At 36.7% G+C, this 144,179-nt stretch overlaps 2 protein-coding genes across 5 annotated transcripts in view; one reads left to right on the top strand and one right to left on the bottom strand.

Moving 5' to 3' along the window:
• The window catches only part of LOC150088568 (eukaryotic translation initiation factor 5-like), a 164,422-nt gene extending 106,793 nt beyond the window's left edge, over window positions 1-57,629 (bottom strand). For 3 of the 4 annotated variants that reach the window (XM_090369566.1, XM_090369569.1, XM_090369568.1), the window contains exons 1-3: window positions 57,551-57,629; window positions 57,272-57,394; window positions 16,079-16,196 (exon numbers count right to left, since the gene is read on the bottom strand). The gene's annotated coding sequence lies outside the window, so the exon portion shown is untranslated. Of the gene's footprint in view, window positions 1-16,078; window positions 16,197-57,271; window positions 57,395-57,501; window positions 57,526-57,550 lie in introns of those variants that run through there. The other variant, XM_090369567.1, reaches the window with a different exon arrangement.
• A 24,568-nt stretch (window positions 57,630-82,197) lies between these two features.
• LOC150088567 (GTP cyclohydrolase 1 feedback regulatory protein-like) lies at window positions 82,198-134,152 on the top strand. The gene is made up of 3 exons (XM_090370235.1): window positions 82,198-82,265; window positions 99,818-99,912; window positions 134,017-134,152. Exons 1-3 carry the CDS (start codon window positions 82,230-82,232, stop codon window positions 134,150-134,152), a joined length of 267 nt encoding a protein of 88 aa, XP_090226361.1. The 5' UTR covers window positions 82,198-82,229.
• Window positions 134,153-144,179: the final 10,027 nt, after the last annotated feature.

The raw sequence follows: 144,179 nt of genomic DNA, 5'->3' as shown, positions 1-144,179 counted from the left end.
TTAATAGTTAATGTTTATTGGAATGCAAAGACATCATCTTCATTAATTTTTCTTATAGAGCAGGACTACTATTTCAAGTGTAATGGCCAACAGTCCAAAGACATGTCTTTCCACAAGTTGTGTGCTAAGTCTCATGTAGCTGTACTAACAATGAATACGCAATGAGATCTGATATGAGAGGTACTTCCTTCTCTGCCCCACCACAGTACATCTTCTCATTATCATTAAGAGGGCTCTTACTGTAAAAATTTCAAAATAACAAGAAAGTAAAAACCATGCAATTCTGATTCTAACAACCACAAAGCTTCTTTGAAAAGTGGAAGTTGGAAGTGTTCAGATAAAGAGAATGTCTTGAGATGCAAAGTGTGTGTTAAGCAACAAAGGCACCAGTACATTGTGCCTATAATTGCAAGTATTCTTCAGCCAGTTTGACTGTTTGCTAGCCGGGGGGGGGGGGAACTCTAAGGGGCAAAAATCCAAAAAAATTCTTCACATCCATGGAATAGCCTTTTTCATCCAACGTGGGAGGATGGTGATTATAACTAACATGCTACTGATAAGGAAATCTTGATGTAATAAAGTTTCTATTATTGACACAATGTAAATAAAATTTTACATAACAATCCATGCTTATTAAAAAATATATATTAAGTTAGATTTTTTTTTTTTTTTCATCTTTTTGTGAAATGTGCAAAAAACAAAAGCTTTTTCTACACTGAGCAAAAACTTTTTGCCAAGGATGAAGGCTTCAGTGTTTGTAATTTCATAACTTATTCAACAAGATGCTCCAAGTGCATTTAAACCATCTTGATTGACAACTCAAAAAACTTAATTCCATTTCCACTTTAGGGTAAAAAAAATAAATTTATTTTTCTTTTTTCATTTAATGAGTACACGGATTATAATCTAATATTGCAAGAATTTCTGCCACTTCGCATGTGAATGGAAATGTTTTGTTTCTTGTTTTCATGACAGGTGCATTTCAAACCTGGATGAGAGCCAAGAGATACACAGCCTTGTTTTCACATAAAAATGTGAAAAGTTCCTATTCCCTTTCTTAAATATTTTAATAAATTGAAAGGAAACTAAAATAATGGTAAGAACCAAGCAATTAAAAGATATCATTACCAAATTTTCTTGTGTAACTCTTATAATCTCCTTGCAAGCTGCTGGGGGGGGGGGTCCACAAAACCAGTAAGGAAGTGCTGAACTGAATGTCTGGTGTGTGTGTGTGTGTGTGCGCACACACAATACATATCTCCATACTTAACTCATTCCTCAAAAACACAGGTACCACGACGTGGGGGATAAAACCAATAAATCCCACCTACTTTCATAGTCATGTTGACTGTCATTTGATTCAGAATCTCAGCTTACCCCAAACACTTCTCCAACAGAATTGTTGGAGAATTGTTTCTCCAACAGAGGCCTGGCTTTGTAGCTCAATACATCTTTATGCTCATGCACAAGATATTTTCCAAAAAATTTCAATGGTGTAAAGAGCACACAGTTGTCAAAACTATCAATGTAGGGCAAAGCTATCAGTGTTCTAGGCCATATAGCCAATGGTTGCAGAACAGATGATGAGAAAGTCTCATGCTATAACATCTCCTAACGTCACTGTTAGTATGGGCACTCTCTGAACCAAAACTTAGCTTACTTATTTTATTTACCAATATGGACTTTAAAACCCATCATTAGATTGCTCTACTCTTATTTAACAAGAGTATCAACTGTGTACTCTGTACACACTTTCAGGCAGTAATAACAGCATCAAGAGATTTGATTTTGTTCACTTGTAAACAAAATCTTTTGACACTGCTACTATCTAGAGCAGGGGTGGGCAAACTCTGGCCTGCAGTTGTTTTCAAAATATATATAATAAATGATCCCCATTTATTATATATATTTTTGAATATGGAATTTGACAAATATAGAAAATACTCTGTGCATTACTACGACAAATACCAATCCAGATATCATTGATAAAAATAAACAGTATCAAATTGCTCATTAAATATTATAAAAAATAAAATATTGCAATTTTTGTTACTGGAATTGTATTTGTATTTTGTTACTATAATTGTATTTTTGTAATTTTATCTTGAATTTGTATTTCCTTTTTCTTATTAATAAAATTAATTATATGTACGTGTATGTATAAATATTACAATAAATAACATAACTGTTTGTGACAATTTTTTCATCATACACAATTTTAATAATCCTAAAAATTGTGGAAAGCTAAAAAAAATTTGACCTTCATGTACCTCAGACATCTTTTTCTATGGGTACTTTCCTTCAATAAATTAGGTGTCAATAGTGCTCAACACCTAAGTTACTGAACTGAATGGGAAATATCCTTTTGTTTTATAGATGGAGAAAATAATATCAGAAAAGAGTCCTTGGGCATCAGGATTAAACATGATAATGAAATATTGCCTCTACTGACTTCAAACAGTTTACTAAAATAAATTATGATAATTAGAAACTATAAATAAATACAGGTAGTTCTCGACTTTATGAGTTAATTCGTTCCTAGCGCGTGCTCAAAGCGGAAATTTATTTCCCATAGACATAATGTTAAAAATAGGGGTTACGTTATCAACAATGAAATTAGTTAGCTAATTAGTTTATGTTTAAACAATGATTAATTTATCTAAAAAAATGAAAACGTAGCCTGTAAAATCAAGCAAATTATAATAATAGAGAAATTATTTATGACTTACAAAATGTTAAAGAATGTTAATTCTTCACCATCATCATCGACTAAATGCACACTCGTTGATCACTCATTATTGGCTCAGCACTTGGTTTGTTGCACAAGGAGTCGTCTTTTTCAGAAATGCTTCAAGAGGCATTTATTTCCAAGCTAATCTTCTCTTTTCTTTATAAATTTCAATAGCATGCATAAGCATTTTTTAACGGAATGCACAAATTGCAACTCACACGATTTGCGAAGTAACAAATTTACGAAGCTTAAAAAAAAAAAAAGGAATGAAGAGAAGATTCTGAAAATTTATTTATTTTTTATACGATTGAAAATTTCAGTAAAGGGCAAACACATTTCACCATAATAACGTAAAAACCCACACATGTCCAGCTATCGGTATTTTCACAAATGCAATAACATCAAGTTTACTACCCGTTTATAATTGCTTGCAGTAACAGAAAAGCCCAATAAAGCGGAAAGTGCAAATTGTTATGATCGTGACTTCCAGAAATGTAAATGTGCTTTAGAAAAATATCACAAAGCTGTTCAAAATTGGTTCTTATAACAGAACATATGATAACGATGAAAGTGTAGTGCATTTAATGATTTGAATTGGTAATCAATACAATTTACACTATAAAAACGACCTTTCAGGGAGTTATATAGTGAAAATTTGAACTTCCGAGGTTGTGGAATGAATTACCAAAAAACGTGTTATTGGGTTCAACATTACAATATTCTCGCGATACGATGGTAACAGATTAATATCGAATTGTATCGGGGTACACTGTATTCTATAGCTACGCGTGTGGTTTGAAATGCAGTATTTATGAATGTTTAATATTCATTTTTTGCAATTAATATTTTCGATTTTGTTGATACTTAATACTTGAAAAAAAACTCGTAAACTCGGGAATTAATTAACTCGGGAATTAATTAACAAAAGCGAGAACTGCCTGTATATACAAGAATTTAAAATCACTAACTGTATACAATAAATTAAAACAAAACAGAATTATATACAATTAAAACATAAAATAAGACAACCAAATAAAAATGCTAAAACATACATTCATGTATATAAAATAAGATGAGCAACTTTTGAAGCAATGGGCCTCTTCTTCAACTTGATAAGATCAACCAAATATATATTGTAAAGGAAAATCCCACGCATGCATGAACGATCAATACCTGTGCACTGAGTGTAGCAGGAGAAAAGGAAAGGAAAAAGGAGGAGTAAGAGAAATAGAGGATGTTAATCACCACACTCTGTATTGCTGTTGTAACGCCTAGCAGGTCTATTGTTAACTTGCCACCTCCCATCGTGGTGTAAAACAGTGGCCTCCATAATAAGATGAGCGCAAGTCCCAAAATCATTTACAAGTGACCCTAATACCATAATTTTTTTTTTTTTTTTTTGTTAGAGATGAGACATTAATCTAACTGCCCTCTTTTGAATGGAATCTAGAAGCTTGAGAAAGGTTTTGGGGGCACCGCCCCAGATATGGGAACAATATTCCATGGTAGGCCGAATTTGCAATTTCTACTGAGTCAACAACAGTTTGGAAGAAAAGTAATGCCAAGATAAAAGAGAAAAAGCAAGTTTTTTATATGCAGAGGAAGCAATATTTGTAATATACTTTATTCCAAGAGAGATTAGAAGTCAGGGTAATAACCAAGATCTTGCCTAGAACTCAGAGCGTCATCGAAGATAAACATAGGAGTAGAAGAATCCTTTTTGACTTTTTTGAGAGATATAAGACAGGACTGAGTTTTAGAAGGATTGAAATTAAGTTATCTTTGCCCCACTAGATAATTACCTGGAGATTAGCATTTAAGGGAATGCTAGTGGATATTCGAGAAGTTGAAGCTGTTTGAGCAGGGAAAGGTTTCCCAAACTGGAAGGTGGAATGCAATGTGCTATCGTGAGCAAAACGATGGATAGGATTTCCAGTCAAAGGAAGAAGGTCATTAATTAACAAGAGGAAAAGAGTAGGTTAGGGAACACCAACTTGAACACCACTGAATCTTGGGGAACACCAGCATTAGTGGAGAAGTTAGAAAACAGAGCCATCTACCATTAATCAGTGAGCAGTCAGAGATAAAACTGGATACCCAATTACAAAAAACAGCAGGTAAATCATAGGGTGGAAGCTTATTTAGAAGACCTTTATGCTAAACATGAACAAAAGCCTTTGAGTTGTCTAGAGCAACTGCTTGTGTCTCACCCAACTTTTCCATTGAATTTGTCCCTAAATGGGTAACATAAGCCAGAATATCACCAGTGAATCAACACTGACGGAACCCATACTGGCGATTGTTGAGTTGATCAGACGGAATGTTTCTAGATAGTTTAAAACAGTGGTTTTCAACCTTTTTTTTTAATAACGGCACCCCTAAGTCATTTATTTTATTTTGTGGCACCCCTACTCAAATTTCTGCCTGTTAGATTAGATTGTGTGTGTGTGTGTGTGTGTGTGTGTGTGTGTGTGTGTGTGTGTGTGTGTGTGTGTGTGTGTGTGTGTGTGTGTGTAATATTAAAAAAAAATATGTTATATGATAGTTATTACAATAATATAATTATAAAAATTACATTCTATAATACAAATTATATATATATATATATATACACACACACAGTATATAATAATTTTATTCTTTATATAGAGGTACTAAGTAAACATCAATTATAGATCACCACTAAATTAACTAATACTGTACACCTTTTTATAATGAAATAAACATATAAATTTAAACAAATAATAAGTTTAAGTAACTTAAACCCAAATTAAGTGGCACCCCCGAATGCAGCACCCTGGTTTGAGAGTTGGTGGTTAATTGATTTCTCCATTACTTTAGAAAATTAGAGGTAATTGCAATGGGACAATAATTGGATGGGAGGGATTTGTCACCCTTTTTAAGGAACTGTCTGGATATGAAAAAATTTCCAAGCAGAAGGAAAAACACCTTTGGAATAAGGAAGCGAAAAAAGTGGCAAAGAACAAAAGCTCAGGTTTTGAGAACAAGTGGAGAAATACCATCAGGACCTGGAGCTTTCTTAGTATCAGATTCATCAAAATCCTTCTGACATCCTTTTGAAGAAAGACCACAAGAGGCATAAAATGGGATGTACCGGGAATGGTTTGAGGCGATTTACCAAGATCATCAATACACAAGTTGGAAGAAAAATAGGATGCTGCAGGTCAGCTTTATTTTTGGCTGATGTGGCAACAGAACCATCTGGTTTTGACAGAAGTGGGACCAGAGATGGGCAAAAATTGCAGCCAATAGTTTTGGCAAGAGACAAAATGGTTGGTTACCACTGGACAAGAAGCAAGTTTTCTGCTCTTAGCCTGTTCGAAATCTAGTTGGGACTGATTAATAACTGCTTTACAAAGTTTAAATGATGCATAATAATTTTTATTATTACAATACATCACTTATAAAAATGGAGCTATGGAAATATTTTATAATAAAAATTCAGAAATATTATATGATTTCAGAGAATATGGGCTTAGTGGTTCAATTTAAAAATATGTTGAAAGGGGTTTGCTAAAAAAAATCAGTCGAAAAGGGTTCGCGATAAAAAAAATATTATGCTGAATGGGGTTCGCTAAAAATTTTGTTACACTGAAAGGGGTCGCGAGTCAAAAAAGGTTGGGAACCGCTGATCTAGATGATCCCATAAAAGCTTTATCGGATTTAAGTCAGGTGACAGTGATGGCCATACCACAATTTGTAATATCTCTCCTGTTGTTTAAAATTCCTTCAATTCTGACAATGTCACCCACACCAGAAAAACAGAAGCAACCCCAGATCATGATGGCACCACCATCACCATGCTTGACTGTAGGCACTAAACAATGTGGCACCATTGTTTCTTCAGTTGATCATCTCACAAACTCTACACTTGGATCCAAATATTTCAAATTTGGATTCATCCATCCACAGTATGTTTTTCCACTCATCAGTTGTGCAATGTTGATGGCTCTCGGCCAAAGCTGAAGCCAAATGTTTCTTTTGATTTTGCAGTTTTAACAAATGTTTTCGGACCACTACACAAGCACAAAGTCCTGCTTGTTTAAGACGAAGTTTTACAGTGGACATAGACACGGGAATTTCTATGTTTCTATTGAACACAGCTGAATTTCAGGTGCAGTAAGTCTCCAATTGCATTTAGAAATCAGTGTTAAAGCCTTATCTTGTACTTTCATTGTTAGGTGTGGTCATTCTGATTTTGATTTGTCCTTTAAATGCCGGTTACCTTGAATCTTCAAATGGTAGTTTGTATTCCTTTAAACGAAATACCTAGCTTTTTGCCAATACTTCTCATGAAATAACTTTCTTTACACAGAGTTATAATAATACTTCTTTTTTCAATGGCCAGTTCCTTATTTCTTGACATGTTCATCATGAAATACACAAAACTTACACCAAACACTTTCTGAATGACGGGTGTTTGATTTTATAAGTTACAGCTCTTACTCCTTAATTTACATTATTGCAAAACATTATAATCATCTACAATCTTCTATAATATTGAAACAATACTCCCACTTTCTAGAATATTCTAAAATTATCTACAATGTTCTACCACATTCAAGAATCTTTTACACTTTTCTGGAATTTTCTCAAGTATTCTGGAAATTTCTTAAATATTATTTCAGATTTTTTGATTTTCTTCATAATAGAAAACATTTTAATAAAAATTGGTAAACAAGTTGGACCTATTTTGGTCCAAAAACTTTGAAAATGAAGAAAAACGAAATGCAATTCCAAAAACTTTTAGGCAGGAGTTTAGTTAGAGAATGCATTTTTACACTATACAGAGAAGTTTTAGATATCCAGTGTTAATTTTATTTTACAAAAGAGGATAAAAGCTGTTTTTAATAAAGCATGTATGAACCATTTCAATGGAAGATAAGCCGACCGGGCTAGCCGAGTGGGTAAAGTACTTGCCCGGCAACCCAAAGGTCGCGGGTTCGATTCCCGCCTCGGGCTTGGATCAAAGTACTGCAAAAACCTTGGGAGGTGCAATATGGCCACAGAAGCCGATGCGCCAACAACTACCAAATTAAAAAAAAAAAAAAAAAAAAAAAATGGAAGATAAAGCAGTGTCAAAGTTAAGATTGAATTATAATGGATACATATAGCGTCCATTGTCTCATTTGAGTTATCTCAGTTTTTAAGGTGGCCCAATGAGAGGCAATCTGCTTCTGGAAAAAAACATTTGTGATAAAAGTAATATAATGTTTGAGTATATTCTTTTTTTCAGTCTTACTTATTAACATGTCATATCTGAGAATTAAGAGAAAAATGTGTATTGTAATATGTATCTAAACTTAGTATCTTTTGGTCACTGTTTAGCTTTCTATACATCCTTAGCTGTATATGCTTGTTATTGAAACCTGTTTGTTGTTGATTATATGTAAATGCATGTGTTTAAAGTGCACAGTACATTAGTGAACTTTAAGCATGTTTAAAGTGCACCATAGAGAAAATCAGAAACCGATTTTCTCTATAAACTTAACTCTTGTTCAGCAGCATGATTTTCTTAAAATTTTGTCCCAGTCAGTTCTTTAGTGCAAAAGTAAATTTCTGTTTATACTCTGGGACAACCACAAAGTCAGAGGAATTCAAAAGACAGAGAGATACAAGAACATTATCATATTTAGTATCCATGTGGACTTGAAACAAAGTCACTCAAAGCTAATGTATTTCTTGCACTTGACCACTCAGCGATGGCACCGTTACTAAAAATGTGAAGTTTGAGTAACCCAATTCGGCCAGTGAGCAACACTAAAACAACTTCTATTTAGTTTGAAAATTAAAAATAATAACCGGCTGTACTGAAACAAATGACATCTATGCTGTTCACTGCAGATATACTGCTTAATCTCCTATACTGTTTGTTGTTTGTTATTTGGTTTTTAGGAGCATTAGCAACTAAGGCCATATTGCTCCGGGATATGCGGTGGTCATTCCCTGACCTTTCCGCATCCTCCGTATTTGGTGGTGACGAGCTCGAACCCCGGTCTAATCAAGAAGCGTGTGCTATGCACTGCTGCTCCTTCCCACCTGGCTACGGAGGCGCCTTCTCCCATACTATTGCTCTTTATTTGTTTATCAGTTTCTTTCAGTTGGAGACACCAGTGTGTTACACATATATGTAAGCATGCTGCAAAAGTTATGGCAAGTGATTCTTTTGGAACAATTTAGAGCCAACACCTCTTCATTACTCCAAAACACTAAAGCATATATTACAACTCTTGTTAAACTATGCACTTTTAAAAAGTTTGTGCTTCCCAATTTTCGATAGCCAAAAACTGGATAGCTTTTCTGGTTTACAATTTCCAAAAGTTGGCAGGTATGAGGCATATATATATATATATATATATACTAATAAAGAAGCTCCACTATCTACAGGGATAACCCACTCCTTTCCATAAGCATTCTTGGATTGCAAATCACTGAACTTTCGTATCACTTTAATTCTTTTAGCTACAGATGACTGTTATTATTGTTGTTATCTGGTTTTTTAGGAGCATTAGCAACTAAGGCCATATTGCTCCGGGGATATGTGGTGGTCATTCCCTGACCTTTCCACATCCTCCGTATTTGGTGGTCACGGGCTCGATACAGATGACTGGAAGGTTCAAGTGGTTTGAAGCAGAATGCAACCACAAATGCCTGATAACCCTTCTGCAATGAAACCTCTTTAAAAGCACTTAAACTATATACTGGAGAGTCAGAGCTGCAGGCATCCTTTGATTTACTTCAACTGGTTCCATGAAAGCTGGATGTAAGCAAAAAAGACATATATAGTCTTTATAAATAGGTAGCCTAATTATAAATAGGTTCCTAAACATACAAATTCAGACCATATTTTTACATTAACTTATTTCAAACAGTTACTGGCACCATAAACACAGGATTAAGATCACTCAAAGAATGTTAAAAATATTCACCAAAACAATCAAAATGTAAGTTTACTTTTACTCAAACATTTTGGCTCAAGTGAATAGGCTCCAAAAATTATTCAAATGAGCTCCACCTCCCCAGCCTTCTTGAGGATTCATCTGTTGAGACTGTGTTTTCTGTTTCTTTTATGAGCTCCATGGGGTTACAGTTTTCTTAAAGGTGAAAAATTTTTCCAATGATAGTTGAATTCTACTCCTTCGTTTGTATGTTTTTCCAGTACAGAACTTCCTGCAACATCTTACAGAATTCTCCACCACTTTGTTCAGAAACTGAAGCATATGTTTGAATAATTTCTTATTTCTCTGAATGCTTGAAAAGATCCACAATCCTTTGATTTGAGAGTTTAACAAGAAGTTTCTACTTCACTTCCATCTTCTGATCTCAATTTATCCAAATGAATGAACTCACCATTCATCAATGGTTCATCATGTGAGACAATCAATTCTGTATAACCCAACTCTTTGCCTAGTTACACATTTGAGTTTGGGTCTGCTCTGCAGTTTCTTCAAATCCTCTGCAGTTACAACATATCAAAGATGGTTTCATCTCAAACATCATTCACACAGGTGGAAGAAACTTCAATCCAGGTTTCAGTGACATTTACGGTTTTAAGAATGTCCAATTCCTGCCAAAACTATTTTTGTGTCAGAGTCCTTCACACTTAGTTTCATTAACTATTCTAGAAAATGTCTGCAACAGTGCTAGAAATCTGTGATCCTGAACCTTAGGTTGTAATGGCATATTTATATTCGGTGGTATGAAAACAACCTTAACTTTGCTTTTTTGATCTTGTGAGGGCCTGGAGCATTATCTAAGCATAGCAATGCTTTGTCCTAAAAGTTATTTTTGGAACAATCTTCATAACAGCCTGAGCAAAAATAGTCCACAAATCATTCCCGAAAAACTGAGTGTAACCCAGGCCTTCTTATCTGCTTTCCAAAGAACAAGCAACCTTGACCTCAGGTAGCCCTTTAATGCCCTTGGTTCTGGGAGTAGTAAACCAGAAATGGTTCATATTAAAAATGTCCTGTAATATTCACTCTTGAGTAAAAGAGTTAAGCAATCTTTTGACTCTGACAGAGACTTTCCTCCTCTGAGCAATGAATAATCTAAAAAACAATTTTTTTACAAAATAAATCTGTTCTGTTATTAGAAGTTTGTTTTGTACTGTATATCTTGTTTACTTTTGCAAATGACCCCTGTAGGATGAGTTATCATAAGCTGTTTTATTAAATGTATGAGTGAGAGAAGGGAACTATGGGTTGCACGAAAGTCAAGTCACTGAAATTTTAATTGCCTTTGTGATAAACTGAAAAAATACTTTTCAATATAACACTATGGAATGGATTAAGTACAGTAGGCCCTTAATTTAATGGACAAATTGGGGGAAGGGGTGTCCGTTTTTGCCGAAAGTCCGTCAAATCGAACGTATTTTAAATATATATATATATTAATAATGAACTTACAATGTACAGGCTGTATTAAAATATTATTATAATGTACAGGTATGTTCGTGTCGGACGGCACCTGGGATTTCTCCCATCTCCGCCATTATAATGTACATTGAGTAATTTATACACGCCACTAAACATCTGTTAAAAATATAAAAATAAATTTATGACAGGAACCAAACTTTATTTTAATTAAACACGTCATCAAAAACTATAGAACATAACTAATGGAGTGTTTCCACCACTTTTTTTCTTTAAAGCTCACACAAAGTTGTTTTCAATGTGAACATTAGTTTTTTCATTTAAATCCATTTTAGAGGGGGGAAAATACTTTAAAATTCTTAAACCCCACTGAATAAAAAATATACAAAAAAAAAAAATTAAAAAAAGATACATAATATTCAATATTAATATTAGCTTAATTGAAAGAATTACAATTTTCAGAGTCAGAAACAACTGGCATATGGAGGGAGAAGTGTTAATTCCTTGCTGGTAGAGGGTTTTGGTGAAACAGGTCCAGTTGATGAAGTGGTCTTGAAGAAATCATCAAGCTTCAGTTGTCTTACACCTTGGTGCTGCTTCCTTATTACTGTAGACTGAAATTCTCTAAAATGTTTATAATAAGGAAGCACATCAGGGTTTGATGATGATTCATCCATATGTTTATCATCCATATATATGTTTATTCATCCATATGTCTTATAACAGACAATTTAAGATGAGGTGCAACTGATTCTTCATCTTTTTCATCATCACTGTCTTCTTGTTCTCCATGAAGATTTTTCGCAATCCCTACCTCAGAAAAAAATTTGATAGCCTGAATCACCATCATTTGAGCCACTTTTCCACATCATTCTTAGTTGCATTTTTTGTTGCTGGCCCTCAGAGGAGTGTCCCGAAAATTAGACGCCTCAATTCCCTTTCAGGTTCTATGTCGTACAACTTCTTCCAAGCATTGGCCAAAGTAGTAAGTAATCTTCATATCTTTCTACACAGCTGCTAAGTTGAAGATAGCAGATCTGATGTTGTATGCAAGTAAATTTTGCAGTGTCCTGGTGCCTCTTGTATCTTCTTCTGCATCTTCTGTTTCTTCCAAAACAACCATCACCTCTTTCTTCCAAAAAAGTCTCCTTGTACAACCTCTTACATTCAACGATTACACCCTGATCCATCGGCTGTATTAGTGAAGTAGCGTTAGGAGGCAGAAAAACATTTAATTCTCCCATCCCTGCTAACTAACCTCTCAGCATTAGGGTCAGCAAGTACATTATCTAGCAGTAAAACAGCCTTTATTTCATGAGAAGGAATTTTCAGCACATCTGTCTGACAGCGTCGCACATCAGGAATAAAATGGTTAAAGAACCAGTCACAGAAAATATCCATTGTAAGCCAGGCATTTTTTGAGTGAGAATATATCACTGGTAACTGGTTCATTAAATCCTTTAAAGCAAGAGGTTTTTTTGCCTTTCCAACTACCATAGGCTTATAAAAAAAGGTTCTAAATTTTTCCTTTAGGACAGAAATTTTTTGTCTGTTAAATCGAGGGCCTACTGTATTTAAAAGTGGGAATTATTTCTGCACTATTAATTTGAAAATAATTCTTTCCTATGTTTTCATTTGGAAAATTGATAGACAAAACAATAAAAAATCAGTTCAGTACCCCCATCAAATGCATTAGATGTGCATATTGGTAAATGAACACAAAAAGTGACCTTTTAGGGTACTGTAAACAGAGAGATGCCTGTATTTCACTGTTTAGAGAGCGACTGAATATTTATGAGAGTATAACAAGTATAACATATGCGTGTAACAATTTTGGGCCTGAACTAACATTTGGGAAATTAAGTTCACTAGTTATTTCGACGGATTTCCTTTCATGTAGTCTCTTTTAGACTGTATACACAGATCACAAAGTTTCTGTAACTTTTGGAAGCATTCTGATGGATTCCTTTTTGATAATAGTTCCTATGTCATGTTATGAATAATTTACTTAGCCACTGAAACTCTGTGACCCTTTCAAGGAGGTTTTTGGGGTGGGGGGAGGGAGGGAGGGAGGGAGGGAGGGAGGGGAGAGAGAGAGAGAGAGAGAGAGAGAGAGAGAGAGAGAGAGAGAGAGAGAGAGAGAGCATGAACCTAATTCCGAAGAATATGGCAGAACAGTGATGGAATGTTTTGCAAGAAATTCTAAAATGGAAACCATCAAGCATGCGGGGGCAGTGTTATGATGCAAGCAGCAATTCCATGAAGCCCACTTTTCTGGCAATTTTTCTCCGAACATCAGCAGAAAATCACCACAGAACTGTTTTGTAGTATCATCAGCATGATCTTCATATTTGATAGAAACTATCCTGCTTTTCAGGCCTTGAAGGCTGTACTTTTGTTTCTAAGTTATAGCAACACAATTTTTCACCAATAATGAAGAAAGAAGAGAAAAAAAAAAAAAAAAGTGTGGGTCAACAGCATGTTGATTAAGATCCTTACATGCAAATGTCAAGAATTTCAAAACTGCACAAATATGGCTGAAATGAACTTCGTTCCCAAACCTAGGATTAAAATTGATTGCCACATCCCATAAGCACCATTTTCACTATCAATTTAGAGTACAGGTAGTTCTCGACTTTACGAGTTAATTCATTCCTAGCAGGTGCTCATAAAGCAGGGATTTATTTCCCATGGACATAATGTTAAAAACAGGGGTTACGTTATCAACAAATAAGTTAGCTAATTAGTTTGTTTAAACAATGATTAATTTATCTAAAAAAATGAAAACGTAGCCTGTAAAATCAAGCAAATTATAAGAATGTTTATTCTTCACCATCATCATCGACTAAATGCACACTCGTTGATCACTCATTATTGGCTCAGCACTTGTTGGTTTGTTGCACTTGCACAAAGAGTCGTCTTTTTCAGAAATGCTTCAAGAGGCATTTATTTCCAAGCTAATCTTCTCTTTTCTTTATAAATTTCAATAGCATGCATAAGCATTTTTTAACGGAATGCACAAATTGCAACTCACACGATTTGCACAGAGTAATAAGTTAATAAAGCTTAAAAAAAAAAAAAAAAAAAAGGAATGAAGAGAAGATTCTGAAAATTTATTTATGTTTTTTTATACGATTGAAGATTTCAGTAAAGGGCAAACACGTTTCACCATAATAATGTAAAAACCCACACAATTCCACACAATAACATCAAGTTTACTACCCGTTTATAATTGCTTGCAATAACAGAAAAGTCCAATAAACCGGAAAGTTCAAATTGTTTTTGTTTTATGGTCGTGACTTCCAGAAATGTGTGTTAGAATATCACAAAGACATTCAAAATTGGTTCTCATAACAGAACATATGATAATGATGAAAGTGTAATGCATTTTAATTGGTAACTAATACAATTTACACTATAAAAACGACTTTTAGGGAGTTATATAGTAAAAATTTGAACTTCCGAGGTCGTGGAATGAATTACCAAAAAACAATGCGTTATTGGGTTCACATTATAAATAAATAAATTTTCTATTTATACTCCAGGACGACCAAACGGTCAGGAGTTTACAAGATACACAGAATACAAGAAACAGCACCGTATTCAGCAGTCACGGGCTTGAACCCAGGTCACTCAAGGCACGCGCACTTATGCACCCGCGCGCCTGACCACTAGGCTACGGCGGCCTTATTTTATATTTTCACGATACGATGGTAATGAATTAATACCGTAAAGCATGGTACGCTGTATTGTATGTATAGCTATGCGCACGGTTTGAAATGCGGTATTTATGAATGTTTAACATTTTTCTTCTTCTTCTTTTTTTTTTTTTTTGCAATTAATGGTCATATTTTCAATTTTGTTGATACTGGGGGGGGGGGGCTCGTAAACCCAGAAACTTGTACAGCGAGAACCGCCTGTATAGTAAAATGTTGATCACATCACAAACATAAGTAATATTGTTTTTGAAGTTGTAAATCTAAGTGTTAGTCATCTTCAATGGACAAGTGACCCTTTTTTAACTCTGAAATACTGAAGCCTTAAAACAGCACATAGCATATTCTCTGAAAATGTTAATATTTTCACAGGTTTGTTTCGCATTTCAACATACAGTTTTTCCCTATACTTTTCAATCACACCTCATATATATGTGTGTGCATGTGTACAAAGCAAAATAAAATCACATGCCCTCACAATCCCTCCACACCATGAGGTAAGTAGGCCACTACTATCTAAGAGACAGTCATCTCAAACATTTTTCACAAAATTGTGGGAAATAGTATCTATGTTCAAACAGAACATACAAATTCTCTTCAGCGAAAGAGAGCATCCCTTACTCCAGCCGAGATCTTAAGTCCAAATAATTTGGACAACTGAAGATGTGGAAGCCAGTCTCCAGCACTCTGCACTGAGAGAGTTCAGTCAGCCAGGCACAGCTGACAAAGCCTGGACATCAAGCAATGTCTGGTTAGGACACAGCAGGCAGATAGGACAAACTGCAGTCATGGCTAAAGTCCCCAAGCTGTAGGAAAGCATATGTATGTCTTCCATTCTCTGTTCATTGGAAAGTTTGGCATTATAACAGTGGTGACATGGTGTTTTTGTCTGGTGGCACTGGGGGGTTCCCACCAAACCTGCTTTTTTATAACAGTGGTATGCAATTTTGAAATGTTGTAACCAAGATAAAACTGAATGTATATGAAGATTTCTGTAACCGAATAACTAATTATGACAAATAGCCAAGTTGCTATTTCCAAGGCTACTATAACTGAGTTTGACTGTAGTATACAGATAACATTTGTCTGCGAGGAAGACATTAATTCATTACAAGCAAATCATTTGGTATGGCACATTTACATAAACCAGTTTCGACTGGTTTATATGAATATCACCTAAAATCTTATCACTATCAGTGAACAGTAAGATTTAGAAGGTAAGTTAATTTACTAACCTTATTACTTGCCAATGGCTGTCCTGATGCTCTGGAAAATTCATAAACCTAGGTGGTTTAATGTAGGAAGACTTCAACTGTTTTTTGCAGTCTCTTAACTTACCACAATTTAGATATTCTAAATAAAATAAATAATAATAAAAAAAATTAGTAATGCAAAAAATCAACTTTCAAATTAATGCTTATGTCTCTTAAAATTTAGTTAAATCTAAATGTAACAAAAGAGTTACAAAAATGTTTGTTTCACACTGTAAAAAATGAAAGATTTCTGACTAATTTTAATCACCTTTATTATAAACTAAAAAATAAAATCTTTTCTCTATATTGCTATAGAATGGATTAAGTACTTTAAAAAATATATTCCTGTACTATAAATTTTAAACATATTTTTAAATGTATTTATCTGTCGTTTATAATCAAATATAGAGAAAAGAATTTAAGAAATCAGCTCAGTACTCACCATATGGATCAGATGTGCAATATTGATAAATGAAGCAACATTACAAAGAACAAAGGTGACTTCCAATTATCAGCAATAAATCTATGCTAATTATTTCCAAACAATCAATTTTGGGAAAAGGTATATTTGATATCACTTTTTACACCGATTTGCCTAATTCAGGGAAACTTTCTTTGATTTTTATTCAGCAAAAAACAAAGAACATAAGTGCATTATGCGGTAAGGAAAGCAGCTAAAGGGCTTCCTGAGAACGCCAGTAAACTAAAAAGGAATGCCAAATGCCATCACTGTCACACTATATTTAGCAAAAGAATTAGTAAAATGCTAATTCTTTCATAAGTCAATGCCACAGAGAGGTCTGTCAATGTATTAATTTGTAGTACTCACTTATTCTTCCACTGATGACAGCTAAGACTATCATCAGTAGAAGATAACACTGATGGAGCTGGTAGTATCCAGGTCTCATTCTTGAGCCAATGAGACGAATTTTGCAGTCTTGTCATTCTGCAACAGCCAATTCTTCTGCACTGGTGACACCATTAGTAACCAGATATATCCCACGAGCAAAGTTCAATGCTATTATATACCGCAGTTGCCCACCTACAGCTAAACCAATATCAGGGATTGAGGTATGATATCCAACATTCCATAGTAAAAGCCAAGCATCTGTAGCATTAGGCAAAAGTGTCCAGTTTTAGTTTCCAGAGTAAAAATTGAATGTCCCCCATTTCTTCTACCATGTAGTATGATTACACTACAATTGAGCATAAGCAATATGACAACCAAAAAAAGGCTTCCATTCACTAAGCAGCAATTCAACATGATAATGCTTCTGCTTTGCAGGCTTTTTATGCAGTACCATATCCATATGCAACCTGAATTTTGATTCACAAACTTTGATTCATATTATGAAATAAGATCACCAAACATTAAAGTATATAATCTAATTTCATCTACATGCTGTATCTCTTATAACAGTAAAAAACTTCAGTTTTGATAGCACTTGTATCCTACACAATCAACCCTACACTATCTGACTGCACAATTAGCCCCCCCACCCAAAGTCCTTTTCATTCTCCACTACCCGAGTGTAATACCACCAAGTTGATACATTACTCTGTGGTTATTGCTATCCATATGCAGTATTTTACATTTGTCAATATTAAACTTCAGTTGCCACCTCTCAGTCCACCTGCTCAATTTTCCAGATCCTGTTGCAGTAGTGTACTATCATTACTGTCATCATTAACCCCAGAGGTTCACATCCGGTAGTATGGGCTTGGCACACATAGGGGTTCTGAGCTGGATATCATCATTCTTCTCTTTCTTGTTGATTCCTTTCTATTTCTGACTCTCACTCACTCGCGCGCGCGCTCTCGCTCTCAGGGTAACTTGGGAATTTTTTTTTTTTTTTGGCTGGTGCAAGCTTAAGCTTCAGGCTTCCTTGCACCATATAGCTAATAATAATAACTCTGCCAACCCTCGTATCATCTGCAAACTTAGACATTAACCCTGATATACCTTCATCAATATCATTGATAAACCGAACCCTGGGGGCTCCACTAATAACATTAATCCATGAAGAGCAGTGTCCATTGATAACCACTCTGTCTTCTTCCACTCAACTGCCCTTTTATCCATTGTAGCAACTTGCCCTTAATGTCATACTGCTCCAATTTGTACAGTAGTCTTCCATGTGCCACAGTACCAAAAGCCTTCCTAAAATCCAAGTATATGATTTCAAAATTATTCTTTGCATCCAATTCCTTAGTGGCCACATCATAGTATCCAATCAAATTTGTCAGACAAGACTTCGGCTTAACAAACCCATGCTATGTCTGAACTATAACTGCAGTCTTGTCTAGATGATCCTGCATCACTTCCTTAACCAGTAACTCCATTATTTTCTCTGAAACAAAAGTTAGACCAGCAGGTCTGTAATTATCCATGTCATCTTTCGATTCCCCTTTGTGAATAGGGGACACATTTGCACATCTCTAGTCCATTGGGACCTCCCACGAGTTCAAGGAAGCTCTCATAATTATGGCTAAAGGTTTGTTTTTTCTTCCTTTGCTGCCTCCTTTAATATAACTGGATAAATCCCATCCACCCTATGTTTAACTTCAACAATTTCTCCTCCACTTTGCTCTCAGTTATTATAAAATAACTTAGCTCCCTGTTAGAGTATGATAAACATCTGGCCCTCTCCTCCTTGAATAACTCATGTGTGAATGTAGATGCAAAATACTCATTTAGTTTGGTAGCTATCTGAGAATGATCATCTACAGTCAAACCATTGATATCAAGTGGACCAATCTGATTGATCCCCTTCCTTTTAGAGTTTATAAAAGTAAAGAAGTCTTTGCTGTTTTTATTTGCATCCTTTGCCAAAGATTCCTCGTAATCTGCCTTCACCTGTCTAACCTCCTTTGTGACTTGATTACAGACTAGCTTATATCATCTGCCATAGGCTTCTGCGTTGCCTGATAATTTATATGCATCCCATGCATTTTTCTTCTCTGCCACGAGCTGCAGCTGATATCCATTTAGGCCTAAACCCTGAACAGTATTTCTTAATTGGTATGAAAAGCCCAGTACACTCCAAGATGAAGTACCTGAAGGCTTTCCATTTAGAATTCACCATTGGTAACATCATACATCATCAGTTGATCCCACTGTATAGAATTTAAAAACTCTGAGACCGCTGTAGTCACCTTTACAAAAGCAAAAACCCTTCCGCTTACCTATGATAGTAGTTACATCTAAGTAAATCCCACATCAGTACACTGTGATCACTGCCACCTAGTGGTGTTTGGAGGTGGGTATTTTTAATGAATTCAAGTAAGAACTAGATAAACTGCTAGAGGGAATGGACAGATGAAATGGTAAGTACTGACTATTGTGCTTTTTTTTTTTTTTTTGCTGTTACTCTTTTTGGCTGATGCTGTATAAGCTTGCTTTCTTGCATCATTTGCACTGCTACTAATAATTATTATTATTATGAGAATGCACATATTTCTGCTCATTATGTATACAAATACCTTTAAAAAAAAAAAAACACCAGGGGTGACAATTTCCAAGCATCAATATCTTTCTATTCTACATATTTTCTAGACTGTACATCATCATTCCTATGTATTTGCAACATTTAAAATCACCAAAATTACTTGAATTACTGTAAGGAAATTAACTTAGCATACCACTTTCTAGTTAAGGCAATTTACAGTACTGGTACAGAAATGAAATATTTATACTGCCCCTCCTTCCTTGGCAGTAAACTTCCTGTGAAAGTAGCATTCTTAATTAAATGAAATAAACACTCCCATCTTCTGGCATAGTGACAATATAATGGAATTAAAAAGCCTTTCCAACCATCAGCAATGAAGTATATTCCAAATGCTAGACTGAACTTAGTTAACTTTTTATTCTCTACTCCTCTCCATTGCAAAGAATATGCACAGCAAAAACTAGAAGATATTTACTGTAACTTCTTAAGATTTTTTTTTTTTACACATTGAGTGCATCTGCAGGTGGGCAGCCCACTTGGTGAGATCTATAAAAGATTGCCTGTACAAGACTTTGTGGGTTCCAGGGCTTGGTAACCAAGGACCTTAGAGGGGACTGAGATCTAAGGTTCTGAGAGGGGATAGTAAAATAAATGGAAGTGAAATTTTCAGTTACTTATGGTGCCAGAACTGTGGCCATAAATATTCAAATTACAGAGAATGAGAAAGAGAATAGATTGTAAGAAGAAAAAAAAAAAAGTAAACTGCAGCCATTATCAATCCACTGCAGGATGGAAGTTTATGTTGAGGGAAATAAGAAATGGACCAAAATCTGCCATGCTAATCCAGTAGTTAGCAGTCAGGTGCTTGAACTCCAATCTACTCAAAGAGCATGTGCTATTGCACTCCCACTCCTGACCACTCAGCTACAGGGATACAAATTGTAGGAGGTTTTTATTTTAACTAACAAAGTAATTACTCGAATAAATTACCTATGTGAGGAGGGAAAACCTACAGGCAGTTTTTTTTATATATATATATATATTTTTTTTTTTCCCCCTTGTCTAGCAAATCAGAAGCCTGTGTCCTTGCACTCTGTGGCTAATACTATTTCCTATCTTTTACTGTCTCTTTCTTCTGTTTACTACAGAAATATTTAATTTGAGCTCCTGTAGGAATCATTATTTAGCTGGTAATTTTGACGAATTTAGAAAAAGAAAGTGTGATGTCATATTTTGAGTATTAGGGAGCAATTACTTTGCAGAATTTGCATATGTAACTAGAAATAGTCAAAGCTCTTTGTACTAGCGACGTTCTTTTTTTTTAACATCCCAGCACATTATAATGACCATGCAGGAGGTCCTGCTGGTTTCCCCATAAACATAATGCTATTTTACATTTGTTATAACAACTTTGAAAGATGAACGAATTCTCTGTATGCCACAAATTTTTTCACCACTCTATTTTATTTTATTTATTTATTTTTTTATTACAATATTCACATTTCAAAATGAAATGTATATATTGAAGCTAATGATGAAGTGCAGGCTGACTGTGAGAAATCACTTGTTGACAATTTCCCAAGCTCATTGGCAATTTCTCGTGCTCACTGGCATACTAAAATTAACTTTGAATAGAAGTTAATTTCATTTCATCATAAAGTATCTAGATACTCTTGGCTTACTGGCATGGCTCCTACGAAGCAGGTAGTTTTGCCAGTTGCAGACAAAATTAAGATTTTATAATGCCAAGCATTCTAACACCAATATTGCTAAACATTTTGGTATTTCTAAGAGTACACTATTCACTATTCTGAAAGATCATAAAAAATGGAAATCGTAGAGAAATCAGCTGCACTAGGTAGGATCAGAGCATGAAAAGTGAAGTATCTGGATCTTGAAAAGGTACTGCTGAAATGGCTAATGATAACACATGCAAAAAAAGTCCTGTAGATGGAAATCTTTTAAAAACTACCCAACTCATCTATACATCATGAGTATTGAAGATTAAATCTTCAATACTCGTGATGAATTTCAATGAAAGCTGTCAACGCTGAAGTTATGAAGGAATAGAAGGAGAATCATTTAAAAAATGATTTGTTGACATCTTAAATGCTAATAAAGCTGAATTTTTTTTTAAGTTCCTACCAGATAAAATGTTTACATTTAAAGGTAAGAAACACAATGGTGGAAAAAAAAGGCTAATCAACACTTTACCATTCTCCTAACGGCAAATGCCTGACACAAAGAAATCTTCCTCTCTTAATCAATGGAAAAGCTCAGAAGGCACGATGTTTCAAAGGTTAAGATATTGCCAACCACATATTGTGCAAACCAAAAGGCTTGGTGTCATCAAAAATCTACAAAGAATAGATCAGACACTTAGATCACAAAATGTGTGGGAAGAATAGAAAAACTTTGCTGTCTGTGGATAACTACACCCTTTGTCTTCAGCCACTTGATAGCTGTAATTCATAGCTTTAAGAAAAACTACCAAAGAATGCTCTCAAACAAAATTGTGCTGTCTCAAAAGGAAACACAATGTGAAATCGACATGCATGGCAATGTGTTTACATGTTTCAATGGGATAAGGGTGACGAAAAAGTTATTCCAACTGCTTCAAACATGCTATATTTGTCACCTTGAATGACGTAACGAATGAAACTTTTTTCTTCTTTTATTAATTATAATATGTATGAATGAATTGAGATATTTATGAATGAAGAGGAGGAACCTACCGTGGTTAAGCAAGGAGTTTTCAGTGAGGGATACTCCCCAAGGATTAGAACTTATACATCATTTTTTTCAAGAGCAGCCTAACTGTAAAAGTAGCTTAACCTATCATGCACCTTCATAATTCTCCTTTAAATCATGCTCTGCAACCGAAACAGAACATTTGGACAGATTATTTTAAAGTTCGAAACCAAATCCCCAGTCTATGATTTGACCTTGATATACAAAGTGTGGCAATAAAGTTCTCAAAATGGTGCAACAACAAAGAACACAAAGCGAAGGAACTCAAAAATGGTTTTATTTTTATTCAACATAATCACCATCTTGATTGAATGCACTTATTACCCAATTCTAAAAGTTTCTGAAAAGAGTCAAAGAAGGTGTCTGAAAAGAATGTTCAGTTTGGTGGTTACATTGTTCTTTATGTTCTCAACCTGAAATCTCTTTCCTTTGAAGATAGTTTTCACCTTGGGAAAGAGGAAAAATTGATGCCCATTTCTTGGGTCATCACAAACATCTTCACATCCACACTTGGAACAACTTATACAGGTGTTCATTTTAAAACACAACCAGTTTCGCTTCATAATATTCATTATAATAACAACCAAATATGTAAAATGCAATGAAATAATTACTTAAATACAGTTTACAAAAGACATTGGAAGCATTCACCATTTTGTTGAATGCAAGCATTCACTTGTATTACCAATTCTGTGTCATATGAAAAAGTTAGCATTAGTAGAGGCAAATGATGCAAGAAAGCAACCTTATACAGTATCAACAAAAAAAAAAAAAAACCCTCCCATTTCACCCATCCATTCGCTCTAAGTTTGTCCACTTCTTCCATGAATTTATTTAAGCTATCAACTTCCACAATGACAGATGGAAGTTTGTTCCAGCAATCAACTAACCTCTGGAGAAAGCCAAATTTCCACAAATCTATTCAATTTCAGTTTATGCCCCCTCAGGTTTGTAAACTGAGCAAGAAAAAGAATCCCATCAGCATTGCGCCTGCTCAATCCATTCAAGGCCTTATACACCTCAATCAGATAACTTCACAGGTGCCCAGTCTCCAGAAACTCCAATTTGCAGAAATTAAGCCTTTCTTCATAACAGCACCCCTTTGTTCCACTCACCAGGCTCGTTGCCCTTCTCTGTATTCATTCTAGCAACTCTAGATCCTTCCTAAAATAGGGCTTCCAGATCCTGTACACAAGGTGTGGCCTGACCATTGCCTTATACAAGGGGATAATCACATCCTTATACTTGCTAGCAAAATTCCTGTTTATCACTGACAAGACACCACAAGCTACTCTTGTAACCTGTCTTGTACTGCTCAGAAAACTTCATATCTGACTGCACATACCCCCCCCCCCCCAGGTCTCTTTCATTCTCCACTACCCTAAGTGTAACACCACCTAGTTGGTACATTTCTCTGGGGTTACTGCTACTCATATGCAGTACTCTGCATTTGTCAATGTTAAACTTCAGTTGCCACTTCTCAGCCCATCTGCCCAACTTTTCCAGATCCTGCAGCATACTGTCATTAACAACCCTGTCAACCTTAGTATCATCTGCAAACTTTGGCATTAAACTGGATATACATTCATCAATATCAGTGATAAATATACAAAACAACAATGGGCCCAACATCGAACCCTGGGAGACACCACTAATAACATTAGTCCATGAAGAGCAGCGTCCATTGATTACTACTCTCTGTCTTCTCCCACTCAACCATCCTTTTATCCATTGTAGCAACTTGCCCTTAATGCCATACTGCTCCAATTTGTACAGCAGTCTTCCCTGTGCAACAGTATCAAAAGCTTTCCTGAAAACCAAGTACATGTATATATCAAAATTATTTTTTTGCAGCCAGTTCCTTTGTGACAATGTCATAGTATCCAATCAAATTGGTCAGACAAGACTTCCCCCTAACAAACCCATGCTGTGTCTGAATTATTACTACAGTCTTGTCGAGACGATCCTGCAATGCTTCTTTAACCAGTGACTCCATTATTTTCCCTAGAAAAGAATGTCAAACTAACAGGTCTGTAATTACTCGTGTCACTCTTTGTTCCTCGTTTGTGAATTGGAGATACATTTGCACATCTCCAGTCCGTGTGGACTTCCCCTGAGTCCAAGGAAGCTCTCATAATTACGGCTAAGGGTTTGCTTACTTCATTTGCCATCTCCTTTAATATAACTGGATAGATCCCATCCACCCCAGGTGCCTTTCTTATGTTTAACTTCAACAATTTCTCCCCCACTAATAGCATAACCCCTCCTCCCTTCCTAGCCTTTCTGTACACATTGCACTCCTCAAATTCCAATTCTGTATTCTTTATATCTGTGTGACACCACATCTCTGATATCCCAACAATATCTGCCTTCGATGTCTTGACCAGCACTTCAAATTCAAATTTATTTACTATACTCCTAGCATTGGTGTACATGCAAGTATACATGCACCTGTTCTTACTCTTAGTTACTCTAGTTGTTTGCTTTATTCCTGCAATAGCCTCTGAGATATTCATTTTCAATTGTTCTATGGTGTGGGAGTTACTGTCAAAAATAAGTCCTTTGAGATGGGCCCATAGAAATAAACCCAGTGGAGATAGGTCAAGAGACCTATGGGACCATAGGTCCTGTAAAATGAATCATTCTTCAAAAAAATTCTCACAGTAATTCTGTTGTCATTTGCACAGTATGGGAAGGTGGCTCCATCTTACTGAAACCAAGAATACCTCTCATTGACTTCAATCAATAGAGAAATAAACTGCATTAAAATGCAGGTGGGCTCTTATGCCCACCAGCATTGGATCAGCCACCGGTTTATGACCTTGTCTTTTTGGGGACGGGGACTATACAATAATTTTGATAATGTTCTGACAATGTCACAGTGTCCTCAATTATCCAAACCCCCTGACTATAAAGCGTTTAGGGCTAAAGCCTCAAGCTATGAAAAAGTCTAGACTATGTACAAGTTAAGTGCGATAGCATCATTAATACATAGCCAAATCTGATTTAACAGAATATTAATCTTCTCCTCAGGTGAAGCGTTACTTATTTGAAGTAGTGCAATATCATGGCAACTCGTTGTGAAGGCATTCACAATATGAGATATAATTTAAAACGATATCGCCTTGCAAATATTCTGTTAAATCAGATTTGGCTATGTATTAATGATGCTATCGCACTAAACTTACACATAGCCAAACTCCATGATCATTGACATATCTGCTCAGATGAAACCATGCTTCATCAGAAAAAGAGTTGTCTAATACTCGAATGTTGTTATGAACAAAGGCCCTAAACTAATTACAGTAACGGATCCTAGCTGCATGATTAGTAGGTCACAATTCATGCATGGCATGAATGTGATATGCTCTCAAAAGTGTAGCTTTATGTGCAACTACCTGAAGATTTATTCTTTTGTTGGGGCAGTTTTTCATAATGATTTAATAGAGGACTGCAACAAACTGAGCCTCATCTTCCAGCATGTCATCGTTTAGGACTATGCACCTGGGATTATGCTTTCAATCACAGAGACCCTGTCTGTACAAATTTTCTAACAAAGCAGTAAATAGTGCTTTTGTTTGGCACCTCCACATCTGGGCACACGTGTTGGAAAGCTTCTTGACAAAAAAAGTTTTCCAACAAGTGTTCCCAGAAGCTCATTTGCTTAAAGTTATGTCTCACTAGTTAAACCCAACCAGCTCCCTCTACCAACAACCATTAAAATCTCACAAAATGTTCAGAAACTGATCTCGCTGGTTAAACCTGACCAGCTCCTTCTACCAATGACCAATAAAATCTTGCATTTTAAAATGGACACCATGTACCATTCAAACTGGTATGACTTAACATTTCATCACCATACACAGTTTTTAACATTTCATATGTTTCTGTTGCAGTTTTCCCAGTTATAAGCAACATTTGATATTCATTCATTTCTCCATTGCAAAATCATGGCAAACAATATTAAAGCTACTAATGAAAATAGTTGTTACTTGAAACCTGTCAGCTTAATGAACAATCTCTGTACTACCATCTGTCAGAAGAAGTTTGAACTACAACATACGTACTACTTCTGTTTATTTCCAAACTCAGGGAACATTACAGACATCACCAGTCTGGGAACTTTACTGTCACACCATTGTATGTACACAATTTATAAATTAACTTTACTACACCGTAAATGCAAAATACGTATAATCTTCATTTCTTGTTCAATACTGAAGTACATATTCTGAATTACATTACACTATCATAGGACATGAAATGATCTAAACTTTTCTTTATTCTTTTGCTAATTTCATAACCTATCAATATAACCATTTTTCTCTTTCCTCAATGGGGTTATACATGTAACCATTTAAAAGATATACAGTCGAACTTGATTATAGCAAGCATAGAAATAATGAGATGGCTGTAACGAGCAAAAAGCCACAATGATTTTAATTTACACGTATTCCCAATACAATCGCTCACTGTTATAACAAGCATACTACACGGATATACCGTACAAATTTTGGTAACTATTCAAACATTCTTAATTGTTCGGGTAGTCAAAAATGAAAAGGGCAACTTAGCTTTTATGCCCACCTGCATTGGATTAGCTGCCGGTTTATGACCATGTCTTTTTGGGGACGGGGGCTATACAATAGTGCACTGGCATTCCGCTTGTCACATTACCCTATTTACAGATTGTCGTGTATTCATGGAACCATAAATTTATTTCAGGACTTAAGAACTTTGCATACAGAGCATTTTAAAGTAAAATCAGTTAGAAACGAACCCACCCTTCATTTGGAAACACGTCATCTAACAAAAAAAGTCTCTCGATTTGCAAAAAAGAAAAAAAAAAATTGAAATTATTTGTGAGTTAAAACGTGGTGCAAAAAATACTAAGTGTGTAAAATGTTTTCTTTGTCCTCTTCAACAGTATTGACATTGTGGAAGAATAAACATGTTTATATATTGGCACTGGAAAAGAACGTAACCAGAAAAAAAAAAAAAAAAAAAAAAAAAATTAGAAAGCGCAAGGTTACAAATGCTGACGATGCATTGCTTTGATGGTTCGCTACACAATTAAGTGCTGGATTTTCAATAGATGGTCTGATCTTGAAGGCTCAAGTGGAAAAATTTGCTAAACAATTTGGACACAACAATTTTGTATGTAATAATGGTCGGCTGGATCAATTTAAAAACTGAATAAAAGCATATTAATACAAATAATATGTAGGTATATACCAATATTTTTTTCTCTCTAATATTTCTTTTGTTTTTTTTGAATCTATCTTTTTATCAAGTTATTGAGAATTTAAAAAATAGAAGGTAGATTCAACTTCTCTCATATAGTAATGGTTATAAAGAGGAAATTTTGAAGGTCCCTTGATGCTCCTTATAACCAAGTTCAACTATATATATTTTGGATATTTTCAAGGTTATGGCTATTCCAACAGTTCAACCATTTTATCCTAGAGAAAATATATTTAATTACTGCAGTGTTTAAGCACAGATAAAAATTATACTTTTAATGATAGTGATGAAGGCATAATGTCTAAGTCTGCAGCTGATATAAAGGTTGGCAGAATGACTAATGCAGAGTGGACAGTAATCAAGGAATGCTACTGCAACTAGAACTACAAAAATCAGGCAGATGGGATGAGAAGTGGCAAGAGAAGTTTACATGGATCAATGCAAAATATGGTATATTGGTAGTGCAAGAATCACATACCAGTTAGGTGGTATCACACTGATGATCATGGGGACCAAAAAAGACCAGGAGGGGTAGTAATAGTGCAGTCAGATATGAAGTTCTAAGTACTGCAGACAGGCAACATACATAGGAATTTTGACAGCAGAAATAAGGTGATTATCCCTTTGTATAAGCAATGGTTATGCCAAAAAAAGTCTGGAAGCCTCATTTTAGGAAGAACATTCATGTTTGAAAGGGTACAGAGAAGAGCAATAAGATTAGTGAGAGGTACAAAAGGGTACTCTTTCCAGAAAAGGCTTCAGTTCTGCAAATTGAAATGCCTGTGGACTAAAGACACCTACAAGGAAATCTAATTGAGGTTTTTAAGGCTTTGAATGGTTTGAGTAAGCTCAATGCTGACAGAATTCTTCCTCTTGCTCACATTACAAATAAGGGGTCATAAATTCAAAGAGTTAGGATGGTTCAGGGTAGATGTGCAAAAATTTGCCTTCAGTCAGCAGGTGATCGATTGTTGGAACAAACTCCCATCTGATGTTGTAGAGGTGGGTAGTTTGAAAAATTTGAATAAAGAGCAAGAAAAACTGCTAGAAGAGATAGACAAATGTGGGATTTTTTTTTTTTTTTTGTGCCATTGTATGAGATTACTTTTGTGCATCATTTGCTACTACTAATACTAATAAAACTTTAGAAACCTTGAAATCACATGATGCTGAGTTGATCAACAAGAATCATGCTGATTTCATGTAACAAAGAATAAGAATGCAGCCAGCATCACAAGTAAAAGAACTGAAACTTTCTCTTTCTCTGAGAAAAGAATGAATATTCCTTTCTCAGAGAAGCAGAACTGCTTTTCTGAGAATATGACTGAAATATGGAACAGAGCAGCAAGTTCAATCAAGCATTAAGTGATCATTTGCACTGCTATAAGGAACTGTACCAACGGAAGCAAATTCTGTTTAGCCTTATATTCGTGGCTTCTTAAAACTGAATAATTTCTCATGACTAGTATACTATATAAATAATAAATGTTGATGTACAATACCATACGTGTATTTTTATTACTTTCTGTTTTAATTTATTTTTAATGAGTAGTTAAGTGAGGGTTAAATTAACTTAGTGAATCTAAAACTTTGACCCCAGGAAAACAGACATGTTTCAAAAACACTACATTTCAGAATTACTACACACAAAAGTTATTTCAATAATCATCTGAGAGAGTGCCCATTATCCAGATTATGTTCTCGGTTAATAAGATATATTTGGTATAAAATATGTCAATACTGCATTAATATAAGGGACCTTTTTGTAACCGTTTCCAAATTTTTACTCCCACTCATGTGGTGTTAACATATATGTTATGGTGTCGGGTGAAAATTTATACGTTATCATGAATATTCTGCAAGTGTCTTAGTGCTTGTACACTAAGATGGCAGGGCTGTAATGGTCTGTGAAAATGGAGGTTGACTGTGAAGCAGCAGGGTGATATTTGAATTTCTGAATGCAGAGAGAGAGAGAGAGAGAGAGAGAGAGAGAAGAGAGAGAGAGAGAGTGCACTGGAACCCAGTGTGATTCACTAACATTTAAAGAATGTTTCTTGGGATAGGACATGCCAAAGTCAGACAGTCCCCACACTTCAGCAATGGCAGAAAGTGAAGAGTAGAAATAAGAAATAATGAAATAAGAAATAAGAAAGTGAAGAGTAGAAATAATGCATTGAATACCACAACATCTGGTATACAAAAAATTGTGTCAGGTGGTTGTTGTTCATTGTTGTTGTTTTGGTTTTTAGGAGCATTAGCAACTAAGGACATATTGCTCTGGGGATATGCGGTGGGCATTCCCTGACCTTTCCGCATCCTCCGTATTTGGTGGGCACAGGCTCGAACCCCGGTCTAATTAAGAAGCGTGTGCTACGCACTGATGCTCCTGCCCACCTGGCTACGGAGGCACCTTGTGTCAGGTGGATTCCAAGAATGCTAATGCTAGATCACAAGGAACAGAGTGCAGCTTGTGCCACTCTTATGGAATGGCATGACATCATGGGAATGATTTTCAAGACAGGCCATTAAAGAAATGAAAATTTCTAATTCAGCACAACAAAATAGACCTGTATCCTGACAAGAACCACTGCAGAATTCAGGCGGCCTGCTCTGCAATCCCCCATACAGTCCTAACACTTAACCGATGACCATACTGTAATTGCAGCTGTCAAGAGGTGAATATGTGTAAAAGTAAATACAACTACAGTAATGCCTCAAGTTACATGAACTTCAATTGTACTGTGAATTTTATGGTAACAAGATTTTTGTGCAATTTTTTTTAGAAATTTGAAGTTTTGATGAATTTTTTTTAATTTCTTGCATGTAATATTAAACACTGATACTTGATTTTCAAATATGTGAAGGTTAAATTATAGGATGGATTTTAGGTTGAACCCCAAAATCACAAGTATTTTCCCATTTCTACATAAGTGATTCAAGAAAAGGCCAGAAACATTTGAATCTCTAAAGTGATGAACCAGAGGCTAAGTCATTTAAAGCTAGTATTAGAAGTACAGAAATTCAAAGACATTCATGGCTTCCACAATTTAAAAATGGGAGTAGCTGTTACTGCTGACAAAGAAGCTGCCAAAACTGATGCCCAAAGTTATGAACTGAGGCAAGTGTTTAACTTAGATGAGAGTAGTCTATTTTGGAAATGCATACCATGACAAACACTTGTTTCCATTAAAGTAAAATCTACCCCAGTTTCCAAGTGATTAAAATTCAATGTGCTGTTTTTTTTTAGATTAATAGTGCTGGCAACTGCAAGTTAAAACCATTAATTGTTACCACTCCAAGAACCCAAGGGCTTTAAAGGGTTTCTCAAAAGCAGACTTATCTGTTCGTTGAGGGTCAAACAAACAGGATGGGCCACAAGTGCTTTGTTTGTAGACTATTTTACCAATCTACTTATTCCAGCCTAATGAAAAAATATGTGAGGGAGAAAAGATTATTTAAGATTTTAATATTAATTAATAATGCACAAGGACAACTGCTGACTATCAGACACATTAATGAGGACATTAAAATACTATTCCTGCCAACTCCACCCAACACCATGTCACTAATTCGGCCTTTGGATCAAGGAGTAATAAAAGCTTTCAAAAATTATTCTTTAATTTTTGAAGAAAATAAGAAAACTGAATTCAAAAGAAAAGGAAAATGTCAAAGAATTTGAGAAATGTTAATATTAAAATTGCCATCGACATTACTGAAAAATCCTGTGGTAAAGTAACACAGAGCTGCTTAAGAGGTGTGTGGAAGAAACTTGGGTCTGATGAAGGGATTCAACACAATTACCAATAAACAATTTGACAAACATAATGGTTGAAATTGTCAGATTGGCAAAAATCAGTAGACTTTAATGAAGCGGATGAAGGAAATGTTGAATTGCTTGGTCCCATCATCAAAAACTAATAAATGAAAATTATTAGATGCCCAACAACAAAGAAAATATTCAGAAAGAAGTGCAAGCAACAAAAATCTGGAGAGTAAGAGAATGACCAAGGCTTACACACAAGTTATTTCAACAATCTTTGAATTTGGAATGTTATTTATCATATTTTATTGGGAAGCATGTGAAAAAGTCCGCTTTATTGAAACAGTTCCTACAGTTACAACAAGCATTTGAGATCACATAATATGGCCTCTCTTCCTTCAATGTATCATTGAAAAAAAAAAAAAAAGTCCTAGCACACCAAACGTACTGCCGCAAATTGCTGCAATGATTGCCCGGAAAACAATAGCTGGCTGCTCAGAACACACTGGGTGCTCGGCACTGGATGTTGGTGCAAATGCCAAGGATGTTTCAGCTCACAAACTTGTTGGCAGGACTTCAGAGAATCTCTGTTAACAGACTTCAGCAAGAGAGCATTATTAACCTATAGACAACATGGTTGGCTAAAATTAAATCCCATACCAGGGAAGAAATTGAAGTGCCCTAAGCAGGAATCATAAACATGGTAAATGGAATCTCCGTACATGTAGTTAATAAGAATGGGACCAGGACTTTTGAAAACTATTGTACTGTACAGAAAACATAATTGTGAATGTACTAATAAAATCTAAAAACCTTCCAATCATGTATGCAAGGAATCCCTCTTAGGCAGCTAACAATTTGTAGGTTGTGAATATGTATTTACTGCTGATGGAAATAATCCTAAAAATGTCTGCAGGCAGCAGATAAAATTGTTTGTTTCAGTAAATTGATTGTAAAATTTCAGTAAATTGATTTACTGAAACAAACTAAATTTTATCAGGTGCACTACCCATGATATTCATTAAAAGAATCGTCTTGGACTTGCAGCTTCAAATCTTATATCACACATTCATAGAATGCACAGCTATAATCAAGTTTTCCCTTGATGAATATAATTGCTAATTACTAAGGTAACATTTAGTGAATGATTAAGCCCAACCCACGATGAGCAAAGTATAGCTGATTTGACTAATTTGCATATTGCAAGTAGTCAAATAGCTTCCTGCAATGCATAAAAAAGATCTCAAAAGGTTAACTACAAATAAATAAATTTTTCTGTATATATTTCCATTAATTGGGTAAATATAAAAAATTAGTCCAATTCAGGGAAATACATACAGAAAAATTTGCTTTAGATATTATAACCTATAGTACTTCGTACCGCACATGGGAGTTGGGGGTTGAGAAGACCAAAGAAGATATTTGTTGACATTAGACTTGAACTTTTGTAGATTGTAATTTTCAGGAAATACGTATGAAGGAAGGTTGTTCCAGAAAACGGCAGTTGAATGAATAAACGAGGAAGATGAAAAGCTGGTTCTGTAAGTTTGAAGATAGACAGCAAATGGATGTTGGCTGGTGGCAGCACGTTTGGACTGTTTTGAAAGAAGGAGCGAGAATTATAGAAGCCAATTCAGAAGAACAGTGCCCATGATAGTATCTTTAGAAAAGGCATGCAAAATAAAACAGTGTCTATGAGACAGAGTGGAGACTCTGTTAGAGATGAGTTATTAATTAACCTAATTGCCCTCTTCTGAATGGAATCTAGAAGCCTGAGAGAGATTTTGATTGCACCGCCCCAGACGTGGGAACAATATTCCATGGTAGGGTAGATTTGCGATTTGTACAGAGTGAACAGCTGTTTGGAAGAAAAGTAATGACGAGAGCGAAAGAGAAAACCAAGTTTTTTAGATACAGAGGAAGCGATATTTGTAATGTGCTTGTGTCAAGACAGATTAGAAGTCAGGGCAATCTCCAAAAGAGATATATAATCTTGCCTAGAAATCGGAGTGTCACCAAAGATAAGCACAGGAGCAGAAGAATTCTTTTTGTGAGATATAAGACAGGACTGAGTTTTAGAAGGATTGAAATGACTAAGTTGTCTTTGCCCCATTGCAGAATTACCCAGAGAAGAGCATTTAAGGAATTGGTAGTGGATATTCAAGAAGTTTTTTTTTGCGAGATATAAGACAGGACTGAGTATCAGAAGGATTGAAATCAACTAAGTTGTCTTTGCCCCACTGGAGAACATCATTTAACGAATTGGTAGCGAATATTAGAGAAGTTGAAGCTGATTGAGCAGGGTGAGGTTTCTCAAACTGGAAAGTGGAATGCAATGCAATCATCAGCAAAACTATGGATAGGATTTCCAGTCAATGGAAGAAGGTCATTAATATATAAGAGGAAAGAAGTGAACCTTGGGGGACACCAGCATTAGTGGAGAAGTGAGAAGATAGAGAGCCATCTAGCATCGCCCTCAGTGAGCAGTCAGAGAGAAAAATGGATAACCAATTACAAAAAAACAGTTGGCAAAAAATAAGATGGAAGTTTGTTTAGAAGATCTTTATGCCAAACACAATCGAAAGTCTTTGAGTTGTCAAGAAGCAACTGCTTGTGTTTCACCGAACTTTTCCATTGAATTTGTCCATAAATGGGTAACATAAGCCAGAATATCACACCAATAGATCAACATTGATGGAATCCATATTGGCGATCGTTGATCAGACGGAAGGGTTTTTAGGTAGTTTAAGAGTTGGTGGTTAATTGATTTCTCCATTACTTTAGAAGGAGTAGACGTAACTGCAATGGGACAATAATTGCAAGGGAGGGATTTGTCACCCTTTTTAGGAACAGGCTGGATAAGTGCAAATTTCAAAAACAGAAGGAAAAACACCTTTGGAATAAGAAAGTGAAAAAAGGTGGCGAAGAACAAGAGTAAGTTCAGGAACACAGGTTTTGTAAACAAGTGGAGAAATACCATCAGGACCTGAAGCTTTCTTAGCATTAAGATTCGTCAAAATCCTTCTGACATCCTTTTGACGGAACACCATAGGAGGGATTTAATGAAGTGTGTTGGGAATGGTGGGAGGCATATTACCAAGATCATTAATAAACGAGTTGAAAGAAAAATGGGGTGCAAACAGGTCAGCTTTATTTTTGGCTGAAGCGACAATAGAACCATCTGGTTTTGATAGAGGTGAGAGCAGAGATGGGCAAAAGTTGCGGAAAATAGCTTTGGCAAGAGACCAGAATGCTCGGCTAACATTAGGGCAAGAAGCAAGTCTTCTACCCTTAGCCTGTTCAAAATCTATTTTAGACTGATTAATAGCTGCTTTATAATTGTTGCAAGCTCTGGTGTAGGCAGAAAATGAAACTGAAGAATTGCAAACAAGCCAATTACGATACGCAACATTCTTCTCTTGAACAGCTTTAGCACATTTTTTGAAAAACCAAGGTTTAGATAAAGGATGAGATTTTAGGTTGAGTGTGGAATAAAGGATTCTATTTCTACAAGAATTTCACTGACACGATCTGAACAAACATTGACATCAGAAGTTTTGAAACAGTAATCCGACTAAGAAAAAGAAATCTTGCATGTCATCCCATTTTGATTTCTTGTAATGCTAAACAACACAAGGTTGGGAATAGTCATAAGATAAAGGGTACATTTGGGAAGAGACAATCACCACCAAGTTGTGATTTGAGGTGCAAAAAGGACCACTCACTTCACCCATGTACTTAGAAGGGTTGTTTGTGAGAAAAAGATCAAGCACGTTGGCTGTACGGTTAGAATTGTCTGTTATTCTGGTAGGTAAATGAACAATCTGTGCAAGGTCAATAGTAATTGCAAAAGCCTCAGCATCTTTGACCGGCTGAGTCTGTGTGACTAGAAAATGGAAGCCAGCTGGAGTTGTGAACTTTAATTAAAATCAATAAGGAAAATTACCTCACTGTTAGGAAAGTTGGACTGGAGAAAGTCAAAGAGTTCCAAGTAATTAGTGGAGTTGATAGAATGGTAGAAACAACAGATGAATTTGACACAATAAGGTAAAGAGATTTTAAGCCAGAGAAGATCGAAAAGAGAAGATTCCAAATTACCAAGTCTCTGACAGGGAATACTGGAATGAACATATGCACAAGTACCACCTTTTAGGCGAAAGGAATCATACAGCGAATAATTTTGGCAACTGAGATGAGCAGTGGTTGAATCAACCGATAACTGAGATTCTGTCAGAAAAAGCACATGGGGTCTGGCAGATTGTAAGTGGAAATGGACACCATTAAGATTAGAACTGAGACCACGTATATTTGTGAAATAAACTAGAAAGTGTTTGTGAGGTTTAGATCTTTTTGCAGATAAGTTCGATTTATTAGTTTTGACAAAAACTATCTGCAGGTATTTATTATGGCAGTATAACTACACAAAAATTAAGAAACTGAGACTTTAAATATTCTTTCACTAATTTTTTGTAAAATGAAAAGGGAAGATAAACTTATTGCAAAAAGAGAAAGAAATTATGTCCATTAAACAACATGGAGAGGTCAAGAGTCAGAAACACATTTTGTCATAAACCCAGTGAGTTGGTAGCTACAAGTATATACAGCCACTTCCCGATTAATGTACAGTAGGCTTTCTGCAGAACTCTACGTAAGTCGGAATTTCTCCCATGCTTGTGCAGCAATTTAAAAAATTTCAAATTATAAAATTACAAAAAAGAGAGGACACAGGCAAGTATGCTCAAGAGGTAAAACTTAATGGCACGATGCCAGTAAGTTTTACCTCTTGAGCATCGTTGCCAGAATCGACGTCTTCAGCTGATAAGTATGCCGCTGCGGAGGTTGAGGAGATTTAAAGGGGTGGCCCCTCAACCTTACAAAAGAACATATTAATGGATGACTGGATGGTGGCTTTTTCCTTTTCATCAGATTTCTTTGTAGCAAGCAAGCATATCATTCACCCCTCTGTTAACTTTTAAGAATTGTTCACTGTCAGGATCCATCTTCTCAAAACTGGACATTGCCAATGCAATTTCACAAAATGCCATTGCCATCTCTCTGGTGACGAAGCTTCTCGGCTCCTCATTTGGTTCATCAGCATTTTCTTCTTTCACTATTGCTGCCTGCAAGTCAATAAGTTCTTCTTTAGATAATTCCTTCTCTTCTTCCTCTGTTAACTCCTCCACATCTTTGGCAACAACCTCCAACTGAAGTAGCTCTACAACCTTTACAATCTTATCTGTAATCTCTTCATATGATTCATATTTTTCAAAATCCTTCAAAGCCTTTTACGTGCCGTGGGCATATTTTCTTCCATGCACCATTTAAATAACCTTTAGTCATTTCTGCCCAGGCCTTATTAATGTTTAAGATGGAGTGGTAAATATTGTAAGATTACCAAGTCTCAATGTAAAATTTTTCTCACTGTCTACTGCAGACAATGCGTGAGCAAACGTTGTGCATAAATAGTATGCTTTTAAATTCGAAATAACACCCTGATCCATAGGTTGGATGAGTGAAGACGTATTTGGCGGTAGAAATATGACTCTCACGTTCGAATTGAAATCATCTAGATGCATAGGATGTCCACAAGCATTATCTAATAGAAGCAAAATCTTGAAAGGAACGTCATTGTCTAAATAATATTTTTCAACCTCAGGAATGAAGTAGCATTTAAACCAACACTCAAAGAGAGATATTGTTATCCATGCTCTCTGGTTCGATCAGAAATGCAAAAGGTACAGGAGGCTTTATTTTTGCCCTTAAATGCACAAGGATTTCCAGAATGGTACACAAGCAGTGGTATTAATTTGTAACCTCCCACTGCATTAGCCTCAAGCAAGAGCGTTGCCCTATCTTTTGACACCTTGAAACCTGGCATTGTCTTTTCCTCTTTGACAATGTATGTCCAATCTGGCATTTTTTCCCAATAAAGAACAGTCTCGTCAATGTAAAAATTTGCTGTTGAATAGCCATCTTCATCAATATTTTTTTCAAACACATCACAATATTTCTCTGCGGCTGCAGAATTGGCACTGGCAACTTCACCACATACTTCAATGTTTTGGAAAACAGCGCAATGCTTGAACCTATCAAACCACCCGCTGCTTGCCACGAACTTGGCTTGGGGTTCGCCGTACTTATTCTTATCTTCATAAATACTTCTTGATTTTGCTTGAATGGCCATTGCACTCAGGGGCACTTGCTTCTGAATCTGATTTTCCATCCATATTATTAATAGCTTTTCCACTTTGATAAAGCACCTGAATGCTGTTTTGTGATCACTGTTGATTCTTTAACATGTTCTTTTATACAGGCCCTGTCCCTTAAAATAGTATTCACTGTTGAAGCAGCGAGACCTAATTCCCATGCAAGATGGACAAACTTTGTTCTGCTTCGTACTTCTTAATTATTCATATTCATTTCTAAATCAATTTTGTTTTGTTTCTTAGCACTGCCAGCACTTGTACTTTCTGTCGGTCCCTTTCCCTTCATCAATTGTAATACATAAATAGGAATGAAGAGAAGTTGCTGAAAATTTGATTTTTATATGATTGAAGATTTCAGTTAAGGGTTGGTTGATTGAATTTTATTGGCGCATTAGCTTCTAAGGCTATAATGCGCCAAGACCAGCAGTTAAGGGCAACACATTTCACCATAATACCGTAACGTAAAAACCCAGACAATTCCAGTTATCGGTATTATCTCAAATGCAATAAGATCAAGTGTACTACCCGTTTATAATAGTTTGCGTTAAAACAAAAGCCCAATAAACCGGAAAGTGCAAATTGTTTTTGGTTGTGACCTCCAGAAGCGTGCTTTAGAAAAATATCACAAAGGCATTCAAAAATTGAATCTTATAACGGGAATATATAATAACGATGAAAGTGTAGTGCAATTTCCATTATAAATGACCTTTTAGAGAGATAAATAGCTTAGTAATATAGCGAAATTTTCAACTTTCAAGGACTTGGAACGAATTACAAAAAAAAAAAAAAACACTATGTTATTGCGTTATTGGGTTCACATTACGATATTTTCACAATACCTTCATTTATCCCTACAGATGCAAAATACGTTTCCATTTTTTTTTTCAGTTTGCAACGGCTGGCAAAAACTTACATAAAGGCGAGTATTACTTAAGTTGGGGATCTCCTATAAATTATAATTCAATTTTAGTGCTTCAATACGTTACCCATACTAAATAAATGTTTCATGCATGGGTGTTACGCTATGTAATGTAAAATGATAAAAGGCAAACTTTCCCCCTAATATTATAATCACAATTTGATTTTAAATTTACTTACAAATATTTGACTAAAAATTATGATAGCCTTATACAAAGCAGAAAGTTCCAGGCCTACATTTTTTTAAAAAATATCTGCATGTGAAATTCTTTTGGTTGCATTTTGGTTGCACACATTTTTTTTTAAATCTGTTATTGACAGTAAGTAATTTTGCACCTGCATTTTAAGAATATTGCTTTTGAACAAAGATTCTCTATAAAATTGCTTTTATTTCAAGAAATCAGCCTCTGGGAATGTAGAAATGATAGATCGACACACTGAAAAAGCATTTTCAAAATGTAAAATATCTAAATGATAATAAGCACTCTAAGGATGGACACAATATCATTTAGGATGGTAAAAGGTGTGGAATATTTTACACTCCAAATAATGATAAACTTATTTCCCCATATAAGAATTTACTCAAGCCAAGTATCAAATAAAAACTGAAGCTACAACCTCTCAGGCAGGTAACATCAAATAGTTGTTGCCAAGCAATCATACTTTAAACATTAAAGTATGATTGCATTTATTTAAACATTAAATGCTCATGTGATCTGCTGTTAAAAACTTGGGAACAAGTTTTTAACAGCAGTTTAATGTTGGGGGAAAAAGATAGCAAGGAGGAGAGTTCTCCTCCTTGCTATCTTTTTCCCCCAACATTAAACTCAATGATTAAACCTTAATATCTGAAATTCAACTTGTCACTCACTACTGTTCTGTGCTCATTTCAATTTCCTTTCCCTTCAAATAAATTTATACCAAGCCTCCTAGGAAATTTCTGCAACTATTAGCACTTCAGTAATTTATTAATTAGTAATATATTTATTACTTTAGTAATCTATTTTAAAATTATGAGAAAAATACTTTTTATCCCTGAATTTCTTAAAAATTCAAGAATTTGAGAAATTTCAATCTAGTTTCAGATCAACATTATTCTTTCATTTGGCATAGTGCAAAATTATAAACAGGTTCTGTCTCAAAAGTTCACCGGTTAAGCTAAATGTTCTGAATGCATTGAAAACAATGTTATGAATAATGATTAGTTCTTCATATTAAGCCTTCAAAAGATAATTAATCAATTATTATATAAACCAGGACCTATTTAAGCATTCACGGGACCTAGGGCTGAGTACAATTTGGGGGGGGGGGGGAACCTACTAGATCAATGGTGTCCAACCTATGGCCCACCCGGGAAGTGAACTAAAACAGCATTTTAGAGAATCGTGCCACTGCATGTACAGGCATGCGTGTCGAGCTCAACTGTATCAAACGTGTACATGTCATCTGCACGCTAAATACAGTGTACGCATCAATCTTTTCATATTGTGAAATTCTACTATTTTGATGTAACTTGTTCATTTTATTGAATTATTAATTTGTTCTGAAAGAGGAACATCGATTTCGATTGTCATGTTTTTAATCAAAGGTGGACTGAAGACTATTTCTTCATTGAGTACGACGAAAAAGCAGTGTTTGTTGTGTAAGGATACTGTATCACTTTTTAAAGAATATACTGTAGTTTGTCTCGACAAACAATTATGCAAAGAGTAGAAGGTATTGGAATTAAGAAAACAACAAAACACACTGAAAACGTATCAGTCAAGAAATTTATCTGCTGTAAGTGCCAGTTATCAAGTTGCACATTTGATCGCTTTGGAAAGTAAACCGTTCAGCGATGGTGAATTTGTTAAACGTTTTTAAAAGCTATGGAAGAAATTTATCCGGTGAAACAAGCAATGATACAAGACATTAGTTTGTCTCGACAACCTTTAAAAAGCATAAAACAAATGAAATATTTTAGTGTATCATGGATGACAATATTGATGTAAAGGACACAGCCCAACTCCTTATCCTCATACGTGGAATTAATGATAATTTTGTACCAGTTGAAGATTTAGCTGATCTACAGAGCATGCACGTTAAAACTACAGGTGAAAATCGTTTTGAAATTTTTTGCCAAGCTATCGAAAAGTTAGAATTAAATATTAAAAACCTGGTAGGAGTCACAACTGGTGGTGCAAAAAATATGATTGGTAAAAACATTGGGCTTGTGGGTAGAATAACGAAAAAAAATGATAGATATCGCAGTTGAACCTCAGATTGGAATTCACTTCATTGTGCATCAAGAAGTTCTGTGTGTGGGAATGTATTGGATCTCCAACACATTATATGAATGTGGTTATCAACTGTAAATTTTATAAGATCACATCACCTTAATTATCATGTTTCAGCAGTTTCTTTCAGAAATTGAAGTTGAATACGAAGATGTAATTTTTTTCACAGTGCAGTGAGATGCCTTAGTCGTGGCAAAGTGCCATATTGTTTCTTTAAACTGTGTCATGAAATTGATATTTTTATGACAGAAAAAGGAAAACCAATAAAACAACTATCAAATATGGAGTGGCTATTTGATCTTGCAATTCTTAGACATTTCTAGTCCTTTAAATGCTCTTAATTTAAACTACAAGGGAAAGGAAATTGGTCTCTGATTTGTATGGTGACATCAAATCATTTTGGAATACATTGTTATTATTTAAATCCAAATTGAGCAAGGCAATTTAGTTCACTTTGAATATTGTACAGAGCTAACAGAAAAACACATATTTCCAAAGAATTGTAGCCTCTTGTTATTACAATTAGTTTTTGACGAGTTTGAAAGTCGATTTGCTGACATGAGATCCCATGACATAAGCTTGTTTGAGAATCCATTTACTTCTATGGCTGAAAACTACAATCCCAGCTTGCAATTTGAACTTATTGATCTTCAAGCCAAAACATGGTTCAAAAATAAGTAGATGGACTGCGAAAATAAACTACTTGAATTCTACAAGGCTCTCCCATCTGAAGATTTTCCTCTAATAAAAGAAAATGCCATGAAAATGGCTTTTTTGTTTGGATCAATGTATGTTTGCAAGCAAATTGTTTCACGCATGAAATCAAATAAATATTTAAAAAGAAAGATATTCATTCCACATTGAGAATTGGCGTCACAAATTTTCAAACAAATTTTGAACAATTATCTAAAAACATTTAGCCTCAATCATCTCATTAAATGTTAAGTGACGCCTCCGTAGCACACGTGCGTAGCACACTGCTCTGTGCGTAGCACAGCAGCAGTGCGTAGCACACGTTTCTTGATTAGACTGGGGTTCGAGCCCGTGCCCACCAAATACGGAGGATGCGGAAAGGTCAGGGAATGACCACCGCATATCCCCGGAGCAATATGGCCTTAGTTGCTAATGCTCCTAAAACCAAACAACAAACAAACAATGTTAAGTTTTATTCAGTAAATGTTGTGTATTCTACGTAATAAAATTATTGAATATTTTCCATTTTAGGGGTATCATATTTATTTATTCACCTTAATATTGAAAAGTAGTGACCTTTTCGGACTTAGGGAACATTTAAAAGCAAAAGTAAGGTATTAAAAAAGAAAAAAAAAAAAACTAAAGCATTTTTTAAAAAGAGGCAAAAGTAAAGTACAGTATTTAAAAAACAAAGGTAAGTTATATTTTTTAATTTTAATAAAATCTAAAAAACAAATCACTGATATATTGTTGCACATAAGTGTTGGGAATTTCCATTTTCCATATATATATCGCCCGAAAATAAAAAACGGTAACATGAAAACAGAAACTTCCTTTTACACGTAACAGGATAGGGAAAAATGTAACACACTAATTTTTCTCGAATCACTCAGTGCAGCCCATGAAACAATTTAACTTTCAATATGGCCCTTGTATTGGAAAAGGTTGGACACCACTGTCCTAGATCATCCAAATATATAAGTAAGGTATTTTCTGGTTAATAAGACACTCATTTCAAAAGGCAAATTTTGGGAAAAACTATTTTGTTGCATATATTTTAAACACAAATTCTTCTAGCCTGCCTAGCAATCACTCTGATTGCTAGGCAAGATCATATATATCTCTATAGGGAATTACCCTGACTTTAATCTTTCTTGACATAAGAACATTACAAATATTGCTTGCTCTGCATCTAAATAACTGGGTTTTCTTTTTCGTTCTTGACATTATTTTTTTTCCGAATAGCTGTTCACTCTGTACAAATTTCAAATCTGCCCTACCACGGAATAGTATTCCCACATCTGGGGTGGTATTCTTAAACCTCTCTCAGGCTTCTAGATTCATTCAAAAGTGGGCAGTTAGGTTGATTAATGACTCATCTCTTGGAGTCTCTACAGTATCTCACAGACTGTGTTTCTGCTGCATGCCTTTTCTACAGCCACTTCCATGGGCACCATTATTTTGAATTGGCTTCTATAATTCCCACTTTCTCATCCAAACCAGTCCAAACACATGCCTCAACCAATTAGCATCCTTTTACAGTCTAACTTCAAACTCACAGAACCAACTTTTCTTCTCCCTCATTTATTCAACTTTTGTTTTCTGGAACAAACTTCCTTCATACATATTTCCTGAAAATTACAATCTGCAGAAGTCCAAGTCTAATGTCAACAAGTATCTTCTTTCATCTTCTCAACCTCCAACCCATGCACAGTACTAAGTACTATAGAATATGGTACCTCCGTAGCCAGGTGGGCAGTAGCAGTAGTGCGTAGCACATGCTTCTTGATTAGACTGGGGTTCGAGCCCGTGACCACCAAATACGGAGCATGCGAAAAGGTCAGGGAATGACCACCACATATCCTCGGAGCAATATGGCCTTAGTTGCTAATGCTCCTAAAAACCAAATAAACAAAAACTATAGAATATCACTCCCTTCTATGCTGATATTTGTAAAATGAATTTAAAATGAAGCTTTTATGCTCATCACATAATGCCAATAATGCATTGTCACCACTGTCACAGTCATTATTACTGATATTATGAGTCTGAACATACTGTTTCCTCAAAGAGTGAGTGCATCATCTTCAGGCATTCAAGGAAATTCAGTCACTCACTCATTCTGCTGGTATTAAATCGTGATTTGATGCCTTCCCATCAATTTGGCCTGCTGATGACCCAAAATACTTTAAAAGTTTTGTTAATTAGAGATATCCAATGATTTCAGTCAGCTAAGGTGACTTGGAATTACAGCTAACTCCATGTTTGATTCGGCAAACTTGTTTTTTTTTTTAGTTGCTTTATTACATGAGATCTGAAATTGTCACCGATAAAGAGCTACAGAAGGCAAATAAGAAATCAGAAGGCCATCTGGATGTTTGGATCATATGTCTCTAGCCATGGCTAAAGATAAAACCACTGCATGCCCCTTGTATATCTTTGGACCATAAGATTCAGGGGAATTTTAGGCAACATTTTCTAAGGGGAAAAAGTGCATCTTCTGGTCCATAAAATACAGTATATTATAATATAAATAAATTCTGGTACTCCCTGTCACACACTGGGGGGCTAGGAGCTGCAGCTCCATAGCCCCCAGGAAATAGCAGAAATCAATACTATTGCATTTAAGAAAACAAAAATCGATAAAAATGAAAACCTTAGGCACTGTTATATACAGCTTTACTTTTCTTGAATTGTGGTGCTTACGCAGAATTTCATCTCAGAACCATAAAAGCTCTGATGTGCCATTCTAAACACATTGAAATCACAATAATTTTATAACATGAATTAATTTGTCAGGTGATGTGATTATCTACTGCTTATCTGGAATACCAGAACAAGATTAACAATCCACTGATAAATGGAATTTGTTGTCCAACAATTAAACTTAGTATTACTATTAAATTAAAATACATCGTGCACAGCTTTTTTTTTTATAAAAAGTAAAAATTGTTTTCTTACACACACACATTCCATCTATAAATGATATGCATGGAATTAACAGGGTATAGACGTGCCCAGACATGTTTAAACCTACAATTCAGGTAGCTACACTCCCACCTAAAAGTTCAGAATCACAGTGTACACGTACAGTGCTCAATTTTTTTTTTTTTTTTTTTTAAATTATCCTATGACAAAGTAAAGTTTAATATAAAAAAAAAAAAAAACACTACAAAGTATTTTAAGATTTTTTTTTATTAAGCATTGAAAAATTTACAGCAAAACCTGCAAGATTTTCCATAAATTCTATGAAGATGGGCAGACTTCAGACTTGATTTTATGGTCTAGGTGATCCCATAAAAGCTATATTCAGTTTAAGTTGGGCAACCAGGGGAGGGGAGGGGGCCCACATGATAATCTGTAATACCCTCTCCTGTTTAGTTGCTAGAAAGTCCCTGCACAGCTCACTGCTGTGTTCGGGTCATTGTCTTGTAACAATTTCTTCCATAAAGTTGAAGTTCAGAGGATACTGCATTATGTTGAAGAATGTTTTTATAGCCTTCTTTTCTTAAAATTCCTTCGATTCTGACAATGTCACCCTCTGCAGAAAGACAGAAGCAACCCCAGGTCACGATGGAATCACACTATGCTTAACTGTAGGCAATATAAAAAGTGCCACCATTTTTTGTTCAGCTGATCATCTCATGTAAATTCTACACTTGGATCCAAAAATTTCAAATTTAGATTTATCCATCCACAGTATGTTTTTCCACCACCCTTCAGTTGTCCAATGTTGATGGCTCTTAGCCCAAATCATGTTTCTTTCAATTTTCTGGTTTTAATAAGGGTTTTCAGACTGCTACATGCCATGAAGTCCAGCTTGTTTAAGACAAAAAGTTTTACAGTGGATGTAGACAGTAATTTCTCTGTTCCTATTGAACTCAGTTTGGATTTCAGGTGCAGTTAAGTTTTTTTTTTTTTTTTGGTAGTTGTTGGCGCATCGGCTTCTGTGGCCATAATGCACCTCCCAAGGTTTTTGCAGTACTTTGATCCAAGCCCGAGGCGGGATTCGAACCCACGACCTTTAGGTTGCCAGGCAGGCACTTTACCCACCCGGCTAGCCCGGTCGGCAGTTAAGTTGTCAACTGCATTTTTCGGTTATACAAAAATTACTTGCTTGAGTGGGATAATCAAGCAAGAACACTGAGAAAGGAAATTGTGACTACCAAGACAGTCTCTGGCACCAGGTTCAAAGAACATTAAAGATGAGCCATTAATAGATCGAAACAAAACAACTGTTACCTCCACTCCACTGCATATAAAGTTAGGTTTAATAAAACAATTTGCCCAAGACCTGAATAAAGAAGGAAATTGTTTGAAGTATAAGGTAAAAAAAAAAGAAGTCAAGTATTTGGATCAATTTCATATTTGGACTAAATTCCCATTACTTACATGCAAAAAAATCAAAGCAAGAATATTTTTGGATCTCAAATTCACAAGCTGCTGCTAGACTCTCCAAATAGAGTCTATATCTAGACTAATTGAAAGAGTCATGTGGATTGGTTTTAAAATTGTAGTATGGAATTTGGAAACAAACACCTAGATTTATGAGACGATTGTCAGTGACATGCTGGAGAAGTTCAGAGAACTGGGCTGTAATATGAGTGTTAAGGCACACTTCATGCACTTTCATCTCAACTATTTTCCAGAAAATTCAGGTAGTTTACATGAATCAAGGGGAAAGGCTCCATCAGGATATAAAAGAAATGGAAAAAAAAAAAGTACCAAAGGAAATGATAGCCAGCTACTGCTGGATGCTAAAGAAGAAGAAGAAGAAGAAGAAGAAAAAAAGTAACAGCCATTGAAACTAGTTGCCTGTGGAAAAAAAAAAGCAAAAGTTTAACCAGCTAGTTTATAATAAATCCAGTTTGCAACCATCCTGTCTTCATAATATCCTTTTCCTTGCTCACCTGACCCTTTTGCCATATTTTTATTCACTTCCCAACCTAAAGAACTTATTAAAGGAACAATGATTTTACAAAGAAACAAACATCACTGGCAACTACAACAAATGTAACCAAAGAATTAAAAAAAAAAAAAAAAAAAACCTTTTGAAGAAGCATTTTTATTTGCTCTAATATAAAAGATGGATAAAACATGTAAACAGAAAAAATTGTTTGCAAAGGGCACAGTTATATTCAGATGAACAATCAGAAATTTATCATGAACATTAACAAATGTCTTATAAACTCACTAACAGAAGGACCACCATTAACTTTTTTTTCAACCACCCCATATCAATAAAAACAAGAAACATAAGCCAGTCATCATACAACCATAGTCCTCACGAAGAAGTTTGGAGATCACACCAGCTTTGGCAATGTAACATCCAGTGACATGGCATTCCATAGTTTCTGAAAAAAAGCTTGAATTTGAAAGTCCCAAAATTCTTGCAGTGAACAACACCAGAAAAGAAGAAACTTCACTGAGCTCATCAAGATCCTCTCCAACTTCTGATATACTTAGGCAATGCTGCTGGTGCCATTCCTGACACTACTTTCCCTACAACAATCCTATTTTCCCACCACCAACTCTGCAAATCCACTAGAACAGTTGATAGACTTCACATGCAGCAAACAGGTATCCTCAAACACCTCACCCTTGATCCTGAACCAATTGCAAGCATGTGATCATCTCCCACCTCTGCTAAAGACTGCTAAGTTGCCTCCTCCAGATAATCTGGACAATAACTTTTGCATCAAAGCAGTTCCCTCGCATTTATTGTTATTCTCTTGATGTAAGACGTAATTCTACATTTCTGAGAGCAGTCAACATTATATATCTTAAAAATTTAAATGTTATTGTAAATAATTTAATTTTTACATACAATTTGCAAGGTCTCCAAAATAGAAGTATGTAATGTACAGCTTTATACATTTTTAAAAAGGATTGTACAAAGAAGAAGTTTTTTTTTCATTTAGTTCTAAATAGCCAAGGCCAGCTATTATTTGAAAAATCTGACAAGTACCTGTAAATGGTATATTTTTTAAATAAAAATGTCGTCCATGAACTTTTTGATCTCACCTTCTTATATTGTTCAAACTACTATATTTCATTGGTTGTGTGTGCACAATGTAAATTTTGTATTCTCTTGAAGAAAGTGGGAGGTATAACATCTAGCAAAATATTGGAATTTAAACTGTTTAAAGTAGTCTTTACTTATTCAGTTTCATTTTAAAAAGCGCAAAAGTAGCAAACACAGTAGAATCACATTAATACAAAGTTCAAGAGCCTAAATTTTCAGGTCTACTAAAAATGTTAAAAGCTTGACAAATTTCTTTGGTATGTATCTCTTACCTTCAATTTAAGCTTTGTCTAACAATAATAACATTCTGTTTAGATTCTTTTATTTATATGAGAAAACGTGGACTCGTGGTTTCTCTTATAAATAAAAATGGCCTCAAAAAGACTGGAGAACTTTCAGTTATTTCCTATCTTTTTTAAATGGCCATTGTCACTTTGAAGATGAATGGTAACTTATTGATGTTGTGGCCATTTAGGTCCCCTCACAATTGGTTACAGCATCAACGATGAGAATACTGATGCTATAACCAATTGCTTGCTTAACAATTTGCATTTGTCTGCCATTTGGATTGTTTGTGTGGCTATCAATCTATACCTTTACTTCAGCATTGTGCTCACTCTCATAGAATTCTTCACCTTGATTTCCATGCATCTCAGCAATAACCAATTTTCCAGGGGAAATTCTTGGCCTGTCTTTACTTTGATTCACCATGAGTCCCAAGACAACTCTATCCAGCTATTTCAATCTGACAATATCCAATTCTCTTCACTTCCAACATCTCACAAAGCTATTTTAACACTCCAATGAAACTAAATGCAAGGAGGATCATGAATCAGAGGTTCCTGCCTGAATCACTGCATCTGGATCTCCTCTGTTATTCCATGGAATGCTCTCATTAATTGTGACTTACCACTGCTTCTAAACTATCAGGGCCACTTCCCAGACTAAGGACTGGTGGCCTCTCGTTTCTGGAAGAAATAGGGGAATCATCTGACAAATAGGACTGCATTTTCTATTTCTACTTCAATCAATTGAAATATGAAGCCATAAAGAAATGCATGAAAGTTATTCTTAAGAAAGGCAGGCTCTTTGGTAACTCAAAAATAGCAGACCATGTTCATCATCTTGAAACTAACCCAGGGCTTGATCACATGGCTAGGTTCTCAATGACCATGCTGAGTCTTCTTGGTATATCCCAACATTTCACTCTACTGATACTATTCACATTTCTAAACATCAGCTCATCAAAGCAATAAATGTTCTTCCACCTTTTGCCACCATGGGAGATGAGAGAATACCCCGATTCCTCCTCATAGCATATGCACACTCATTCCAAATCTCTCCTTAATGACTAAAACTGAATTCTAGAATATTATTCCCTCCGGCTTGGAATCTTTTTACTATCAGACCTCTTCCTAAAAACTACTCTTCTTCACAAATTAGAAACTTTAGACCAATTTCCTATGTGCCCCGTCTCCTCAAGCTACTAGAAAAAACTATCCTTCCTATGGTAAATCAAATAAATCAGCCATTTAAAATCCACTATGCTATTCCTAGCAGGTTGTCTGTCATGAATCTGCCACTTCACCTTCTACAAGCTTTTGAAGACAATGTGGTGGCTGTTGTCACGCACCTCAATCTGTAGGCTGCTTTTAATGCTATTTGAATAAAAATAGACCATGAAGGTCACCATGAATTTAAAAATAGACCTCAAGGAGGTCTATCCTACAATAGAGAACCACAATTCTCAAGCATGATCCTTCTAGATCCAGCAATTATTGATCTCCAGGAGATCAATAACCGTTGGTGTTCACCAATGTAGTGTTCTCTTCATAGCACTTCTTATTCCATTTGCCATCAACAGATGTGACAATCATTTATGTTGATGATTAAAGTTACTAATGAGCATTGGTCCTGGGGATGATCCTCTCAATATTTAGATGCTTATCAAGCAGAAGTTAGCTGATCTTGTAGAATTTCTGCATCCTTCAACCTATCCATAAATCTGACAAAATCTGCATGAATAATATTCTCATGGAAACATACCCTATCTAATATCATTTCTTCAATATGTGGAATCCCCATAAAGAACATTTTAACTTCTTTATCTTCTTCGCTGCAACCTTGGAGTCATTTTCAACTCTAAGCTCTTGTTTCATCAACATGTCAAACTCAAACTGTGGTTGTCTCTGCTGATGAGTGAAAAATCAACTTTATATAAGATGCTCTTCTTTTTAAGTAAATACTTTGTTACCAACTTCACATCAGTTACTACGACTAAGAGATTTTGGCCTTCTGCCACCCTCACCATAGTGAAAAGTCTTTACCACTGAATACTGGATTTGGAAGTGGGTAGTATGAAAATTTCAGCTCCACTTAGCAGTACAAGTCATCTCAGTCAGTGGCTGAGATAGCTTGTACACTAGTTGTTACCCAACTTCTAAAACTCATCCAGGAGAAAAGATTAGTGTTCTCTGTTAAGATTCTAACTGACTTAATCAGAGAACCTTACATGTGAGATACATACTCCTGGAGGATCCACCATAGTTGTATGAGATTGCTTCCTTTGTTAGTAGCAAACACTAATAGATGTGACCACTCCTAGAAATTTCTGCCAATCCAAATGTTGCCTGATATCCAAAACCTTAACTGTGACTTTCCAAACAAAAAGCACATAAGCAGACTATTCCTTTGCTTTCAATCTGTTTGATGTAGTTGTCTCTCCTGATGTGACTGTCATCTAAGGGTGCCTATTAAGGCCACATTGCCTGATTTCGTAACTGGTTCCAGTAGATGGGACTTTCATTTGCCTGTTGGCCTGCCTTGGCTGGGTGTTACCACTTGACTATCAATGGTCTGTGGCAGTGGAAATTATACATACTTAAATGTATGTATTAAAGATTTTTCATTATGTAATGTTTAATATAATTATCTTATATATGCTGGTCATATTACATTTCCTGTTGGTCCCTGGCTTTCTGTCGTAAAAACAATGTGCATTTTCACTGGTTACTTATAGGGCATGGTACAATCAACAAAGTTTTATTTAAATTAAGAATACAATTTAATTTGCATGGTTTGTCTCTAAAGCATTTTTAACTAAAATGCAAACATTATCAAATGCAATTATTGGTTAGTTAAGAACATTACTGCAAGACATCAACATTCTCTAATATGTTCAATGCATTTTAGAATTTTTTTTTAAACTTTATCTGATAAAGTTTTTATTCAGCAATAAAACTATCATTTTGCTCGGTTATCAGCAGCTCTTCTGGCATTAAGTTTATTGCTGGAACAGCAACATTATCATCTACTTCAATAGTATTCCTCAATACTCAATGTTGCTATAGCAATTATTTCCCAGATGTTTTTCAATGGCAGTCACACAAGCTACTCTGTGAAGCAGCTTATCATTACACTTGATTCAATAAAAATCCAAACAATAAAAACATGAATAGTATCCAAGACTGAGTGGAAAGTGTTCCCTCCTATATTGCAGATCACCTTATCCAAGCTAGCTTTATATGTGGCTATAAAGAATGTCTTCATCCACCTAGTGCATAAAACTCATGATACCAGGAGAATTTGTCTTCAGCTTGGACATCTCAGAATGTGCTTTATAATGATCTACAATCATCAAACTGTTTCTTTTTTCAAAAGCCATTCTTAATAACCAAGACCAGAAACTTCTGACTGCAAGCCAAACACTTCAATCTGCCTTTAAAAAATCTTGATTTGAAAAATTTCCTAATCAACTAAGTACACAGTTTTGTAATCTACCTTAAAGCAAAACACTCTCCTGGAAAAGCAAATTTAATTTGGAAATAACTTAAACTAATTAATTAGGATAATCACATTTTGTTGTTGTTATGGGGGTTTAATGGCGCATAAGCTACTATGGCTATAATTCGCCACACATTTTGTACGAACCACACAAAATAACTTATTTCTCGTGGGATAAAAATGGACTTCGCAATACATTACCTGAATTTTCCCCAAATAAACGTGTTTATGTAGAAAAGCAAACACATGCTTTGGATACATCAGAATTTTAAATAAATAGAATTGGTACTGTATAATAACATCTATAAACAGAGTATTTTTCAAAATATTTCTTTATTAGTAATGACAAAATGCTGCAAGGAAGCAAACTCAGCACAGAGAGAAGGGGAAAATTTTCTGTTTCATTCCTCCCCACCCCAAATTTCATTTTTCACATAAAAGACTGCTGATGAGAGAATACCCTACACTGGCCATGGTTACGCTGCATCGTGATTATTGTATATATAAATCTGGGGGCCTCACTTTAGGAAGCATGTAGATCTGCTAGAATGGGTGCAGAGAAGGGCAACTAAATTGGTGAAGGGAACAAAAGGGGTGCTCTTACCTAGAAAGGCTTCAGTTCTGCAAATTACAGTACCTTAAGACTAGGCACCTATAGGATGATATGATTGAGGTGTTTAAGGCCTTCAATGCATTCAGTAAGCTGAATTTTAATGGCATTCTTCCTCTTGCTGAGACTGCACACATGAGGGAGCACAAATTCAAGTTGAAGGATGGTTGGTGGATAGATGTGTGGAAGTTTGCCTTCAGCCAGCAAGTGGTTGACTGTTTAACAGGTTTCAATCTGTTGTTGTGGAAGTGGATGGTTTGAATAAATTCAAGGAAGAACTAGACAAATTTTTGGAGGGTATGGATGGGTGAAGTGTGTGGTGTTTTTTTTTGACTCATGCTAAATAAGGTTGCTTTCTTGCATCATTTGCCACTATTTGCAATTTCCTTCTAACAATTTCTGAGGGTAGCTACAGTCTGAAGGTCACATATTCAGGTCCCACCTCTGAGTGAAATGGGCCAAATTTCAGTAAAGTTGGGTTGTTCTTAGGCCAAATCCTCTGCTTGCATCTTTGTGATGGTGAAACATGGTTAGTAACCATGGGTAGACACTCATGTACAGAGTCAAAGTCCCTTAATATACTAGAGATAACCACCCAGGTATGAACAAACATAAGCAATGGAAGAGCACGATTCTTTTGTTCCCTTAACAATCTTATCTAATCTCTTTTCTACACTCATTTTAGCAAATCTATATCTTTCCTAGTAAAATTCCTGTATATCACTGGCAAATCCCCATGAATTGTCCTGGCAGCCTGTCTACACTGCTCAGAAAACTTCGTGTCTGACTGCACAACGACCCGGTCTTTTCCATTTTTTGACACCTGAGTATAGCATCACACACGTTAATCTCTGATTACTACTACCACCATTATGTGGCACCTTACATTTGTCATTGTTAAACTACAATTTCAATTTCTCGGCCCATCTGCCTAAATCTTGTTGCAATAGCTTATCTTATTTATTGCCGCTTCCACATTTATATCATCTGGAAATTTAGACATTAGGCCTTATATTCTGGTCAACCCTTCATCTCTTACATCATGCAGTATGACTGATGACTTTTGAGGTTATGATGGACATCATCGCAAGATCCAATCTTCCTTACATTTTGAGGGTACAGCTCTAAAACAGTGTTTGCAGGCCAGCCACTACTTAGCATACCGGACCGAACTTATTGGTAACACTTTAGGAGACTTACGGATCAGCTAGTGTATAATCTTTCTACCTCTACTCTGCCAGATAGTGACTGGAAGGAGTCCGAGTAGGGGGGGGGCTTTTTCCTTATGAGTCATAATTGAAAACATTAATGAGGTGATGGCATGTTAGAATGACAGTGAACATCTTTATTTATTGAATCTGACCCCTATTAAATATATGTACTGAAAAAATGCTGTCACTGTTCTGGCAAACTAAATTATGCAATTATTTCAGAACGGATGCATACACTGCAAGTCCATAGCAGCATTGTGTATTAGTTGAGTGTAAGGGAATGGCATAACCTTTGTCTTTTATTCTGTTTACTCATAAAACATTAGTAGGTAAAGTATTTATTTACTAAGTAAAGTGTATTTAAGTTTAAAAAAAAAACTGGAAAAAATGGTAAATTTTTTTTTTGGCTATAATGTATGTATTAAACTTGTCACCTGTATCATATCAAGGGTCCACTTGTATATTAGAAGCTGAAAAAAAAAGAAAAAAAAAAAAGAAGAAAAAAAAAAAAGAATATGCTATATGCAGTATCATTACAATATCAAAATAGATAACTTTAAATTTTGTATTTTTTGCTCTAACAACTCCTGTACACCACCCCCCAACCAAGAATGGCAAATCTATCTGTATGATAGTTTCACCATTGAGTTCATTCCATTAGGCTGAATATTTGTGATACATATTAATATAGATGAAATTAAGTTTTAGGGTGGGGGGAGGGATTCCACAAAGTGAAATTTTTAGATATGCCTTATTCACAGCAAGATATAACTATACCCTTAACTCATGACCTAAGCAGTGCTCCATATATCCTAATTAGACTACTCCAGTTAACTATGACAAATACAGGCAGCAAGTTAACACAATAACTGATTCAGATGTCTACTAGAAAATTATTAATAGGTTTCATGCAATGAGACAATCTAGGGGTCAGAATGATGCAGAAAACTGTTTTAAAGCTGTACCACTGAAATTAAATCTACCTTTATACTATGTTCAGCCTAGACCAGAATAGGTGTTTGCAACTGTTAACAATGGGCTGTGCATTTTTTGTTGTAGCATACAGGGTTCATCTCATGCATATCCCTGTCCAATAACTCTGCCACAGGACCAGAGCCAGCCCCCATAAGAATACTGGATCTTGCCTAAAGATTTATTAAGACTTCAAAAGATGCAACTCATACCAATGCAAGAAGACATAAGGAGATGATAAAGCTTTTCTCCAGACACCAAAGTTTAATTTGCCCTTTCTCATTGCCTTGTGCAGTAGTACTGCACAAGGCAATGAGAGTCATCTATCACCTTATGAACAGGGCTCATATCTCTGAAAACAGTCATTACCTAAATACAAAAATTACCAATTTACAATATACTAGTCATTACCTAAATACAAAAATGCCCAATTTACAATATGCTGGTAGTCCCATATATAAAACATGTATTTTATTTTCCAAAATAACAGAAAAGCCTAGTAACCACCCATGCAATTTATTTCAAATTTATCTGGAAAGAGAATTTGTTTAATTTATATTTCCATGATAAACCAATATACAATAAAATTTTATAAGCTCAGAATCAAAACTACTTTTTTAATCATTTAAAAAAATAATAATAATAATGAAACTATAATAAAATATAAATTAAAAAATATATAAAAAGCCATATTTATGTAAAATGAGTGGTCTCATCTATAAAAGAAAGTTTGAATATTCACTGGAGATTTGGCAACCCAATTTTGGGTTGAAACAAGTTACAAATTAAGGGATATACCTAGAGCATCTACCTTTCCATCTTGTATTCACAGATATTTCTTATCAATTAGTATATGCACAGCTGCACCTTATGACTTCATCTATCACTCCTGTTTGGCATATACTGATAATACTATAACTATGTTTTGTAATGTTCTAGCCAATATATGCATCTTTTAAGGTAATCCATATGGTTAATTAGTACTCTGTAGGCCTGATTCAATTTCTAGAATAATTATATGAGGCTCACCTTATGCCCATCATACCAAGAGCTGCTTAACTTTTCAAACTTTTCTAAAAATGGTCACGCTTATAAAATTATTAAACTTTATTCTTATTATTTATATTTTATAAAGTTACTGAATTTATTTATATCAAAATAAAACTTTTCATTTCTGTAGATCAGCATACAAAGTGTATCTTAAGCTGACTACATAAACATTTTGTTTAATCTTCCATTTAACTCTCAGCATTTGAAAAAAAAAAAAAAAAAAATCCCCACCCAATCCTTTCTCCACCCATTATCTTTGAATGATGTTGGTATTCCATTTTTATTTTGGTTTACTACTAGTCACAGGAGGCTGTTTTAGTCTTAACAGATCTGGAAGCTTCATTTTTAGAATGGATGCAGAGATGAGTAATTAAGAGATAAGCAGGGGGGGGGGGAGACAAATGGGTACTCAACAGAAAAGGCTTCAGTTATGCAAACTGCAGCATCTGGAAACGAGGCACTTGCAGGTAATCTAATTGAGGTGTTAAGGTGGCTTCAAGCAGATTGAGTAAGCTCAATGATCAAAATCCTCCCTCTTGCTGAAATAAACAAAGTGGCATAAATTCCAATTGAGGATGGCTGGTTGTCAGGTAGACATGCAGAAATTGCCTTCAGCCAGTGGGTAGTTAACCACTGGAACAAAAATATCCATTTGGTGTTGGAGGAGAGGTAGGCAGTTTGAATAAATTCAAGGAAGAACTAGACATTAGAATGAACAGATAATATGAGAAGTGCTGGTTATTTATGATTTTTTTTTTTTTGGTTGATGCTCTATATGCTTGCTTTCTTGCATCCACTACTATTTCCATTTTCCACTACTAAAACATATCTACTACCACTATCATTTTCCACTACTAATACTTTTTTTTTTTTTTTTTTTTTGTAATTGTAGCATAATCAACGCTAATAAGTAAATGTTTCCTGGTAAGTGGATGATTGATTGAATATGTGGAGGACATAACTGTGTAAAATTAAGCCCACTACACTCATCACATGAATTTTTTTTTTGCAATATTTGCATGTATGCATTGACAATGCAGGGCTTTTAAACATGGCTATGGTGGATGAAGCTGTTTTAGTAAAATTGGTTAAAAAAATAGATATAGCACACAATGTTTCAAGCAATTAGTGGGCACATTTTTTAGTTTACAATTAATGAAATAATTTCCAATTTAGAAAACAGGCCTACTAAAAATATTTTATGATACAAAAAATGCCAATCTAACAGACTATGCAATTTATTAAGAATTTGGTTTTTACTTCAATGGTTGGTGAGAAACACTAAAAAATCATAGTAAGACTATGCAATTGTTTGTTCAAATTTGTAGCAATGGATTGGAAGTTAAATATTTCATATTTATGCACTAGTACTTCAGGTTAAAATCAAAAGATGAAATAACTTTAATTTAATTAATAGCTGCATACAAGCAATGTTTGGAATTTTGTCCAATACATTTTTGTCCTTCAAAAACTGAAAAGGTGCAATCTGAATGATTACACCATCGTATCATCATGAAACTCCCAAAAAAAAAAAAAAAAAAAAAGTTCTGCATTGCCTAAACAACCCTAAGCGAATTCTGTACTGCTGTATGCATATATTATTCAAAAAAAAAAAGAAGAAAAAAAAGGAAATAGCAATTAAAAGTGCTAACATAAAAAACAAACCTTTCGAAACCAACATTAAGGCTATGAAACCTTGAAACTCGTAAAATAGGAAAGGTCAGGTTATGAGCATCTGATTAAGAAGGTTCAAATACGCACTGAGATATATTCCTCGGAAATCCCGGTCAAACTTCGTGCCCATTTATAAAGAAAAATGGAATAAATTAGGGATCTATAAATGGTATCAGCAAGAACATGCGAGCAACAGTTACTGCATACTTGTAGGAACAATATGGCTGATCTATTTTTCACTATTCCATTAAAAAAAATTATAAGAACATGGTTAGTGGTAGGCTACAGTAATCTACTGCATAATCGGATACAAAATATCACATTTTGAAAACGCATAAATTCTAAAGCAAATAAGGATATCTAAACACCGAATAATCGATACCATAACCCATTCGCAGGAGCCCACGTGTCGTTTTGGTGAAAATGACGCGCATCTCCGTAATGGGTGATTGCATTACCATTGTCACATTTCTGATGCCAATTAGATACCACAATGTAATTATCACAAAATATAAGTTTGCAAAATTAGCTGATACTTTAATAAATTACCTACCGTTAAGAAAAAATAAAGACGTCATATAAAATTGTAGTATGGACCAACACTGGATACCGTTTAAAACCAGACCTGATATGTCTAGCTGCCAACTATGCAGCTCAAGATGAGCGTCTTCACTTCCTGAAATAGTGATAAGGAAGCATCATATCACACGATAATTAACACTTACAATGAATAATATTAATTTAGAATTTATGTAAATAAATAAGACTGTAAATGGAGCATACAGGCGATAGTGGAACTCAACACACGCAATATTAACAACCACGCACCTACCTCCAAGCCCTACAGTTCCAACGCAGTAAAAAGCGTTAAAAAGCAAGCAGGACTTTGGAATCACGCCTACTCAAATGGTACTATGAAAGTTGTAGATGGCGTTTTTGCCTTCCGTATAACCTGGCCTCTACGGAATACAAACAGATAAAAGTCAATTAACAAGATAATTTTATGGGATCAATAAGCTATTATTATAATTTTGTAACGATTTAGAATTCCTAAATAAGCTGTCTTGAGAGTTGACGTACAACAATATCTAGCATTCTGTACTATTTTTCTTAGCCTACAATGCCGATATACACTGAGTGGGCACTTTATTACATCTACCTACTAGCGAATAGTTGCCCATAAAGCAGCCCACAGAACAGTTCTGCATTTGTCATAGCATGGACTCAACGTGGTGTACAAAGAATGCCAGAGAGATGCCCACAGAGCATGGATCTCCCGTTCAGAAGACCGCTACCAAAGAAATTGAATTCATCGTGGCACGCACTCAACAAGGTGTTTAAAGTATGCTAAAGGGACACTAATCCATATTGAGTTAACTGCTTCCAACAGTTGTTGCAAATTGGATGACTACAGATCTCTTCTCTAGAGCTTATCCACTTCATCTCATAGGTGCTCAATCGGAGTGAGATCTGGTGATTATGGAATCCACTACGATAAACTGAAGTCACTCTTGTGTTCCTGGAACCCGTCATGTGCAATTCTAGTCTTGTGGCATGGTGCATTATCCGTTTGGAAGACCCCATTTGCAGATGGAAACACAGAAACCATGAAGGAATGTGCCTTGCCAGAACAAAATTAAAGATAATCTGTGGCATCCAAATGTTACTCCATTGGTATCAATGGTCGAATGTGCACCATTTATTATTATTATTATTATTATTATGTCTAAGGTGGCACCTAGACTTCCGTCTATCTCCACCTGATTAAGTTGACTTTGTGCAGAAACTCTGCAAAATAGACCTGTATGGAAGGTCTCTTCGCCATCAGGGAGAAGCTGTCACCTGCACAGCCGCTCCCCGTTGGCGAATAGACCCTAATGGCCGCCCATATTCACTTGGTGCTGGGCCGGGTCTTCTATTTTAAGTGCCTCATGCACAAAAATCCCGCACCCACCGGAAATAGTGCTATACCGGTGGGTGCCGGCAATCCCACTCCCAGGCTGCCTACACCTGAGAGCCAGCAAAAAAAAAAAAAAAGAAAAGAAAAATAAATAAATAAAATACATACACACACACACACACACACATAATATAAACAAATTAAAGGGGAAAAAAAAACACACAAATAATCAAAATGTATATAACCAAATCTCAATTAGTAATCATTAGATCATTCAATGTCTTCTCCGTTGAAAAACAGTTACACAGAACTCTTGCAGTGCTTGAAATTTATCCTGATTAGCAATAAGGTCACTTTCACAGCCTCTAACTAAATTACCAATCTTCACTTTTAGCCTTTCTCTATGTTCAACATACAAACTACAATCATATAATAAATGACTCCAAGTCTCAGGTTGACCGCAAGTGCATAAAGGAGAGCTGACTAGACCAAAGTAATGTAGTTTAAAATTCAATGAGCCATGGCCAGTTAAAATAAACGATATTACCATAGAAGGAAAAAACCATTTGTTATTACTATCATAAGTAAATTTAGCTGTTGGAATAAACAATCTAGTCACCTCCCCAGTTGCACTAAGATCCCATCTCTGTTGCCACATACCAATCAACTGTGTTAGAACATTTTTCTTAGCTTTAGCTATCTCTATAGTGACATCAGATGTGATATTCATGAAAGAAACCACAATGCCTTTTTTAAGTAATAACAAAGGGCCCGATACACAATGTACAAGTCTAGAGGCAAATGCCCGGCCAAAACCTGCATAGCATTCGTTGAGACTGTTCTGCACAAATTAGAAATAACATAAAGCATTGAGCGCTGAATCGATAACAATTTCTGTTTAAATTTAACGTTAGTAACTCTGAAGTACCACACTGATGCTCCGTACGCAACTATGGGTAAGAAGACTGCCTTGTAGTATAAATTTAAAACTTTCCTTTTCAACCCCCAATCTGACGGTGTTAATCGAATTATTGCTGCACTAAATTTTTTAATTTTTTGGTGTAAGTAATTTAAATGTGGGAAAAACGATAATCTATCATCAATTCTTATACCTAGATATTTCACCTCAGATACTAGGGGAATCTGCCTCCCCTTAATTAAAGCTTTTGGCGGTCGCGCATAATTTAGTTTCCCCTTAAGAAGCATCATAACAGTTTTAGTTGAAGATATCAATAGTTTGTGCAGATCAGCCCACGACACTAGACTTTCTTATACCTGGGCCACTCTTATTTCAAGCACAGCCCTGGATTTACCAGTAATACATAAAACCAAATCATCTGCATTAGCAATCTTATGCAGATTTTCAATTGATTGTTCTAGCCATAAATTAAGTACTAAGTTCCAAAAAAGTGGGCCCAATACAGACCCCTGAGGACACCCTCTCGAAAGATTCCTATTAAACTGTAGATGCTTAGCTTTCAGTATAATTTTCCTACAATACAAATAACTCTGTATCGTCCTATACAATAAGTCTGGACATTGCATACCCCTTAATGCAGACAGAATACTCTCATTCCACACCATGTCAAAAGCTCCAGTAAAATCTATAAAGATGGCTAACACATACTTATCCTTTGCCTGGTTGGTGAAATTCATGAGATCATTAATGGCATCCCGAATGTGCACCATGAAACCCACACCACTACAGAATGGGTACATGGACAATGCTGTTTTTGCCATATTCGGCATGCCCATCTGTGGGAAACGGAACTCGCCAGAATTCCATTACCTGCAGATATGAATATGGCAAAAACATCACAGGCCACACAGCGTTTTTCAAATCCTTCATTGTCCAGTGTTGGAGATCTGATCCCAGTATAACTACTTTCTTGTTTCCTGCTAAAAGGAGTGGAAGTTTGGTCGATAGCTGCTATACACCAACGTCACAAGGTATCACCAGTTGGGCATCTTGACCTTGTTTGGTTATTGCTGTTCTACAGAGCTGTCTGAACGTGTAGCACAGTGGTATCGTCACCGTCCTCCTCACACCAAGTGGAGAAGGCCTGGATTCGAATCCTGTCGATGACGCAAAGAAATTTAATGGGCTAATTTCACTCAGTGTCTGAATTAGTCGGTTTCAGGAGTAGATAGACAGATTTCCCCCCAGAAACTGGGTTCTTTTTTCTTCCAGCAAAACAGGCAAATTGACCAGAGAACACATGCAATTTACAGTCATTACACAAATATGGGTATGCGAAAGAAATTACTTGTGGCCCTAACATAATAGTTTGAGTTTTTTGTTGGAAAGGGTTGCCTAAGTCGGAGCACACTGTCCATAACCACCGTCCTCCAAACGTTGGGTGGAAAAAGCCCAGGTTCGAATCTCGGTGACTCAAGAAACTATTATGAGCCTTTTTCACGCCAAAGCTGAATTAGTCGGTTTGAGGGCGAAAGCAACGTTTTCCTTCACCCGAAAAATTTGAGTTTTTCGTGCAGATAAACAGGTAAATCGACCAGAGAACACACACCATTTATGGACATAATACAAATAGGCTTATATGTTCGAGGGTTTGTTCTCGGTACCTCTACGCAGTTACGGTATCCCTATCCAAAAGAAGGGTGTGGCCGTTGATCATTATTTCAAACCACACGGGAACAGCATCTCCACTGTAAATGACCCTTTCCCTCATGTTGGGGGATGGTATCGCATTCCTCGTTGTCTCCAGATGAAATAATGTCTAGAATCTGTTTGTAGGCTAAAATTGGACTCATCAGAGAACAGAATTAAACTCCATTTGTGAGGGCTCCAAGTCACATGTTCATGGCACCAGTTTCAACGAGCTCTGCGGAGGTTTGGGTTAATGGGATACAGACCACTGGCTTCTTTGGGTAGAGTCCACTTCAGTGCTGCTTCTTAAAATTACATTAAATTGCCTTGGTTATAAGACATGTAGATATGCCGACCGGGCTAGTCAGGTGGGTAAAGTGCCTGCCTGGCAACCCAAAGTTAAAATGCCAAAACTTTGGGAGGTGCATTATGGCCATAGAAGCTATTGCGCCAACAACTAACAAGAGAAAAAAAAAACAAAAACGTGTAGATATAGATGGTAATAATAATAAGCAAGTTAAAAATACTACAAAACATTAACTGGACACTTACCATTAACAGACTTGGGTAATCTCGAAATTTTATTTAAAAATAAAATCCATTCTTCGGTTTTTATATGTTGAAAATAGATTAATAACTTTTTCATTCAAGTTTGGTTCGCTGTATAGATCTGTAGTGCTCGCTCCGCAGTTCCTTTGATTCTTTTTATCAAATGAAAAAAAAAAAAAAAAAAAAAAATTCATATTGGCAACCTGCCTACTAGGCATTGACTCAATCACTGGGGCCTAAAGGTGGAACTGTGTAGCGCATAGTGCCACCTACGGTTAAACATCAAAGTTGAAACGATTTCGTAGACATACTATATGCGGGACCTGTTAATAAAAATATTCATTGCGTTGCATTGTTCTACACAAATTTTCATATAACTCCGATGACTGTATATTTAGATTTAAAATGCTAAGAGTGCTGCAGATCCGCGATGCCTACCAACGAGCCGCCCCTGGTCCGCTTGAATTGAATCTTTTTAACACAGTCCGGTTGGAAATGTTTTCACCCGTGGTTGCAGAAACCTCAAGAGACAGTTGATGACAGGAAATCGTAGGGTTTCCTCTTGATGTAACAGCCAGATAGCGGACTGTTCTAGTGACGGAGCCTTCAGGCGACCTTGGCGAGCTCTTCTTGTAATGGTACCTGTCTCTTGAAACAGCTTCTACAGGGCCAAGACGACACTGCGTGACACATTATGGCAGGACCGGCTGGATATATCGCAGAAACGGTTGCAAACATGGAACGCGGGAACTCTTCTACTTCTTAATTTTATTATTACTATTAGTATTATTAACTTTCTTTCTTCCGGCACGGCAGTCCACGGTGGGCCAAGGCCGACCCTTAAGTACTCGCAGTGGCTTACGGAAAATGGTTTGCTAGTTCAGGAAGGACCTTTAAGGATGGGGCGGTCAATCTCTCGCCCGGCCCTAGAGGGAAGGGAAGATCGCTGGCCAATTTTTCATAGGTATTCATCTGGTGAGACAGGGGAAAACGACGAAAAATTCGGTCAGAGTAAACGGCCCCCAGTCGAACCCGCACTCTTCCGAATCTCAGGTCCACGCCTTACCGCGTGGTTAAACTAGATGATACTATTATTATTATTATTATTGGTCTTATATTATTTCTTCCTGATTGAGGGGTTCCACTTTGTGACGGTTACTGCTGCCAAGTACACAGGGTGGTTGCAGTGTTTGGTGCTACTGTCGAGAAACTCTCTGACTGTCCTCCAGGTGTAGGGATTGCGACTTTCTGGAGTTCCTTGTAGGTATTCTCTGGAGGACCAACTGCTGCTGCTAGGCTGCTATGTACAGTCTTTAGAACCATACCGGTGGTTGACACGATGATCGGGATGGTCGTTACTTCTTGCATATGCCACATCTCCTTGACCTCATGTCTCAGTTTCGTGTACTTCCTAATTTTTTCCTCATGTGTTTTCTGGACATTAATAGCGTCGGGCACTATGTCAATCAGGTAGGTACCTTTTTCGATCTTATCCATAAGTGTTAAGTCTGGTCTGTTGTGCGGATGGTCTCATCTTTTCCGCTATTATGGCGCAGTCCCAGTACAACTTGTGGGTAGGGGTCTCTAGTACTACCTGGCGTTCGTATTTGTAATATGATATACTCTCTTTGGTTAACTGGTATTTCTTCGTCATGTTCTGATGTATTATCCTGGCTACGTAGTCGTGATTACAAACGTACTCAGTCTGGGTGATAACCTTGAACGCCCCCCCCCCCCCGTGATGTGTTGGGTCGTTTCTGAAGCCAGGTGGCATTGTCGACATGTGTCATCTGACATTCCCAGCTCCTTTGCCATGCATTTTCTATAGTTTATGTTGTCGATTACCTGCTCTTGGATGGCGAGCCTGAATCTCTCAGTCTCGGGGAAGAGCATCGCGCTTGTGAGCCATGCATTGGAAACAATGTAATCGATGTGATCTTGATGGAGATCATTCTAGTGTCTGCCATGGAGTGTCTGTTTTGCCCATCTTTCTAGCTTCGTTTCTTGTGCTGTCTAGGCGGGAGGGGGATCCTCGCTTAGGTTGAGTGGGATATACCACTTATATATCTTCCTTATGGCCTGGGGGAGTGGTGCTGTGTTGTTCTCGAGGTAATCCTTCAAGTTAACTATCGCTGTCTTCTGCTGCTCTATCAGATCTATCAGGCCCCTTCCTCCCGCTTTCCGAGCTATTGTTAGTCTCTCCACTGCTGACTTCGGGTGCGGTCGGCGGCTCTAGGTCATCATTGTCCTAGTCTTTCGCATGATATCGTTTAGCTCGGTGTTAGTCCAATCTAGGACCACAAAGGAGTATGTTAGTACTGCAGCTCCATAGGTGCTTATGACTTTAACTGTGTTCCCTCCGTTCAATTTTGCTTTCAGCAGACTTCTGAGTGTCTGATGATATTTTTCAGTAAGGCACTTCTTGATTTCCTTGGGCTCTAACTGCTGAGCCTCCATCATCACTATGTATTTGTAGGTCTCTCCTTCTGTCATAGCTTCGATCTCTTTACTGGTCGGCAGCTGGTAGTTTCGGCCGAACAATTTTCGTTGGTGCAGTGTGCGGGTCTTGCATTTGTCTAGATCAAATTCCATCCTGATGTCCTTGCTGAATTCTTCTGTGATCTGGAATAGTTGCTGGTTGCTTCTTGGTTGCCGCGTACAGCTTGATATCATCCATGTACATCAGGTCGGTGAGGGTGTACGGGTTCTTTCTTTCTTTGTTCTTTGAGGTTATATCCACACTTGTTGAAGTTAAGCATAGTGGACAGCGGGTTGAGTGCTAGACAGAACCACAGTTCCATCCATTTATTTACACACACAATTTCATAAACATTCTCATGATATAAACAATTTATATATAAGATTATATTCAGTTTATAGACATTATCACATATATATGTCCATTCTTTATAATGGTAATCAAGGTACTGTGTGCGTGTTTGTGTGTACGTTCTTACATCGGGGTGGCCCCTAGGCGGCAGCCCATCTCCACCTTTGTATTCTGTTATGGTGCAGAAACTCTGCATAATGGGCCTGAAAATTGTCAGTGTGTGTGTGTAAATATTAATGTGTGTTGTTTTGTTTGGGTCAGACTATTATGCCACCAAGGTGCAGCAAACGCATGGGCAGCTGTTGCCTGGTGCCCATCCCTAGCACCGGGCCTGGGTGAACAGTTATCCTATATCGGTATAATTACCACCGAAGGTTGCCCATACCTGACAGCTAGCAAAAAAAAAAAAAAAAAAGTGGGCTCAGAGCATCTCCCTGAAAGAGTGAAATGGTCTGAATAGTCTGGATGTGATCTTCACGACTTTAATATGGTTGTATTCCATTTCGCCATTGCATTGTTGCTCCTAGGAACATATTCACTATCGAATCTTCAGGGTATCTATTAGCCAGCTATTAGGTACGGAGTCGAAGGCCTTGCTGTAATCAATGTAGGCCGTGTATAGGTTGTGGTGTTTCTTCTAGGCTTGCTCGATAACTGCAGCATCTATGGTTAATTGCTCCTTGCATCCTTTGCTGCTCAGCTTGCATCGTTTCTGCTGTTCGACCATTATGTTTTGACTTTCTAAGTGGTCTGATATCTTCTTGGTTAGGCGCCTCTGTAGCCAGGTGGGCAGGAGCAGAAGTGCGTAGCACACGCTTCTTGATTAGACCGGGGTTCGAACCCGTGCCACCAAATACGGAGGATGCTGAAAGGTCAGGGAATGACTACCGCATAACCCCGGAGCAATATGGCGTTAGTAGCTAATGCTCCTAAAAACCAAATAACAAAGAAAAAAAACAATCTTCTTGGTTATGCAGTTGGTCAGAATTTGGCCTGTATTTCGCCGGGTTTCTTGTATCTTCGTCTGCGGAGATGGGGAAAATCGCTGGTGCCGTTTGACACTAAAAACACTCTGTATCTTCGTCTTCAGGCTTCAGATATGTGACTCCTTCAGTGAAAAACTGCGGGATTGTGTCCGGGTGCCTTATCATTTGAGTGAACTGCTCTGCTAGATGCTTGTGTGTGAAAGTGAGCTTCTTGTGGATGTTATCAATTCCTGGGGTTCGCCAGTTGTGGGGGTACCTGATCGACTGTTTTACTTCTTCTTGAATCTCCCATTCTCTCATCTCTTGTAAATCCTTGGTTTTCATCCATTCTGCTTCTATCCAGGGGGCTTGACTGTTATGTCTTACTTCACTGCTCCAGATATTTCCCCAGAACTCCTCGATCGTCTTCTTCTCGCATGGTCCGTTTCCTGCTTTCTCATCTTCTCCCGGTTTCCTGTAGAAGGCCCTTTGGTCCTCATCGAAGATTCGGTTGTTTATTTTCCTCTGGGAGCTGTTTTTGTATCGGCCTAGTCTCTTGCTGAGTGCGAGGAGGTTCTGCGTCAGTGTATCCAAGTATTCTCATATTCTCTGATTTCTGGTCTCATGTTTGCTGTGGACGCTGTCCATCGCTATCCCACCAACGTCCTCAAGGTTCTCCAACTGAATGCCCAAAGAACCAGTAATGTGGTCGACCAAATTAGAATTAAAATAGATGAAGAAGAAATCGATATTCTCTGTGCTAAAGGGCCCTACACCGACAAGGGACGGATACAAGGCTACCCCCGAGCATAGAGGATCATTGAGACAACCACATATTCTCCATGGGCAGCCATCATTATTACGTACACTACAATTACAGTCACAAAGATCGATTCCTTATGTACCCACTTTGGTGTTTGTGCATACATTATCTGCCAACAAGGCTCTCTGCACGTAGTCTCTTTGTACTGCCGACCACGAACTGATATCGCACCATATATTGAATATCTCCAGTGAGTCGTAACTCTCTTACCTTCCAGCAAAATTCTAGTAACGGTGGATGCCAATTGTAGATCTCGCTTGTGGAATAGCGGGGTGGATGGCCATGCAGTTTCCCAGAATGGACAGCGATTAGAAGATTTCCTTTCATCTTCTCCATTTGAGGTCCTTAACCAACCATATCACCTCTCTACCTTCAACAATACCCTGTGGGAAAGTAACATTGACGTTACCCTCGCCACATGGTCCATAGCACAAAAGTTCTCATCATGGATGGTTCATGAGGCCTAGACCACCTCAGACCACAGGGCCATCTCCCTCCATCTATCTAGACAACTTGATAGTACCCCTCCCATATACCATGATATCATCAGATATTCCATCAAAACAGCTGATTGGAATGCCTTCAGGGACAATATAAAATAAAAGCTACAAGTGGATGCATCCCAACTAAACCATCTTGATCCACAGGAGCACCTCTCCCTCTTAACAACCACAATCCAACACGCATGTGAGAGAACTATGAAAACCGCCAGAAGCACCTAAAAGCAGTCCCGTGGTGGTGCAGGGAACAAGAAAACCTAAGGCGCCAAGTGCACACTACCCGAAAAGTCCTCCAGAGAGCCAGGCATTCCTGGCCTCCTGCTGAAGTCCAGGCTCTACGGGAAGTATATAGAAGATATCGTAACGCCTACACAAGCCTCATGTGTAGTCCGGCAGAAAACGAAAGTGTCTTGGCAGAACCTTGTGACAACTACTGGTAAGGCAGATCCTTGGGGGATCGTTTATCGCATTGTTATGAACGAGCTTCCCAGGGGAGAGATGTTAAATGCAACCCTGCCGATGGCAATCCAACACACACATGGACTGAATCCACTAATAATATTCTGAATAACCTAATTCAGACTGATGAGAGTGAGTCCCATCAATGATAAACAAAAGCAAATTGAACAAGACAACCAGGCCTCCAACAATAAAATAGAACCTCCTTTCACCTCTGAGGAAATGAACAAAGCGCTTGACAGAACAAAAATAAATAAATGCCCTGGTTACGATAATATTGAGGCTGAGGTCATCAAGAAAGCAGCAATACATCTTCCGAACCAATTAGCACTGTTCAACAAATGCCTTCTGAAAGGTGTTTTCCCTGATTCTTGGAAACAGGCGGTGCTGCGATTCATCCTAAAAGGTCCAGACAAAGATCCTACTCTACCCAAATCTTACCGCCCCATTGCTCTTCTCCTGGTCTTGGGCAAGGTAATGGAGCGGCTGCTTCAATCCAGATTATCCACCTACAACCAGACAGCCAACTTAGACTCTCCAAAGCAGTATGGCTTTAAGCCAGAATGCTCCACTGAAGACGCTATGAACAATCTCCTCAACACAGAAAACTCAACCACAGAAAAATATCAACTGGCTATCTCCATTGACTTTGCTGGTTCCTTCGATTCCATCTGGTGGCCCAGCATTGTCAGGAGATTACGTGAACTCAATATTCCACTCAACCTCTACCGCTGTCTCCAGAACTACCTCTTCAATCGCTCAGTAACTGTTCAAACAAATTTTCAGAAAACTTCCCGACCAGTTGTTAGAGGTTGTCCACAGGGCTCAGTTCTTGGGCCCTACTTTTGGAACTTAATACTAGATGAATTTCTTCTTATGGATCTAGGTCCTGTGGACTGCATGGCATATGCGGATGACCTCATCCTCTTTATCAAAGCTGGTTCTAGAACTTAGCTTGAGCAAATTGCCTCCCCTGCTTTAACGATCCTCCAAAATTGGGCAAACAACCACAAGTTAGTCATCTCTGGAGGAAAAACTAAGGTTATCCTCCTCAAAGAATCCTTGGACATAAGAAGACCGCCCTAAATTAAAATCTCTGGGCAGAAATTGCAACTGAAAACAGAACTCAAATATCTAGGTGTAACCTCTGACTCCCGGTTAACACTCTTACCTCATCTTAATTACCTCTCCAACAAAATACGTCGTTATACTGACATGATCGTAAGAATATCACGTAAAGTACACACGAATTACTTATATGGCACCCTATTATCATTCTACGCAGGAAGTCTGCCCCAGGGGCTCATATCTGGTGAGTATGGGCTTGGCACACCCAGGGTCCTGAGTTGGATATCATCATTCTTCTCTTTCTTGGCGATTCCCTTCTACTTCTCTCTCTCAGGGTAATTCAGAATTTTTTTTTCTGCTTGGTGCAGCATAAGCCTCAGGCTTCCTTGCACCATGAGGCTTAATAATAATAATAATAATAACAATTAGCAGAGCAGACTGGGGTTTGAAGAGGAGGTCTCTCATGCTACTTTACAAAACCATCTTCTTACTAGCTGTGTGCTATGGTGCAGGCATATCGTTCCCTCGTGCCATCATTGCACATAATAAAGCAGAGTTACTTGCAATTTAAACGGTTGGTGTATGAGTTTATTATTGTAACAAGGATTTTTAAAAATTACAACTAATAATAAATAAAGTAAATTAAAATTAAATATAAAGTAAAGAATTTCCAACGAAAGAAACCACATCTACAATTCCTTATAATTAGTTTAACGTGATTTCCGTACTAATTTTTTTTTTTTTTTTTTCACATTCTCAAAGGCCATTGTAATGTATAGGTACTTAAAATAATTTTATATTATTACTGGTTATTGCTTATAAAAATGTAGTACTGGAAATATTCAGAACTACTATACGATTTCAGAGAATATAGGTTAGCGAAAAAAAAAAAATACTATGTTGAAAGTGTTCGTGAGTCAAAAAAGGTTGCGAACTGCTCTGCTCTCGTAGAGCAACCTATTTACCTAGGTAACCGGTAGCGGTGCTAAGATAATTTTTGTACAACGTCTAGGGGAGTTCACTATCCGCATTAATGCGTGAGTATAAGTTATACCAAAAAGGAGTCTGGGTGCGAGGTTAGCCTGTGCAGACATTGCTCCTTAAAGCTCTTCAAACAGAGAAGTTTTTCCTGATTTATTTTCTGCTTTATTAGTTTAAATTTTCATATTAACTTATTTTCTAGAGTAGCTTTATATTCCTAGTTACGATACTTAGTTTAAAGTTTAACTTAGACAGAGATTTCGTAGATATTACTTAGTATCGGTAACGGTATCAAATCCACGTGTCACAAATTGAACGAGAGGTCTTTTAACCAAATTTAGTCGATTTATTAACCAATTGTTATATCAAATTATCTTCTATAAGTAGATTATAGACCTAGTCAGGATCCTTAGTTTATTCTAAATTGAGATAGCGAGATTTCGAAGCTAATCAATACTTACGAGTCCATAGAAATACCGTTCGTGATTTCCCGCCATTTTTACACATTAGCATAAGCTTAGTGTAGTATAGTGCATAATATAATATTGTCAATTAATCAGTAAATCTATTAATCTTGATAAACTTTATTGTCAATTAAATTGTATTTTTAACTCTATAAATATATATAACGACTTAATCGTAACAAATAATTAATACATAACTATAGTGGTACACGTGATACGGAAGTTGTATAAAGGGAACACTAGATACCGAAAAAAAAAAAAACATATATATATATATATATATATAACATTACTGTTTTGGGATATAACTTAAGGATTTAATTTTTGTTTTAAATTTTATTGAATCAAATTGGAATCATGACTCTGACCAGAGCAGCAAAGCAAAAGGCTCAAGCTAATGGGAGTGCTGTGGTTCAGGGGAGAACTGAGGGGGGCAGTTGCCCTCTGAATCACAGTCTATTAAAATGCACTGTTTGCTTGATGTTTGCGGAGCAGTCGGGTACGGGACATGATACTGCCAAGGGGGATGTCTTTGTGTGTGCACGATGTAAGGAGTGCAAGGAAATCAGGCGACAACTCAGCGTTGTTATGGGCCTTTATGAGACCTTGAAGGACAGGGTGGATGCCCTCGAAGGAAATAAATTGAGGGCCCATCAAGCTCTCAGCTGCCCACATCAACGCCAGAGCTTGCACTTGGTCATCAGGCAACACAGGGGCAGCCCCCTAGGCAGAATGCGCTGGTCCCACAGGAACTAGTAGTTGTTGGTGACTCTATTGTCAGGGAAACGGGGAACATGCTTTGTAAAAAGGATAGGTGGAATAGGACCAGGGTATGTCTGCCAGGGGCAAAGGTTGATGACGTTGTAGAGCGGATATCATCTTTTAAGGGCACAAAAGGTGATATAGTTGTACACGTTGGCACTAATGATATTAAGAGTAGGAGACCGGCGGAATTACTTAGCAAGTACAGGTCACTGTTGAAAAAAAGCCGTGAATTAGGGTTGAACTTGAAAGTGTCTGCAATTCTGCCCAGACACGATAGGAGGGAGTATATGATGAGAGCCTTGTCGATCAATTCGGCCCTGGAGGGACTGTGCAAGGCTCAAGGGGTAGAATTTTTTTCAGCCTGGACTGTACTTGTTAACAGGAGAGATTGCTTCTACAGGGATGGGATACACTTAAATAGAAAGGGTGCAAGAATTTTTGCTGATGCTGTCGAGGCAGTGTTAGGTGGGTCGGAAAACTGCTAGTTGGGGGGGATACAAGGACTAATAGATTAACAGTAGCCAATGGCAGAGGTGGAAGTGATTCTTGCACTGCTTCTATTCAAATGAGCAGAAGTCTGAAAAACAAGATGCAGGATATTTCAGAGACTGCTGGTAGTCATTGCGTTACAAGTAAACACATGGGTTGTGTTAGGGTAGCTAAGAATAGAAACAGGTGCATGTATACCTGCGTGTACACCAATGCTAGGAGTTTGGTAAATAAATTTGATGAATTTGAGGTATTGCTCAAAACATCAAAGGCAGATATTGTTGGGATATCAGAGACGTGGTGTCACACAGATATAAGTAATGCGGAACTGGAATTTGGGGAATACAATGTATATAGAAAGGATAGACAGGACAGGAGGGGAGGAGGGGTTATGCTATTAATTAAGAAACACATAAAGTCAAAGGAAGTGAAGCCAGTTGACATCGATGGACAGGGCAGTGTCGAGTCAGTTTGGTGTGACATAAGCATAGGGAAATCAAAATTGAGAGTAGGAGTGTGCTATAGGCCTAATGACTCTGATGAGTATAATAATATATTGTACAGGGAAATAGAGTGGGCCAGTAAATCAGAGAGTCTTATAATGGGAGATTTTAATTTCCCAGATATTGACTGGAATTTGTGTGTTGGTCACTCGCACACTAGCAAGGCTTTTGTGGATTTATTGGATGATTGTTTTCTACATCAGCATGTTCGTGAGGCAACAAGAGGGAGCAATACTCTTGATCTGATTATCAGTAGTGATTCTTCATGCATTAAGAACCTGCAGATAAATGAACCACTAGGTGGCAGTGATCACAGTGTGTTGAAGTGGGATTTACTCAAGGAGGTAACTACCATCAGAGGTAAAGGGAAGGGTTTTTGTTTTCGTAAAGGCGACTATGATGGTCTGAGACAGTATTTAAATTCTATACAGTGGGACCAACTGATGATGTTACCAACAGCAAACTCAAAATGGGAAGCATTCAAGGAACTAATCTTGGTGGCTACCAGGCTTTACATACCAACTAAGAAATATTGTTCAAGGTTTAGGCCTAAATGGTTGTCAGATGGACTAATGAGACATGTGGCAGAGAAGAAAAATGCATGGGATACATACAAATTAATGGGTGACATGGAAGCCTATGATAGATATAAGTTGGTCTGTAACCAAGTCACAAAGGAGATTAGGCAGGCAAAGGCAGACTACGAAAAATCCTTGGCAAAGGATGCAAAGAAAAACAGAAAGGAGTTCTTTACATACTTGAACTCGAGAAGGAAAGGGATGAATCAGATTGGTCCACTGGATATTGATAGTTCAACAGTTGAGGATCCTGCTCAGGTGGCTAACAATCTAAACGAGTATTTTGCATCTACATTCACGCATGAGGAGTTATTCAGGAAGGAGAATGATGTAGGTAAAGTAAACATTGGCAGTGAGCTGGATGATTTTGTAATAACTGAGAGGAAAGTGGAGGAGAGATTGTTGAGGATAAACATAAAAAAGGCACCTGGGGTGGATGGGATCTATCCAGTTATATTAAAGGAGGCAGCAAAGGAAGTATGCAAACCCCTAGCCATAATTATGAGAGCTTCTTTGGACTCAGGGGAGGTACCCATAGACTGGAGATGTGCAAATGTAACCCCAATTCACAAAGGAGGATCAAAGGCTGACACAAGTAATTATAGACCTGTTAGTTTAACTTCTGTTCCAGGTAAATTAATGGAGGCACTGGTTAAAGAAGCACTGCAGGATCATCTAGACAAGAATTCAGTTATAGCTCAGACGCAGCATGGTTTTGTTAAGGGCAGGTCTTGCCTGACCAATTTGATTGGATACTATGATGTAGTCACAAAAGAACTGGATGCAGGGAATAACTTTGATATTATATATTTGGATCTTAGAAAGGCTTTTGATACTGTTGCACATGGTAGACTGCTGCACAAATTGGAGCAGTGTGGCATTGGAGGCAAATTGCTGCTATGGATAAGGGGATGGTTGAGTGGCAGAAGACAGAGAGTGGTAATCAATGGACACTGCTCAACGTGGACTAATGTTATTAGTGGAGTTCCTCAAGGTTCAGTGTTGGGTCCATTGTTGTTTTCGGTGTTTATGAATGATATTGATGATGGGATATCAAGTTTAATGTCTAAGTTTGCAGATGATACAAAGGTTGGCAGGGTCGTTCAGGACACTACTGACGCTATGCTGCTGCAACAGGATCTGGAAAGGTTGAACAGATGGGCTGAGAGGTGGCAAATGAAGTTTAACATTGACAAATGTAAAGTACTACATATGGGTAACAGTAACCCCAGAGCAATGTATCAACTCTGTGGTACTACACTGACAGTGGTGGAGAATGAAAAGGACCTGGGGGTAATTGTGCAGGCAGATATGAAGTTCTCTGCGCAGTGCAGACAAGCTGCAAGAGTAGCTCATGGTGTCTTGTCAATGATATACAGGAATTTTTCTAGCAGGGATAAGGAGGTGATTATTCCCTTGTATAAGGCAAGGGTTAGGCCACATCTTGAGTACTGTATACAGGTCTGGAGGCCTCATTTCAAGAAGGATGTAGAGCTGCTGGAACGGGTACAGAGAAGGGCAACAATATTAGTAAATGGAACAAAGGGTTGCTCTTACGAAGAAAGGCTTAAGTTTTGCAAATTACAGAGTCTGGAGACTAGGCACCGGCGAGGTGATCTGATAGAGGTGTATAAGGCTTTGAATGGTTTGAGCATGCTCAATGCCAATGGGATTCTTCATCTTTCTCAGAATAATCACCTCAGAGGGCATAAATTCAAATTGAGGAAGGACGGATGTCGGATAGATGTGCGGAAATTTGCCTTTGGCCAGCGGGTGGTTGGTTGGTGGAACCGACTTCCATCACTTGTTGTCGAAGTTGATAGCCTAAACAAATTTAAAGCTCAACTGGACAGGTATTTCGAACGAACGGAGGGGTGAAATGGGAGAGGGTTTTTTTTTTTTTTTTTTTTTTTGGCTGATGCTGAATAAGCTTGCTTTCTTGCATCATATGCCTCTACTAATGCTAATGCTAAAAAAAAAAAAAAAACTATTATATTTAGGCCACCCGAATAATTAAATTCATCTGCCGTGTCTTATGTCAGTTAATTGCGCGTTCTATGGTCGATTTGTCTGTTTGTAGGACGAAAACACCAGTTTCTGGAGGAAAAACCTTGCTATCTACGCATGAGACCGATTAACTCAGCCACGGAGTGAAAAAAGCCCATTAAAGTTCCTTTCGTCATCGACGGGATTCGAACCCGGGCCTTTTCCACTCGGTGAGGGGAAGACGGTGACGATACCACTGTGCTACCGCGCAGGATATAAATTATACCCCCAGATTAATACAGAATACCGCGTGTATTAATACAGAATACCGCGTGTATCTAACTGTGGCTACGGTTATACCGTATAAGAGTAGCCACCCTCAGATACACGCAGGTACACACATGGCTGTGCAAATGTGGGGGGGGGGGCATTGGATGCGCCGCACCAGGGCCTCGAGTGATCCAACAAAATCTCTACATAAATAAACAATACCCCTTCACCCCTTTTGCATCCGGTTCACTAAAGGGACTTTGTATGGCCCTGGGTACACGTATTTAGCCAACTTCAGTTTATTTTCATTTTTATACTTTAGCCAATTTCACTAACCTAACTGTACCCAAGTATTTATTATATTAAGGTTAGGTTACCGAAATTTGAGAAAGCCGCCTGCAATTCAGAGCTTCACTGTGTAGCCACCGCAACGCACCATAGGCAGTGTCCCAGCTCACTATGGACATTTTCCGCAGCGCGGTAGCTATACGTTAATTCATCGGCAGTGAGCTGCAGACTGCCGCGGCGTAGTTAATTTTTTTGTTTTTGTATTTAGCCGATCCTTTACTCCCACCACATCAATCGGCCAGCTGTTCCAGAAATATCACTCTCTTCTTTCGAAATATTATTATTATTGTTTCTCTTATATTACTTCTCCCTGATTGTGGGATTCCACTCCGTTACGGGTACTGCTACCAAGTACACAGGGTGGTTGTAATATCTGGTGTTACTGTTGGTCGAGGAAATCTCTGACTATGTTCAGGATTACGACTTTCTGGTGTTCCTTGTAGGTGTTCTCTTGGAGACCTATTGCTGCTAGGCTGTTATATTGAGTCTTTCTCACCATACCGGTGGTTCACACGATGATCGGAATGGTAGATAATTCTTGCATATGCCACATCTCCTTGATTTCATATCTCATGTTCGTGTACTTCCTAATTTTTTCCTCCTGAGTTTTCTGGACATTGCTTGTGTTGGGCACCGCTATGTCAATCAGGTAGGTAGTATTTTCCATCTTGTCCACAAGGGTTATGTCCGGTCTGTTGTGCGGAATGGTCTTATCCGTTATTATGGCGCGGTCCCAGTATAGCTTGTGGTTTCGGGTCTCTAGTAATGCCTGTGGTTCGTACTTGTAGTAAGGTACACTTTCTTTGGTCAACGGGTATTTCCTCGCTAAGTTCTGATGTATTATTCTGGCTACCTGGTCTTGTCTATGAGTGTACTCAGTCTGGGTGATCATCTTGCACCCAACCTCTGATGTGTTGGATCGTTTCTGAGGCCAGGTGGCATCGTCTACATGTGTCATCTGACATTCCGGGCTCCTTTGAGATGTATTTTCTGAGCAATGTTATAGATATGATCTTGATGGAGGTCATTGTTGGGTCTGCCATGGAGTGTCTTCTTTGCACATCTTTTTAACCTCGTTTCTTGTGCCGTCTGGGTGGGTGAGGGTTCCTCCCTTAGGTTGAATGGGGTATAACCACTTATATATCTTCCTACTGGCCTGACGGAGTGGTGCTGTGTTGTTCTCGAAGTAATCCTTCAGGTTAACTATCGCTGTTTTCTGTCGCTCCATCAGGTCTATCAGTCCCCCTTCTTCCCTCTTTCCGAGCTATTGTTAATCTCTCCACAGGTGCCTTCGGGTGGTGTTGGCGGCTGTTGGTCATCATTGTTCTTGTCTTTCGCATGATATCTTCTTAGCTCGGTGTTAGTCCAATCTATGACCCCGAAGGAGTATGTTAGTACTGCAGCTCCATAGGTGCTTATGACTTTAACTGTGTTCCCTCCGTTCAATTTTGCTTTCAGCAGGCTTCTGAGTCTCTGATGATATTTTTCGGTCAAGCACTTTCTGATTTCCTTGTGCTCTAACTGCTGAGTCAGCATCATCCCTAAGTATTTGTAGGTCTCTCCTTCTGTCATAGCTTTGATATCTTTACCAGTCAGCAGCTGGTAGTTTATTATTATTATTATTATTTGCCATATGATGCAAGGAAGCCTGAGGCTTATTGTGCACCAGCCAAAAAGATATGCTGAGTTACCCTGAGAGAGAGAGAGGAGGGTAATCACAAAGAAAGAGAAGAATGATGATATTGAACCCGGGACCCTTGGTGTGCCAAGCCCATACTCACCAGATGTGAGCCCCTGGAGTTATTCATATTCGCAAAATGTACGCTCGTACACCAGTGGCGTAACTATGCTAATGCGGTGCATTGCGGCCCATGATCGAAAGTGGGCCCACTTCCCTCCTGCCGAAATAGAAAAAAAATTTATTTGAGTAAAAATGTAAGTTTTTTAGTTATGTTTATGATAAAATTTACTATGACTACGAACAATAATTTTTTTTCACACGAGGCATGTTTAGATTAAGCTAGCTTGCACAGCACAAGCGAAACGGCAGTGAACAGGTATGAAATGGTATTATCATAGCCAGCGCCGGCACCGATATTTGCGGAGCCCAGTTTGTTATTTCTTTACCTCCAGAAGTTAAAAACAATACAGATATTATTGAAATTGAGTGTTACGTAGAAATCACATTTTTAAATAACATTCTATGTTCGATATCAAACGAAACACACATTGAGAATGAAATATAGTTCTACTTCTAGCAATGTTCAAATCGACTCGCTGTTGTTGTTATTATTTGGTTTTTAGGAGCATTAGCAACTAAGGCCATATTGCTCCTGTGATATGCGGTGGTTATTCCCTGACCTTTGCGCATCCTCCATATTTGGTGGGCACGGGCTCGAACCCAAATCGACTCGCGCAAGCGCTCTTGGAGTGACGATAATGTGGATAACTAGACATTAAGACGGTAGGCTCGTTGATAGAAATGCCGAAAAGACTCGGATGATATTATTATTTAGGCCATTTGAGTGCGGGGCGCTGATCGACAGACTCGGTTGAACATGCTTGTGGTCGGCCCTGTGCATAGCTGCTGCTTCCAGAGTAATTTTTAAGGATTTGTAACTGCGGAGGTCAAAATAAAATAGGCGCTCACTTATTGTATTAAAGAAATTAAATTCTAATCGTTGGTCTAATTGGCTTGCATCTATAATTGCTATAAAATTGAGATTTCCCAATGTGCTAATGGCATTAAATAAAATTATGACACAATTCACAAAAAGCGATGAAAAGGCGAAAGCTGTACGGAATAAAATAATATTGAAAATTTTGATATTGTGTTAACCAATGCACTGATAGAATATATCATGTCGAATATTAATTCAACATCAACGATTATGCAAAGAACGAATATGGATAATATTATTATTATTATAAATATTAGGCATACGGTGCAAGGAAGCCTGAGGCTTTTGTTGCACCAGCCAAAAAAAAAAAAAAAAAAAAAAAAATTCTAAGTTACCCTAAGAGAAAGAGGAAAAGTAGAAGGGAATCACCAAGGAAGAGAAGAATGATGATGTCTAGCTCGGGACCCTTGGTGTGCCAAGCCCATGCTCACCAAATGTGAGCCCCTGGGGTTAATATTGGTCAAGCTGCATTGGGTCTAGAGACATCGTATAATGAAGTAAAAAAATTAAGAAATGAATTTGAAAATATCGTCCAGGAAGCATCATCCATTTCGCAGAAATGGGGTTTACTTTGTCAATTTGCAAATGAACGGAGGCGATTTGTTAAGAAACATTTTGATGAATTGGATGAAGACTACCGATTTGAAAATGCAGAACTGCTCTTTAAAGTTAACATTTTTTATCGTATAATTGACTTCGTGACTACTCAAATGCACAAAAGGTTTCAAAACCTAAAAACATTTTCTGATGTGTTTACATTTCTTACTCCAACTCAATTAATCAGTCGATGAAAATTCTAATATAAAAAACGCAGAGCAGGTGCAAAATAAATTTTCAAGTGATTTTCAGAATCAGTTTCAATGCAATTACTGCTTTGCGAAAATTACTAGAAAGTGAAATTTAAAAAATTAAAACTATTTGCGAATTTGCAGAACTAGTCATAATAAAATATAACGATATGAGTGCTAGTTTGCTTGAGCGTGTACAGAGAAGGGTGAGGAGAACGAAGGGGTTCTCTTACCAAGAAAGACTTAAGTTCTGAAAATTGCAGAGGCTGCAGTCTAGGCACCTGTGAGGTAATATGATTGAGGGTTGAGCATGTGAATATTTTGAGAATTCTTCCGCTTTCTCAGATTACGAACCTGAGGGGGCATAAATTCAAATTGAGGAAAGACTTTTGTAGAATAGATGTGCGTAAATTTGCCTTTAGCCAGCGGGTGGTTAACTGTTGGAATAAGCTTCCATCTTATTTGTTAATTGTTGAAGTTAAACATAAGAAAGGCACGTAGGGTGAATGGGATCTATCCAGTTATATTAAAGGAGGCGGCAAAGGAAGTAAGCAAACCCTTAGCCATAATTGTGAGAGCATCCTTGGACGCAGGGGGAGGTCCCCACGGACTGGAGATATGCAATGTGTCCCCAATTAACAAAGGCGGATCGAAGGGTGTCACAAGTAATTACAGACCAGTTAGTTTAACTTCTGTTCCGGGTAAAATAATGGAGTCACTGGTTAAAGATGCATTGCAGGATTATCTAGACAAGATTGCAGCAATAATTCAGACAGAGCACGGGTTGTTAAGCGAAAGTCTTGTCTGACAAATTTTATTGGTTATTATGATGTGGTTACCAAGAACTGGATGCAAAAAAATAATTTTGATATCATATACTTGGATTTCAGGAAAGCTTTTGACACTTTTGTGCATGGAAGTCTACTGTACAAATTGGAGCAGAATGGTATTAAGGGTAAATTGTTACAATGGATAAAAGGATGGTTGAGTGGGAGAAAACAGAGGATGGTAATCAATGGGTATTGCTCTTCGTGGACTAATGTTATTAGTGGAGTCCACACAAGGTTCGGTGTTGGGTCCACTGTTGTTTTGTATATTTATCAATGATATCGATGAAGGTATATCAGGCTTAGTGTCGAAGTTTGCAGATGATACAAAGGCTGGCAGGATTGTTAATTTATGACAGTAATGGAAGTGTGCTACTGCAACAGGATCTAGATAATTTGGGCAGATGGGCTGAGAAGTGGCAACTGAAGTTTAACATTGAAAAAAGCAAAGTACTGCATATGGGTAGAAGTAACCCCAGAGAAATGTTCCAACTGTGTGGTACTACACTTAAGGTGGTAGAAAATGAAAAAGACCTGGGAGTAATTGTGCAGTCAGATATTAAGTTTTCTGAGCAATGCAGACAAACCAGGGCAGGTCATGGGGTTTTGTCAATGATATATAGGAATTTTGCTAGCAGGGAGAAGGAGGTGATTGTCCCTCTGTATAAGGCAATGGTCAGGCCACGCCTTGAGTACTGCATACAGGTCTGGAGGCCTCATTTTAGGAAGGATGTAGATTTATTTGAGCATGTACAGAGAAGGGCAACAAGATTGGTGAGGGGAATGAAGGGATCCTCTTACCAAGAGAGGCTTAAGTTCTGCAAATTGCAGTGGCTGGAGACTAGGCACCTGCGCGGTCATCTGATTGAGGTGTATAAGGCCTTGAATGGGTTGAGCATGCTGAATTCTGATGGGATCCTTCCGTTGTTCAGATTACGAACCTAAGGGGGCATAAATTCAAATTAAGAAAGGAAAGATGTAGAATAGATGTGCCGAATTTGCCTTTAGCCAGCAGGTGGTTAATTGCTGGAACAAACTTCCATCTGTCGTTGTGGAAGTTGATAGGTTGAATAAATTTAAGGAGGAACTGGACAGGCATTTGGAGGGGTGTGATTTTTTTTTTGGCCGATGCTGCACAAGCTCATACACTTGCTTTCTTGCATTACATGCCACTACTACTACTATCTGTCGTTGTGGAAATTGATAGCTTAAATAAATTCAAGAAGGAACTGGGCAAAATGTTTAGAGGGAATTGATGTGTGAAATTGTTTTTTTTTTTGGCTGATGCTACAGAAGTTCATACGGTTGCTTTCTTGCATCAGATGCCTCCAATTGCTGCTACTACTACTATTGATATTATTTTTGACAATTCCGGTTACTGCATCGACCGCGGAACGCTCTTACTCGAAATTAAAATCAATTTAGAATTATATGAGTAACAATCTGGGACAACGTCTATCAGCGCTAGCAATCCCTAGCACCTAAATTAAGTAATGATTTTGCCAATGCCAAATCTAGACGAAAACCATTCTAAATTACTTAAGTCAATATATTACTTCATTTGTCAAAATTTAACATTATTATTTTTGTTTTTATTTTGTATTGATGAAGATTTTAAATTCACATTTATCGTTTTTTTTTTTTCTTTTACCCAAATATATTTTGAGGGGGTACATTTTTCGAGTTACGCCATTGTCGCACACGCAAAAGAAATAAAGTGAGATTCAACTTGTAAATGTTGAACTTAATGATCTATTAAATTTCTTAAAAAAATAAATATCAGTTAAAACTTTTTAAGATCTATAGGAAATAACTGGTAATTATTTTATATTGGTATAGCGATAACTCGAAATTTATGGAAAAAAAAAATTATTACAGAGTTCCTTATAAGCTGATAGACAAGCTTTAGGTTTCGCAGTCCACGCGACATGCATATCGGCCTGTGAACTCACATTTGTAACCACACAAGACTAGAAAATAATGTGAACCTGTGTTCTGTGATGACCAACAAAAAGAGTCGACCGCCACAAACCTCAAAACCTGAGTAATCGTAATAAAAATCTAAATTTAAGAACAGCTTAAGATGTGAAATTTAAAATTTGTGCGATTGTATATATTCAATTTATCTTGCTGCTTGGGCCCAATTAAAAATTTCCCCGTGTCTTGGTAACCCAGTCCGCACCTAGATATTCGGGAGAATCTTTTTAAATGCCCAAATATAAATTTTATGAAAATCTCTCCAGTGAGGACGAAGTTGTTACTTGCGCTTCGACGGATGGACGTGGTGAAGAAGATAAACTTTACGCATTTTGCGAACGCACTTAAAAGTGAGCAATAAGTTTCGTGAAGAAGCGTATCGGCTCAATTTCGTAATTTGAGTATTGTCCATATAAGTTTCCTCAAAACCACAACAAAATACTTTTAAAGAAAAAAAAATTCATGTTACGTAATAAAGATACAAAAAAAATATTTGATACGAGCACTAGTGTTAAGCGGACAAAGATGAACAGGAAAGAAACTTGTTTTATTTTTTACCGTAGTTAAATCCGTGTGCTCGTCTTCACCTATTACTGTACTCACTGAGTTATCTCTGGCAGTTTGTTATTCATGCTGGACAAGCTCCGTTTTTCTTACGTGTTAGCAGAACTTTTTACTAGTGTGTTCAATCCAGATCAGTGGTTTGCAACCGGTGTGCCGCAAGATTAGAAAAAATTCCATTGTGTTCGATGGCAATCACTATTTCGGTGTACCGTTAATATTTCGTCTTTTAACTTAAAAATGTGACTTCAGTGACAAAAGATTGGGAACCACTGATCTAGATTGTACTCTCGGCTGATCATATACTTAATGATGTATGTTACCCTGTACACAACTTTAAAACTAACAGTTAATTCATGCTTTCATTTAATGTTGAAATAATTCAGTCTACTGAATTTTCCGGTACTACTGATAATTTATAATTTTTCTCTTCGCACCGAATTTCACAACTGATCGCATTCTCGATTAGTTTTGTGTGTTACATGTTACTGTATGGGCTTTTTTTTTTTTTTTTTATTATTATTCTTTTATATTGCATTTCTTCTTAGTGACATTGATGCTTACTGTTTGTGGTCTTAGGAATTTTATAAAATGCCATACGTAGTAATATCAACACAGATAAGATTAGTAAGTAGCTTTTAATCTAAAGTACAGTTAGTAATTATTTCGTATTGTGCTAAAATTTATACCGATTTTGTCCGCCAAGTACGTAAGTGCGCAGACTCCACTGATTGCAGCAGCCACGTGAAGAGTTTGGTACTTTTTTTTTTACCGAAAAGAAGGGGTTAAACCACAACCTCATAATAGAATATATTTTTATTTTTATACTCCGAGATGGCCAAATAAGGTCAGCGGAGTTCAGAGTCCAGGGACTTCAAGAATATTACTTTTTTTTTTTGATATCGTGGATTCGAACAGGCAGTATAATTGTAGTTACAATTGATTACTCGTTTATGAAGCAAACGAGTAATCTCTCTCTTTATGAAAATCTAGCTATCGAAGTATATTTTGAAGTAGCAAATAAGACGAACATTATCTTTTAGAGCAGACAACCAGAAAGCGAATGGTAACTTACCTTCCTAAGAGGGAACTTTTACCACCCTCGTTTTTTTTTAAATTTTTTTTCTTTGTCCCCAGCATGTTTTTGTTATAGTTTGTTTTCTTTGGGAGTATGTTTATCACTGCAGGAATATCACAATAAGTGGGGTTATACCTCATTTGATACAAATATTGTATTGTAACAACACCTTGTTACAATACAATATTTATAGATAACGTAAAAAAAAAAAAAAGTGAAAATTTGCCTTTTTTTGTATATTAGGTTAACAACCACTATTTATATTACAAAAAAAAAAAACATGTTTGTCATGTCACTGATCATTATGGAAGAGTTTCTAAAAGGTCCAACAGTGGAACAGTAAATAGGAGAAACAGCTTTTTAGAAATCAAACTGGCTGGGAAGAAAATCCTATATAAGCAAAACTTCTAAAAAGAAAAAAAAATCAAATCCTTCCTGTTTTGTAACAGGAAAATTCTTTGAACTAGAAAGACCATCAAATTGTTCTTAAACCACTTTAGGGGCTTCCACTTATCACCATCATTAAGCTTCGTTCTCACTTGGAACAAATTTCACATCAGCTCCTGCTTTGCACGTGTTTCATACCGTATGGACTGATAATAGTTATAAAAGCTATCCCAGTACCTTTTCATAGAGGATTGAGGGTTTTACAGGTGATGATAAAATTAAAAATACCAAGTACTCTACTGGGATAAAAAAAAACAACTAAACATATATATATATATATATATTCACAACTCACTTGATAGAACTAACCTACATTAGAATTTAATTAAACTCTCTTCAGTGTAACAGTTTCACAATAAAATCTCACTCAAAATAAAACAGCCTATTAAGCAAGTATCATCTTGAGACAACATAGGTTACCTATAGGTTGTTCCTCAATTTTCCGCAAATCTGAACCCATCTCCAACTAAACAAACCACTTTAAGGACTCATTCAAAAAGAAATTGACATGTTTATCGGTCCACAGCACTGGATTACTGTGCAAAGACTGCCAAGGGATCCACCATTGCAGAAAATTTCAAGTGTTGAAGCTATTGTCAATTCCAGTAAGACAATGGCAAAGTAGGTGACACTGTATAGCAGATATCTTTTAAGGGCACAAAAGGTGATATTGTTGTACACATTGGCACTAATGATATTAAGAACAGGAGATCTGAGGATTTACTTAATAAGTACAGGACAATGTTGGGAAAAGTTATGAGGTAGGAATGAATGTGAAAGCGTCTGCAATTCTGCCCAGACATGATAGGAGGCAAGTACATGTTGAAAGACTTGTCAATTAAAATCAACTGGACCTGGAAAGAGTGTGCAAGGCTCATGGGGTAGAATTTTTTTCAGCATGGTCTTTGTTTGCTAACAGAAGAGACTGTTCTTACAGGGATGGGATATGCTTAAATAGAAGGGGTGCAAGAATATTTGCTGAGACTATCGATGCTGTGATAGTGGGTTGGAAAACTGTTAACTTGGAGGGGGGGGTACACAGACTAATACATTAACTAGAGCTGCAGGAAGAGGTGAAGGTGATTCCTGCACTGGTTCTATTGGAAAATGCAGCTGCCTGGAAAGCAAGGTGTCAGGGATTTCAGGCCCTGACATCTTGGATTATGGAACAAATAAATATGTGGGCTGTGTAAGGGTAACTAAGAGTAAGAACATGTGCATGTACACTAATGCTAGGAGCATTTTAAATGAATTTGATGTATTTGAAGTACTGATTAAGTCATCAAATGCAGACATTGTAGGGATAGCAAGAGACATGGTGTTACTCAGATATAAATGATGATGCTGAATTTGAATATGGGAAGTACAATGTATACAGAAGGGGTGGAGAGATTATGCTCTTAGTTAAGATGCATATTAAATCTAAGGCAGTGAATCCAGTCAACATGGGTGACCAATTCAACTGGTCATCCGTGTTGACTTGCAATGTTGAGTCAGTCTGGTGTGTTATAAGCACAGAGAAAATAAAATTGAGAGTAGGAATGTGTTATAGGCCTAATGACTGTGGTGAGCAAACCAAACAGCTATACAGGGAAATAGAGTGGACCAGCAAATCAGAATGTCTCATAATGGAGGATTTTAACTTTCCAGATGTTGACTGGCATTTGTGGGTTGGTCACACATACACACACTAGCAAGCTCTTGATTTGGTTATCAGCAGTGATTCTACATGCATTAAGAATCTGCAGGGAAAAGACCCACTGGGTGTGACAATGATCACAGTATACTAAAGGGGACATGTATTAAAGACATAACTACTGTAAAGGGAAAGGCTTTTGTTTTCATAACACTGACTACAGTTTTTCCAGACAGTTTTTAAATTCTATGCAGTGGGACCAACTGATGATGTTACCAACAGCAAATTCTAAATGGGAAGCATTCAGGGAACTAATCAAAGAAGCTACAAGGCTTTTCATACAAATGAAGAAATAGTGTTCAATGCTTAGACCTAAATGGATGTCAGATGAACTATTGAGGTACATAAGAACAATTATTTTTCCACCTTTACTCTATGCTGCTGAAATTTGGGCGTCGGCGGCACTGTCAATAAAGAAACCACTCTTTGCCACAGAATTCTGGCTCCTAAAGTGGGCCAACAGAAAGCACAACCTTCCAGCTCTGATTCGTACCACGCGGCTTGCCAACTCTCTCGGGATTCCACGGCTTCCCACCTTAGTCGACGACCAATGCCTCCTAGCAACAGTCAAGATGATAACAGGCATAATCGCAACACCTTCATTCTGGGATACCTGTGGCTGGAGGATCCCCCCCCCCCTGCTGCCCTTAGGGCCAATCCTGAGCTCTACTCGCATTCAGCACGACTCCATCTCTCGGACAGGTTCCTCCCTCAGCAGATGTTCAAGCAAACCCAGGCACTTGACGCCGACCTGAACAAATTCGCTGTTGACCGGACTTACAGGAAAAAAATTATGACTAGTAGGACTAATCAGCAATGACATGTGTACCTTGCATCTGTTCCTGTCTGATTGAGCTGGTGCTCTTATCTCGATGTTAAGCCAGCTCAATCAGACCTAACTCTCGTAAGGAGTTCTCTCCTTTGTATCAAAATATGTTTTCATTTGTAAAATTACCTGTTTTTGTAAATTAATTGTTCGATTTTCCCGGAAGTTTCGGGAGGCTGTAAAAATGTAAACCCCTGGCTTTTTGGCCGTGAAGGGCATTAAAGATTATCTCTCTCTCTCTCTCTTGAGATACGTGGCAGAGAAGAAAATTGCATGGGTGGCATATAAATTATCAGGTGATACAGAAGCCTATGGTAGATATAAATTAGTCTCTAATCTGCCGACCGGGCTAGCCGGGTGGGTAAAGTGCCTGCCTGGCAACCCAAAGGTCGCAGGTTTGATTCCCGCCTCGGGCTTGGATCAAAGTACTGCAAAAATCTTGGGAAGTGCATTATGGCCACAGAAGCCGATGTGCCAACAACTACAAAAAAAAAAAAAAAAAAAAGTCTGTAATCAAGTCACAAAAGAGGTTAGGCAAGCTAAGGCAGATTGTGAGAAATCTCTGGCAAAGAATGCCAAGAAAAGCTGCAATGACTTCTATGCTTATATTAACAGTAGAAGCAAGAGGTTAAATCACATTAGGCCACTTGATGTTAGTGGATTAACTATTACTATTGGCCACATGGTGCAAGGAAGCCTGAGGCTTATGCTGCACCAGCCAAAAAAAAAAATTCCCGAGTTACCCTGAGAGAGAGAGAGAGAGAGAAGTAGAAAGGAATCACCAAAAGAAGAATGATGATATCCAGCTCAGGACCCTAGGTGTGCCAAGCCCATACTCACCAGATGTGAGCCTCTGGGGTTTACTGTTGGTGACTCTGCTCAGGTTGCTGACATATTGAATAGATATTTTGCATCTATATTCACACGAGGAAATCTTTATGGGAGAGGATGTTAGAAGTTTATCAAACTCTAACAAGGAGCTAAATGACATTGTGATAACTGAAAGGAAAGTGGAAGAGAAATTGTTGAAGCTGAATATAAAAAGGTACCCGGGGTGGGTGGGATCTATCTAATTGTATTAAGGGGGACAGCAAAGGGGGTGAGCAAACCCTCAGCCATAATTATGAGAGAATCCTAAATTTTAGTGGCCCACCAGATCTTTAAACCTTTTCAAAGTGGCTCACTTTTCCTTTTGGTCCTTGAGTTTGTCACAGACATTTTCTCAGATATGCTAGATAAGCTGTACTTACTATCTGGGAGTCTAAAACACTGATAGAACTGATATTTGGGTGACATTCAAGTCAAGTGGACCCAATTTCGGTAAAGTCCAGATGGTCTGTGACAGCCAAATCCCCTGCTTGCACCTTCACGACGGTGGGACTGTTAGTAATCCTGGGTATAACCTCCATGCACAAGCACAAGCACACTGTGGGTGACCACCCAGGTGTGAGCCGACGTAAGCAGGATTCAAGGTGTGGCGCCCACACCACATGGAGGAATGCCGCCTCTCTGTGTTACCAGGCAATACTAGGTGATAGATGACTCATCAATCGGTGCAATACCACCACTTTGCTTATTGGAGGACTGAAGTGGTGGAACCCAAGTTTAGTCTCCAGAGCTAAGTTCCGGTCAACCTTTCTCCATCTCTTCCATCATGTACTACGATTGATGACTTTTGAGTTTATGATGAACATCATGGCAAGATCCAATCTTCCTTACATTTCGAGGGCACAGCTCTAAAATGGTGTTCGCAAGCCAGCCACTAGTTAGTACACCAGACCGAACCTATTGGTTCGGTCTGGTGTACTAACTAGTGGCTGGCCTGCGAACTCTGGAGGCTTCCGGATTAGTTAGTGTATAATCTTGCTACCTCTACTCTGCCAGATTGTGACTGGAGGGAGTCCGAGTAGTGTGTATGCGTGGGGAGAGGCATTGTTAAGGCCATGTTATGTCAAGGATCTGGGTATATTCTTACCATGTGTACGCCATATCCAAAAATTTCATTACTTCATACAGCATGTCCCCCCCCCCCACACACACTTTTTCTTACTATTGAATACACCATGATTTGTCAAAGCTTACTAATAGAGTAAGCTTATCTGCAAAGACCTTGGAAAGACCTAAACGTCCCAAACACTTCCTAGTTCATTTCACAAATACACATGGTCTCAATTCTCATCTCAACGATGTCCATTTCCACTTGCAGTCTGCCAAACCACTTGTACTTTTTCTGTCAGAATCTCAGTTATCGGTTGATTCAAATACTGCTCATCTCAGTTGCCCATATTATTCGCTTAATGATTCCTTTCGCCTCAAAGGTGGTACTTGTGCATATGTCCATTCCAATATTCCAGTCAGAGACTTGGTAATTTGGAATCTCCTCTTTTTGATCTTCTCTGGCTTAAAATCTCTCTACCTCATTTTGTGAAATTCATCTGTTCTCTATTATTCTCCCAACTCCACTAATCACTTGGAGCTCTTTGACTTCCACTCTTTGCAATTTGACTTTCTCCAGTCCAACTTTCCTTACAGTGAGGTAATTTCCCTTGGTGATTTTAATGTTCACAACTCCAGCTGGCTTCCGTTTTCTAGTCACATCGACCCAGCTGGTCGAGGACTGAAGCCGATCATTAATAATTGCAAAAGCCGAGGCTTTTGAAATTACTAATGATCTTGCACAGATTGTTCATTTACCTACAAGAAAACTGGACAATCCTAACCATACAGCCAATGCTGGATCTTTTTCTCACAAACAACCATTCTAAGTACACGGTTGAAATGAGTGGTCCTTTAGGCACCTCAGATCACAAATTGGTGGTGGTCTCTTCTCCATTGGAGCCTTTATCTCATGGCTATTCCTAATCTCGTATTGTTTGGCATTACAAAAATTCAAAATGGGATGACCTGCGAGATTCCTTTTCTTTGGTCGGATTACTCTATCAAAACTTCTGATATCAACATTTGCTTGTGTCAGTTAAATTATTCTTGTAGGAATGGAATCCTTTATTCCACACTCCACTTTAAAATCTTGTCCTTTATCTAAACCTTGGTTTTCTAATAAATGTGCTAAGGCTGTTCAAGAGAACATTGCATATTGTAATTTACTTGTTTTTGATTCTTCAGTTTCATTTTCTGCCTACACCAAACCTCGCAACAATTGTAAAGCAGTTATTAATCAGTTCAAATGAGATTTTGAACAGGCTAAGAGTAGAAAACTTGCTTCTTGCCCTAATGGTAGCCGAGCATTCTTGTCTTTTGCCATAGTTATTGGCTGCAACTTTTTTCCATCTCTGCCAAAACCAGATGGTTCCATTGTCACTTCAGCCAAGGATAAAGCTGACTTGTTAGCATCCCATTTTTCTTCCAACTCATGTATTAATGATTTTGGTAAAACACCTCCCACCATTCCCAACACACTCCATTCAATGCCTTCTGTGGTCTTCTGTCAAAAAGATGTCAGAAGGATTTTGACGAATCTTGATGTTAAGAAAGCTCCAGGTCCTGATGATATTTCTCCACTTGTTCTCAAAACCTGTGCTCCTGAACTTACTCCTGTTCTTTGCCGCCTTTTTTCAAGGGTGTTTTTCCTATTGCTTGGAAATTTGCTCATATCCAGCCAGTTCCTAAAAAGGGTGACAAATCCCTCCCATCCAGTTATCGTCCCATTGCAATTACTTCTACTCTTTCTAAAGTAATGGAGAAATCAATTAACTGCCAACTCTGAAACTACCTAGAAACCTTCTGTCTGATTAACGATCGGTAGTATGGATTCCGTCAGTGTCAATCCACTGGTGATATTTTGGCTTATTATTATTAGCCACATGGTACAAGGAAGCCTGAGGCTTATGCCGTACCAGACAAAAAAGTTAACCTGAGAGAGAGAGAATGATAATGTTCAGCTCAGGACCCTGTTACCCATTATGGACAAATTCAATGGAAAAGTTCGGTGAAACACAAGCAGTTGCACTTGACATCTCAAAGGCTTTCAATCGTGTTTGGCATAACGGTCTTCTAAACAAGCTTCCATCTTATGGTTTGCCAACTGTGTTTTGTAATTGGTTCTCCAGTTTTTTCTCTGATCGCTCACTGAGGGTGATGGTAGATGGCTCTCTGTCGTCTAACTTCTCCACTAATGCTCGTGTCCCTCAAGGTTTATTTCTTTCTGCCACTCTTTTTCTCTTGTATATTAATGACTTTCTTCCATTGACCGGAAATCCTATCCATAGTTTTGCTGATGATAGCACATTGCATTCCACTTTCCATTTTGAGAAACCTTGCCCTGCTCAATCAGCTTCAACTTCTCGAATATCCGCTACCAATTCCTTAAATGCCGATCGCCAGGTAATTCTCCAGTGGGGCAAAAACAACTTAGTTGATTTCAATCCTTCTAAAACTGTCTTGTCTTATATCTTGCAAAAAGGATTCTTCTGCTCCTATGCTTATCTTTGGTGACACTCTGATTTCTAGGCAAGATGATATGTCTCTTTTGGGGATTACCCTGACTCCTAATCTGTCTTGGCACAAGCACATTACAAATATTGCTTCCTCTGCATCTAAAAAACTTGGTTTTCTCTTTCCCTCTCAGCATTACTTTTTTTCCAAACAGCTTTTCACTCTGTACAAAACGCAAATCCGCCCTCCCATGAAATATTGTTCCCACATTTGGGGCGGTGCCCCCAAAACCTCTCTTAGGCTTCTAGATTCCAATCAGAAGAGGGCATTTAGGTTAATTAATGACTCTTCTCTAACAGAGCCTCTCCATTCACTCTCTCATAGACATACTGTTTCTGCTGCATGCCTTTTCTACAGATACTTTCATGGGCACTGTTCTTCTGAATTCTATAATTCCGATTCTATCTTTCAAAACAGTCCGAACACAATGCCACCACCAGCCAACATCCATTTACTATCCAACTTCAAACTCAAAGAACCAACTTTTCATCTTCCTTGTTTATTCATTCAACTGCCATTTTCTGGAACAGCCTTCCTTCATACATATTTCCTGAAAATTACAGTCTATAGAAGTTCAAGTCTAATGTCAACAAATATCTTCTTTCGTCTTCTCAACCTTCAACCGAAGCACGGTACTAAGTACTATAGGTTCTAATACCTCTCATGTTTGGGGTTTTCATAAAAAAAAAAAAAAAAACTAGGCGATCTAGTAATCGTGTTACAGAACAGTAACTGATTGTAGTTTTGCACAAAAAAGGGGCCCACCAAAAGTACAAGCTTGAAAAAATCTGACTTAGATTAGGGAGAGATATTAAGAGTTTTTATTAGTCATTTACTAAATATATTGTGTGTGATTGAAGAATGTTTGTATCTCTAATAACGAAGCCTATTTCAGTCTTGTTTCAAGATTGCTCAAAATGAAAAATCTTGCATCCGAGTGTCTTTGGAACCCTTCCCACATACTATATGGGAAGGAGTCCAGGCTTATCCATAAGATTATCTGGTACTGATTCGTCATTGTCAAGCAAAGGTTATACAGTTTGGGAAATTTAATTTTTAACTAAAAAACAAGATAAAAGTGATCTTAGAATATATGTAGTTTACAAAAACAGATGCATAGATATTGCATCATGGTCCAAAGTTATCTTTATACTCATTTAACAACTTGCTAATGTTTTACATTTAGAATTTGGCACTTAGGCTCTCAGCATAAAGTTATTTACTTGAAGTTTGCCCATGATAAGCTTTGGCATTTGTACATTTTCCAATCTTCTTACAAATAATAAGAAATTACTGCATATAGAATGATGTAGAGGGAAAATTATCATTATGAAATGCATTAAAATGACATTTTAAATCTGATTTATTAGCATTAGCATTATTAGAGGCATATGATGCAAGAATGCAAGCTTACGTAGCATCAGCCAAATAAAAAAAATAATAATAATAAAATAAATAAATAATAAAAAACATCCCATTTCACTCAACCATTCACTCCAAATGCATTGTCTAGTTCTGCCTTGAATTTATTTAAGTTGTCAATCTCCACTACGACAGAAGGAAGTTCTTTTTTTTTTTTTTTTTTTTATGAAAACCCCAAACACGAAAGGTATCAAAACCTATAGTACTTAGTACCGTGCATGGGTTGAGGGAGAAGTATGGGGGGAGGGGGATGCCGGAAACTTTGCTCTAGACACTAAACATGGGTTTCACCACTTCAAGCCTCCAATAAGCAAATATGGTGGTATTTCACCGGTTGATGAAAGTCATCTACCACCTATTTGTTCCAACTATCAACCACCAGCTGGTAAAGGCAAATTTTTGCACATTTATTCTACAGTTGTCTTTCCTCAATTTCAATTCATGTCCCCTCAGGTCATCTATGTCCCCTAATCTGAGCAAGAGGAAGAATCCCATCAGCATTAGATTGCTGAAACCATTCAAGGTCTTAAACACTTCAATTAGATCACCTCACAGGGGCCTAGTCTCCATACATTCTGTAATTTGCAGAACTTAAGCCTTTCTTGGTAACAGCAACCCTTTGTTCCATTTACCAATCTTGTTACCCTTCTCTGTACTCATTCCAGCAGCTCCACATCTGTCCTAAAATGAGGCCTCCAGACCTGTATGCAATACTCAAGGCCTGACCACTGCCTTTTACAAGGGAACAATCACCTTCTCCTTGCTAGCAAAATTCCTGAATATCATTGACAACACACCATGAGCTACTCTTGCAGCATGTCTGCACTGCTCAGAAAACTATATCTGACTGCACAATTACTCCCAGGTCCTTTTCATTCTCCACTACCCTGGATTTAGTACCACACAGTTGGTACATTTCTCTGGGGTTACTGCTATCCATATGCAGTACTTTACATTTGTCAATGTTAAACTTCAGTTGCCACCTCTCAGCCCATCTGCTCAACGTATCTAGATTCTGCTGCAGTAGTGTACTGTCATTAACAACCTCCAACCTTCATATCTTCTGCAAACTTGGACATTAACTCTGATATACCTTCATCAAGATCATTGATAAATACAGAAAACAACAAGGGGGCCCAACACCGAACCCTTGGTGATTTCACTAATAACATTAGTCCACGAAAAGCAGTGTCCATTGATTATCACTTTATGTCTTCTCCCACTCAACCATCACATTATCCATATCAGCAACTTGCCCTTAATGCCATACTGCTCCAATCTGTACAGCAGTCTTCCATGTGTAACAGTATCAAAAGCTTTTTTAAAATAGATATCAATTTGATATCATATACTATTTTAATAGTATATGATATCAAAATTATTTTTTACATCCAGTTCGTTTGTGACCACATCACAGTAAAAAAAAAAAAAAAGTATTCAATCAAATTTGTCAGATACTTCCCCTTAACAAATCCATGCTGTGTCTGAACTATAACTGCAGTCTTATCTAGATATTCTTGCAGTGATTCTTTAACCAGTGACTCAGTTATTTTTCCTAGAACAGAAGTTAAACAGGTGTGTAATTACTTGTGTCACCCTTTGATCCCCCCCCCGCCCCTTTGTGAATTGGGGACACATTTGCACATCTCCAGTCTGTGGGGACCTCCCCTGATTCCAAGGATGCTCTCATAGTTATGGTTAAGGGTTTGTTTACTACCTTTGCTGCCTCCTTTAATATAACTGGATAGATCCCATCCACTCCAGCTGCCTTTCTTATGTTTAACTTCAACAATTTTTCCTCCACTTTGCTCTTTAGTTATTACAAAATGATTAAGCTCCTTGTTAGAGTTTAATAAGCTTCTGTCCTTCACTTCCCTACAGAATTCTTCATGTGAATGTAGATGCAAAATACTCATTCAGTTTGTCAGCTATCTGAGCAGAATCATCAACAGTTGAACCATTGATATCAAATCCAAGGAGACTTTCATAGTTATGGCTAAGGGCTTGCTTACTTCCTTTGCTGCCCCTTTTAATATAACTGGATAGATCCCATCCACCCCATGTCCTTTCTTATGTTCAACTTTAAAATTTCTCCTCCACTTTGCTCTCAGTTATTACTAAATAATTTAGCTCCCTGCTAGAGTTTGATAAGCTTCTTATATGATCTACAACCATTTTAATTTAATTCAATGTTTTTTTTATTTTGTTCAATTACATGCTCCAAGTCTGCCACCAAATACATTACAAGCAGCCTTTGCTCCTTGTTTTGAAAATGCTGCTAATTGATCATGTCTTTTCCAATACAGTACATTTTTTTCAGTAGTTTTCAATTGCTTTTGAGCTTCCTTTCTCCCACACTAATCAAAGTTTTATGCAATGTCTTTCATTGTTAATGTTTTCAGAAATTCTAGAACTTGAATTTCTGAATTCACATCATCAGAAAGTGACTCACCACAATAATAGGCTTTGAAGGCTCGAATAACACCCTGATCCATGGGCTGAATTAGTGCAGTTGTTTTCCATGGTAGAAACAGGACTCTGATCTTGCCATCTTTTGATTTCAGGACATCAGCCAAAGGATGAGCTGGGCAGTGATCGAAAAGTAAAAGAGCCTTTTCTTCAAGTTTTTTTGAAAGCAAATGGCATCTCACCAATAGTATAAACTCACTTTCAAATCATGAAGCAAAAATATCACTCATCATCCAAGCATTGGAACTATTTTTATAAACCACAGGTAGAGATTTAATGTTGACATGCTTAAAACACTGGGAATTTCAACATTTACCAATGCACATTGGCTTTAGCTTGTGATTTCCACTGTTTTTTACACACAGTAATTCTCTTTGTTAGTTTTCATTCCCTCTTAGTTAGGTGCCTTTTTAATATCCATTGACTTGTTGGGGAAAAGTTTATAGTATGGTGCAGTTTTGTCACAGTTTTTTATATAATAATAAAGAAGGGACTAGAAGGGAAGTTATCACAATTAAAATTGAAAAAGGCACCACAAGCTGATGTAATCAATCCAGTTATAATTGCAGGAAGCGGCAAAAGATGTAAGCAAACCATTAAAATGAGAGCAGCTTTGGAGTCAGGTGAAGTCCCTATAGATCGGAGATGTGCAAACAAAACTCATTTTCATAAAAGTAACTCATGGGGTGAAATGAGCAAATAAAAACTGATCAATTTGACATCTGTGTCAGGGAAGGTTTTGCGATCCTTATTTAAAAATACAATACAAGGTCATCTGCAGAGGTATGGAATTATAAGGGAATCACAGCATAGCAGATCATGTGTGATCAATCTGATTAGCTACTATGAGGTAGTCACTAAAGAAGTGGGAGGAATGATAATTTTGACACTGTATACTTAGATTTTAGTAAGGCCTTTGATACTGTACTACATATATCAGTTATATAAATTGCAGCAATGTGGCATTGGAGACAAATCACTACTATGCATAAAGGGATGATTAGGTGGTAGGAGACAAAGAGTGGTTATAAACGGCCACTGCTCTTCATGAACCAGTATGATAATTGGACTCCCACAGGGTTTGATTTTTGGCCCCTTACTGTTTCTAATATTCATTAGTGATATTGATGCAGGTCAAGTCTGATTATGATACAATGGTGAGCAGGCTAGTTAATGGTAGTAATGAAGGTATGTTTTTTCAACAAGGCTTAAATTATTTGGATGAGCTGATAAATGGCAGCTGAGGTTTAACATTGATAAATATAAGGTCATGCATCTGGGGAGCAGTAATTCTAGAGTAATATACCACTTGGGTACCACCAAAGTGTAGATTGTGAATAATGAAAAGGACTTCTGACTTGGGAGTAACTATGTGATCTGATATGAATTTTTCTCAACAGTATAGATGGTCTAGGTAGCTCATAGGGTCCTGCAGTAATATATAGGAATTTTGCCAGTCAGGATAAAGATTTGGTTATTTCATTATATAAAGCAGTAGCTAGGCTATGTCTTGAATATTGCATACAGCTTGAAAACTCTGCCATAGAAAAGATATGAACCTGTTGAAGAGGGTACAGAGAAGAGCACTGAGTTGCTTAAGGGCACAAAGGGTTATTTTTATCAAGAGAAACTTGTTTTGTAAGTTACTATTTGGAAACCTGGCACCTGATCGAGCTGTCTAAGGCTTTGAAAAGACTGGAAATGTGCAAATGTATCCCCAATTCACAAAGGGTGATACGAGTAATTACAGACCAGTTAGTTTAACTTCTGTTCCATGGAAAATAATGGAGTCTGGTTAAACAAGCACTGCAGTATCATCTAGACAAGATGGCAGTTATAGTACAGACGCATCATGGGTTTGTTAATAGGAAGTCTTGTCTGACCAATTTGATTGGTGTTACCAGGTGCTCACAAACAAACTGGATGCAAAAAATAATTTTGATATCATATATAGTACTTGGATTTCAGGAAAGCATTTGATATTGTTGCACACGAAAGACTGCTGTACAAATTGGAGCAGTATAGCATTAAGGACAAGTTGCTGATATGGATAAAGGGATGGTTGAGTGGAAGAAGACAGACAGTGGTAATCAGTGGACACAGCTCTTCATGGACTAATGTTATTAGTGGAGTCCCAAGGTTCGGTGTTTTGGGCCCATTGTTGTTTTCTGTATTTATCAATGATATTGATGAAGATATATCAGGTTTAATGTGCAAGTTTACAGATAATACGAAAATTGGCAATGACAGTACCCTACTGCAACAGGATCTAGAAAAGTTAGGCAGATGAGCTCAGAAGTGGCAAATGAAGTTCATTGACAAATGTAAAGTATGCCATATGGTTATAGAAACCCCATACCAACTGTGTGGTACTACACTCAGAGTAGTGGAGAATGAAAAAGTCTTGGGGATAATTGTGCAGTCAGATGTGAAGTTCTCTGAGTAGCGCAGACAGGCTGCCAGGACAGCTTGTGAGGTCTTATGATATACAGGAATTTTGCTAGCAGGTATAAGGAGGTGATTACCCCTTTGTATAAAGCAATGGTCAGGCCACACCTTGAGTACTGAATACAGGTCCGGAGGTCTCATTTTAGGAAGAATGTAGAGCTGCTGGAATGAGTACAGAGAAGGGCAACAAGATTGTTGAGGGGAAAAACGAGGTGCTCTTACCAAGAAAGGCTTCAGTTCTGCAAATTGCAGCATCTGGAGACTAGGCACCTGCAAGGTGATCAGATTGAGATGTTTAAAGATTTGAATGGTTTGAGCAAACTTAATGCTGATGGGATTCTTCCTCTTGCCCAGATTACACACTTGGTGGGGACATAAATTCAAACTGAGGAAAGACAGTTGTAGAATAGATGTGTGGAAATTTTTCTTTAGTCAGCAGGTGGTTGATTGCTGGAACAAACTTCCATCTGTTGTTGTGGAAGTTGATAGCTTAAATAAATTCAAGGAAGAACTGGACAAACTTTTGTTTGTCCAGTTCTTCCTTGATACTACTTCTGCTAATGTTAATTTAAGACCTGGTCATCACCCACAGACCAGATGACAGCATTGGGTTGACAGTACAGGAACCACTTGCAGGGAGTTCTAAGTTGGGTGATGAGTAGAGAAGTAACAGTTGTTAAAGACAAAAGTCAGGAAAGGAGATTAGGAATATTGTTGCATTCCAAAGAGCAGGACTAAAATATTTAACTGAAATATTTACAAACTATACAAATATTTAAAATATTTACAAAATACTAAACTATGGTATTTACAAATATACAAAAAACATTACAATGGAACCTCAAATATTAGACAGTGAAGCACATGCACGAGGTTGGTGAACGTTATGGAGGTAGTTGTCAATAATTAATTGCATTTGTAGTGATGTAATTGCCTCACCCTCTTCTCCCATTGGCTCGAATAAATATCACTACGAGGAAAATTTTTTAATGTATAGACAGAGATATGTAAGGGAACATAAATTTAAATTGAGAGTATATAATTGTAGACTAGATGTCTGAAAGTTTTCTATTAGTCAAAGAGTGACTGTTGGGATAAACTTCCACCTACTCTTGTGGTAGTTGGAAGTTTATTTAAATTTAAGGAGAATTGGATAAATAATTGAAAGAAATAGGGAAATGGAAGTGAGGCAAGGTGACATTGGTTACTTTATTTTTTTGATGGTGTTCCATAAGCACCCTTGCATCAATTTTCTACTACTGGTACTAAATCCTGTCTTACTATTCATAAATAAAGTCAGCCAGCCATCCAGTAACGCTCAAATTGCCATCTTTTGAAATACAAGTGCAATGTCAACAAGTACAATTCAGTTTAACAAAAAAAAAAAAAAAAGCTGGCAAATTTGTAGATTCCGCTGCAACCCATGTCAATGCCTAATGGGCTCTTCTTTTCAAATATCATCACTAGGGCCAAAATCTGTTTCTTATCGATCGAGTGGCAACTTCATTAGGTATACTTACCCTTTTCATGAAATTAAGTGCTCCTTTTAGTAACAGTATCAGGTGTTCTTATCATGTGATATGAAGTAGGAATGCGGTATGTGTATAATTCAGTGTGAGAATGGGCAAGACAAAAGATTTAAGTGATTCTGAAGGTGGCATGTTAGTTGGCACCAAACGCCCTAGTTTGAGTACCTTGGGAATTGCAACCAGGCTGGAGTTTTCACATTTGACTGAGTTTTGGGTACATTATGTTTGGTCCAATAATCAAATAATATCCAGCCATTGGAAACTGACAAAACATTTTTGTTTGTTATTTGGTTTTTAGGAGCATTAGCAACTAAGGCCATATTACTCCGGGGTTATGCGGTGGTCATTCCCTGACCTTTCCGCATCCTCCGTATTTGGTGGTCATGGGCTCGAACCCCGGTCTAATCAAGAAGCGTGTGCTATGCACTGCTGCTCCTGCCCACCTGGCTATGGAAGCGCCATCCTACAAAACTTGTGCAGGCTAACAAGAAGAATACAGTCAGTCAAATAACTCAGTATAACACTGATAACTAAAGCATTTGAAAATGCACAACTTGCCATTCCTTGTCACAGACAGGATATTACAGCTGACAACCTAACTGGATTCCTGTCAGCACAAAATAGCAGATATGGTTACAGTGGACTCAGAAACATTAACACTGAATAGTGGAGGATTGGAAAAACATTATTTCATGCTTTTGGAGGACCAAAATGTGAAAAACCATGAATTGACAGATAAATTCTTCCAGGTGTCAACATGCAGGCTGGTGGTGATGGTGTGTTTTTGTGCCACAAATTAGGTCCCTCGACAATAGAGTAGCAATGTATATAGATGCCACAAGTTATCTGGAAATTTTTTCTGACTCGGTACATCCCTTTGTGGCTGTGGTGTATTCAGTGAATAGGTTTCTTCCAACATAATAATGCACCATGTCACAAGGTCAGAATTGTACAGTACTGATTTAAAAGAACATGTGAGTGAATTCAGCTTACTGCAGTGGCCTCCCCACTCACCTGATTTCAGTCCAACTGAAAACCTGTGGGATGAAGTGGAATGAACTCTCAGGAGTGGAGATCTGTAACCATTTAATTTGCAAAAACTGTGGGAAGCAATTCAGTCAACATGAATTAGAATCTGTGTAGCATGCTTTTAACACCTTGTTGAGTCTATGCTATGACGAATCCAGGCTGTTCTAATGGCTAAAGGGAGACCTACATGCTAAATACAGTGGCCACTCAGTGTAAAGTTTGAAATGGCCTGTTCTGATAAAAACTACTGAAATTTATGTGAGAAACGCAATTATTTACATGGATATGACCCTGTCTAAGAGATATAATCAATGAGCATCTAATAAATGATCATCTCAGAGATATAAAGTTTATGTAATGCAAATTGTGCTAACTTATATGTGAATAATATGGTTTGTGGTTAGTTTGAATGAAATTCCAATCACCGTAGCATGAGTTTGACTGGCTCAGGAAACAAGCTGATTCAGAAAGTTTCCTGTGGTCATCTATATTTACATATGCTGAAATAACAGCTCCCATAGGCATATGGGCCTTGTGGAGTAATTTTCAGATTATTGGGAATTTTTGTTTTGTTTATTTGTTTTTTTATGTAAAATTTACCAAATGTAACAGAATTTTTAGAATTTTGGATTTATTTGGTTTTATTGTAATTATTTACAGAATAGGAAATTATGCTGTATATTAAGCAATGTATATGTTTGCTTCCCTTCCTTGCATCATTTTGCTAATACTAATATTTATAGAAAGCTAATTGCTTATGTGGCTTAAATTACTTACTACTAGGAAAATGGTCCAACAATAGTTGGGGACCAGTATTCAGATCCTGAGCTGATGGCGTTTTTAGGAGCTCGAAAAATGACTCAAGTGGGCAACAGTTTGTAAGTATTGGTAATTTGAAGATGCTTTTTTAACCTTCACTCACTTGCACTCTCAGTTGTAACAAGGGCACTTGCATGGTGTGTATTTAATCCCCCCCCCTCCAATTTTCTTTTAACTATAAAAATTAATTTTGAGCTTTTTAACTGAATTTGTAAATGTTAATCTATTTAATATGATATGCTAAATCCAACTGAAAAGTATCAAATGAAAATATATGCAAGAAACTAATAATAATAGTTTTAAGAATTTTCAAGGTCACTGCCCCCTCCCACTCCAAATTGAAATTCTGACACTCACATGGGATCTGGCAGATGCAACATGAGTCTATATTTTTGTTAGCTGTTCACAAAATCAAAGAATTACAGCAATATTAGACACCTGTTGCTGATATTGCTCTAAATGCCAAACAAAAATTTAATTTCTCATAATTCACAGTACGGTGCAACCTCGATATAAGGCGAGTGTCAGGCAGCAACTTTAATACCCGCATTATAAGTGCAGTGTGTTCTAGCTGAAAAAATGTTACCATTTTTTCCTCAGTTTTTTTAACATAAATACACCTTACTTAGTAAATAAATTACTTTATTTACTTATGTATGAGCATAGACTAAAAGATATAAAATATTAAAGGTTATACTATTTCCTTGCATTCTACTAATACATAATGTTTTTTTTTTTGTAATTTGAGTTACATTTTACCCATCCATCATGAAATAGTCATAATTTAGTTTGCTGGAACTGATTACAGCAATTTTTCGCCATCACTTCATTAATGTTTTCAAGCAGTGTTAATTTCTCGTGCTTTTTCCTTACATCAGTCATCAATATTATCTTCTGAGTCACTCCGTATGTCACGTTCTGTTTGTTGATTGTCTTCTCACTGTTCACAGAAGCTGCAATTTCTTCCTCGCTCAGGTAATACGCAACTTGAGCTTCCGCATCCATCTCAATCCAAGTACCCAGGTCATGCTTCAGAACTTCCACCAAGTATGTTACAAGCAGCCTTTACTTCTTGTTCTGAAAATGCTGCTAATTCAAGGTTATTATTAGTGATCTCCTCTTTTTCAGTTGTATTTGAGTTTACTATCTCCTATGCTAATCCAATATTGTATGCAATGTCTTTCAGTGTTAATGTTTTCAGAAATTCCAGAACTTGAATTTCTGAGTTCATGACACCAGCCAAGTAGTTCACCACAACTGTAGGTTTTGAAGGCTCAAATAATGTCCTGATCCATGGACTGAATTAGTGCAGTTGTGTTCCTTGGCAGAAATGCAACTCTGATCTTCCCATCTTTTAATTTTGTTACATCAACTGAAGGATGAGCTGGGCAGTGATCCAGCAGTGAAAGAGCTTTTTCTTCAAGTTTTTTGAAAAGCAAGTTATGTCTCACTGTTGGTATGAATTCACTTTCAAATTATGAAGCAAAAATATCAAAATATCACTTATTATCCAAGCATTGGAGCTATTTTTATAAATCACAGGTAGAGATTTCATGTTCCTTAAAACACCTGGAATTTAGACTTTACCAATGCATATTGGCTTTAGCTTGTGATTTCCAACCTTGTTTGTGCAGAGTAACACAATTTTCATGCCCACTTTGTTGGTTGCCTCTTTAATATCTAGTGACTTGTCCAGCAGAAGTTTATAGTATAGTGCTGTTTTGTCACAGTTGTACAACTGTTCATCTGTGACTTCACCACCTTGAATCACATTATGCAGAAATTCAGGAAATGCCTATGCTGCTGAATGAATCACCAAATGCAGGTTTGCCTATAAGACTAACCTGGGATATCCCATGATGGGACTTCTGTCTCCACAGCCACCCTTCAGAAGCTTTAAATGTATTATCTTCTCCACCAAGTTGCTTATGAAATTTAAGTACCTGTGCTTTCAAAATAACTCAAAAAAATAAACTTTCAAAAAATTTATCAGTACTCATCCACTATTGTTCTGTAGAAACCACTTGTATAAGCCTTAGTCCCCACAAAGTCTTGATTTCTTTCTTTGGAGGCCTGCTTCATCTTCTATGGAGTCCATAAATAGCACAATTTTTCTTCCTCTTTTGTCTAACCACAGTTAATTCTTTCTGGAATTGAACACTTGTGAAATATACTGCATTTTGTTTTGCCACTGTTACCTTTTTCGTTAATCTTTAACTGTATAATATTTTATTTTGGTGGCCATTACTTCAGTCCTACTGATTTACTAATTTGTATTTATTTCTGATTCTCTAGAAGTTACCGTGTTTTCAGAAAACTAAATCAAAACCAAACTATCCGGCTTATCATAGTGCTGAATTGAAGTCACGTGATTTCTCCATAAATCACTTATCAATTCATATATATTTATGTCTTGTTTTAGCTCAGCACTTTTTGCTATCCTAAGTGTAATTTCCAGTCAAAGAAAGGATGCACGACATCCTTTCTTCGACTAGAATATGACCTGTTTACAAAAATCTACTCTGTGACTAATGTAACACACTTTGCAAACAGTACTTATATTCCCCTCCAGAGGTAGCTGTTTGTAATTAGCATTCCACTGATACGTTCTTTTATTGCATCTCTAGCAAGGGGAGAAACTGGAATGTCTACAGTAATTAGTCTCTGATATTTACGAAACTTACTCTGCAACTGATTATATTGAAGCGAATGTACAACCAATTTTCAACTAATTTCCACTGATCTTATCTAATCATATGAGTTGTGTAGCTTTGTGTATAATTGTACTTTACTAAAAATGACAATAAAAAATGGTTTTATTTACTAGCCATTGCATGGCATCCCCCTTGAAATAATCCCTTTTCAAGGTAATAGGCTGAGAAATTGCAGTTGAAGTTTAGCATTGAAAATGCAAGGTACTTCATATGTGTAGCAGTAATGTAGCAAATGTGTGGAAAATAAAAAAGACCTGGAGGGGTATTCGTGCAGTCAGCTGTGGAGTTCTCTGAGCAATGCAGACTGGCTGCTGGACAGTTCATAGAATTTTGTCTATGATATATAGGAACTTTGCTATCAAGGATTTTGGTTTTTTTTTTTAGGAGCATTAGCAACTAAGGCCATATTGTTCCGGGAATATGCGGTGGTCACTCCCTGACCTTTCCGCATCCTCCGTATTTGGTGGTGACAGGCTTGAACCCCGGTCTAATCAAGAAGCCTGTGCTACGCACTGCTGCTCCTTCCCACCTGGCTACGGAGGCGCCACTATCAAGGATAAGGAGGTGATCATATCATTGTATAAGGCAATGGTTAGGCTGCATCTTGAATACTGATTGCAGGTGTGGAGGCTTGATTTTAGAAAGGATGTAGAGCTGCTGGAACAGGTGCAGAGAAGAGCAATGAGATTGGTGAATGGAATGAAAGGGTGGTCTTACCAAGGCAGGCTTCAGTTCTGCAAATTGCATCTTGAGACTAGGCATCTGTGAGGCAATCTGATTGAAGTTTTTAATGCTGTGAATGGATTGAGCAAGCTCAGTTCTGATGTCATTCTTCCTCTTGCTCAGACTACACAGATGAGAGGACAAATTCAAATTGAGGAAGGATGGTTGCAGGATAGATATGAGAAGGTTTACCTTCAGTCAGTGGGTAGTTGACTGTTGGAACAAACTTCCTTCTGATGTTGTGGAAGTGGACAGTTTGAATAAATTAAAGACCTAGATGAATTATTGGAAGGGGGGAGACAAGTGATGGGAGGTTTGCTGATGCTTTATAAGTTTGCTTCCTTGCACCACATGCCACTAATAATAATAATACACTTTATCCAGTGAGTCAATCATGGCTGTATTTCTGGTAAACAACTGATCAATGTATATATATTAAAGAAAGCACAATATACACAATATTTGAAAAAGACATTTGAAAAAGACATAGGAAATTTATTGGCATGTATCTCTCCCCCCCCCAATTTAACCCTTTCAGTGGTGATTTCTGGTCTGTGGGTGTGCCTCTCACAGTAGGGTGACCATACGTCCGGGTTTCCTCGGAAAGGTGTCCTCGCGGGTTTTTTTAAGGTGTCCTCGCGGGTTTTTAAAATTTGTCCTAGTTTTTCTATTTACAACTCGAGATTTACATTCACTTTAAATTTTTACACCCTCTGTATTCATTTAAGCATCACTTATAAGAATGTGAGTGATACCCAAACAAATTATGGTACATACAGTACAGGTACTTTTCTGTTATATCCACCGTGACTGCTGCGCTATCATCGGGTTTTCATTAAATATCACAGACCACACGTGCTGTCATATCTACGTCAATGGAGAGCGTTATAGCTTATGTGGCCGCCAATAGATAGCGCAGAAGTTACGGTGGCTATAACAGAAAAGTGCCACAGTACGCACTATCGCAGCAAAAACATCGATAATATCAAAGTATCATTTTATGTTTTTGTCAGAAAGTAGTTGCTACTGGTTTTTCAAAAGAAAGCAATGTATGGTATGCAGTATTGCTGCAAAAACATGGGAAAAAGGAAGTGCATAGTAACTAATGAAATTCTTCAAGAACATCCTTCATTCAAGAAAGGTAAAACTAAACATGATGTAATCTGTATCATTTTCAATAGTGTTATTTCTGTTGCAAATAAAGGAAAACTTGATTTGAAAGAACATCTGAACACTGAAAAACATAAGCGTAACACCAGATGTGCATTGGCTTCATCAAATGTTTTGGAAAAATTTATTGTACCTAACAAGGATGTTAAACTCATCAGAGCTTCTGAAGGCGTGGCAGCATATCATACAGTAATGTATCACCAATCATACCGCTCGCTGGATTGTTGGATTCCGCTAATGAAAAGAATGTTTCCTGATTCACATATTTGTTAAAAAATGTTGTATAGCAGGACTAAGGCTGAGGCAATTATAAATAATATTTTTGGACCACATACAATTGATCTTGTAATGATTTAAAGAACATACCATATATAAGCATTTCAACAGGTGCTAGCAATCATGGTTCATTGAAAATATTCCCAATTTTAATTCAGTACTTTGACTATCAAAACGGTGGAACTAAATGTAAATTATTAGATATAATTAATCAACCCAATGAGCTTGTTTGTTATTGTTTGTTATTTGGTTTTTAGGAGCATTAGCAACTAAGGCCATATTGCTCTGGGATATTGCGGTGGTCATTCCCTTGACCTTTCCGCATCCTCCGTATTTGGTGGTGATGGGCTCGAACCCCGGTCTAATCAAGAAGCATGTGCTATGCACTGCTGCTCCTTCCCACCTGGCTACGGAGGCGCCTACCCAATGAGCAATCACACACAATCGCAAATATGATATGTGATGTTTTAACCAAAAAGAATAACTATAATACTAACTTCAGTGGTGTCAAAAGAGCTGGAAGAAATAATGTGTATTTTAAACTAAAAGAAAAACTTAATGATAAATTAATTGGAATTGGTTGTCCAGCACACGTTTTAAATAATATTGTGCATTATAGTTTTGATGGGCTACCAGTCAATATAGAAATGCTGTTTAGGGTAATCTACAATCATTTCTCTTTTATACTGTGGGAGTTGAATCACTAAAGGACTTTTCAATTTTGTAGAGACGGAGTATGAGATACCTTTATACTATACCAAAACGCGATGGTTATCTCTCTTTCCAGCCATAAATTGCATTTTAGAACTTTATGAAGGGTTTAAATCCTATTTTCTGTAGCTGGAAGATTCACCAGCAATATTGCAAACATTTTTTGAAGATGATATGAATGAGGCATACCTTTCATTCGCTCATTCATTCATGTCAGTCTTTCAAGAAAATATAAAACGTATTGAAAGAGACTGTATTTCAATAATTGAAGTGCGGAAAATCCTTAAGACTGATTTTCATTTGCTCAAGGAGAGGAAAACCAATAAATTTCTTCCGTTAAAAGTGTGCTCAATACTAAAAATTGCAACAGAAAAGGGTAAGGAAAATGAAGTCACACAGTTTAGAGTTCAAATCGAGAATTTGTATGGCCGTACTGTAAAATATATTGAATCATGGTTAAAACCATTAGATGAGTTTCAAATCTTAGAATGGATCGATTTGGCAGAAATTCCTTCTTGGGACAATGTTCATTCCTGCTTAGATATCTTTGTGAGAAGGGAGTCACAGTCGATGATATAAAACTGTTTGATCAATGGCATAATTTAAAGTTATTCTTGGAAACACAACAAGAAAATGAGAAATGGAATACATTAACTGCAAATGAAAAATGGGTGATGTTTTTTAAACAATGTAAAACTTCTGAATTAACTTCAGAGTTACTAAAAATTGTACAATTCATCTTTTGTGTATTTGGCCACAATGCAAATATTGAATGTGTATTTTCATTGATAAATAGTCAGTGGACAAAGGAAAGAAACCAATTAAAAATTGAAGCTGTTAAAGGAATATTATTTACTATATATATAATATGCAAATGACATGTGAAGAATTTTACAACCACATAATTAAGGAACCAAAAGTTTTAGTAGAAATTTTATCTTCAAGTAAATATTAATTTCAATGAATTATTAAATGTTTTTTTAAAAGAATCCCTATTTAATTTTTGTGTCAACAAGATGTATTTTATTTTGCCACTATTTTCTGTTTTTTATCTTTTGCAATAAAAAAAAATTATAGTCCTATTTTGTATTTTTCCTAAAATTAATTTCTTCCTCTGCTATCCAAGTTTTCATAAAAAAAAAAAAAAAAAAAATCCTGGCAACCCAAAGGTCGCGGGTTCGAATCCCGTCTCAGGCTTGGATCAAAGTACTGCAAAAACCTTGGGAGATGCATTATGGCCACAGAAGCCAATGCACCAACAACTACAAAAAAAAAAAAAAAAAAAGGAAAATGAAATTAAAATTTAAATATTGGAATATAGCCACTTGGAATGTGAGAAGTTGTTGTCGTTTGTTATTTGGTTTTTAGGAGCATTAGCAACTAAGGCCATATTGCTCCGGGGATATGCGGTGGTCATTCTCTGACCTTTTCGCATCCTCCGTATTTGGTGGTCACGAGCTCGAACCCCAGTCTAATCAAGAAGTGTGTGCTATGCACAGCTGCTCCTGCCCACCTGGCTACGGAGGCGCCCATGTGAGAAGTATACATCATAAATACCAGGAATTAGATTCTATTTTACATTAAAAAAAAAACATCAAAATAGGTGTAATAACAGAAACGAAGAAGAAACAGAAGGGTACAGATGACACTGAACATTATACATATATTTACAGTGGAATGAATAAAGAAGAACATGCAAAATCAGAAATCATGATATTTATCCATAAGTCACTTCAGAGTAATATTTCTTACTATAAATAGTGGAATGACAGAATCCTAGAAGTAAGGCTGAAAATAGGTAGAGGATATCTCATTACTGGCTGCTATGGCCTGAGGAAGGTAAAGAAGATGATAATGATCAATTTTATGTACAAAGGATCAAAGATAAGGTTAATCCTAATGACTATCTTCTTATAATTGGTGATATGAATGCCTGAGTGGATAATACACCATTATAGAGCTAACACAGGGACAAATGGAGAATCAATTTGTAATAAAAATAGGAATAGATTAAGAGACTGTTACTGGTAATTAATTAAAAATTATAAATACATTTTTTAAACATAAAGATATCACAAGTTTACATGGGAAGCTAGGAAACTCAGAAGTGTAATAGATTACACTGGTTTACACTGTATCTGAGTAAAAGTATGTGGCAGTTATTTATGCATGTTTACTGATTACTAAACCGAAGTCTGTTTGTTTCTATCATGTAAAGATTTTTCACAATTCATTAACAAAATATTACCTAGGTATTATACACAAATGGATACATAACTATAGTTTCTGCAATGGTTTACAAGTTTTATACCCCTATATTCGTGATCAGTATCAAATATTCGCCTCAAATACAACAGATTGTGCATGTTTAACCCGTAACTACACACATTGCAAGGTAGCCGGCCCGCCACCCCACTCATCAGGCCCATCTGTGATTCCCAGAATTTTATTTTCCGAGTGAAGTCTGGGAGACTCCTCTGTGTAGTTACGGGTTAAACCTGCCTGAGCATGCACTTGTAGAACCCATTCTTACGAATATTATAAATAATGATTTCCATATCGTTTTGGAAAATGTTATGCTTAGTGCAGGTGGCCTTAAGAAAATTGCTTGTGCTCTCTCTCTGTATTCAGTTGATAAAGTGCGGATTAGCGAAGCAGCAGGGGGGGGCTGTCCGAAATGAGGCTACAATAGGAGAACCGGTTGGAAGTGGTGCTTGTTTACCGTAAATAGAGCAGAGGAGGGGGGAGTCATTTTATAATAGGCGAGACTAAAAGAGTAAGTGGTTTTGGATGGTCCGATGGAAAGTTCTAGAAACTTCTAAGCATCCGGATGCTCCGTCGAAAGTTCGGGAAATTTCTGGAAGCCGGGAAGTCCTCGCTACACAGGAAGGGGGCTCGGTCTACCTGTCGTGGGTCGAGACAAGGGGATGTGAATGAGCGAATGAGAATGTAGTCGAAAAAGGGGAAATGGCAATTGATTGGTGAAAAAAAAAGGGGGGTAGATGAACGAAAAGGTGATGCTGGAAAGGGAGAAACAGTTAGTTCGGAGAGTATTGCAGGAGAGGGACGTATAGAGAATTTTTTTGGGAGTGAAGGGGGTTTGCCAACGGAGTCTCGGGTAATGACAGTTAGTGGGAAGTAATAACAGAGAAAGTGAGGAGTAAGTTCTGGAAGGAGTGGGAGATCGAGATTCTAACAGATGGACAGAGAAGCAACCCCGGAGAAAGATCCCCATGCCCGGAAAGAACAGCCGGAGAGAACCGCATAAAGGAGTGCTACTAGTGGGCCAGCAGAAACCAAGCCCGGAAGGACGACGCTGAAAAGGGCCGGAACGAAAAAAAGCGAATAAGAAGAAGAAGAAAAGGAAAGGGAGCAAGTAAGTGAGCCTAGAAAATTTCTAACGAAATCTGTGTAGTAATACTTATAAAGAGAAAGTAATGAACAGAACAGTCAGAGGGAGTGGTCACTACTAGAATACTATATTGTTAAAGATAGAACCGGGGAACAATAGATGATAGCAAAATAGCAGAGAGAGAGTGAAAGACAGTTACTTATCTGTAATTAGAAGTGTCGGTAAACATAAGAGATGTATCAGGTGAGAAATTTGTTGCCAATAACTGTTTAACTGATGTTAATAGAATAAATTGTACTTGTGAGTTTATTCTCCAGAATATGTAATATGAGAAAGAAAGATTAATAGAATTATCCCAATTATGTCACGGATATTCATATATACATACATACATATATTACAATATAAGGTTGTATAGGTTAGTTTAATTGGTATCTCGCATATAAAAGAAATTGTTAGAGGTGATGATATATGTGAGGAAGAAAGATAAGAAGGTGGGTATTCTAATATGTAAAGTAATTGGGAATGAAAAAGGGGAAGCAGATACCTTGAGCATATTAATGTGTGTAAAAATTTTGTATAATACTGTGAATAAATCTTGTTCTGTTATTAAATTATGTTTTCATCTTTGAGAAGTCACTCCAGAGTTTCATAACTAGTAACAGAATTGTCTAGGCAGAAGGGAAGCTAACAAAAGGAAAACATACCTCAGTACTTGGATCTTCTGATTAAAAAAAAAAAAAAAGAGAAAAAAAAAAATGAAATTTATTTACTAAGCAGCAGATAGCTTGTGGACCTTGGAAGGGAGGTGAGGACCCCTGTTTCTAAATTAAATTTAAAGCTACAGCCTGTACAGGTTCCAAGGTAGTGTGAAGCAAAAGAAAAAATATTGTATGCAGATCGCACGTTCCCACACACTCACTTGTTTGTATAGTCCACTCAACCACAGAGCCTATATAAGTGGTACATCCCTTATATGGTCACAGTACTCCTGTAAAAACCGTCGTGAGCTCTTATTGTGTGTTAGTTTTCTTTTAGTATGGCAACCAGAAAGTGTATAAACAGTCCCAACATATTTTGTTACATATGTGGTTGCTTTGTTCCTGTAAAGCAGAGGCGAAATATTACCGATTTTGTAAAAAAATCGTATTATGCATACTTTGACATAAAACTAGGCGATCAGGATAAATCGTGGGCACCGCATAAAGTATGCCATACATGTGTCGAACATCTTAGAAAATGGAGTCAAGGGAAAAAGTTGTGCTTGCCATTTGCTATTCCTATGGTGTGGCGTGAGCCAGTAAGTCAAGCCGAATGTTACTTTTGTGTATGTGACATTAAAGGTTGCAATTCAAAAAATAAAAAGGACATCAAATATACAGATCTACCGTCAGCCATAAGACCGGTTCCGCATGGACCTGATCTGCCTGTAAAACCCTCACCAGAAACTTTGGAGTCCACATCTTCTTCCACCCAAGCAGAAGCTAAAGAGGTTAGTGAAGAGGAACGTTATCAACCAGAAAATATTTTAACGCCACAGCAATTCACGCAAGTCAAACTGAACGATTTAGTAAGGGACTTTGGTCTTCCAAAGTATGCTGCTGAAATTCTGGGATCCAGACTTCAAGCGAAGAACTTACTTGCTCTAGGTACATCATTTTCCTGGTACAGAAATCGTGAAAGGGAGTTTATACAGTATTTTTCACAAGAAGGTCCTCTCGTATATTGCAGTGATATTGCTGATTTAATAAGTGCCTTAGGAGTTCCATCATATGTTCCTAGTGAATGGAGACTATTTATAGACTCTTCTAAGACTAGTTTAAAAGGTGTTCTCTTGTATAATGGAGATAAATACACATCTGTCTAGTTGCTCATTCAGTCTACTTCAAAGAAACCTATGACAATCTAAAGTTGCTTCTGGAGAAAATTAAATATCAAGATCACGAATGGGAACTATATGGAGACTTAAAAGTGTTATGTACGTTGTTGGGGCAACAGGGTGGGCACACTAAAATGCCATGCTTTATTTGTGAATGGGATAGCAGAGTTAAAGCACTGCATTGGACAAAGAAGCAGTGGCCTCGGAGGCACAATCTTACACCGGGGTCAAAAAAATATTGTGCACGAAAGTTTGGTGAAGCCAGATAAAATATTTTTACCTCCACTGCATATCAAGTTAGGCATAATGAAGCAATCTGTTAAAGCACTGAATAAGGATGGCAACTGCTTTAAGTACCTTTGCTGTAAATTTCCCAGTTTATCTGACTTAAGGAGGATATCTTCATTGGTCCCCAAATTAGAAAATTGGTTTTAGACGGTCAGTTTGAAACTACTATGACTGACGTTGAAAGGGAAGCCTGGATTTCTTTTAAAAGTGTAATGGAAAACTTTCTAGGAAATCATAAATCACAGGATTATGAGAAAATATGCTCGAAAAGCTTTGCGATATGAGCATCAAAATTCACTTTTTGCATGCCTATCTTGATTTGTTCCCTGAAAATCTTGCACAGATGAGCGAAGAACAAGGGGAGAGATTCCATCAGGACATAAAGGAAATGGAGCAGAGGTACCAGGGAAAGTGGAATAAAGCATGATGACCAACTACTGCTGGTGTTTAAAAAGAGAGAAACCTGGCACTGTACATAAAAGAAAAACGATTAAACGTTCTTTTCAAACACAGAGATGAAGGTCTAATTAATGAAAGTTTCAGAATTTTGATTAATACTATACTTGTTAGTATTTACGTATTTTTTGATATATGAAAATGCAATCCTATCAATTTGTCATTACAAAATACAATAGAGTTATATACTTTCGTAAAAAACAATACTTTTTTATTTTTTAAATTGTGATGAGAGAGAGAGAGAGATCCCTTTCCATTTTATATCAAAAATGGAAAGGGATATATCAATGAAAAGACCCAATTTCTATAAAAATCATAAAAAATATGAATAAGGACATTAAAGAAAATACCGATCTCCAAATAATTAAAAAAGAAACCTGGTTAGATTACTTCCAAAATTCCTCAAATAGGCCTCTGAGGTTGGGTATATTCATATTACGTTCTTAGCGTTTTTTCACCAACCTTTCATGGAGTAAAATAAAATTAAAATAAAATAAAACAAAACAAATCTTGATAACTATATTTACAATAACCTGTATTTACAAAATTAATATACGTATTACAATATTAAAAGTATTAAAACACAAGATTAAAATGCATTAAAATATACTAAGTTAAAAGCGATAAAATCCCGTAGCTTTCAAAGGCTCCAGCCTTCTTCTTCAGCAGTACTCTCTATTATTCAGTACACCTTTAAATATCAGCAGGGTAATGGTAGGCATCACATGTTTCCATTCTCACGTGTTCCGCTCTCTTGCATTGTGGAACCGGAAGTGGCTCGAACGGAAGTCGTACGGAACCATTCATCCTTTTTTAGGATAATAGTCTCTAAAAGGGGGTGAATCCGTACACCCCTATCCCTATTAATGTTGGTTGTAGAGCTGATCCGCAAATTCTCGAGCCACTTACGGTCCCAGAACCTATGCGCCCGATCGGTGATAGTGGCATCGTCTGGGGAGATCTGGTGCTGCTTCTCCCAAAAATGTTCGGCCACGGCGGACTTGTCATATTCCGCATTTCTTATTGCTTTTTTGTGTTCCCCCAGACGATCTTTGAGACGACGTTTTGTCTCCCCTACATAACATTCCCCACAATCCGGGCATCTAATATTATATACGACCCCACTAGTATCCTCTTTTTGAATGGGGTCCTTAACTTGAGACAACTGTGCGCAGTCTGTACACTAATCACACCTGATAGGTGCATCGGTGTCAATATATCCCTTATTCCTTCAAAGCACTGTCTTTTTTCTTTCCTAATATTATGTAAGTCCCTATGTAATTTTCCAATCCATATATTTAAGATCTTCTTATGATACCATCTGGCGACGTTAAATAATCGCTCATCCTCAAAAGGTAGCTTTGTTAGATTTGTTTTGTTTTATTTTAATTTTATTTTACTCCATGAAAGGTTGGTGAAAAAACGCTAAGAACGTAATATGAATATACCCAACCTCAGAGGCCTATTTGAGGAGTTATTTCGATGTTACGGCCATCCAATTATGCAGTGCATCAGGGAGTTTCAGAGACATAGTGTCAAGGAGGCTAAACAGGAACAACATTTGAGGTTTGCGCACCGATGTAAGACACACAAACTTATACCGCGAGGCTTTCTAACAAAGCTACCTTTTGAGGATGAGCGATTATTTAACGTCGCCAGATGGTATCATAAGAAGATCTTAAATATATGGATTGGAAAATTACATAGGGACTTACATAATATTAGGAAAGAAAAAAGACAGTGCTTTGAAGGAATAAGGGATATATTGACACCGATGCACCTATCAGGTGTGATTAGTGTAGTGACAGCTAAAGTAAAGCATATTTCTGATAGCTATAGACGGAGACAAATAGGGAAGTTTGACAGACTTAAAGAACAAAGTAAGGTGAGAGGCAATAATGATAATATTACTAAGGATTTTGTAATTAATATGAGTAATAAACAACTAACTAAAGAGCAGTTGGAGGTCCTAAATCTAGGACCAAAATTTGCCATGGTACCGCCCAGAATACCCGTTGCAGAAATTGCAATGGGTGTGGAAAGGGCCATAAATAAACTTCCCGTAGATATAGCTAATGAAGCTCGAGTGAAAATAGCAGCCATCCTTAGTCAAGCTAAGAGTGCTCCTTCCAATCTTAATGTGAAGCAAAAACTAGCACTAAGAAACCTTAAACAAGATGATAGTATTATAATTTTACCCGCGGATAAAGGCAAAGCAACGGTGATTCTTAATAAAGAAGTATATAAGAATAAAGCGTTGAGCTTATTAGAAGATCAGACAACCTATAAGGTTATCCAGAAGAGTCCACTTCTTAGTTTGGAGCGACAAGTGAACGGAATGTTGCAGAGTTGGCTTAAATCTAATAAGATTTCTAAAGAACAATATTGGACACTACATGCTACAGGTAGCCAAATGCCAAGGTTTTATGGCTTACCCAAAATCCACAAAGTAGACGTGCCACTCAGACCCATAGTCTCATTTATAGGTAGTCCGACGTATGCACTTTCGGGTTTCCTAGCCAAACTATTGTCTCCACTAGTAGGACTGTCTGAATATAGTATCAAGGATAGTAAAGAATTTGTGCACTTTATTAGGAGCCAGCGTATAGAAGAGGATGAAATTATGATATCATTTGATGTAAAATCGTTATTCACTTGTATTCCTATTGACCATGGAGTGTGGTGTGCAAACATAGTTTTACAGAGGGATACTACCCTAAATACTAGGACGCAACTTAATCCAGAAGATATTAGGAAGGGTATAGAATTGTGCCTCTCAAGTAACACTATGGTTTTTGATAACATTATATATAAGCAGGTTAATGGTACAGCTATGGGCTCCCCCATTAGCGCAATTATAGCAAATCTAGCTATGGAGGAGCTCGAGACCAGAATATTTAATGCTAATGTTCTCCCTATGCGCCCCTGGAAAAGGTATGTGGATGATACGTTTACATTTGTTCGGAAGGGGAGTGAAGATCATGTGTTGAATATCTTAAATGGCTTCTCCCAATTCATACAATTTACATCGGAAGTTGAAGATGGAGGAGTTCTGCCGTTCCTGGATGTGTTGGTCTGTAGGGAAGACCAGCAGTTAAAGACAAAAGTCTTTAGAAAAACGATGTGTAAAGGGCAATATACGCATTATAATTCAGCCCTGACCAGCCATCATAGGAACAGTGTGATAAGAACGCTAATTAATAGAGCGAAATCACATTGCAGTAACTCCGATGATAGGAAAGCAGAGTATGAACGTGTCACGGCGGATCTTACTAAATGTGGTTACCCCCAGAGGATTATAGATAAATTTATTAATGAAAATCAGAGGAGAGATGAATCTTTTATACCAGTATCTACTGCATACATTCCCTATTATCCGGGCTTGACGGATTATATAACTAGAGTATTAAGAAAATATCAGACACGCTCTGTGCAGCTTCCGGGACGAAGACTGCGCACAGTTGTGTCTCAAGTTAAGGACCCCATTCAAAAAGAGGATACTAGTGGGGTCGTATATAATATTAGATGCCCGGATTGTGGGGAATGTTATGTAGGGGAGACAAAACGTCGTCTCAAAGATCGTCTGGGGGAACACAAAAAAGCAATAAGAAATGCGGAATATGACAAGTCCGCCGTGGCCGAACATTTTTGGGAGAAGCAGCACCAGATCTCCCCAGACGATGCCACTATCACCGATCGGGCGCATAGGTTCTGGGACCGTAAGTGGCTCGAGAGTTTGCGGATCAGCTCTACAACCAACATTAATAGGGATAGGGGTGTACGGATTCACCCCCTTTTAGAGACTATTATCCTAAAAAAGGATGAATGGTTCCGTACGACTTCCGTTCGAGCCACTTCCGGTTCCACAATGCAAGAGAGCGGAACACGTGAGAATGGAAACATGTGATGCCTACCATTACCCTGCTGATATTTAAAGGTGTACTGAATAATAGAGAGTACTGCTGAAGAAGAAGGCTGGAGCCTTTGAAAGCTACGGGATTTTATCGCTTTTAACTTAGTATATTTTAATGCATTTTAATCTTGCATTTTAATACTTTTAATATTGTAATACGTATATTAATTTTGTAAATACAGGTTATTGTAAATATAGTTATCAAGATTTGTTTTGTTTTATTTTATTTTAATTTTATTTTACTCCATGAAAGGTTGGTGAAAAAACGCTAAGAACGTAATACTTCCAAAATTTATGGACAGGAATTGATAACTTGTATAATATATCACCAAATGAAAATATGGATAGGGAAGATATTTCTTTATGAGAATTTAAAGATGCTTTAAATAACAGTAAATCTGTGAAGTCTCCAGGTAAAGACAATATAAACATGGAATTAATAAAATATGCTGGTAATAATTTCCATAGATGCCCGTTAAGATTCTATAATTTTTTTTTCATTTTTTTTTTTTATGTGAACTCCAAACACGAGAGGTATTAGAACCTATAGTACTTAGTACTGTGCTTGGGTTGGAGGTTGAGAAGACGAAAGAAGATATTTGTTGACATTGGACTTTACTTCTGTAGATTGTAATTTTCAGGACACTTGAAAGATGAATTTAGTTGGAACCAAGAAACAAGTCCATCAAGCTGGAAAAATGCCCTTGTCATCCTTATATTTAAAAAAGGTGACAAATCTTGTGTGCAAATTACAGAGAAATAAGCCTTCTAAACAGATATAAATTATATGCACGATTATTGTCAGCAAAATTACAGAGATATATTGATCCAGCTTTATATGAAGAACAAAATGGATTTAGAAAGGGTAGATCCTGTATTGACCCAGCTTTTACATTAAAAAGTTTAATAGAGAAAAACAGAATATAATATTGAAACACATTTCGCATTTATTGATTTCAGGAAAGCTTTCGATATGGTCTCTAGAGGAAGATTATGGAAAATTTTAAAACAATTATATATCTCTAATCAATTATTAAATGCTATAATGGATGTCTATCCTAATAACAGAATTGCAATACAGTCCAACTTTGGTATAACTCAACGGAAATCAATCAATCGAGGAGTTCGTCAAGGATGCTCTATTAACATAGAGCATCCTTGACGAACATCGTTGTTCAATATTTATATAAATGCAGTAGTCAAAGAATGGAAGAATACTATCAATTGTGGTTTTAAAATTGATCGAGTAACTAAATTGAATACTTTATTTGTATGGACGATCAAATAATAATAGTTCAGAATGAAGATGAACTTCAAAGATCAATTTTTACCTTAAACAATATTGCTAGTTATTTGGAATGGAAATTTCAAATGAAAAGACCCAAGTTATGGCATTTAGAGGTGATTATCCAATCAGAAGCAAAATGGTAATATGGATGATATTTTATATAAAATACCATCCTGAAACAAGTAAATTCATTTAAGTATCTTGGATGTTATCTTTCATGTTATCTTGGATGTTATGTTGAAGAAAAAGATATAGAATTAAAACTTTCCAATTTTCTAAAAGTTACAGGTTTAATTAACAATATCCTAAAACCAAATCAAGTTCAAAAGCATACAAGGATAAAAGCTTATAAGGTGATAGCAAAGCACTTCCTAATTCATTTCACAAATATATGTGGTCTCAATTGTAATCTCAACGATGTCCATTTCCACTTGCAGTCTGCCAAACCCCATGTACTTTTTCTGACAGAATCTCAGTTATCGGTTGATTCAACTACTGCTCATCTCAGATGCCCAAATTATTCGCTGTATGATTCCTTTTGCCTCAAAGGTGGTACTTGTGCATATGTCCGTTATGATATTCCCTGTCAGAGACTTGGCAATTTGGAATCTCCTCTCTTTGATCTTCTCTGGCTTAAAATCTCTCTACCTCATTGTGTCAAATTCATCTGTTGTCTCTACTGTTCTCCCAACTCCATTAATCATGTGGAGCTCTTTGACTTCCTCTCTTTGCAACTTGACTTTCTCCAGTCCAACTTTCCTAACAGTGAGGTAATTTTCCTTGGTGATTTTAATGTTCACAACTCCAGCTGGCTTCCGTTTTCTAGTCACACTGATACAGCAGGTCGAGATGCTGAGGCTTTTGCAATTACTAATGACCTAGCACAGATTGTTCATTTCCCTACAAGAATACCGGACAATCCTAATCATACAGCCAATACGCTTGATCTTTTTCTCACAAACAACCCTTCTAAGTACACGGTCGAAGTGAGAGGTCATTTAGGCATTTCAGATCACAACTTGGTGATTGTCTCTTCTCCAATGGAACCTTTATCTCATGGCTATTCCCAACCTCGTGTTGTTTGGCATTACAAGAATGCAAAATGGGATGACCTGCAAGACTTCTTTTCTTCTTTACCTTGGTCGGATTACTGTTTCAAAACTTCTGATGTCAATGTTTGCTCAGATTGTGTCAGTGAAATTATTGTTGCAGGAATGGAATCCTTTATCCCACACTCCACTTTAAAATCTCGTCCTTTGTCTAAACCTTGGTTTTCCAATAAATGTGCTAAGGCTGTTCAAGAGAAGAATGTTGCTTATCGTAATTGGCTTGTTTCTAATTCTTCAGTTTCATTTTCTGCCTACACCAAAGCTCGCAACAATTGTAAAGCAGTTATTAATCAGTCCAAACTAGAGTTTTGAACAGGCTAAGAGTAGAAAACTTGCTTCTTGCCCTAATGGTAGCTGAGCATTCTGGTCTCTTGCCAAAGCTATTGGCCGCAACTTTTGCCCATCTCTGCTCCCACCTTCTTCCAAACCAGATGGTTCTGTTGTCACTTCAGCCAAGGATAAAGCTAACCTGCTAGCATCCCATTTTTCTTCCAGCTCATGTATTAATGATCTTGGTAAAACACCTCCCACCATTCCCAACACGCTCCATTCAATGCCTCCTGTGGTCTTCCGTCAAAAGGATATCAGGATTTTGATGAATCTTGATGCTAAGAAAGCTCCAGGTCTCGATGGTATTTCTCCAATTGTTCTCAAAACCTGTGCTCCTGAACTTACTCCTATTCTTTGCCACCTTTTTTCACTTTCTTATTCCAAAGGTGTTTTTCCTTCTGCTTGGAAATTTGCTCATATCCAGCCAGTTCCTAAAAAGGGTGACAAATCCCTCCCATCCAATTATCGTCCCATTGCAATTACTTCTACTCTTTCTAAAGTAATGGAGAAATCAATTAATCCGCAACTGTTAAACTACCTAGAAACCTTCCGTCTGATCAACGATCGCCAGGATGGATTCCATCAGTGTCGATCCACTGGTGATATTCTGGCTTTTATGGACTAATTCAATGGAAAGATTCGGTGAAACACAAGTAGTTGCTCTTGACATCTCAAAGGCTTTCGATCATGTTTGGCATAAAGGTTTTCTAAACAAGCTTCCATCTTATATGGTTTGCCAACTGTTTTTAGTAATTGGTTATCCAGTTTTCTCTCTGATCGCTCACTGAGGGTAATGGTAGATGGCTCTCTGTCTTCTAACTTCTCCACTAATGCCGGTGTCCCCCAAGGTTCAGTTCTTTCCTCCACTCTTTTCCTCTTGTATATTAATGACCTTCCATTGACTGGAAATCCTATCCATAGTTTTGCCGATGATAGCACATTGCATTGCACTTTCCATTTTGAGAAACCTTGTCCTGCTCAATCAGCTTCAACTTCTCGAAAATCTGCTACCAATTCCTTAAATGCTGATCTTCAGGTAATTCTCCAGTGGGGCAAAGACAACTTAGTTGATTTCACCCCTTCTAAAATTCAGTCTTGTCTTATATCTCGCAAAAAGGATTCTTCTGCTCCTATGCTTATCTTTAGTGACACTCCGATTTCTAGGCAAAATGACTTCTAATCTCTCTTGGCACAAGCACATTACAAATATTGCTTTTTCTGCATCTAAAAAACTTGGTTTTCTCTTTCGCTCTCGGTGTTACTTTTCTTTCACACAGCTGCTCACTCTGTATAAATCACAAATCCGCCCTGCCATGGAATATTGTTACCACATCTGGGGTGGTGCCCCAAAATCTCTCTCAGGCTTCTTGATTCCATTCAGAAGAGGGCAGTTAGGTTAATTAATGATTCATCTCTAACAGAGTCTCTCCACTCACTTTCTCATAGACGCACTGTTTCTATTGAATGCCTCTTCTACAGATACTTCCATGGGCACTGTTCCTCTGAATTGGCCTCTATAATTCCCGCTCTCTCTTTCAAAACAGTCCGAACACGTGCCGCCACCAGCCAACATCCATTTACTGTCCAACTTTAAACCCACAGAACCAACTTTTCATCTTCCTCATTTATTCATTCAACTGCTGTTTTCTGGAACAACCTTCCTTCATACGTATTTCCTGAAAATCACAATCTACAGAAGTTCAAGTCCAATGTCAACAAATATCTTCTTTCATCTTCTCAACCTCCAACCCAAGCACAGTACTAAGTACTATAGGTTCTAATACCTCTCGTGTTTGGGGTTCACATAAAAAAAAAAAAAAAAAAAAAAGACTCACTTTACTCTATGGAAGTGAAACATGGACAATTAAATCAAAAGATGAGAAAAGAATTCAAAGTGCTGAAATTAAATTTATTCGTCGAATCAGTCGCTATAGATTATTGGACAAGAAGAAAAGTTCTGATATTCGCAAAGAATTACGTATTGATCCAGTATAGATAGAATCTACAAATACAAAGGAAAATGGATTAATAATTTCGATAGGACACATCCAGCAAGATTACCAAAGATTATGAAATATCAGCCAGTTGGAAGAAAAAATCCAGGGCATCTGAAGAAAAATGGACTGAGACCAGAACAGGCCATCTTACCTAAATCCCTGAAAAGATGATGATGTATAACACCAAAGTCAAATTATTGTGAAAAATCAAATCAGAATAATAAAAAAAAAAGCATAAAAAATTATTTATAAAACCTGTTGTTGCTTTTTTGATGCATTAATAATCCTTTGTATCTATTTATGTATTACTTTATTCAGTTTTCTCAAATTGATATTTGTGTTGTAAATTGGAAATTTACTGGTATAAGGTGTGTTGGATTTCATTGTAATGTCCTTCATAACTTCAAAAGTTGTCATTTATGTTACATCATTAACCATCAAACAAGCATGCTAGTGAAAAACATCAACCAAAAACATAGTTTTTGTAAATTTTTATTCCCTCACCCCACAATGTATCATTAAATTTTTCATTGGAGAGGTACATACGTCTGTAAGAAATTCTTTAATGCCCCATTTTGGAGTAAAAAAAAAAAAAAAACGTGCCATATTTATTTTCCATAGAGTTTTTTTGGTTTTGTTTTATTTTTTCTCATTTTTCAACCTAAATTTGACCTTAAGGCAGTCAGGGAATAAATTTATTTTATAGATGACAAATCTGTTGTTTCTAATATTTTGATCTTATTATTCAATATAATATCAGAATTTAGAATAAATTTTTTGCCATTTTTTACAAAAAAATTTGATTGGCAAATTCTGTATACTGAGGCAGTGAATACATCTAACTGCCTTAATTTTTTTTGACACATCCACTAGAGCAGCATTTCCCAAACTGGGGTCTGGGGACTCCTGGGAGTTCGTAGATTAGTTCCAGGGAGTCCGCAAAACGTTGGGTGGTCAGCCATATACAGGGTGTTTCAGTTAAACGTTTCAGAACTTCTAAGAGGGGTAGGGTACATCCTGACAACTCGAAATGATATAGCAATGTGGGGTCGGAAATGCTTTCCTGAAGCGGTGTTGTATGCACGCCTCACATCTCCGACGCATGGACATCCGAACATTCTGGAATACTCCAGGCGAATTTCGAATTTCTTCGGCAGCTACTGCGATTCTTGCAACCAGCTCCTCAGCATTGTCAACAGGGGTGTCATAAACTAGCGATTTCATATGACCCCAGAAATAAAAATCAAGACATGATAGGTCGGGTGACCAAGCAGGCCAACGCACGGGACCACCACGTCCGATCCACTGTTGACCAAATGTGACATCCAGGTAGTTACGAACATCTCCGCTATAATGGGCAGGGGCTCCATTGTGTTGGAACCACATTGTCTGTTGCGTCGATGCAGAAATCTGTTCATCTCTCAAAAGTTGTGGCAATACATGCTGCAGAAAGATCAAGTAGATAGGTCCGGTTAGACGACATGGTAACAAGTAAGGTCCGATGAGGTGATCTCCCATAATACCAGCCCATACATTGACCGAAAATCGAATCTGTGCTGCACGACGTCGTATTGCATGCGGGTTCTCGACCGACCAGATATGGTCGTTATGCGTGTTGAAAATTCCTTCCCTTGTGAAGGATGCCTCATCGGAAAACAACACTTCAGCAGGAAAAAGGGGATTTGTAGCACATTTTCCAAGGTACCACTGTGCGAAAGCAATACGAGGTTGAAGAAACTTCGAACACTTACTTTAATCCATGTACCTTTTGCTTCTTTTCATGTATTATTAAAACGATTTCTCACTTACGGTCTCTTTTCTTTTTATGGTGTTTCTGTGTACAACACCGCTTCAGGAAAGCATTTCCGACCCCACATTGCTATATTATTTCGAGTTGTCAGGATGTACCCTACCCCTCTTAGAAGTTCTGAAACGTTTAACTGAAACACCCTGTATATATATTCTTGAACACTATTTTTAAGCCTATGTTCTATTTTAAATAAATTTTCAGTTGTGATAATGCTGTGGTTATTTTCCTAATTTTTCTTGACTTAATCTTTAATAATTCCCTATTTTACACTACTCTTTATTTTCTTTTCCCGATAACTTTAAACCTCTAATCTTTTCAAAATTTACATTTATATATTTTTTAACTTTATTTCATGTTAACAATTAACATAGAACAATAGGTGAACCAACAACTGCTAGTACAACAAAGGCTAGCCAGTATTACCAGTTATGCCTCCCCCCCCAAAATAATAAACATTTAGGGAAGGGGTAGACAACAAGTCGATCGCGATCTACCAGTCGATCACGACAAATTTTAAATATGTATATAAAAGATCCGGAGGGGCTCACATCTGGTGAGTATGGGCTTGGCACACCCAGGGTCCTGAGCTGGATATCATCGTTCTTCTCTTTCTTGGTGATTCCTTTCTACTTCTCTCTTTCAGGATAATTAAGAAATTTTTTCTCTTTTTTGGATGGTGCAGCAGAATCCTCAGGCTTCCCTGCACCATATGGCTAATAGTAATAATAATAATAATAAATAGATTAGGCAAAATCTAAATGTAATTGTTATTATTAAGCATCCCCTGCATACGCTTATTAAAATCGGTTGAACCACATGTCTGCAGTTATCGCTGCGCAGCTGCTAGGCTTGTCTAGTGAAAATTCACGCAGTTATATGGAGAGCATGTGTACGTGTCGAATTCTTATTTAGCTTACTTAATATTAATAACTGGACAGTACATATACGTTAATTTGATTAGATTTAAAATGAATACTACGAAAAAGAGTAAAACGTATCATTTTCATCAAAAGTGGGAACGAGAATACTTTTTTGTAATGGAAAAAGAAAAATGTTGTTTGATTTGCAATGGTTCCGTGGCTATACCCAAAAAAGGAAATTTAAAAAGGCACATCAATGCACTCCATGTTAATACCAATTGGATTTTCTGCCTAATAGTGACCTTAGAAAAAATAAATTAAAAGAACTTAAAATCATATTATTCGCACAACAAAATTTTTTCATGACACCTAATTTACAATCCAAACAGTAACTGTAGCATTATTTCAAGTGAGTCATCTTCTTGCAAAAAAAATGCAAACCATTTTCTGATGGCCAATTCATCAAAGATGCATTTTTAGAAATAACAGATTCTCTTTTTGAAAATTTTATGAACAAAAATGAAATTAAAAGTGCTCTTCAAGATCTGCAATTATCTCGAAATACTGTGATGCGACGCATCGAAAAAAATGAGTAAAACTGTGAGCGAACAATTGCGTGCTCATATTGCTAATTGTGTGTCCTTTTCTTTACAACTGGATGAATCTACAGATGTCAGTCATACAGCTCAATTGCTCGTTTTTGTTTGTATGGTTTTTGGTGATTCTGCCACTAGAGAGGAACTGCTAGGTATGGTTTCGTTAAAAGAAGGAACTAAAGATCTTGATATTTTTAATGTATTCAAAAATTTTATTGAAAAAATTAAATTACCACTATTTAAGCTCGTATCAATAACAACAGTTGGAGCTAAAGCAATGATGGGGCATCTTAACGGATTCATCGCATTGTGCCAAAAGGATGATGAACTCCCAGATTTTTTTTGAGTTCCTACTGTATCATCTACCAACAAGTGTTGGCCAGCAAAAGATTAAATGCTAAAAGTGTTATGGACATAGCTTTCAAAATTGTGAATTCCATCAGAGGAACAATCTCTTCAAAGGAGACTTTTCAAAATGAAACTTGATGAAAATAAACCAAACCTCATATTACACACAGATGTGAGGTGGCTGAGTCGGAGTAAGTTTCTACAGATATTTCAAAATTTGCTGAATGAAATTAAAAAATTTGTTGATCAAAGGGGAGATGATTATCAGCAGCTACAAGATACGGAGTGGTTTAGTGATTTTACCAGTAAATTAAATGATCTGAATTTGGAATTACAAGGAAAAAATAAAAATGTGGGTGACATGATTAGTAGTATTTCTGAATATAAATATAAATTTTTGGCAATCTAAGGATCTCAAAGAAAAAAAAATTGGACCATTTTTCAAATATGCAAGATCATTTGCAAAAATATCCTGTTTTTGAATTTAATAGTGAGAGATATGTTTCTGAAATTGAGAAAGTTGTGGATGATTTTGAAACCAGATTCAGTGATTTAAAAACAATTGCAGACATTGTTCAATATATTTCTTATCCATTTAATGTTGACTTAGATACGAAACAAATTTCAGAAAAAATCGATGATTCATATTCATCAATTTTTTCTGATTCATCAGAAAAAACTGATGAACATGTTTGCCGAGAAAAGTACCCAAATGTCAAAAAAATGCAGTAAGCTTTTAAATTCCTGTTTTGGTTCCACATATCTATGTGAATCGGCCTTTTGCGTATTTGAAACAAACAAAGAATCGCTCTACTCTTATGGACTTGCATATGGAAGATTCTTTACGGTTGGTCTTATTGTAGTATATCCCCAATTTTGAAAGCATGGCAGATGGCATGAAGTGCAAACTTCACATAAATTAAAAATTTAAATATGTATGAATTTAAAATAAGAATTTTGAATTCTATTTAATTTTAAAATTTATAAATGACATTTTTCAATGTGTTGATTAACTTTTTTATCCACGTGCAATGAAATTCTTGAGATGGTAGATCGCAACACATTTTGAAGAAAAAAAAATAGATTGTATCACAAATTAAGTTGGCCAACACTGATTTAGGGAAATCTGCTGCATCAGGTATGATGAAGCAGGTTTCACTAAACTTTCAGTCTTTCTTCACCTTTTGTGCTCTTTCTCAGAGCATGAAAGGTGAAGTATCTGGATTTGAAAAATCCTGAATGCTGATAAAACTGGACTTTTTTTTTTTAAGTTGCCACTGGATAAAACACATTTAAAGGTGTGAAATGTAGTGGTAGTGAAAGACAAAACAAATGATTACCATTCTCCTAGTGCCAAACATGTCTGGCACAGAGAAGATTTCTCTCTTAATCATTGGGAAAGCCCAGGAGCTTAAAAAGTTGAGACATTACTTGCTATGTCTTGAGCAGACCAAAAGGCTTGGACATCATCAAAAATCTAAGAACAATGGATCAAAGACTAAGATTGAAAGATGAATGGGGAGAACAGAAAAATTCTGCAGTTCATGATAACTGCAACCCCAAATTGCCAAGTGAATGGCCAGTATATGCCACCAAATATGACAACCATTCTTCAACAACTTGATCATGGTGTAATCCTGTACTAAAAAAAAAAAAAAAAAAAACTGTAAAAGAATTCTAGTAAGCCAAATTGTGCTGTCTCAAAAGCAAAACAATTCAAAATTGATGTGTTGTAGGCAATGTATTTATGTGATGAATAAGGGATTGAGGTCCACAAAAAAAAAAAAGATCTCCAACTACTTTAAACATGCTAGATTTGTTGATTTGAATAAAACAATGAATAAAGCTGCTTCTTTTATTAACTGTGAAAAAAAAAAATAGTTAACAAAATTGGGAGGATATGTGTCACCATCTAAACCTAGAGGGAAGTATGTTCTGAAGAATACACCCATGATGGACATGTGCTTTAGGATATGCACAAATGAAGAGGCATATGATGCAAGAAAGCAAGCTTATACAGTATAAGCCAAAAAAAAAAAAAAAAAAAAGCCTCCCCATTTCATCCATCCACTCTAAAAGATTGTCCAGTTCTTGCTAGAATTTATTTAAATTATCAACTTCCACAACGAAAGATGGAAGTTTCTTCAAGCAATCAACCACTCACTGGCTAAAGGAAAATTTCCACACATTTATTCTACAACTCTTTCCTCAATTTGAATTTATGCATCCTCAGGTGGATAATCTGAGCAAGAGGAAGAATCCCATCAGCATTGAGCCTGCTCAAACCATTCAAGGCCTTATACACTTCAATCAGATCACCTCACAGCTGCCTAGTCTCCAGATGCTGCAATTTGCTGAACTCAGGCCTTTCTTGGTAAGAGGACCTCTTCGTTCCCCTCACCAATCTTGTTACCCTTTTCGGTACTCGTTCCAGCAGTTCTACATCCTTCCTAAAATGAGGCCGCCAGACCTGTATTCAGTACTCAAAGCATGGCCTGATCATTGCCTTATACAAAGCGATAATCAACTCCTTTTCCCTACTAGCAAAGTTCCTGTATATCATTGACAAGATCCCATGACCTTCTTTGGCAGCTTTTCTGCACTGCTCAGAAAACTTCATATCTGACTGCACAATTACCCGAAGGTCTTTTTCATTCTCTACCACCCCAAGTGTAATATCACTCAGTTGGTACGTTTCTCTGGGGTTACTGCTACCCATATGCAGTACTTTGCATTTGTCAAAGTTAAACTTCAGTTGCCACGTCTCAGCCCATCTGCCCAACTTTTCTAGATCCTGTTGCAGTAGCATACTGTCATTAACAACCCTACCAACCTTTGTATTATCTGCAAATGTAGACATTAAGCCTGATATACCTTCATCAATATTATTAATAAATATTGAAACTAACAATGGGTCCAGCACTGAACCCTGGGGGGGTACACCACTAATAATAACATTAGTCCACAAAGAGCAGTGCCCATCTATTACCACTGTCTATCTTCTTCCTCTCAACCATCCCTTTATCTATTGTAGCAACTTGCCCTTAATGTCACACTGCTCCAATTTGTACAGTAGTCTTCCATGCACAACAGTATCAAAAGCTTTCCTGAAATCGAAATACAGTCGATTCCGGTTATTTGGGACACATCGGGACTAGTGCATTTTGGCCTGATTAAGCGGCTGCCCCAATTATCCGAAGTTTCACATTAATAGTTAAAAATACAATGTACCCCCCCCCCCTTTTTTACAATTAGTTCACTGTACAATCAAATCACGTTACGACGAACTCACCATAGTAAAGTACCGTTCACTATACGATGTGTAGTAAGCGCCGGTCATTGTGATCACGTTTGTGAATTGAATTTTAATTCTATTAAACAGCGATTCTAATTAGCAAAAATAGGAGGAATATTATCCACAGGCTATAAAAGTAAAGATATATTAAAAATAAATTTATCCTTTATTACCTTGCCAATTATAAAATTAAATGATACGTGAAATTCGGAAGAATATACGTGAAAAAAAGGAATAATTAATACGCACTGTAATATGTACATACTAACTAAACTAGTTGACATTTCTGTTCACTGACATTTGTGGGTGGGGGTTAAAATTTAAAACAGTAAAAAGATAAGCAATCAATAACAAAAAACACGGCACACACAAATTGCAAGTAACACAATACGCGCAAGTGAGAACGGAGTAACGAGTTACAAAGCTTTAAAAATAGGAATGAAGAGAAGATTCTGAAAATTATTTTTTTTATGATTGAAGATCCCATGGAAGTGTAAACACATTTTACCATAATAACCCACAGAATTTCAGCTGTTGGAATTATCGCAAATACAATACAATCGAGTTTACTATCCGTTTATGATAGATTTCACTAACAGAAAAGCCCAATAAACAGGTGACTGCTAATTGTTTTATGGTTGTGACCTCCAGAAATCCGACCGAACTACGTGGTACGGTCGGAGACAATCATAGGGTAATCTCCAGTGCTGCGGTCTCCTGCCCCGATTAAACGGAATTTTGTCCCAATTAAGCGAAGTAAACCCTGGCTATTTTCTCGATTGGGTTCTAGTTTTTAAGATTTGTCCCAAATAAACGGCTGCCCCGATTAACCGGTGGCCCAAATAACCGGAATCCACTGTATATGATATCAAAATTGTTTTTTGCATCCAGTTCCTTTGTGACCACATTGTGGTATCCAATCAAATTGGTTAGACAAGACATCCCCTTAACAAACCATGCTGTGTCTGAATTATTACCAAAATCTTGTCTAGTTGATCCTGCAATGCTTCTTTAACCAGTGACTCCATTATTTTCCCTGGAACAGAAGTTAAATTTGTGCATCTCCAATCTGTAGGGATCTCCCCTAAGTCCAAGGATGCTCTCATAATTATGGCTTACTTACTTTCTTTTAATTATGGTTTGCTTACTTTCTTTGTCACCTCCTTTAATATAACTGGATAGATCCCATCCCCCCCAGGTGCCTTTCTTATGTTTAACTTCAGCAATTTCTCCTCCACCTTGCTCTTAGTTATTACAAAATCATTTAGCACCGAGTTTAATAAGTTTCTGTCCTTCACTTCTTTAACGAATTCCTCAATGTGAATGTGAATGTAGATGCAAAATACTTGTTCAGTTTGTCAGCTAGGTGAGCAGGATCATCAACAGTCAAACCATCAATACCAAGAGGATCAACCTGATTCATCCCCTTCTTCTAGAGTTCATATAAGTAAAGAAGTCTTTGCTGTTTTTTTTTTTTGTATCCTTTGCCAAAGATTTCTTGTAATCTGCCTCCGCTTTCTTAACCTTCTTTGTGGAGGTTAGGCAATTCATTGCAGATGTAATGGAACCTGAAATTTGTGGTGATGAAGAAGAATCTACTGTGGCTTGGCAAGAAGTTTTGTTGAAGGAAGCTTATCACGGATTTAGAAATTAAAAAATTTTTTTTTTAAAACATGCTCTGCCACTGAAACAGCACATTTTAACAGATTATTTTAATGTCCGAAACCAATTCTCCTGTCTATGGTTAAGTCTTTGTTTATTATCTGATTGCGAAATTGTAATGAGAAGGTGCATCATCTCAATGGACTTAGTAAGATGTACCTGCTCATCTCACTATGACTATTCTGAATATTTGCCCTGCTCATTGAGAAAGCTTTAGAAAAGTTCATTTTGCAACGTATCAAGATACATCTAACCCAGTGGTTTTCAACAACAGCATCCCAGGGGTGCTGCAACAACATTCCAGGGATGCCACGTAATTTGGGTTTAAGTTACTTAAACTTATTTATTATTATTTTTTTAATTTATGTTTACTTAGTACCTCTATATAAAGAATAAAATTATTATATACTGTATATATATAATTTGTATTATGAAATGTAATTTTTCTAACTATATTATTGTAATAACTATCATATAACATATATATTTTTTAATACTAGAGACACACACACACACACACGGAGAGAATCGGATCTAACAGGCAGAAAATTGAGTAGGGGTGCCGCAAAATAAAATAAATTACTTAGGAGTGCTGTTATTAAAAAAAGATTGAAAACCACTGATCTAACCAGTCACTATGTTTTGGAAAAATAATGAGCTAATTATTCAATCCTTCTAGAGACCATATTATGGCTACTACATTGCTCCTTTGGGAGGCTAATCTAATTAGATCCAGTTAGTTCGTAAGCATGCCAGTGATTTTTCTTCAAGATGCAGCGAATAGTGGATTTTGACATACTGTACCTCACTTTCTATAAACATGTGGCACACAGATTTGTTTTCACTGAATGTAAGCCTTCTATTGCTGCACTGCTGCCACTCCATTAAAAACTGTGTTCTTTACTTATCTACCCACTCAGAGACCTGCATGCATTATTTCTGCCTCTCCACTATCATCACTATTACTGTCTGCTGCACTTGCATTTCAACATGGAATTGCTGCCTACCTCCAATCATGAGGAAGTCAGTAAAAACAAAACCTTCTGGTGACTCCTGAAATCCTTCTTTCCCAATGGGATCACATTTGCCATGCATCTTCTCCACTCCAACTCTGAGCACATCTTCTATGTTTATCTTGCTGACCTTGGCTCCAAGAGTGGAATCAACATCTCAGCAATATTCCACTCTCCACCATGGGAACTCTGCTATTACTGACCCTAGGTAGGAGACTGTTACAGGACCTTTGTTGTTGACTTCCACTGTAGACCCCTAGCTCTGCAAGGGATAGGATATGACCCACTTCCCCATTCCTTACTCTATTCTCTCATTCTTCTGATTTCATAGGGGAGTCCACTGTTAATTTTGCCCAAACCGTATTATTGTATTTACTTCTCTTGCTGAATGGCCACCCTGGAATACTAGTATAAATACACAGAGCATCTACTTGCAATAAGGGTTGCCTATAGGTCTTTTCCCCTACCTGTATAATCTTGTTGCCTCTACTCTGCCAGATAGTGGCTGAAGGGAGTTGGAATATTGTGTATGTGGCAGGGGGTATTGTTGAGGCCATGTTATGTTATGTTAAGGAGCTGGGTATATTCTTGCCACGTGTATGTCATAGCCAAAAATTTCATACATGTCCTCCCCATTTTTTTTACTACTGAATACATCATGAATAGTCAAAACTAATAGAATAAACTGCAAATCTGTGAAAAGATCTAAACCTCCCAAACTCCCAAACATTTTCTCATTCATTTCACAAATATATGTGGTCTCAGTTCCAATCTCAGTGATGTCCATTTCCACTTGCAGCCTGTCAAGCCCCACTTACTTTTTTTTTTTTTTCTAACAGAATCCCAATTATCAGTTGTCTCAATCTGCTTTGATATTCCCTATCAGCAATTAGTAATTTGAGATCCACTTTTAGATCTTCTCTGGCTTAGAATTCTCTACCCCATTCTGTTAAATTCATTTGTTACCTCTATTGTTCTCCAATTCCACTAATCACTTGAAATTCTTTGACTTCCTTTCTTTGAAACTTGACTTTCTCCAGTCCAATTTTCCTTGGTGATTTTAATGTTCACAACTCCAGCTGGCTTCCATTTTCTAGTCAAATGGACCTAGCTAGTCAAGATGCTGAGACCTTTTCAATTACTAATGACCTTGTTCAGATTGTTCATTTACCTTCAGATATTCCTCCTCCTCAACTCTTTCCAAAATAATTATTTCAGTAGTGTCTCTCATCCCATACCTCAGTAAGGGTAAAGATACCTAGCATGAATTCAGTAGACTATTCACCACCTGTTGGCAGGGATGGGTACTAAGAAGCAGCCTTCCAAGTGACTACTGCTTCCTGGTAACTAAGTGGCCATTAGGGCCATTCTGGGGCAGTGCTAAATGTATTTGCAACCTCTTATTTTTATTCAGTCCCATCAGTCACAACTGCAATAAAAAGGAGAAAAAAATTGTAAATAGTCAATACAGTTTGTAATTCCAGACATATATATATATATATGTACAGTACAACTTTTCTGGTTAGCAAAGAATCCACAAATGGACCACTTGTTAAATATGTATTCATTCCTAGAGTTATAGGTTTTTGTATATATATGACTTGTACTTAGGGTGACCAACCATCCTGAATTTTGTGGGTCACCCTGATTTTCAGCTCTCTATAGAGGTGTCCCGAAAGAACCCTAGGCGGGACACTATTTGTCCCGATTTATCACATAACATAAAATAAATAATATAAAATATAATTTTTAAAAATTAATGTGAAGATATACCTATATATGTATAATAACCAAGAAGGGAGATGTACATACGTTAATATTACAAGGTATTTTGTAATCTGATGTACTAATGGAAAAATCACGATTTTTTTTGGTTGTGTCCCGATTTTTTAAGGTCGATATCCTGAAATTGGCTGATCAAGAGTTGGTCACCCTACTTGTACTTTTAGGACCTTGATATTAGCTGCATTTTGCCACTGAAGAGTACACACTACAATTTTATCTCATTCAATTCTTTTTTAAGTACAATTATTTTTTCATGAACAGGTATTATTGTATTTACTCTTGTTAAATGACTGATTGTCCTGGAGTATTAACAGAGATTTTAATACAAAGTACTGTACTTGACTAATAAAAACTATTCATATACTTTGTACAACACAATAAATATTTACTGTAGTGTACAAAGTGTGTAAATAGTTTATTTCTTGATGAATATAACACTGTAAAGAAAACATCTCATTTAAAGACATGATTAAAGTCTATACTTGCATGTACAAAATAAATAATCCTTTATGTTATTATAATTATATTCTAACTAAAAATTCTTGTAAAACATTAATAAGAACTGATACCTGTGAAAGAAACTGAGATACAATTTTTTGTTTATTTATTTTTGGCTCACATGATTTTCATGACTGCATTAATTGCATAACTCAAAGAATACCTGTATTGTTTTAGTATCACTCAGGTTGTTAGCAGAAATTCTTCATCTTTTGTAGCATGTATGAAGCAGATTGCAATGGTGCATTCATATTTTAAAATTATGCATATTTTTGCTTAATCCCATGATTCACAAGAGACTGTCATCTCAAATTAGATTTTTTTTTTCCCATCAATTCTGCAACAAACATTACTTTATATGTGGCATAACATATTCTTATACAAACTGACTATAGTACTGTAGTGCAGTATGATCCAAGTCGCTGATATGCTTACAACAAAAAACCTACTACAGAAAAACCTACAACAGACTACAGTATAATATTCAAACCAACTAAATCAGAAAACTGACTTAGTAATAAAAGAGCTTCTTAGTAAAAAAAATTGTAAAAAACACTTTTATCACTTTTTATTACATCAACGAAATTCCAAAAATTTTAATAGGTCTTCATTATGTGCATGTGAAATGTCATATATCATGATGTTTTGGGATACAGATGTACTGTTTACTTTATTGTTGATTCTATAAATGTCATGATAAATGCACCCGCTCATTTTAGCCCCCAGAACAGCCCAGATTTTCATGGAATGGACTCAACAAGGTGTTGAAAATATGCCACAGGAATGCTGGTCATGTTGATTGAGTTTCTTCCCAAATTGTTGCAAATCTCTACTCCAAAGAACTTGTTCCACCTCATTCCACATGTGCTCAATTGGATTGAGATCTGATGACTGGGAGCACCATACTGGCTGAATTCACTCTCAGGGTCCTGGAACCAGTTCTGTACAATTCTGGTCTTGTGACATGTACGGCATTATACTGTTGGAAGAACCTATTCGCAGATGGATATATTGCAACCATGAAGGGATGCACCAGGATTTAAAAAATTTCCAAATAATCTGTGGCATCCAAATGTTGCTCCACTGGTACCAAGGGGGTCTGATGTGTACCACAAAATATGCCTCACACCATTACATTGTCACCAAGCCTACACTGTTGACACTTGGTAGAGAGGTTAATGGACTCATGCTATTTTTGCCATATTCTGGCATGAAACAAAGGCTCCTATTTTTTGTTTGGTCAGTGTGTGTATAATAACAATAAGCAATGAAGAATTACAAAACAAAGGATAAAACAGTGTATTAATTTATGCATTCATTTTGCTTTTACAGTTATAAGTGTATGCTTGGAGTTTTAATCATGTGTGCATTCTTCAAAATTGTTTTAATAGGGAGCTAATGTTATGGAGCTAAGGTTAATGCTTGTCCAACTTCTGCCTGATTCTTGCTCATTTGTACTTGTTATGACATGTAAATTCCACCACTGATACCATCTATTTAGACATTATAAGTAAGGGGAATTTGAGTTTCTAAAACACAAAAATTCAAGGAATGCAGGTCACAATGATATAAAACATCTGGAAATAATAATAAAAAAAAATAAAAAAAACTGAATGTGGAGAAAAATGGCCTTAGCAGGTGCAACTTCTCACTGTTAGCCATGGGATTGTATGGCAATCTAATTAGCCAAATGATAAAGGTGAAAAGGCAGTTTAATTGTACAGATTTATAACATTTGACTTGGGTCTCTTCATAAATCTTATAACTGCTGATATCCAATGCAAAATGACTAACATTCAGAACTGACTATTTTTTGAAACCATGAAAAAACTAACTTGGCTGCCAGTGGGCTTCTGTTCCAAAACCTACCTAGGGTATATATGTTTGTTTTATTTAACCTTAAACTTGTTAAAAAGAAACACATAGTGGTTAATTTTAATTAAATACATCTATAATTTTTGATTTTAGAAATATTTATGGTTAATGATATATGAAGCACTGCTAAGTGGGTTCTGAGTGCATTAATGTTGTTGGTGATACATTTTTTAATGGATACATATGTGTGTGTGTATTGTTTTCTTCTTTTGCAGTCCAGAATATCGAACTGATGATCCTCCTCGCATTGTGCTAAACAAGCTAGAAACCCAAGGTTATCGAGTTGTTGCCATGGCTGGCATTGGTCAGACATGCATCTGGACATTGTATAAATCACATTCAGAAGTTTAAAATGTATATGTAGTATTGAATATATTTTTTGGTTCTTATGTTCCACTCTTTTTTTTTAGGAATTTTTAAAATCTAATAGAGCAAAGTCTGCATTTTAATTTTAATGATTAGTTTATTATGTAATATATTATTTTTCATATATTTAACCTTTCTACAGCCGATCTGTGCTTGCTTAGAATGTCTATTTTACAGTAGACTGGGATCAAATGTGATGATATTTTTTATAGTTTCTAATGTTGATTTCATATTTGAAATGCATAATTTTGCCTGAAAGAAGACCAACCACTTATATAGAAATCTTTTATGAGAAAGTATTCACTAATTGTATGTAAATCTAAATTTCACATCTAAATTAACATCAAAACCATGATATGAAATTTAGGATGCAAGAGAGAGAGACACATTTGTGTGACAAAGTGGATTGTGCTCTACTTGTTATAACAGTTTTTTTTTCTTTTTTGGCCAGAAAAGTGTTTATTTGAAGGCATCATGTGTCTTATGGAAAAAAAGATAAAATAAGTGGTACTTTCACAATGGATAATTTCAAAGTGAATTTTACCAATAATTTAACTTCTAATACATTCCACTTACATTGGGAAAAAATGACATATTTTTGACTATTATTTATTTAACCAAATCCAAGTTTTTTAAAATAATATTGCTACAAAATCTTTCATCCATGTGTGTAATTTTGAGGGAAAAAATGTGTTAGAAAAAGCTTCTAAAGTATGGGTGAGATTTTATTACTAAATTTAAAAACTCCGAAGTCACTCTAAAGATTATATTTCTTTATGATCCTTATTAACTAGGAAAAATATTAATGAGAAATATTTATATATGGGCAAAGGTGAGGCATAGGAAATTACTTGTCAGATTATGTTATGTTTTTTTTTTTTTTTTTTTTTTTTGAGTCAAATAATGTTATTAAAGCAAAATAAATAACATATAATGTGAAAAGGATGGACATGGGAACTAATATTCAATTCTAGAAATAAATATTATTTAAGCGCTGCTTAACTCAACATAAGATGCAAGCTAAAATTGTTAGTTTTTGGGTAATTCATCTATATCTGCATATTATATACTAAATACTGCCAATTTTGGTACAGGAATTTCAGTAGCTGACTTAATTTCTGGGATTAAATTTCTTGTTATTCAAAATAATTCACTGAATATAATGTAACCTTGAGGAAGAACAGTCATGTTTTAGGCAAGATAAGATGTCAGAATCAAATATTTGCACAAGGAAAATTGTTGAACATTCATGGAAATGTAACAGGATCTAAGATAGTAATTTTCAAATTACATTTGATTGAAGAAAATCAGCAAAAAATGAAGAACATTTTCATTTTAACCATTGCAGCATGTGATATAATATCCCATCAGAACCAGCTGCATTGTTAATTGCGCTACATAAAGAATCTTGTAACTCAACATAGCATATAGTTGGTTATACGGTGGTGAATTTCTGCTAAAATTTATTTTGTATCTCTGCTGTTGCTTCAGTATTTAAAGGCTTTATCATATGCATTCACTTCAGATACTTGGGAGAATGTTTCTCCAAAGGCATTTGCAATTTCTTTGGGACATGATATATCCTGTCCATTGCAACTAAGAACTGGGTGAGAAGTTGGTGATTTGTCATTCAGTTTTTTAATTGTTTTCCATATTAGTCAGCTATCTTTGGTAATAGTGGATGGATGCAAACCTAGTCCAAGCATCTTGCCTGTATTCTAATGTGACATGTTTTTGCTCTAAATCTCCTCTAGTTAATAAGATTATTAGTTGTCAGATATTTGTGTAACAGGTTTCTCACTTTTTTTTTTCTTTTTGTGCGGTCTGTATTCCATCAAGGATTAGTATGTTTTTGTTTTCCTACATATGATTGCAATATAGCAACATTGGCTGCAGCTAGTATTACTTGCATTATGCGTTCAGTAACATTGTCAACATGTCAACTCTAATTTTGTATCAAATGCAACATGATTACCATTTTTGTTCCAGTCTGCTATGAAAATTTCCATTTTGTTTGACTTTCCCATTACTGATACTATTTGAATTTTATGAACTATTGTGTAATGGTCACTGCTGCGGAGACCACCTATCACTGACCAGAGGTGTATTGCTAAAAAAAAAAAATAAATGCTAATTCTCCAGAAGACTATATGATAATGCCACATCAACTGTACAGTAACTGAATCAGACTTCAGACTCACGGTTCATAGAACAAACAGTTCTAGCATTCAGCTTATGGCAAATCAAAATGCTGCATTTGCACGCATCACAGTATATTTCATTCATTGGATCTCTTTATCTAACGCATTGTACTTTAGTAAGTAATGTTCAAGTTTCATTGCGAAATTTATATTTTTGTTTTTAAATAAATTTTTAAAGAAATTATTAATTTTAAAGATTACTATTAATATATATTTTTAGTAGCAAATGGGTAAAATAGATATTTCTCTCTCCCCTTTGATTATGCCATTGTTTCATAATATTAGGTGTATAAATTTAATGATTTTCTGTTATGACATTTAGAAAAAAGTACCGGAATGTTGTTCCGGCCCGAATACACCACTGTCACTGACCAATCACTGCTTGTAAATAATACAGGAGAACAGATGTAAAGATCAACAGTGGGGGTTATCCTGTAGGAAAGTAAATGCATATATGCGAATTGGTGTTAAGTACAGTAAGGTTATGCTTGTCAATTATTACTTTGATAGTTTACCTCATTTGTCCATTTGATGTGATTCTAAAGTGGGAGGCACCCATTGAAATCACCTAGTAGGCAGAATGGAGAGAGTATCTGTGTAATAAGGTAGCAGTCTGCCTTGGTGGGAGGTACAGGGAGACAAAGGCAAATGATGTAATGGTGAAAGTAATGCTCCATCACAACAGTCTCTTAAACAATTCATACAAGTACAAGTTTCGTACAAGTCTATGTAGTCCTAAAATTTCAGCATATAGTCCATCATTTAGATTTAGAAGTGGAGAGTGGATCTCCTTGTTTTTTATTGGCTGTTTGCCTATGTCAATCACCCATCTTCTTTAGAAAAGATGGGACATTCTGTATTATCAAAGTCCATCATCTGTAATGAGGAAGTTTTTTTTTTTTTTTTTACTTTAACAGAATTCACTTCTTTTTGTTTCTATGCTCTGAGTTGCTGGAACAGAAGAGTATTACTAGTGTGATTTTCCATCATCTGTTGAAAGGACCAATGAGAATCTGCTAATAGAAACCTTGCCTGCACAACAAGTGTTATTTTTGAAGGAAGAATTCTCTGTCTGTATTGCTACATTTTGGAGTGTCGTGGAGTTGTTTTCTCACCTCATGTTACATAACTTTATGCTCCATCTCATACCTTTGAATCTTCTTACCTAATTTCCATAGCTCATAGACTTTGGACTACCATGCTGGATGAGAACCTTTACGGTTTGCACAACAAACTGATTCAACATTACAGTCCATTCATGTATGGTCATTGGACCCACAGTTACAGCAAACTGCATCTCCCAGCCGTGTTTGTGAATGGCCAAATTTTTGTACTTATGGCATTTTATATCGAGTTCAGTATGTATATAGGACACGAGAAGTCACATGCTTTTGTTGTTAAGATTAGTGTATTAAAAGTAAGTACAGGCACTCCTCTACTTATGTACAAACAACTTACGTACAACTCATAGATATGTACAAAGCACAGTTTCTCAAAATTAACAAAAATACTGTTTATCGAAAATATATTGACAGTTTTGAACCACGTGCATGAAGTACCAAAATCAGCTGTGTATATATATGGTAACACTGTGTCAGCTACCCACATACCCATCTGCTGCCGCTGCTTGTCTATTCCTGATCCCTCAGTTTTTGTTGTTCTTGTTCAGAGTAGGATCAGTGTTTTTCCTGTCACAAAAGATATTATTTCCCTAATGTGGCCCCAAAGCTGTTGTTGTTGGAGGTTTTACGGCGCAATGGCTGCTAAAGGCCATTATGCGCCAAACAATGGTAGGAGGCCCCAAAGCGAAAAAGAAGTAAGAGCAGTAGTGGCAAATGGCACTCTATTACAATGGAAATGAAACTAGACATTATAAAACGAGTGGAAAAAGGTGAGAATCAGGCTGAGGACTGCACTGTGTTGGGCTTGAATCGCTCTACTGTGAACACAATTTTCCAGGACAAAAAGTGAATTCTTGAACGTGTAAAGCTTTCTGTGCCAATGCAGTTGACAATAATAAGTAAGAAAAGAAGTCCAGTGATTGAGGAAATGGAGAAACATTTAAGTGTGTGACTGCAAGATAAGCAACAAAAATGAATGCATTGTAGCCTACAGCTCATTCAAGAAAAAGCAAAAAGTGTATTTGAAGACATAAAAGTGCTACTGAAGAGACCTTTAATGCAAGTCATGGATAGTTCCAACACTTCATTGCATGAACAAATCTGATACACATTAATGAATGGTGAGGCAGCTAGTGCTGAAGAGGAAATTGCCAAACAATATCCAGAGCTCTTGTGGGACATTATTGTTAATGAGGATTACAAGCCAGAACAGATTTTCAATGTAGAGAAAACTGGCTTGTTTTGGAAAAAATGCCTGATCGCATGTATATTATGAAGGAGGAAAATAAAATGCTCGGGTACAAGGCAGCAAAGGACCGGCTAACGCTACTGCTAAGGGGGAAATGCTGCCGGCAACTGCAAAATTCAAACCACTGTTAGTGTACCTAAAAATTATATAAAAATAAAAATAGTGTAATGCGCAAAAAATCCAAGGGTTTTTGCATGCAAAGTCATTATCATGGCCTCACTTCCAGTCATCTGGATGTCTAACCCAAAAGCCTGGGTTACTTTCGAAATCTTCAAGGAGTTGTTTCACAAACATTTCATACCACGAGTAGAAAAGTACTGTGCTGAAAACAACCTTCCATTCAAGATCTTGTTAGTACTGGACTCCTGTCCATCCACTTCACCTGGATGATTTTCATTTTAATGTTAAAGTGGTGTAGCTGCCTCCCAATACCACATCCCTCTTACAGCCAATGGTGGTTATTGCTACATTCAAGGCTTATTACTCATGAACTTTTAAGGAAGCCTTAACAGCAACAGGAGAGGGTGGAATGACTTTAAAGTAGTTTAGGAAGGAATATAACATCTGTGATGCAATCAAGAATATAGATGCTGTCTGGCATGAGATATCATCAAATATGAATGGGATCTGGAAGAAACTCATCCCACAATTTGCTCACGACTTCCATACATTTGAAGAGGTAGAATCAGTCTAGAAAAATGTGGTAGAACTCTGAATACAACTGAATCTCGAGGTGGAAGAAGAGTGTGTTTATGAATTGTTGGAAAGCCACTCTCAGGAACTGACCAACGAAGATTTCTTCGAATTTGAAAAATGGATACAAACAGGCCACTGAAGAGGAAGAAGTTGTTGAAAAAAAAATTTCACCTCCAAGCAGCTAGCTGAAGCTTTTTCTTTAATAGATAAAGCACTATCATCTTTCGAGGTTCAAGATCCTAACACTGAGAGGTTCACCAAATTTGCAGCAGGTGTAAACAATGCTATTGCCTGCTGCAAACTGATCTACGAAGAGAAGAGGAAGGAGAAGAAAACTGTGCAGATTAAAATCCATCAGTTTTTCAAGAAAGTGGAAAGTGGACGTGAACATGTGGCATCCATAAATTGTACCATGACCAATCAATCTGCTCCCAGATCAGCAGAATCGGTGTCATTGAAAGTTTATGATCCTCCATCTCCACAACACTTACAATAATGTGAGCAAATTAAATTCTTGTTTATACGCTATACAGTATTGTTTACAGGTATTAGAATAAATTATCTTTGAATAAATTCTGTGCTCTACATTATTATATATCATGTGTTTTTTCTGTCTCATTTAACTTGGTTATAAATCATAAAATCCTGTAAACAACACTGTATATACAGCCTGGTGAAGTTTGTTGGGGATTATAATCTCGGTGAGTTGTATTGTACTGTACGTGGGAGTGGTCAGGCACGTGGGTGCATAAGTACACATGCCTTGAGTGACCGGGGTTCAAGCCCGTGACTGCTGAATATGGTGCTGTTTCTTGTATTCTGTCTATCTTGTGAACTCCTCTGACAGTTTGTTCGTCCCGGAGTATAAACAGAAAATTTATTTATCTACAAGACCAAAGTTGGACTTTGTATATGAAAAAAAAAAAAAAAAATCAATTAAGTATGTAAGTCAAGTAGTGTTGTATAATGTTGTGGGCAGGTACACATTCTCTATCCATTTTAGTCATTATTCTTTTTGCATGTATGATTTTGTTCTTGAATTGTTGCACTATTTAGTATGTTCCAATTTGCTTCAATGCTCTTTGGAATGTTTAGAGTGGCATGTGGGGAGGGGTAACATTGATGGGAATTCTATTAAAGGATGAAAATTTAAGCAGTCTGCATGCCTTTGTGTCACTATGAGAATGGCTCCTGATTGAAATCTTTCAACTGCTTTAGGCAGACTAACATTTTCTAAATATTTCTGAATAAGAAATGGAGAAAGTTTGCTCATAAGCTGATTTGTCAAGGAATGAATTATGAGAAATGGTGAATGACTATTTCTGCATCATGACATGCTGCGTCTGTGGGCTCTACGTGGAAAAATTTTTTCATCCATTTGGCTCCTTTTTAGCCTTGTGGGATGACTCATCCAGCTCCACCACAAGACAGCAGCATTGCCTAGTGTGACAAGTGAAGATCAGCTAGGGTTAGAGATTAAACTACAAAAAAAATATTCAGGGTAATTTTCCTTTCTTACTGCTCTCAAAATAAGGAGATTAAATAAGCAGTTTAAAGTAAAAGAACTAGTAATGTTTTTAAAGAATTGCAGTTCAGGAACAGCAATTGCTCATTCACATATAGCTTGGCACCCTGGGCTGCAATATAGTGGAACTACAGCTTATGTGTAGGGTTAACAGGATGCATATTCAAAGCCCTTCCTCATATTGCAAATATGAGGAAGGACAATGTGTGGATTCAGTCCTTCTAGTTCTTGTAACATTGTCTTAGTTCTAGTAACATTTCTGAATGAGAAATGTTACTAGAACTAAGGACATAAATTTAAATCATAGGGTAAGAGGATTAGGCTAGATTGTAGGCAGTTTTCTTTTAGCTAGCAGGTTAACTCTGAATTTCTGACAGCATGCTTGTTACCTGGAATGATTTTTTTAAGAGGAATTCAGAAGTTTGTAAAAGTTTAAACACTGTGTAACTACTGTAAATAAAATTTAAATGGTTTTAAATATCAGTTTTTCCAATTTTAATTTTATAGCCGCAAATATTAGAGCAGGATTTATTATCAAAACCAAAATTTTGTAAGGGGAGGGGGAGAGAGGTATTAAAAAAAAAAAAAATTCTCATAGAGAGATATATTTTCAGGGATTACAGATGGATCCAATTTTGGCTTGGATGTGGGCCACATTAATTTGAAAGCAAATCAAATACAATACTGCCACTAAGACTTTCACAGTTAGTATCTCAATAACTGTTTATTTTAGATGTCCAAAATTTCCCAGGTATAGGAAACAAGTAGTTGAGGTGAGACCAATAACCTTTCCTGCAGGTGAGACTAAAAAACCCTTAAAAAACAAACAAAAAAAAAAAACCAAAAAAAAAAAAAAACCCCAGGAGAATGAATTGAGGTGCTAAATGAACTTACCATGTAAGCTAGTATGTATGTCTCCTTGCATGTAATGGTGAACTGCATTGGTTGTATTATACTGGTATGTACATTCTGCCTGTCCTTTGAGTGATAGGACCTGTCTCTTTAAAACTTGGTATGTAACAAACAAACAACTCTCCAAGAACAAAGTTGGTATTGTTTCCCAGAGTATAAACTCAATTTTGCAATATTTTTCTTTTTAATGTTATTATTTTAGAGTGAAAGCATAGGTTTTTTCCTCCCTGTTATTTGTGACTAAAATAAATTCTGCATGAGCAGCATCAAACTATTTCCTATGAATGTGGCATTAGACTTCTTTTTTTTTTTTTTTTTTCCTCTCTTTATTAGAGCTATCCACTGCTAGCCTATAAATAGCACTATTTAATATAAGGTGTAGTGTGCTAAATTTTGGACTGTATACACTCCAAAATTTAGCACACTACCAGTGTTCTGTATACAATACTGTGAAAATGTACCAAAATTTAACCTTCTAACTGGTGCATCCCTAAAAGTCACATTAACAGCTGTATCTGTGTCTGCCATGATACTATGGAAATTTTTGGCATAAAGGCAATGAATAATTTAAAATCAGGCACTTTTTGATATGTTCATTATCTTGAAGTATAGTGGATATAAGATAAAATAATATATATTCTTTAATTATCAATTTATGGTTAATTTAAAAAAAAATCTAACTTTTTAAAATTAAATTAACATCACACAGGATTAAAAACTGCGACAAATAGTAGATATTTTCATAAGCATATAAATGCACACAGAGATATCCTGTGGAATATCTTTTAAGAATAAATGTCAAAAATATTTTTAAATGTTTTAAAATAAAATTCTTATAAGCTTTTCATTATATGCTTTGTTTTAAAAAATAATATTTAAAAAAAATTAATTTGAGAGCCAGATTTTCTCCCACTACTTCCTGTGCCTTTATGGATTTCTGTGGTCAAGCACATAACATGCAAATCAGATTGCGAATGAAATTTAACAATAAATCTGCAAATGAATTCAATAATCTGGAATGCTGATGTAATAATAAAGTTTACTAGTTTATTTTCAGTATTGTGAACAATAACAAGAGGCGCGCATACACAATTGATGTGTCAATGGAATCAGAAATTGTGTTATGTCAACAGCCCAACAGTACTATAAAACTGGCAAGACAACTGATAAAAATTTACACTTACACATTCAGTTCTGCAGAATGTAAAGTCCATTGACAGCAGTAAAACAAGTCTTATCATCAACCAAAAACTTGTAATCCAAATTACATTATATACCAGAAAATTATAAAAACTAACAAACTTTAAACCATGACATGTAAGATATGAAATTAAAACCAAAAATAAATTAATGTTAGGCATTTACATCCCTCCAGAAGTAATTTTTTCTACCTGTGATGGTCATATTTATTATACGCTCATGGTATTCTCAACAAATGCTTATTACTTAGATCTTAGTTTTTTTTTTTTTTTTTTTTAATTATTATTAAGGACGTATGTCTCAAACTCCAACAAAATCAGGAATGTAGATTAAGAGTCAAAAATATACTGAAGGAATATTAAAATCTGCATCTACATCACTCTGATAGCTATTTTAATTTTCACCGTATGCCATGCACCTCCACCGAATTAACCAAAGATGAATAAATAACTACTGTTTTCTTCCCAGAGCAATGTGTTTGTCTGTATAACTTGCTCTATGATACTGAGATAATGCAAATATAGACCAACAGCCCAAGAAAATAACTGCAATTAAGAACAAAAATTAAAAACATTAAAATATCTTTACACGATTAACTCTTATCCTTTATGCAGTGTATAATAACAGTAAATGCTTTTCACGTTTATTTTGCATATAGTTTTATTGACAATAGCTTCAGATTATTATGCAAAGTTTTCCATAATGAAAAAAAGGTTCTCTTAACTCTTGCTGAAAATTTTGTGTAGAGATAACATTTTGAAAAGGTCAGTGCAAAAACAGAAAAAGGTTAATGCAAATTTTAATTTAAATGAGCACAAAAATTAACAACTGGAAAATACTGGAATGGATGGAGAATAATGCATTGTCCACCATGCATAACTGTACTGGAGTTGTCAGCCGACGTATACCCACAGTAGTAGACTACTATACTGCGTATAGGATCTCAAAGTTGGCAGCAATAAACACTGTGGACAGAGAATGGAACAGTGTTCTGAATACATGGTTATAACAATAACTGCTGTAATTGAATGAATATTCTGCTTAACCGAATGCATGAACATAACGTTTGATGAATAAGTTAGGCTGAACTTCCCAACTACAATATAGT

The sequence above is a fragment of the Mastigoproctus giganteus genome, chromosome 3 (assembly GCF_048544385.1).
Source record: "Mastigoproctus giganteus isolate SK-2022 chromosome 3, ASM4854438v1, whole genome shotgun sequence".
Lineage (NCBI taxonomy): Eukaryota > Metazoa > Arthropoda > Arachnida > Uropygi > Thelyphonidae > Mastigoproctus > Mastigoproctus giganteus.
The sequence above is the reverse complement of the archived record's forward strand: the minus strand, read 5'-3'. Positions and strand labels throughout refer to the sequence as shown.

What these genes read in the sequence shown, in the direction of transcription:
- LOC150088567 (XM_090370235.1), top strand. Translation starts at nt 82,230, where the DNA reads ATGCCATACGTAGTAATATCAACACAGATAAGATTA. An exon ending in TATCAACACAGATAAGATTA is followed by an intron (nt 82,266 to 99,817) that starts GTAAGTAGCTTT and finishes ACTTACTACTAG; the next exon opens with GAAAATGGTCCAACAATAGT. An exon ending in ACTCAAGTGGGCAACAGTTT is followed by an intron (nt 99,913 to 134,016) that starts GTAAGTATTGGT and finishes CTTCTTTTGCAG; the next exon opens with TCCAGAATATCGAACTGATG.